General features: G+C 39.1%; 1 protein-coding gene across 1 annotated transcript; it reads right to left on the bottom strand.

Annotated features, from left to right (window-relative positions):
• Nucleotides 1-99,702: 99,702 nt before the first annotated feature.
• On the bottom strand, nt 99,703-103,610 carry SNAI2 (snail family transcriptional repressor 2). The gene is made up of 3 exons (XM_070749154.1): nt 103,138-103,610; nt 102,053-102,598; nt 99,703-100,721 (listed from the first exon to the last, which is right to left on the bottom strand). Exons 1-3 carry the CDS (start codon nt 103,214-103,216, stop codon nt 100,540-100,542), a joined length of 807 nt encoding a protein of 268 aa, XP_070605255.1. The 5' UTR covers nt 103,217-103,610; the 3' UTR covers nt 99,703-100,539.
• Between the last annotated feature and the right edge of the window lie 40,569 nt (nt 103,611-144,179).

Genomic DNA, 144,179 nt, shown 5'->3' on the forward strand with positions numbered 1-144,179 from the left:
TTAGTTCGATCTAAGCAATTGGGGGGAACCTGTCCTTGGGTCCCGCCCATTTCTATCCCCTTGTAGGGGTTAGACGGCGAGACCTCCCACAAGCAGGTGCATGGCTGGGATCCAGGTGAGAGCGGGGCCCTTCACCTGGATCAGCATGGAGCTACGCCCATAGTTGCCCCGGAAGTGTTTCTGATGTCATTTCCGCCCTGGAAGTAATTGTTTGACCCTGCCAGTCCTTGTTAGGTTTAGTTAAATTATGCTAATTTAATTAATAAAATGACCCCATTTTAAATCCAGCTCTCTGTGTCTGTGTCGTTACTCTGCCTCTGCTGCAAATGGCCTATACAGAGAATACTGTATATACAAATGATTGTTTTGTAACTATCTCTGGAATCCTAGTACAATGATATGACAAAATGGAATTTGAATAATGTGATTTATAGTATGAATAATATAACATTAATTCCAGTACTCAATTGCTTTGAAATTCATCAAATTTGGTACTCAATATATTTTGACAAGAAAATTTTGTTGTGATACTTGTTTGTTCAATACTCAACGTGCAAGTTGTTGGTGTCAGTTGCCTAAGCTTATGATGAAGACAGTTCATCTCTTTTTCTTTCGTGAGAGATAGAATTATATATCATTCCATGGAGAACTGATAAACTCAGCCCAGCAACAAAGTACAAATCTTTAAAAACAAGTTTATTGCTTCGATGGGGGAGGGATCACTAATTTGTAGCTGTATTAATTTTTCTTTTAGGAACTATTTAATGCCTTCCAATTGGTGTCCTCCAGGCCAAGGGTAGGCAAAGTTGGCTCTTCTACAACATGTAGGCTTCAATTCCCAGAATTCCTGAGCTAGCATGATTGTAATAAAAAAAATATAATAAAATATTTGTAATAAGTTTGTAATAAAAATATGTACATGTGTTTTTGGTATTTGCAAATGAAGGATTCCAAAAGTTTATAATGTAGGGAAGATAGGATGCATAATTTGATTTTTACCTAGACTCAGGTTCAGTGCAAGGTTGCCTCTCTTGTTCCTGTTCCAAGATTGGATCCTAGCATTCAGGAACTAGGGGAAAAAAGACTGAAATTATATGTCTGTATTGCAGCCATCTCTGTCAATAAATTAGCACAAAATGTGATATCAAGAGTCTGCCAAGAAACTTTAAAGTTGGTAACTCATTTGTGAGTTTATTTGTTTTAAATAAGGAGCCATTGAAAATTTCAAATAAGAGGAAACTACGCCCAGCAGGCCATCTACATCAGTGATACAGAGAATAGTTCAGTGCTACTAACAGATTTTTCTACTAATTTGGCAAAGAATTTGTAGGGAAGCACATTCAAATAATGTTTCTGCAGCTGTTCAATATGAGCAGCTTATGATTTATCTCTGAAATGAATGACATTGCAAATAGCTCTGGTTAGTTCCACATCTGAACACAGCTTCAAAAATACACTTCACTGACAGTTAAATAAGAAAGGGAATTAAATAGAATGATTTGTCATACAAATCATACACTGTTAGGTGCCTGTTAATTGTATGCTAAATGTACTTTGACTTAATAGATAGAATGAGAGGGGTATCCAGCTTAATTTTTAATTTTCAATAGCCGTAACAAAGTAATATTTAAAAATAAACCTATATCCTATGTGCATCATAAACAGCAATACAGGTGTTTTACTTTCTCTGGTGTAAAATATGATCTGGATAAAACATTTGTTTATTTCCTTATTTAAGTTTAGTCTAAAACATTATTTAAATTATTAGGTGACCATTTCAATTTAAGGTTATGGTTACATCTCCAGTAATTTGGAGAGCCAAATGGACATCACCAATGGATTTCAAGCAGGTAAGAATTGGCAAGAGATTTGTAGTGGGTCATTATACTTAGGAGGGAAGTGATTTTTTGAGCCCACTTTATCTAAGTAATCTGGTTAAATGCATGGAAAAATGCAATTGGGCTGCAAATACACTTAGGGTTAGCATTAGGTCTCCATTAATTTGGAAAGCAAAATGGACATAGTTAATGCATTTGCAGCACGTCATTATACTTAGGAGGGTGTTGACTTTTAGACCCTGCCTTATCCAGATTTCCTGGTAAAATACATGGAAAAATCCCATTGGGGGCAAATTCATTTATGATTAGAGTTAAGCCTCTATGAATTTGGAGAGCACAATGGTATATTGGAAGAGCTGTAAGAAATATCCTTTGCTTGGAAACAAGAACTGGTGGGAGTATAAAATAGAGAAAATGATAGAAAATGAAGAAGTTAAATTGCTCTGGGACTTTGTAATGCAAAGAGACGGGCACCTGTCACATTACACCCTGGATTTAACAATTGTGAATAAGAAAGAGAAAAAAGTCTAAATAGTGGTTGCGGCAGTGCCTGGAGGAAGCAGAATAGAAGAGAAAGAACTGGAGAAGATAATAAAATATAAAGACCTTACAAATAGAATAAAACAACTGTTGCAAAGGCAAGCAAAGGTAGTACCAATAATAATAAGTGCCTTGGGTGCAATCCCCAAACAACTGGAACACCACTGGCATTGACAAATTCATCATTAGTAAATTGCAAAAGGTTGCTTTACTTGGAACAGCTTCCATCCTATAATGGCATCTGTAACAAACATATTTGCCTATTCCAGGTCATTGGTAAGGATTCAGTAAGTAGGAAAAAAAAGCCACATTGAGTCTGAACATCGAGCTGGCTGTGCAATTATCAATAATAACAATAGCAATCAGCTTTTAGGTCCTTGGTTAGGACTTGAACTGTTAGGTTTTTACCAGTCACAGACTGAGAGTCGAATTGCAGACTAACAACAACAACAATAACAACAACAACAACAATAATAATAATTTGCAATAATGTTTCATAATGTGCTTTAAGATCTAGCTCATTTGTATTGCACACACATCCCACCTCTCCATTTAAAACAAATAAAGTCATCATGTAGACCAAGAAAAAAGAGACTGTTTTATAAAATGTTGCTTTTCCACGGTGTTGAGTGTTCATGTGTATCTGTTGTGTAAATTCTCCTTGGTGGCTGTGAACAAAGTCCTCTTCTGTAGTTGTTGCTCTCCTGTCTCCTTCAGCAGACTCAGTGTCTGTGTAGGGAATTCCTGTTTCTGGACCAAACCCACAGGCCTTCAGCACTGAAGGATGAGGTCAGGCATCTCACATACCCAAAGTTTCCTTGTGTTGATAGCTGATCTAAGCTCTGGAGAAAGACAGTAGTGGAGCACATATATAAACATATGTCTGTATGTGCACATGCAAATATGTAAGCACAATACTTCCAGCTACACCTGGCTGAAAAAAAGGAACTTGTTGCTTTTATTCAATGAAAGAAAAAATTATAGATTTGAAACTGATCATATCAAACCTTATCCTTATGAGTCAAAACTAGGTTTCAATCGTAAAACCTATAATCCAGTCCTGTATTAATACGAGAACACAAATGTTTTCATTGAAGTTAAATGTGTTCTTAATGTATACTTTGACAAATCATGAAAAAAATACTTTCAAGATTTTAAGATTTCTGCATAATTTTAAAAAAGAACCACAACTGCATTTTGTTATATAATTTACTTTAATCTAGAATAAATTTTCCAACAAGAATAAATGAGGTGATATTAATATTTAGAAAGAATAGCACTATCTGATTCATTCTGTATGTACAAAATTTATTTCTGTATATATAAAATTTATTTCACACAAAAGAATGACTAAAGTTCATTTCAAAACTCTGTTTTTCTTCCTATTTCACTTGTTATTTCTATCCACTAAACATTGTTACAAATACACTGCTCAGAAAAATAAAGGGAACACTTAAACAACAGAACATAACTCCAAGTATTCAATAAGAATACAGTATTTCATTCATTAAGATCTAGGATGTGTTATTTGAGTGTTCCCTTTATTTTTTTTTTTAGCAGTATATAACATTTTTTCAAATGATTTTAAATGGTTTTTGTTTTATATACACTTACCTTAGTAATAAGAATATAAGAAGAATTAGGTTGCACCAGACTAATTTTATTTCCAGCATACTATACCACAATGGCTAGATGCCTGCGGAAACCCCACAATCAAAGTAAGAATGCATATTCCCCAGATATAAACACTTATACACATATACACACATAAAATATCTTACAATATGATGGAGATATAGCTTCTTTTTCTCTCTGAACACTTCTCTAAATATATAAAAAGATTTTCTGGCATTTTGATATTAAACATATTTATTGATTGACTTTCATAGCTAGATTACATTTCTCAAAGCAAAAGAGGTAATAGAATTAGTGTGAAATTAAATGAGCAAAGGAAAAGGAAGAGGAAACCAGGAGATCTGAACAAAGCTTTGAAATTTATCTCTTCCTTTCTCCATCGGCAGTTTTAAAACAATAGGGATTAATTATAACCTGGCAAAAATACTTATTACATATATCAATGAGCACTGGAAGAGAGTTAACAAAAAAGGAATTTAGAATTTGTTGGAAAATTTGAAAAAATGTCAATAAACAACATATATTAACTAAAATGTTAGTTCAGCTGCTTTCAAGGACAAATTATAACAAAAGTATGGACAAGATACTTGGGGATGAGCAAGAGGTTTTGACCACAAAACATCCCAATCTTGAAATGATCTGAGTTGAAAGAAAACATGCATTTTTCAAGAGCATTTTTTAAAAAAAAGGTGGAGCAAATCTTCCCATATTGAATGTATTTTTGAATGTTCTGACTTTTTAATGTGCTGTGACTGAGTTGCTATTTTGACCTTTACAACATTGCTTTTCTTCAAGCTTCTTCTAGCTTAGGAAAGACTAGTAATGTTTCTGCTTCTACTGGAGTGATGTGATAGTGGAACATTGAGGAAAGTAATAGTTAAACAAGAAGTTACAAGAAGACTGGTTAAAGAAGCATACTTCCTGATATATTTAAACAATTCTTTGCTGTGGGAAAATTCTTATGGGGTTGATAGATAAGCTCAACAAACATTTATGCTGTATTGTGTTTTTCTGAGCAGATAATGTAAAAGTAACTGTATGAATCTGAGTTCTTTAAGACAAGTGTTGCTAATGCTTTGTGAGTATATGAATGCAAAGGCTGTTAGACTGTGTTAATCTGTTGAGGTTCAGTATGTGTGGTCTTTCCATATAATGTGATGATACTGAGAGCATTTAAAAATGCAAAGATATTTTCACAGTTTTTTAAAATCGGCACACATGCGTATATTCAGTGCATGCATTAGTATGTCTTGTTTGGAGCTAACAGCAACCATTGAATAAAAGAAACAGCAAAAGCAATGAGCAAACTAGCTTTCAAGTACCTGCAATAATAACAAAAATTTCTAGGTGTACTTGTGCAATGTGTTTCCTGACGTGACCCACCTTGAAGGAATGACATCAATGCTGAGAGCCTCACAGAGGATTTCCACCTCTTTTACCCTGCTGTTCTCCTTGTATTTACTATACACTTGTTACCCTCAGGGTTCTTTTAGACCCGGAGTATAAAAAGGTTGGTTCTAGCTATTGGAATGGTCTTTTTGAATACTTTTTTCACTAGTATACTAATTTGAACATTTCTGAACACAATGATATGAAAATTGAAATGAAAATGTTAATTCTTATTTGTTTATTTTGCTCATTAATGCCCGCTCCCATTTTTGTGAAATTTTGTTCATTTTCATATAGATTAGGCTGCAAAATCTGAGTTTTTTGACCATCTTTGGCATTGGGAAACTAATTTGAACATTTCTGAACATAATGAAATGAAAATTGAAATGAAATAAATGATGCTTATTTGTTTATTTTGCTCAGAAAAGGGCCTCCCCCGCACAGCTGTGTGCAATTATTTCACTTTATATATAGATTGGCCTGCCATTTCCAATTTTTTTTTATCATATTTGGCAATTATTTCACTTTCTATATAGATTAGGCTTATACTTGAGTATAAGCTGAGCAAAATTTTGCTACTGGAGCTGCAGCTGCGGTAGCAAAACTAGGCTTATACTCAAGTAGGCTTATACTATATACCATATGGTCTTATACTTGAAAATAAACAAATAAGCATCATTTTTTTCATTTCAATTTTCATTTCATTATGTTCAGAAATGTTCAAATTAGTATGCAAAGGCCAAAGGTATTCAAAAAATTTAAAATTGTTTGAATACCTTTGGCCTTTGCCAAACACCACCGTTTTTCAGATTCTCTTTGGTCCCAAGGGGATCCCAGACTCTGCGGAAAAGGGTCTGGCGTTAAGGGGATACCGTCAGCACGATTTGTGGCGGCAGCCCGATCGGCGGAGCGGATATTCCCCCTACGACTGAGTGCCTGTAAGCTAGGAGCGTCATGGCGGCCTAGAGTGTTCCCAGCTGGTGGTGACTAAACTAACGCTAGCAACGGCGACAGGGGTAGAGGAGTTGACGAATAACATACCGGAGCTGGATTGAACGTGAGATCTTCGAATTTAGCTTCGTTTTCCTCACATACGGGCTGGCGTCACTAGAGTTAAAAATCTGATAAGCAGCGACAAGGGAAGGAGGAGGGAGGAATTGACAGCTTCCCCCTTCCGGCTGGCGGCGAGCGTTTGTTTTTGAGTCACAATATCTATTTATGAAAGCTATCAATAACATCTTCTAAAGCGTATAACATGTACTAAGAAGACCTGACGTCCCGCGAGGAAATATAAAAGACCGAATGAACTTTTAAATCTGGAATCTTCTAAAGAGGACTCAACGAGACAGCTGATTCATCCACTTCCTGGTTCCTGGTTCCTCTCTGGCCCTTCGATCTTGGTTATTGCTGCTGCGTCACAGGCGAGCGAGTTGAGGAAGCGTCGGCTTTTCCAATTTCCAACTTTCTTGGTATATGAGAGACGGCGAGCGGAGGCACCTCTTTCATCTGATATCGGGAGGGGAAGGCCGCAGGAGAGATCTTAAGCGGCTGGAGCACCCCAGAGACTACTAGAGAGATCGGTCCTATTGAATAACCGATTCAGCGATATAACGAACTCAAAACAACATCAGCCTGCGACATCATTGAAATCCTACCCGAACTCCATGAAGTAAAGTTTGAAGATTTAGAAGGGTTTGAAACTCCATTTAATTGTTTAACTGCTCAAGTAACTCTTACGATCTATTGTCTCGCAAATTCCTAATCTCTATTATTAGTTGAAGATCCACACAAGGTTTCTGTACTTTACCAAGTTTGTATCCCTCGACTCTATATCGTTATTATCTATACCAAATAACTTAAGGCCTAATTCAACTCTAAATCAACTCTAATCTAATGAATTTATATGAATAAGCTTATTGACTTTACTATTTAATATATTGTATATTATATTTAACATAACAAGACATTAACTGCTATTATTAATTTTTTGTATATATTAATTGATAAGTATTGTCTTTCTGTAAAAATAACTTAGCTATAGGAATATTTGAATATACTATTAACTCTGCAAGTACTAACACTAAACTATAAATCTTGTACTGGGTATTTAATAGAAATAGAACAATAGAAATAGAAATATAAGATAAGATATACCTGCAATAATATTCTGAATTAATCTATATATATTACTCTGTCTTTGTTAATTAGTTACCGGTCAATAGTAAATGACACCTTAATTAGAAGCTTACTATAATTAAGATAAGGTAGTATTTTCATTGTAATAGTTATATACTTTGTTTAATTTACATATATATAGTTACTTAATAATTAATTAGTACATAACCTGTTTGAACTCATTCCTTCTATCTTCCCCTACGTATTTACACTCTCTAGAGGGAAGAAATATTTTTAAACTTCTAAGGTTTAATATTGAGTCCAACAGGAATTGATATCCTAACTACACATTACTTAAAATATACTGATTTACTTTATTGATACCAAATTCTGGATCAGACTATCAAACAACTGTACCAGTGGGCAAATTGGTGGTCAGCTATAAAAATGACAAGCCTTTCTAATTTGTCTAGGCTAGGATCAGGGAAAAAATCAATCACCCACTCTACATCTGCTATACCAAGCCCCTCTACCCAGAGATCTCTCGACGATATGATACCTAGAGAGAGGTCCAATTCTTATAAAGATCTCCAAGCTACGCTGCTTCATATGCAGGAGCTAATGTTGAAAAATCATCAGGATATTAAAAAAGAACTAGGTGAGGTGAGGAGTGACACATCCGAATTAAAAGAGTGGATGCAGAACATGGACAAAAAGCACGAGGCTTTTCAACAACAAATGACTAAACAAGAACAGAGGATACAGGTCTTAGAAGACAAAATAGACCAAGAGCACAAACAAATGGAAGACCTGACAGACAAATTAATCCACGCCAACAAAGATTTAGAGAACACAGTAATTCAATTAGAGAGCGAAAAAGCTAACCAATATCTCAGATTTCAAAATCTTAGGGAGGAAAAAAGTGAAGACCTACCAGATGTTATGGCCGATATCCTTTCAAAGGCTCTGGGCATTGAAAAGGATACAATGCTAAACGAAATCGATGAAGCCTATCGTATAAACACTAATTACGCTAGACGCCATAACCTCCCCAAAGAAGTTCACATCAAATTTATCAAAAAATCAGTCAGGGATGAAATCCTTCACAGAGCCCGGGAAGACCCTATAGAACATAAAGGGAGACAATTGGTAATATTAAAACAGGTCCCAAAACACGTCAGAGACCTTCGTAGGCCATACACCTTTCTGTCAGCAAAACTGACCAGACACAATATAAATTTCAGATGGCTGGTCCCAGAGGGTATGCTGGTGACCTGGCAAGATAGGAAAATAAAAATAGACTCTGTCGAAAAAGCTGAAGAATTTTTCGACAAAAATTTCTCTACCGACCGAACTCCTGAAAATCAAGACGATACCGGAACAACGATCCTCCCTTCCACTAGCGTACAACCTATAGAACAGAGCCCAACAAGTTTAGAAAGAACTCAGGCTACTGATAAACTAACTTTAGGCAACAATGGCTATACAGGATACCCAAAAGAAACTAGAAGCACTAGGGCAACAAGACCCAAGTACAGATAACTTAAACTTGTCACAAGAAAAATTAAACAAAGGAATTGAACTATACTCAATTAACATAAATGGCCTAAATGCACCAAAAAAAAGAAGCCAAACTTTAAATAAAATAGCTAAATTAAACTTCGACATTATTGCATTGCAAGAAGTGCACATCAAAAAAAAATTTGAGCACCTACTCAAAAGAACTAAACTTGGAAATCTGTTTACGTCGCTTGCCGGGGAAAAAAAGAGAGGTGTAATATGTTATATCAATCCTAATATTCAAGCTGAATTGAAATATAAAGATAGAGAAGGTAGAATTTTAATTCTAGAACTTACTATAGAAAAAGACAAAATAACTTTAATAAATATTTATGCCCCGAATGAAGGCCAAGAAAATTTTTACAAAAAACTATTAATCACCATCAGAGAACATTCCACTGAGAACATCTGCTTATTAGGTGACTTTAATGGCATAACTAACAACGAAATGGACTATAAGAATGACAAAAAGACTAAACAAAAGAAAAGAATACTACCTAAAACCTTTTTCGATCTAATTAAAGAACTAAAATTGAAAGATAGCTGGAGGGACAGAAACCCCAAACTTAAAAAATTTACCTTTTATTCTGATAGGCATCAATCTTGGTCAAGATTGGATATGGTCTGGACGACAATAGAAATTAACACCAAAATCCACTCGATAGATATAGAACCTAATTATATTTCAGATCATAGTGCGCTCAAAGTTTGTTGGAAAGGGAATAAACAGAGTTGTAGATGGTCGCTTCAGAAATCTATTTTAAGTCAGGAAGATTTTAAGCAAAAACTTAAAACTGAAATGAACTATTTCTTCCAAGAAAATTCAAAAGAGGACACTAGCCTTCAAAATATTTGGGATACAGCCAAAGCTGTTATTAGAGGGATAGCTATATCATTCATGGCTAGAGAATTTAAACAAGAAAAACAGAAGTTAGCTAATTTAGAAGAAGAGTATAGGGCTTTAGAAGAAGAACTTCAGAACTTCCCCACTAAAAAAGAAATCAAACAAAGTATGCTACATATTAAACACCAACTAAACTTAATCGACCAACAAAATTGGGCACAACAAATAAAAAGAACTAACCAATACAATTTTGAGAATGCCAACAAACCTAGCAAATGGCTAGCTAATAAGCTCAGGAAGCAAAAGGAAAAGAAACTGATAAACTGTCTAAAAAACAAAAATGGGGAACCATGTCTTGACTTGGAAAGGAAAAAAACGATTGCTAGTGATTTTTATAGTAAACTTTATGAATATTCTGAAACTACACAAAATAATACCCAAGACGCAAAAATTCAAGAAACCCTAGAACAGGCTAAACTCCCTAAAGTACCACAAGAAATGGTCAATATAATCAATAAACCGATTACTGAAACAGAATTAAAGGAAGTAATAAAAAATCAAAAAAACAACAAAGCACCAGGTCCGGATGGGCTCCCCACAGAACTTTATAAAGACCTTCCTAAAGAAATGGAAAAAGCCTTTTTAGAGACGTTAAATGAAGCTCTAGATAGAGGCAAAATCCTAAATTCATGGACAGAAGCAAACCTAGCGTTAATTCCAAAAAAAGATACAGACCATACAGATATAGCTAATTATCGCCCGATCTCTCTCTTAAATGCCGATTACAAGATATTCACCTCTATCTTAGCGAATAGAATCAAAAGTTTTTTAAATTATTTTATACATCCAGATCAGAACGGTTTTCTCCCCGGGAGACAGCTAAAGAATAATATTAGAATTGTACTAGACACGCTCGAATACTATGAAGCCCATAATGAGAAACAAGTGGCGTTAATATTTCTCGACGCCCAGAAGGCCTTCGACAATGTATCTTGGAAATTTATGATAAAACAGCTTGAGTATATGGAATTTGGCCCCAAATTTATTAACGCAATAAAAGCTATTTACTCTGTCCAATCGGCCTATATAATCCTCAACGGAGATACATCATCCAAAATCTCTTTACACAAAGGCACAAGACAAGGTTGTCCATTGTCCCCTTTACTATTCATCTTAACTCTTGAGGTATTAACAAGAATAATTAGAGACAAGGAAGACATACGGGGTCTAAACTGTAAGAAAGAAATTTATAAGCTCCAAGCTTTCGCAGACGATTTGGTATTAATCTTAGAAGATCCTTTAAAATCAGGTCCTAAATTATTAGAAGTTCTGGAAGAATATGGTACAGTGGCAGGCCTCAAAATAAACAAAACTAAAACCCAAATTTTAACAAAAAACATGCAACAAGCACAAAAAGATATTTTATCTGCTAAGTTGGATATTCAAATTGTCACAAAAATCAAATACCTGGGCATCAATTTGACAAATAGAGTGTCAAGCTTGAAATCAAATAATTACGATATATTAATGGACAAGATAAATAAAGACTTGTCAAAATGGAGGAATTTACAACTATCTCTCCTCAGGAGAATTGCAGCCATAAAAATGAACACTCTGCCTAAAATATTGTTCTTATTTCAAACTATCCCTATACAAGTAAAACAGGATTTTTTTTACCAATTTGACTAAAATAACCAACAATTTTATCTGGCAAAACAAACGGCCCCGAATTCGACTAAAATACTTACAAGGGAAAAAAGAAGAGGGCGGTCTGGCTCTTCCAAATTGGAAGAACTACTATACTGCTGCATCGCTAGACTGGACAAGAGATTGGATGAGTTTATTAAACACTAGACTTCTTAAATTAGAAGGCCATGACCTCCATGCAGGGTGGCATTACTATCTCTGGGACGAAAAGCCGTCAACCCACAAATACTTCTCCAACCACCTGATTAGAAAATCGTTAATTGGCACCTGGAAAAAAACTAAAACTAAATTATACAAAGGAATTCCCATGTGGTATGCTCCTTTAGAAGCCTATGTACATCCTAATTTACATAAGAGAAATAATATATTAAGATATAAAGACATTTTAAACCCAAATGGGACAATTAAAACAAGAATAGAACTTGAGAATTTGGGCCAAAAAGTGGAATGGTGGGAATACCTTCAGATCCAGACCAAATTTAACAAAGACACCAAAAATTCCGGGATTACCAAAAATGCTTTGTTAGATAAGCTATGTATAGGTCCACAAGATAAGATAATCAAAAACTTCTATGGCTACTTAAATTACAATGACTTGGACTCTTTTAACCAAAAATCCAATGTTAAGAAATGGCACCTTGACCTTAAAAAAGAGATAAAAGAGGAGGAATGGCAAACACTTTGGACAAAGAACTATAAACTGACCATTGCCACCTCTTATAAAGAAAACCTGGTCAAAATGTTTTACCGTTGGCATATTACCCCAATTAAATTAACCAAAGTGAACAACAAACTTTCACCAATCTGCTGGAAATGTCAACAAGAGTTGGGTACCTACTTTCATCTATGGTGGGAATGCAGTAAAGCCAAAACCTATTGGGTGATGATTGGAAATTGGATTGAGGAAATATTAAATTTGACGTTCGACAAAACCCCTGAGTGTTTTTTACTAGGTATAACTAGGCAAAAACTGTCAAAACCCCAAGCTCATCTTATCATCCACTTAACTACTGCAGCAAGACTTACATACGCGCAGTGGTGGAAAAATGAAGATCTTCCCCCAAAAGAAGCAATACTTAGGAAAATAATGTACTGCGCAGAAATGTCGAAACTGACCCTATTAGTCAGGAACGAACCGTCAGATACGTTTAACAGTTGTTGGGACCCTCTCTATAAATGGCTAGAAAGCAACAGAGAGACCAATAGGCTTTAAGAAGGTTAAAAACCAAAAAAAAACAAAAAACAAACCATGAACTGTTACAAATCCGGTATAAAGTATTTCATTATCTAATATTATTACATGAGACTGTATATATATTTAACTACCTAAACCTATCATTATTTTTTGCGAACTTCCTAACAATATATGTAAACGCAACGCTGGCTCCTAACACTCTTGATAACCTATTTGAAATATGTTAACTGAGCAAAAATATCTAGATCTAATTTTCGTTTTCAATTCAACTCCCCTGCTTATTCGCCGATATTGTTATTAGTTTTGTTTTTGTTTATTTGTTTGTTTTTTGTTTGTTTTTGTTGTCTTTTCCCTTTATATGTGATATACCCCACATTGTATCTTGTATCATATGTTGTATATAACGATGTATATGTCTATATTTTAATAATTAAAAAAAAAAAATTTAAAATTGGAAGCCTTACACATATATAAAGTGAAATAATTGCACACAGCCGGGGGGTGGGTGGCGATTTCTGAGCAAAATAAACAAATAAGCATCTTTTTTTTTCATTTCAATTTTCATTTCATTATGTTCAGAAATGATTTCTGAAGCTGGTGGAATTGTTTTCTATTGGTATGTGCTTTTATAATGTGGGTTTAAGAATATATTCTGCTGTAAGAGAATGTTGAAGAGCTATAAGTCTGGAAAATATTGATTTCATCCAGGTTTGCTGATGGCTTGGCTCTACATTTCTGCTTTCATGTTTAGGATAGCAAGTTCCTGAATGTGGTGCTTTAGCATTCGTCATATAATAATGTATGCACCTCCAACATTAACATCATCTGCTTCTCCTAGACAAGGGGTCTGCAACCCACAGCTCTGGAGCCACATGTAGCTCTTTCATCCCTCTGTCACTCAAAATATGTGTCACAATTGCCAATGTGTGACACTCACCGGCATGTGATTTATTGAGCTTTTGAACCCATCTTTTTGTTTTTGGAGTTTAAAATGTTTTTGTTGCATGCAGAAATAAAAATGTGTTTTCTCTGTAGAAGGTCATTGATTTCATAAATGCAACACACTATAGTTGTTTAATTCATAGTATAAAGGTTAAAAAAAGAGCAATATATGCAGTGTTATCTTCATTTTAGATGACAAAAGGTTTTAGTGGCTCCTGGTGTTTTCTTTTCTGTGGGAAATAAGTCCAAATAGCTCTTTGCGTGTTTAAGGTTGTATGAGAGTCTGTATGAGATATGAGTCGGAGTCAGTGTTCCCTCTAATTTTTTTTTTTGGGTGGGCGGAAAAGTATAGTGTCTGAGCGGCAGTCCCTTTGGGACTGGGCGGCAAATAAACAAATAAACAAACAAACAAATAAAAAACCCACCCTGTTTTGTCTCAGAGAATTTCAAAATAAAATACTGTACTGTGTGTCTATAACAGTGAGCTCATAATAGGGCAACTCTATCAATATCAAAATGCCACTTAAATAGTTGAGCTAGTTTCAAACTAGATTTTGATTTTATTTCTCTCTTCCTTACTCCCATTCTTTTTCTTTCTCTTTTCCTTCCTCTCTTTTTTCTATCTGTTTCTCTCTCTTCCTCTCTTCCTCTCTCTCTCCTTCCCTCTCACTCTTTCCCTCTCGGCTTCTGGGCAGGTTTGGAAAACTCTGAGTTGATGATGATTTTTAAGTGAGCGATTGCTCACTGCTCAGCTTAGAGGGAACTATGGTCGGAGTAATGATTAGTTAGGTAACCAAATGACTGGAAGATAAGCAAATTTTAGATGTGAATCTCATCTCTGAAAACTGAGAGTTCAACTGTTAATTTCAATAGAATCAAAGTTTTATTTGTGATCATTTTATCACATTGACATATGCTCACTGTACTTGTTTATAAAATGTTTAGGGATTAGGCTTGCACTAAGCAAAGAACAGTACTATGATGAACATTGGAAATTGCTTTTCACCAAGTCAGACAGCTGGTCTAACTCATTATGCAATTAGCAACAGCAATTTAGAATGTTCAGTTCTTTCCTAACCTTGCTCTCTGAAGTTTGTAAATTATCTTGCAGAATTCATAGACCGGTGGGACTAATCCAGAGCCAATACTGGACTAATTCCCTAAAACATTTTATCTTTTTCATACTCCCTAGAAGCTTGTCCAACCTGGGTGCCCTCCAGATGCTGTGGATGTCAATTTCAAAAATTCTCAACAGTAAGCATGCTGCCTAGAGAATTCTATAAGCTGAAGTTAACACCATATGAGGAAACTTAAACTGGGGAAGGCTGGCATAAACATTCCAGGAATGTTGGATCAGAAGAGCCATCATTATTGTTAACTTATGTCCCTTTTATCTAGGCTTCTAAGTTAGCATCTTTAATATCCCAGTTGTACTATTTTCTAAAGGGATTTCTAAAATATGGGCTTAGATTTATTAGTGTAGACAGTGCAATAAAGGCCCTTGCTCCAATTAATAAAATATAAGCACATCTTATCTTTTTTTCCTTGGATTGCATATGGGATTCATCATAGACTTATTTCCCAGGGAAACGCATAAACATATACATGTATTTACTTAGCTATTGCATTTTAAAAATAATGCTTCCCATTGCAAACCCCCCCCCCCCACGAAACATATATACAATTGCTACACATGCATACACAAATAATTTACTATATTTTTTGCTGCAATTATTCTTGGAACAAGTTGATCTTGCTGAAGCTTCATGGTTTTTGACTGCATTTTTGAATAGTGTAGGATTGGGGAGCTGATATTTCCTGACCTTGGGCCCAGATGATCTCTAATGTTGCCTTGTGAGAATTCATTCTGTCAAGATTTTCTGTCTGCATTCAATCTGCAATTCTTTGATCTTAGTTATCTAATGTTCCCAGAGATATTTCATGAAGTACACAAGACACTTTTAAAATCATTTTTTAAAAACTTTACATTGCTTCCTTTCTTTATCTTGTATGAACATGAACTTTCACTTATAAAGATGTTCAAGAGCTCAACAGTGATCAATGATGAATTTAATGGATATCACCGTTTAGTAGGAGTTGACTCAGAAATTACTGTGAGTCAGAGACATACATCTGAGGATTCACAATTGCCTCATCTATATTTTCATTGATCTAAAAAGGGCTGTAATACTATGTCAAGTAATCACTATGTCTCACCCACTTTGGAACTGATGATAGTATGAATGAGACATAGCTCAATAACCAGTCTTCAACAATCCTGATTGGTTACTCTAGCCACAGGCTCTGTAGATAAGGTAACAATTCCATTTCTATGCTTCATACAAATCCCAATCAAATATTTAAAACATATATGATTATGAGTCATCCTAGGTAGTCCTTCCTGAGATTACTTTTGTCAGCATAGGGCTGGCAATACGAAGAGATCTCATATGAGAATGATAAACATGTTTATTTTTACGTGAAAGGACCACCCTTTGCTTGCAGCGCTGCTGCGGTGACCTTTCATGTAAAAATAACAATGTTTATTTTTACGCGAAGATCTCCCTTTGAAGGAGCTGAGGAATCCCTCCCACGAAGAGATTCCGGGGCTGGCGCCTTGACATCATCGGCAGGTTGCTAACGACGCCAAGGTGATTACTTCCTGGATTCCATGGAATCCAGGAAGTAATCACCTTGGTGTCCTTAGCAACCTGCCGGTGACGTCAAAGCTCCGAACGCCGAATGCAACCCCGAACTTTTCCCAAAGTTTCAAAAAATTTCGGGTTCGTGTTCGGCATACCGAACACCGCAAAATTCGGTACAGACCCGAACTGTGTGGGTTCGGTTCATCCATCACTACTCGTATGGTTTCTTAGCTCAAGAGTCATCAAAATAATGTGTAATTCTGATGGACTGTACTTTCTAATAATCCACAATCTTACTTTGTTTGATTCTGCTGGAGTAGAATCATCATGCAGAGAGAAGCTAGAAGATAAAAGGAGATTGCAAATGTATCAGCTGACATTGTTAAGAGATGAATTAATGCTATATAATTGTTTCAGCTGCATTGACAGTACATCACTATGGCTGAGAATTGCAAATTCCACCATGCCAGTTAATGCTACAGTACTGTCTTGCCAATGATAAGAATAGTTCAACAATAATTCTGAGAAATTAGAGAAATATTTAAACTAGATTGCAAAGGTCAACTGTGTTAGCCTGCAGTAGTTGCATTTTAATCCTATGTTTTCTATAGTTCTATGGGGGAAAAACCTCTTAAAAAGCTAGTCTTTACAAATTGACTCCAAATAAAGCCAGACAGCAATTACAATGACTTTATAGCAGTGATTCTTAATCATTTTCTGCTATGCCCCCCAAGAAAAACTAAATATTTTGCACCCCACCCCCACAACTCCCCAATCTGGGCCCAATGGAATTTCAAAGTTAAAATGTATTATTTTACTTATTGTAAGCTACAAGTGAAGAATTGGGAAATTCCGGGGAATACTACTCTACCCACTTACCCGAGAACAAGTCACACTGAACTCAGTGGAGCCTGTTAGACAGACATAGGCTATGATGGTTAGGGCCCTCTTTTGACATAGAGCCAGGCCAGCTTAATCAAGATGATGTTTTGGGGTTGCCAGCCTGGCCCATAAGCACCACCTCTGCTGGACGCTCACAGCAAATGGTGTCAAAGGAGGCTTTAGGGTGCAGTTTGAAGCTTTCTCCCAACTGCAGAGGATGCTCCTCCTTGTCTAGCATCAGTCTGCCATGCTGTTCATGGCTACCATGGTACCTGCCAAGAATAACAAGAACCCAGGCAGCCACCCTGACCCACCTGACCGTCTTCTTTTCTGGGCTCCAAGCAGCGTGCAAGTGGAAAAACACTGTCAGCAGGGAATTGATCAAGAAGGATCACACATATTGCCTGGGGTCACATGCATCACACGGGCGTCACTCTGTGCCCCCCCACTGCTTCATAGTAATGATGCTCCTATAGCAGTAACCACTGAAGACAGTTTTGATTTTTTTGGAACTCAGTCATTTCCTTTTATCATCTAATCTGATTTATTCTTTAAGAGATATTATGATAAGAGGGTCACCCACAAAGCAATGCACCACATTTCCCCCCCAGCCTACAATAATGGTACAAATGTGAAACTTTAGGTATACATTATTTGAATTGTCAGGAGTGTGTGTGTAAATTTTGTGTTTCTTCAGATAGATAGCAGCAGCGTTTTGAAACGGCGTCTGTAAGTGATGTACATTACAAGCAGCTTGTCATCATTGCATTTCTCACTGCGGAGAAAGAAACTGTTGGGAACATTCACAAACGTTTGTGTATAATTTATGGAGAATGTGCAGTTGACAGAAGTATGGAAGACATTTTGAGGATGACAAAGAGGTGATTCGCACAGTGCAGAAATGGCTTCGTGACCAGAACAAGAAGTGGTACCAACATAGCATACACATCCTTGTGTCTCGCTGGAGGAAGGCCATAGACCGGGATGGAGATTATGTGGAAAAATAGGGAATGTAGAAGAAACATCATTCTTCCTTGTGTGTAAGTTTCATTGTGTTCAATAAATAATTGTGGCACATTACTTTCTGGGCAACCCCCTGATTAATTTGATATGAACCTAAGGAAGTCTTGGCTAAGTAAATCACAGGTGGTTTTACTTATATTTCCTTGCCCTCATCTGTGTTCTGCACCTAAATTTTCTGGTCTGGTTTCTGATGTCATTCACTATCGTCACTGCCTGCTCCCACTTAAAGCCAAGTAAATAGTAGAAAAAAGTTTTCATAAACATTTAGTCAAATAAACACCATAATTTGCTTATATGGTGCCCACAGATTCTTTTATTCCCCTTTGTCAAAAACTGGGACAAGAAAATGCTTGTTCATGAAAATACCCCCTGACTGAAGAGAAATGCTTGAAAGCATGTACCTCTGTCAGGGTCTGGCTAGCCATCTTGAAAATGCTTTAATGTTTTGAAGTGATATACAGAGGGAGCCATACTTGCAGCTTAGGTCATTATTGCTCTGCGGTGATATTTTAATTTTATTTATCACTTTATTCAAGTAACATTTTAATGGAAAATTTAAAAAAAATCAGTGAAATGAAACGGACAACTGAATAAATGAGTGTCACAATATCACTTGTTAAATATAAAAATGAGAAAAAGGAGATAAACAAAAATATATCATGCAAATCTGTGAATGTATACAGTATACAAAACCTAAGGTGGTTTCTAAGGATCCTTAATTTATGAACTGACAACATGGCATTCGTTTCAAACACAAGTATCTAATTATGGTGTTAGACATACTAATTCCTCTCAATGCAAGACTACTCCAGCTGTAGTCGTTCAAAATCTGGAAAGCCTGATATTATAGTTAGGGAAATGCAAATATATTGAACAAAAGCTTTGGCATGCAGCTGTGAAAGATTTGGAAGGTACTAGGATAAAGAAGATTGGTCTGTGCTTGTGATGGCGAGCCTATGGCACGCATTCCATAAGTGGCATGCAGAGCCATATCAGAAGGCATGCGAGACGTTGATCTATGTCAGCTCCAGCACGCATGTGCATGTTGGCCAGCTGATTTTTGGTCTTGGGGAGGCCGTTTCGCCCTCTGGCCACTTCAGCAAAGCTTCCCTGAAAAAAACCAAACCCAAACAACGGACAAAAAGGAAGTTTGGAAAACGAACTTTGGGTTTGTCCATTGTGCTGTGTTTTGCACTCTGGGGGATTTAGGGAAGCTTCCTGAATAGCAATAGCATTTAGACTTAAATACCACTTCATACCGCTTTTACAGCCCTCTCTAAGTGGTTTACAGAATCAGCCTATTGCCCCCAACAATCTGGGTCCTTATTTTACCCACCCTGGAAGGAGAAAGGCTGAGTCAATCTTAAGCCAATGGTGAGGTTTGAACTGCTGAACTACAGCTAGCAGTTAGCTGAAGTAGCCTGAAGCCCTGAAGTGCAAAAAAACCAGCAAAACACACAAACTGGAAGTAGGTTTTCCATACTTCTGGTTTGCCTGTTGGGCTGTTTTTTGCACTCTGGGGCTTCAGGAAGATTCCTTGAACCCCCTGGAGTGCAAAAAACAGCACAATGTGCAAAGCAGAAATCCATTTTTCCAAACTTCCAGTTTGCTCATTTGGCCGTTTTTTCCCCATCCCAGGCCATACAGTGAGACTTGTGCGCAAGCGTGGGGACAGGGGGATTGTGCCCAAGCATGGCAGCAGCACATGGGTGTGTGCTTGCGTGGGGGGCAAGGGAAAGAGTGTGAGCATATGCACACATACTAGCACACCCACACACCCTTTCGGTTCGCAATCACTTGTCTATGCTCTTCCCTGCCTGGATGCTTCATGTGCCACCCTCTCTAGGGTGTCTGATGGGTCCTTTTCTGATTCATAGAAATTCTTAATGTGTATATCCATAACTAAATTCCAACTTTTCTGAATTAATTCTACAATAAAAATGTTGGAACAATAGATATATTTAAATACCCAATTAAATACCCAATCCGGTCACAATTCAAAGTGTTGGTTATTACCTATAAAGCCCTTCATGGCATCGGACCAGGATATCTGCGAGACCGCCTTCTGCTGCACAAATCCCAGCGACCGGTCAAGTCCCACAGAGTTGGTCTTCTCCGGGTCCCGTTGACTAAACAATGTCGTCTGGCAGGACCCAGGGGAAGAGCATTCTCTGTGGCGGCCCTGACCCTCTGGAATCAGCTCCCTCCAGAGATTAGAACTGCCCCTACCCTCCTTGCCTTTCGTAAACTTCTTAAAACCCACCTCTGTCATCAAGCGTGGGGGAACTGAGACATCCCCCCCTGCCTATGTAGTTTTAGTGCATGATATGACTGTATGTATGTTTTTTATTGGGGTTCTTTGCTTTTAGATTTTTAAATGTACAAGTGTTATTTTAGATTTTGAATTATTAGATTTGTCAATGTATATTGTTTTTGTCACTGCTGTGAGCCGCCCCGAGTCTGCGGAGAGGGGCGGCATACAAATCTAATAAATGAATGAAAATGAAAAAATGAAATATATGCTTCTAATTATACAATTATATTTTCCTTCAAATGTTGTAATTGTTCTTTTTCTTATATTTCTCATTTAGTAACTCGAGCAGCAACGTTTTTCTTTAGCTCAGGAGTAGTACATGATTTTAAACCCAGGAGCAAAGGCAGAACCTACCAATTAATCAAATGACCTTGGAAGTAAACTGTCAAAGGTAATCCCAATTGCAGCCCACTGCTGCAATTAAGCAAAGATATTTCATTTTTGTTCATTTTTTTCTACTGACATTCATTAGTTGTATAATCCCTGAATTTATCCTCTAGCAAGTTTTGTAAAGAATTTCTCTTCACTTTATAAATATGCAATATGTTTCCTACTATAAATCAATGAATTATATGTTTTAATGGCTACATTCGAAAAATGTCATTGAAGATGTTGGCAGATTATATAAATGCAAAGTATGGCGTACAGTTCAGGTGAGTTTTATGATAGAGATGAAAGATTTACTTACGTCTTTTATACTTGGTATATTGCTTTGATCAAAGTAGGAAGAAATGCTTGTGGAATTTTCTGCCTCATGTGCCAGAGGCACATGACATCATCAGTCTGGAACCCACAGTACATATTGGACATTAATACAATTGAGAATGTCCAGAGATATTTTACAAGAAGAAGCCTCTACTCCTCTGTTCACAACAGAATACCTTATGCCACCAAACTTGAAATGTTGGGCTTAGACAATTCAGAACTATGCTGCGTTCGATATGACCTAAATGTAACACGTAAAATTATCTGTTGCAATGTCAATGATTACTTCAGCTTCACCTGCAACAATATACGAGCACACAGTAGTTTCAAGCTTAACGTAAACCATTCCAAACTTGATAGCAGAAAATACAACTTCAGCAACCGAGTGGTCGCTGCCTGGAATACACTACCTGACTGTAGTTTCTTCCTCAAACCTCAAAACTTTAACCTTAGACTGTCTATCATTGATCTCATCCCATTCCTATCAGGTCTGTAAGGGGCATGCATAAGCCCACTAACATGCCTATCATCCCTGTCCTACCATGTATTCGTAACCATCTCATGTATTCATAATCATGTTTATACATATAGAAAATATATACATATTGAATACGTTTTATGTATTCACAATCATATTTATACTTGCTCTGTAATCTTATAGATGCTTGACCAACAAAATAAATGAATAAAATAAAATAAAGTAAGATAGATTGTCATATACATCTGTTGTGATTGAATTATAAGTTGAATTGGGGCAAAAAGTAATACAAAAGAGCCACAGAGCTGTCGGCCGGTCGGGAGGCTCAAATGGAGGTGGGGAATCCCAATAGGGAATTCCATGGGCGGAGCTTTGACGTCACGGAGACGTCCTTCCTGGCCGGCCGAAACGTGGAGTTTTTTTCTTGCATGAATTAATTGATTTTACATTGTTTCCTATGGGAAACATTGTTTCGTCTTACAAACTTTTCGCCTTACGAACCTCCTCCAGGAACCAATTAAGTTCGTAAGATGAGGTATTACTGTATCTTGTATTGATAAGTTGGACACATACTCCTGCAAAATATCTTGAAAAAGCCCTTTAGATGACTTCCAATGGCTTCCTCAAAAATATGACCTGAATATAAAATATAAGTATATAAATAGTATAAATAACATTCACATCATTTGTTTTGTATCTCTTCCCATTATTCTGTTTAGGATTTTACATTTATTCTACATTATAATGATAGGCAAAATAAAACAGGAATTGTAAACCTCTATTCTAAAAAGGCTGTAGTTGTAGACAACATAAGAAACAACTGTGAGGATGAATGAGCAGCATTGAAAACACTACTTGTTCAAATGTTATGCCTGTCTGAAATGCATGTACAGTTATACCTCATCTTACTAACTTAATTGGTTCTGGGATGAGGTTTGTACGGTGAAAAGTTTGTAAGATGAAACAATGCTTCCCATAGGAATCAATGGAAAAGCGATTAATGCGTGCAAGCCCAAAACTCACCCCTTTTGCCAGCTGAAGTGCCCATTTTTGCGCTGCTGGGATTCCCCTCAGGCTCCCCTCCATGAGAAATCCCACCTCCAGACTTCCGTGTTTTTGTGATGCTGCAGGGAAATCCCAGCAGCGCAAATATGGGTGCTTTGCTGGCAACGGAAGTCTGGAGGTGGGGTTTCCCAGCGAGGGGAGCCTCAGCGAAATTGCAGCATCACAAAAACATGGAAGTCCTTGAAACCCCACCTCCGGACTTCCATGTTTTTGTGATGCTGCGATTTCGCTTAGGCTCCCCTCGCTGGGAAACCCCACCTCCGGATTCTCCTACAGCATCGCAAAAACACGGAAGTCCGGAGGTGGTGTTTCCCATGGAGGGGAGCCTCAGGGGAATCCCAGCAGCAGAAAAATGGGTGCTTCACTGGCAACAGAAGTCCGGAGACGGGGCATCCCAATGGTGGCAGCTTGGGTTTGTAAGGTGAAAATAGTTTGGAAGAAGAGGCCAAAAAATCTTAAACCACGGGTTTGTATCTCAAAAAGGTTGTATGACGAGGGGTTTGTAAGATGAGGTATCACTGTATTTATAAAATGGGTAATTGATTAATAACGAAATCAAGTGCTGGTTCGGTATATTTTAATATGTAATGTGTAATAGAGATTACATTACAGATTATATTTTATACTTATTAAAGAGCTCCACCATTTCAACAGTCTAACTTGCAGATATTAGATGTCGCATACTCAATTAGAATATTGATTGCTAAACTGACTTATTTTGTTTCATATCTATGTTTAATATGAATATCTGTTTACCTGCTTTGTCATTGTTGAGCTAGTAACTATTTATACATGATTAACAACTAAGGTGTTTTCTAAAAACTAACATTAAAGTTGTAAAAGGTATGTCTACCCACAATTATTTAAAAAAACAGTTCCAATGAAAGGATTATTTCCTGCTCTATACCCCTCCGGTACTGCCCAGGAACTATATAAATCTCAATGTGCATTACATGACCTGTTTACAGACAAAGAGACCTTGTAACTCTGGTAATGTACGAAACACATTTTAAGATATCCAGGGTTTTTTTTTAACATTAACTCTCTCATGTTCATGAAAAACATATATGACTGTTGCATTCATTATTAGGAAACTTTAGGGTTAAATCAAGAATACCTATGTTGGTACATACTGCTGTGTATAGAACATTTCTTCTTGCTATTAATTTACTGTGGCATGGCATGAAGAACATTGCATCACAATTACAGGATACAATTACAGGAATATTTTGCCTGTACTTTGGTCTGGAATAACATTTGGCTTGGTCTTAAAGTCATTTTTTTTGCTTCATACTTTGTCGGATTGTAGCCACAAATATAAAGCAGGCTAGTGATTTAAAAAAAACACATTACATTTTGTGGATGAAGTCTGTGTGTATGAATCTCTCTTTGTGTATTTGTAAGAGAAAGAGGAAAGAGAAGAATAGGAGGGTGAATGAGAGGGAGGTGAATGGAGAGTAATGGTAACTTGTCCAGATATAACTTAGCAACTTCAGCAGCCTTTCTGAATCTTCATTATGTCTCCTTGTTATGACCATGATAGGCCTAAGCACCATACTAAACAAGGAATAACTAAGTGTGTACTTTAGCCCAAAGTTGTTGAATCTGAAACATAAGTGCAGTTCTGAAAACTTTAGCGTTCTTGCCACATTGCAGTTTGTAATGTGATTAGTGATGGGCGAACTGAACCTGCACAATTTGTGTCTGTACCGAATTTTGCAATGTTCGGTATGCCGAACCCGAAATTTTTCCGAACTTCGGGCAAAGTTCGGGGTCGTGTTCGGCGTTTGGAGTTTTGACGTCACCGGCAGGTTGCTAAGGACGCCAAGGTGATCACTTCCTGGATTCCTGCCGGTGACATCAAAGCTCCGCCCCCAGAATCTCTTCGTGGGAGGGATTCCCCGTTTGGGTTCGGCCGAATTTTGCGTAAAATTCGGCTGAACTTGCCGAACCCGAACACCGTTGGGTTCGCCCATGACTAAATGTGATGAAAGTAAATGATTGAGCAGCTTTAATTTGTTAAATTTAATTCTAAATGAAATCAAGCCAAAGTTAGATTTTGGTCTGGAGTTCAGTTTCATTTTCATTTTGCCCATTAAACATTTTTCCCACCCCATCACATATTAGGCCACAATCCATAGTTTATAAAATACAATGGATGCATTCATACAACATGTACTTTATAATGAACATAGCTACCTTTATTATTTTTCAAAAGTTATTTATTCTATCTGTTCATAATGTCAGTGCCCATTTTAATTTACAGCTTCATTACAAACAGTTATTAAGGTATTATTTTCCCATATGGTGCTTGTAGCTGAAGTAGGAAGTACATTGCTATATGCAGTTACATTTTAAAAATAAAATATGTATTCAAATAAAACTGAGATACTTTACAATTGAGAAAAAGTCCTAGACTAGATTGGGCTTAAATTAATTTTTCATGAAATACAGATTTTCATTTTAAAAATGACTCTTACAAGAGATTGGATTATTTATTTATTAGCTACTTCAGCAGCTTTTCTGAATGGAAATCTTATTTATACATATAGCTTATGTATTTTTTAAATTTAATTTACATGATTGCCTTTGGATGGCTTGTATCAATAGAGAAAAATCATATAAAAATAAACTATAGCAGTATAAAATATACTGGGCACGAGATCAAATACACACTTCATGCTATTATAAATTCCTAGCCGTACTGTAGGAAAAATGGGCTTTTATGGCCTTTTAAAGGCTGACAAGATGGGTCCATTTGAATTTGGGTCCACAGAGCAAATGCTTCAATAGCAAGTACTGTACACCACCTGAATTCCATAAAATGCTACTGTTTAATTAATGAGTACTGGAATATGCATCTCCTATTTAATCTTATAAAAGAGCCAGAGATAAACAGAGGCTGGAGCCCCACAAGTAGCGAGGCCCTGTTTCATGAAAAGCTTTAGAGATGATCTCCAGTACCTTGAATTGTACCCAGAAACCTATTCTGTGCCGCTCACAAAGTAATGTTATTTATGGGAATACAGTGTTCCCTCGATTTTCGCGGGGGTTACATTCCAAGACCGCCCGCGAAAGTCGAATTTACGCGAAATAGCGGTGCGGAAGTAAAAACACAATTTTTGGCTATGGACAGCCCAAAACTACCCCCACGCACCCTTTTTCAAGGAGCTGGGCTTGAAATTAGGGCGGGGAGCGATGAAAGTGCGGAGGCCGGCAAAGATTGCTTTGAATGTCGGCTGCCCCCGCCCCCCCAGCGCCTCCTGCCCCCTCGCCGCTACCGCCCGCCCACCCGATCCACCCCTCTCACCGGCTTTCTTGAGACACGGGTCCTCCTGCAGCAGCGCTGGTGGCTACAGCTTCTCATCCTCTTCATTCGGCCGGTAACCGCTCTGAGCGCTTTGAGAACGCCTGCCCCACCTCTCCTGCAGCCCCCTCTCTGATAGCTGGGACGAAAGCTCTCTCAGCTAAGGGACTGTGAGGGGGGTGGGGCGGGCATTCTCAAAGCGCTCAGAGTGGCTACCGGCCGAATGAGGAGGATGAGAAGCCGTAGCTGCCAGCGCTGCTTCAGGAGGACCCGTGTCCCAAGAAAGCCGGTGAGAGGGGTGGATCGGGCGGGCGGGCGGTAGCGGCGAAGGGGCCAGAGGCGCTGGGGGGGCGGGGGCAGCCGACATTCAAAGCAATCTTTGCCGGCCTCACAGAGAGGGAGAGAGAGAGGGAGAAAGAGAGAGAGAGCAAGAGGGGGGAGAGTGGAAGGTAGAGAAAGAGAGAAAAATTATAGAAAAAGGGAGAAAAAAAGAGAAATGAGAAAATGATTGAAGCAGAGAATGACAGGAAAGAAAGAGAAAGAGAGAGAGAAATGACTCTTGGTGATGACATATGACGTCATCGGGTGGGAAAAACCGTGGTATAGAAAAAAAAACCGCAGAGTATTTTTTAATTAATATTTTTTGAAAAACCGTGGTATAGCCGTTTCGTGAAGTTTGAACCCGCGAAAATCGAGGGATCACTGTACTGAGATTCATCATAGCTAGTCATGATACCAGCTATAACTTCCCAATGCTCTTGTAAGCCAGATGAGAGGTACTGAATGTGAGTATGGCCTCTCAATGGGTGTAATTGACAATTTGTGTGACCTGGTGAAATCAGGCTTAATAGCAGTGACTGTGAAAGGGATCTTGGAGCCTTGATTGATAGCCAGCTAAATATGAGCCACCAGTGTACAGCGGCAACCAAAACAGCCAATGCAATCTTACATTTCATTAATAGAGGGATACAATCAAGGTCAAATGAGGTACTAATACCACTCTATAAAGCCTTAGTTAGACCACATCTAGAGTACTACATCCAGTTCTGGTCATCACACTATAAAAAAGACATTGAGACTCTAGAAAAAGTGCAGAGGAAAGCAACCAGGATGCTTATGGACCGAAGACTAAGACACACAAAGAACAGTCTAGTCTAGAGAAGAGAAGGACCAGAGGAGACATGGCTAGTCTAGAGAAGAGAAGGACCAGAGGAGACATGAGAGCAGTGTTCCAATATTTGAGGGGCTGCCACAGAGAAGAGGGGGTCAAGCTATTTTCTAAAGCACACATCCCAAGTTTCACATATATATGTTTTCAACCATTATTTTCATTTATGCTGCTATTTTCTAAAACAGGAAGGGTATGATGTCAGCTAGGCAAGAATCACAGCATACATCATTGGCACTACACACCTGATCAGTGGTGGGTTCTGAATTCATTTGCCACCGGTTTGGGTGAGCACAACATTTCTGCACATGCTCAGAAGCATCCCAGGCAGGTGGGCGGAGCCTCCCACCACCACTGCTAATAGTTCTTAGAACCGGACTGAACCGGGAGCAACCCACCAGTGCACCCAATCATTGTTACTTTGATACAGTTCTTCAGTTTATTTCAATCTGTCACTAAAGAACAAAAGTACCAATTGCCCACATAAATAACTTAAACTGTAATTTGTCTTACTATGCTACACTGCTTCTTTGTTCATGCACAGAATCGTGTGGCATTACTTTTTTCCCCAATTCAACTTATAATTCAATCACAACAGATGAGCTGTATTTATTTTCATATGTGCTTACAGATTCACATCAAGATAATGCTGGCCTTCTGCTTTGCGTTACTTTAAACAGGATGTGCATTCTGATATGTATCAGAATATATTTCTTCCTTAACAATGCACCTATCTTTTGTGAAAAAAAATCCAGAGTGGTTTCTATGTAAAACTAAACTGTGCATTAATGCATAGTGCAAAGCTAATTTTTTTTCTTGACTTAATTATTGATGTGAGGTAAACATGAACAATACTATTGACCTTTCTAGAAAAGAAATCATAGCTAAACAATTTTGGTTGACTTATGCAGATTTACTTGGTTTTGCTAAAGGGGAATTCAGATCAAAAGCAAGAAAGAAACTGGAAAAAGAAGGTTATATGTGACATTGGCAATTGAACCACTTCTACATGACCTGCCTCCGTAGAATTCTGAGGATCTGGTGACAGGATAAGGTCCTCTCCAGAACAGGCCTGCCCTCAATCCCCCCCGCTGATGAAAGCTCAGACACGCTGGGCAGGCCATGTTGCTAGGATGCCAGACAATCGCACCCCTAAACAGCTCCTCTATGGTGAGCTGTCCAAAGGAAAGTGATCGAATGGGGGACAAAGGAAGCATTACAAAGTCACGTTGAAAGCCTCCTTCAAGTCCCTCGATATCGACATCACTTCCTGGGAAACCCTGGCACAAGATCGATCAATATGGTGCATGCTGATCCACCAAGGCTGCCAGACATCTGAGGCCAGAAGAACATTCAGAGCAGTAGAGAAATGAACACTCCGCAAAGCCAAGGCAGAAAATGCAAATGCTGTGACAATGGTGCCCACACATGTCTGCCCAACATGTGGCAGAACATTTCATGCATGTATAGGCCTTACCAGCCACCTGCGGACACATCATGTACAGCCCACAGCCCATTAGATGTCAACATCCTCCTCGAACATGATGGACAAACATCATCATCATACCTGTGTACAAATATCTGAAAGATTTAAATTAGACAAAATGAAATTGGTTTTTACAGAAAAAAACTGGACTTTGAGAGAGAGATGTACTAGTAATGAGCATTTTATTGCTAAAATTACAAATTGTTATTGAGAGGCAGTCATGAAGATGAATATGTGAAGAGTGTATACTTAAATGGGTAAAATGAGCCGAGATGGCGCAGCAGGTAGAGTGCAGTACTGCAGGCCACTAAAGCTGACTGTAGATCTGCAGGTCAGTGGTTCAAATTTCATCACTGGCTCAAGGTTGACTCAGCCTTCCATCCTTCCAAGGTGGGTAAAATGAAGACCCGGATTGTGGGGGCAATAGGCTGGCTCTGCTAAGAAGTGCTATTGCTAACATGTTGTAAGCCGCCCTGAGTCTGAGGAGAAGGGTGGCATAAAAAAATCGAATGAATGAATAAATGAATGAACGAACAAACAAACAAACAAAAATGGGAAGTGTATATTCCAAAGCCTCTATAATCATTGGCAACCATTCATAATTGTTAATACTTTAGAAGGAGAAAACATTTCAGAAATGAGGAGTAATCTCAATTCCATGTTGCAGAGATAAGTTCAGCTCTTTTGAGCTGGAATATGAAATAATCATGTTAATTGGGGCTCCATCTACAATAAAAGTTAGGAGAAAGAGAGACCAAAGGAGAATAGAGTTAAGCATAAAGCTTCAGTACTTCTGTTATGACTTCTGTTACTTATTGCTTTAAATCTCCAGGGAACATTTTGTGAATTTGTGATTCCAAATAAAATGTCATCTGTACTCTTGTGGTATTTCCACCATTGGAAAACTGAAATCCCATAAGAAAACCAAATGTCATATTATGTGAGTTCTATAAATATTGAAATGCAGCTTTCTATGAAGAATGCAGCATGGGATAGGCTAACCTTTTTATGCTCATAATTATTCATTCAAGAATTTTGCAAACTGTTTCCCAAAATTTGTCCAGAACTCATGCAAGACCTTGTTATTTATCACAATCTTTCCATGCGTAAGCATGTGAACAGGAAGACACACTTTTCTTTTTTAGAAATTCATATATGTCTTGATGGGATATTTTAATCAGTCCATGACCTTTCTCTGTGGCGGCCCCGACTCTCTGGAACCAGCTCCCCCCGGAGATTAGAATTGCCCCCACCCTCCTTTATTTATTTATTTATTTATTTATTACTTAGATTTGTATGCCGCCCCTCTCCGAAGACTCGGGGCGGCTCCTTGCCTTCCGTAAACTCCTTAAAACCCACCTTTGCACCCAGGCATGGGGGAATTGAGATATCTCCCCCGGGCCTATACAATTTATGTATGGTATGTTTGTATATATGTCTGATTAATAATGGGGGGGTTTAAATTTTTTAAAAAAATTATTAGATTTGTCATGAATTGTTCTATTGCTGTTGTGAGCGGTCCTGAGTCTACGGAGAGGGGCGGCATACAAATCTAATAAATAAATAAATAAATACAAAATATTCAGAAACACTGTATGTGAAACTGGATTTCCATGCTCAACATTTGAAGCTAGATCCTATGGATTCCTCCTGAGGACAGTGAGCTATCCACTCAGCAGTTATAAATTGCACTCTGAAGCACACAATATGCACATTGCCGAAAAATCTGGTAAAAAATTTAAAAATCTAAAAACAAGATGGCGACTGCGTGCACAGTGCTGGAAACTCAGCTTCTGGGCATGCTCAGAAAAAAAATTCAACACCTCCCCCCCCCCCAAAAAAAAAATCCAACCTCCCCCACAAACAAGATGGCAACTGCATGCAGAGTGCCAGAAACTCAGCTTCTGCGCATACTCAGAATATTTTTTTTTAGAAAAAATCTAAACAAATAAATAAAAAGCTGAAAACAAGATGGTGACTGCACGCACAGTGCTGGAAACTTGGCTTCTGTGCATGCGCAGAGGAAAAAATAAATTTAATTTAAAAAAAAACAAAAACCAATGATGCCGTCCATGAACAGGGCTGGTGATGTCATCATGATGTTACTAGTGGGTCACTACCGGTTTAGGTGAACCGGGCCGAACTGGACCAAACCCACCCCTGTTGTTTACCTTTTCACAAAGGGACATGAAAGGGCAATCTATTTGTTTTGGTCTTAACCAAGAACATAAAATAAAAAGAGAAGTCTACCTAATGTCTAGAATTCCTCAAAGTCATATTAAGGCTTTGCTGAATTAATGTCTGCACTGAAAGCCTGAGAAAAGAGCTATAGAGGCGACAGCTTAAAATTAGCTGCATCAGAGGCACAAGAGCTAGGAACCATTAACAGTTCAGCTAAGTAGCATACATGTCTTCACAGCTGTACTCAAAACATCAAAGTTGTTATTTTTTAATAGAAGAAAATTCTTTATTGACCAAGTATGATTGGACACAAAATGAATTTGTCTTTGGTGCAAATGCTCTCAGTGTACATAAAAGAAAAGATATATTTGTCAAGAATCATGAAGTACAACACTTAATGATTGTCATAGGGGCCAAATAAGCAATGAGGAAGCAATCAATATTAATAAAAATCTTAAGGATACAAGCAACAAGTTGCAGTTATACAGTCATAAGTGGGAGGAAATGGGTGATAAGAATGATGAAAGTAAATTAGCAGTAATAGTAGTGCAGACTACTATTTTATGGGATGAATTATCTTTTTGAAGGGTAGTAACATTTTCTCCTAATATTTTTTTTATACAGCCTTTTGGGGCACTTGGTTTATTTTTTCTTGAACATCACTACTGTATTTTCTTCTCATGGTTTTATTCTCCATTCTGGATTAGAAATATGGACATCTCTGTCCAAGCCCAAAGAGTGAATGAAACAATGTCATTCAGATAATCAGATAATATCCTTGATCATTTCTTGAAAATATTTTTTTTTCAGACAGTCTAACAATGATAAAATTTCAATGATGCTAGTAGTATACCTTATCAGAGTGGGCTATGAAAAGTAAGGAAACCGATATAAGGACACACAAGAAGGGGGGAAAAAACCTTACATCTGAATGAGAATTGGGATTGCCTAAATTCCTTCAGCCCACTCCTTTTCCTGTATGAGGTTAGGTTTACAAGTATAGCAGGTTTGGTTGCCTCAATCAGCATACTGTATCTTGCTGTCAAAGAAAGCAAATTTGTAGAAGATAACATTGTTATTTAAAGAAACAAATATACCGAGAAGGTATCAATCATTCTAGGCGATGCTTATTGGAGAAATATATTTGTGGAAAATGCTTGATTTTCTGTATTTAAATTAGCCTGATGATTTTGCCTTAATAAAGTTTTGTTCATTGTTGCAATTAGTTTTAAGTATCTTGCAGATGTAGTGAGTATTCCTCAATAATTCTGACAGTTCGACAAAAGTTAAGCAGGCATATCGGATAACTCTAGGTCCTTTGTAGTGGTTTATAAATTAAATGTGCCCGGCATGTTTACTTGTCTGATTTCAAGGCATGGCAGATCATGGCATGACAAGCAGACATGCTCACAACAGGTATTACTAGGCAATGACATCTGAAATCACATCATTTCCTTTTTTATTTAGTTATAGCAGAATGAATCACAACATCCTACTCTTAAGCTTTAATCCTTGCGTAACACGAACATTGCATAATGAGGCTATTAGAAATAATAAATAAAGTACTTTTACTCAACTCTCTTTCATGGAAATACTTTATCTGGAAGTACATCCCATTGAGTTCAAATAGTTTAAAATAACTAAAAATAATAGACAAGACATTTTGGTTTGCATTCAGTATAAGAGTATCTCCAGGACCGCCTTCTGCCGCACGAATCCCAGCAACCGGTTAGGTCCCACAGAGTTGGCCTTCTCCAGGTCCCGTCGACTAAACAATGTCGTTTGGTGAGTCCCAGGGGAAGAGCCTTCTCTGTGGCGGCCCCGACCCTCTGGAACCAGCTTCCCCCAGATATTAGAACTGCCCCCACCCTCCTTGCCTTTCATAAACTTCTTAAAACCCACCTCTGCCGTCAGGCATGGGGGAACTGAGACATCTCCCTCGGGCCTATACAGTTTATACATGGTAAGTTTGTGTGTATGTTTGCTTTTAATAATGCGTTTTTTAGCGTTTTTTAAATTATTAGATTTGTTTTTACATTGTCTTTATTATTGCTGTGAGCCGCCCCGAGTCTACGGAGAGGGACGGCATACAAATCTAATAAATAATAAATAATAATAATAAAGAGCCCTATTTGACTCAAATACATTTGATGTAGCAGAGACCATGAATTATTTTTATGCTATTCTTTCCTTTCAAATAATCACATTATTGAATGTGATTATACTAACATGCTATTTTTCCCAGTATCCCACTCTCCAAAGGTGTGATAGAGCAGACAAAATGTTCAAACTTCAAATCAGCATTAAGGTAGAACTATAGTGCTCTTGATAACTTGCCCATTATGTACGATAATTGGCAAAATATCTCAATATCTGGAAAGTATATGTGTTAGCATTCTTATCTCAGTCTCTGCCATTTACCAAATACAGAAAAGTGAAATTAATACAACTTAACTAACACAGTGCTCCTATTGCAAGACATACTTAACTGTATCAATGAGGTTGGGATTAGTATGGCAATATTAAAAAGGAATTAGCTGATACATGAGGTTAGGTACTTAGCCCCCAAAGTCCCAGCTTTGTATGATGTTAAATGAACTACATTCAACCAACTGTATTAAAAGAAGGTCAAAATCTAAATAAAAAACCCAATCTGTTGCAGAATTCATATTAAGGACTTGCTATACAGAAACAATTAATTACTAAAGATGGATGGCATTGCTCAATTATACCTATTGCTGCCACTAAACCAGTAGGGAAAAGGCTAGAGATATTATTATGGCTCACTGCACAATCGACCAGATGTTCAGACTGGATTTGGCCTTTTAGTCCACCTTTTGATTTCTTCCCAAGGACCTGAGATAGGCAGAGGTAGATGTTTGATGGTGTTACAGATATTGTTGCAGGACATAAACTATTTCAATTAAAGCTGTTTTTGTAATTGACTGATGGTAAATTTGTAAAGTGTTGATGGAGCTCAAGTAATGCTCCAGTTGTTTTGGGATTGCATCCCAGGTTCCTATTACTTTTGATACTACCTTTACCTCCTTTTGCCACAATTATTCTCAAAAAATAAAGGGAACACTCAAGTAACACATCCTAGATCTGAATGAATGAAATATTCTCATTGAATATTTCATATGCACAACTATTCCATTTCCACAACAACATGTGAAATTGACTGTCCATCAGTGTTACTTCCTAAGTGGACAGTTTGATTTCACAGAAGTTTGATTTACTTGAAGCTATATTCTGTTTTTTAAGTGTTCCCTTTATTTTTTTGAGCAGTGTATTTCTATTTTCAGGTATTTTTATTTCATCTTTTCTAGGTCCTTCTCTTTCATTCTGCTGTATTCAGTACTGACTGTCCACTATCCAGACAATTTTGTGTTTCTATCAAAAATTGTTAAGCTTGGGGATGTTATGTGGCAAGTGTCAATTTGAATTCTAAAGTCCCAGACCACTTAGCTTCCTCATTTTCTATAACGATTTATATTTTATGGTCCCACCAGTTCTTACTTGCAGGCAAATGGTATTTTTTGCAGATCTTCCAATGCACCATTGTTGCTACTTTGTTTGGCCATAATTTGCATTTAGTCTGTGTGACTGCTTGGAGCAGCTAACTAGATGGTCTATTTGTTCTTTATCTTTTTTGCAGAATCAGCACTTGCTATAAGTTGCTTGTTCTCAATTGTCATTTAGTATACATTTGTTCTTAAGGCTTGGTCTTATGCAACCAGAATTAGCCCCTCTGTTTCTTTCTTTCCTGCTCTTAATTAGTTAAAAAACATTAAAACATAATGTTTTTTTTTAATGTACTGGACATGTAATGCTTTGTCTTCCCATGTCTCATTTCTGTTCTTTATTTGGTCTTTTTTGTAGGCCAGTTTGGTCTTTAGTATTTGGTAGGTCTTCCTGCTTCAGTGCATCTTCTTCATTGTCCCTTAGATATTCTTCCAATAGCCCTTTTCCTTTTTCAACCATCTGATGTACTTGCCCACCTATTTCCCTTAGTAACTAGTCTGTCATCATTGTTGTGTGGATGAAGGGCTTGATTCCATTGTCATTATTTTTCTGGATTTCCTATCCAGGGCTTTTAGTTCTGCTTGAGTCTAATCCACTATTGCAGCTATGTATCTGGAATTGCTCAGGTGTTCAATGCCTTTATGTTATCACCTCCATTAAGTTCGGACTTTAAGATCTTCTTCAGAACTTTTCTTAATGTATTGATTTCTAACCTTTTTCTTGACATCAGTGTGTTTGATGTTGTCAGCTTGAAAGATGTCCAGGTATTTGTAGTGATCATCTTCACCCTGACTCTTCATATTTTCATCAGGTGACCAGGAATGGGTGACTGTCTGTGGGGCTTCCTGGTTGAGGAAGAGACAACTGGTGCACAATATGAATTTGTGCAAAGGCTTTCCTTGCCAGCTGTTCTTTGAATAGTAGCTGTGAGTCAAGAAGGATTCACACCAGAGTAGAATGGGGAAACGTTATCCCATTCAACATCAATAATGGAAACATCCACAAACCTGGAAAGCCACTATCCCATACAATCCAGACCTGAATGGATAAAATAAAGCATTGCTAGCACTTTTGTGCAAGGATTTCTGAAGTTATACAATTCCTGGGGAAAGTGAGCTGTGATTATATTTTCCAAATGACAACTATCAATTGTCAGAACTGCTAGCAAGGAGACCAGGCAGGGTTACTGTGTTGTGGTGATTTGATTTGATTTGATTAAAGAGATTAAAAATGCCTTGAGACAAAGGTAATTAAAAGAAAGATGCTGGCGGATTCTGAGCATTAACCACTATCACTATCATTTAGCAACAATCAATGTCTTTGAGTAAGAAAGAAAGGAAGGAAGGAAGGAAGGAAGGAAGGAAGGAAGGAAGGAAGGAAGAGTGCATGTATATGAATAAATTGTGTATGTATGGTTATATGCATACTGTATATCCCATACACATGTGTCCATACACACAAACGGACACAAAGAAAGAGAGAGAGAGACACACAGATACTACACATCCTTAATCCATTTCAACAAAATGAAGAGATAGCTGATGATTAAAGCTTAAGCAGACAAGCAAAATGCTGGGCTGCCAATGTTTTTATTTGTTTTTAAGTACAGCATGACATAAAACTAGAGCAATGGAAGCTTTCCCAACAAGGAGATAAACAATTGAAGAAAACTTCCTGTGCTTAATCTGTATGGGTCAAACTCCTGTTAATGGTAGAAGAAAAAAGACACAAAAAATTGGCAAGCATAGCATGGACTCCAGGTTAGCACCTTGTGCTTCTATAAACAATTTCAGTTTGGCACGGATAATGTTTTTCAAAGTACAAAACTCAAACCGTGGTTGAAAGTCTTGTAATTTTAGAAAGGATTTGGGTTGACTCTCCTGCTTTATCTTATTTATTGATCAGGTCCAGAAACAATGTATAGTTTTCTAGTCAGTCCAGCTATATATGATTTCATATTTTGATGCATTTTGGACTTAGTCCTATAGCTCATTCCCCCTTTTCTGCTGAAGTCACCATATTGGATGTTTGCCCACCTTGCTGGGCCAAGCTTCATCTTAATATATATATATAAAAGGTTGAGTCTTTGGCTGATGGGGAAGTTGGCCACCTTGAAAGGACTGATGTAACTTTTCAGCCTTGTATCCTCAATGGAAAAACATCTTCACATAATTGGAAAAAGGTGAGTTAAGAATTTTACCCAAATTACTTTCAGGTTCATCATTATTGTGGTTCCACTGTGAGCAGAGGTGGGTTCCTTCTATAGAAACAGTAGCAAACAATTAGTGACATCATGGGGTTGATTCTGTTGGTGACTGTCTGTGGATGCTGCCATCTTTGGGAGGGGGGGAAGGATTCTTTTTTGAAAAAAAATATTTTTGGGGGAAAATTTTGTTGTTTTTTCTGTGCATGTGTAGAAGTCGAGTTTCTGGCACTTCAGATGCACAACCATCTTGTTTCCAGCTTTTTGGGGGGAATTCGCAATTTTTCAGCACTGTGTATTATGTCCTGGCATCAGCTGGGTTGCTTCCAATTGGCGGAATCTTTGGTGGGAATTTCTGTTGCTGCGATTGGCTGCCTCCCTGGGATATTAAAGGCTGAGCCCGCAGTTTTGGCCTTCCTTGTTGTTCTTGTTCTGATTGCTTGCTACGTGCTGTTATTAAAGTGTTATTGCTGAATCTGCCTGCCTACTTATTCAAGGACATATAGAATGGGAGGAATAGGTCTGAGCAGCAGCACAGGTGAGAAGGACCTGGGTGTATTGCTAGAGCACAGATTAAACATGAGTCGACAGTGTGAAGCAGCTGCAAAAAAGGCAAACACAATCCTAGAATGCATCAAGAGGAGCATAGAATCTCGCTCACGTGAAGTAATTATTCTTCTCTACAGTACTTTGGTACGACCACACTTGGAATACTGTGTTCAGTTCTGGGGGCCCCAATTTAAAAAGGACATTGATAAACTAGAGCAAGTTCAAAGGAGAGTTACAAGGATGGTGAGTAGTCCTATGAGGAATGGTTAAAGGATCTAGGGATGTTTAGTCTGTAAAGGAGAAGACTGAGAAGAAAGTTGATAACTGTCTACAAATATCTGAAGGGCTGTCACAGGGCAGAGGAATCAACATTGTTCTCATTAGCACATGGAAGGGCTAGAAACAATGGAATGAAACTGCAAGGGAGTAGATTTAGATTAGATATCAGAAAAAACTTTCTAACAGTAAGGGTGATAAACCAGTGGAAAAGTTTGCCATATGAGGTGGTGGGCTCGCCTTCACTGGAGGTCTTCAAACAGAGACTGGACAGTCATCTTTCTGGGGTGGTTTAATGAATTCTGCATTGAGCAGGAGTTTGGACCCGATGACCCTGAAGGTCCCTTCCAACTCTATAATTCTATGATTCTATGACTCAACACTGTGCATCCATGTGCATGCAAAGCACATGTGCGCAAAGCATGGCCACATGGCATGCTGCAGGAAGAAGCAAATTGGCAGCGAGGTAAGTTAGAACCCACCCCTGACTGTGAGGTTATTATTTCCACTATCACAAATATTTTATTTTATTTTATTTATTTATTTATTTTGTCCAATACACAATGAGGGTTTTAGTGGGTATATATCTATACTGTATACACATAGTAAAATACATGATGAAGGTTATAGAGGAGATACTGTTAGTAAAATATATCTAAGAAATAATAGAAAAATAGATATAGTAATAGAACATATCAATGAAAGAATAGAAGAAGAGATATAGGAATAGAAGAAAGGTATAGGAGATATAGGAGAGCAATAGGACAGGGGACGGAAGGCACTCTAGTGCACTTGTACTCGCCCCTTACTGACCTCTTAGGAATCTGGATAGGTCAACCATAGATAATCTAAGGGTAAAGTGTTGGGGGTTTGGGGATGACACTATGGAGTCCGGTAATGAGTTCCAAGCTTCGACAACTCGGTTACTGAAGTCATATTTTTTACAGTCAAGTTTGGAGCGGTTATTATTAAGTTTAAATCTGTTGTGTGCTCTTGTGTTGTTGTGGTTGAAGCTGAAGTAGCAGCATATGATCTTGTGGGCAATACTTAGATCTTGTTTAAGGCGTCTTAGTTCTAAACTTTCTAGGCCCAGGATTGAAAGTCTAGTCTCATAGGGTATTCTATTTCGAGTGGAGGAGTGAAAGGCTCTTCCGGTGAAGTATCTTTGGACATTTTCAAGGGTGTTAATGTCTGAGATGTGATATGGGTTCCAAACAGATGAGCTGTATTCGAGGATGGGTCTGGCAAAAGTTTTGTAACCTCTGGTAAGTAGTGTGAGATTGCCATAGCAGAAGCTACGTAGGATTAGGTTTACAACTCTTGAAGCCTTCTTGGCTATATTGTTGCAGTGGTCTTTGGCACTTAAATCTTTTGTTATTAGTATACCAAGGTCTTTAACCGAGTGGGGATTATCTGTGATAATTTGATTATTCAGTTCGTATTTGGAGTTCAGATTCTTCTTCCCAATGTGTAGGACAGAGCATTTGCTAGTTGAGATTTGGAGTTGCCACTCAGAAACAGCGTCAAGGTCTTTTTGGAGGGTAGTTGTGTTATCAATGTGTTATCGTCAGCGAAGAGGACACAGTTGCTTGTGATGTAATACATTGCTCTGAATGAAAACCAGTCTTCTAGCCAACAGGCTTTTTACTGTCCCTACCTTATCCAGGCAAATATGTCTCCAAGCAGGAACTAGATAAACAAAACTCAGGCAAACTTCAAAGGCTAAAACCAGCTGATAAGTCCCTCCTTTCCTATTTTCCACTCTGAGGAAGAGAGGAAATGTTTGGACTGGGAGGTGCAAATATGAGTAGAAGAGCAGATGCTGCCTTGTGATTTGACCAGGCTATTTGGTTGAAAGGCTCAAAGAGACAGAAGAGGGGTGGTGACGGTGGCAGTTTTGGGAGTCAGAGAACCAGCAGGGGAAATTCAGAGGAACAAAGAATTCCTCTGAGCACACAGTTCATGCCTGAATCTTGCTCACTTCGTATCACATTCCCCGCCGCAGCATGGAAGACAAATGGGAGGTCAGATGATGTCTGATAGAGATCAACATTACTCTAATGGGTTCTGTGCTTGTATCATGTGATAGGAGCAGATGCTCATTCAATAAGGGGAGAAAACTGATGCCCGTTTGCTCTCTTTGCATAATGTCCTATGGGAAGTGTCATAGTTCTGAAATGTTACCCACATCTGACCAAAATCAAGATGCCCTTTGATTTTCATATCCTAGGACTGGACTCTGGTTATTTGTAGAGAAATCCAGATCTCCTTTTCTAAACTGATCTCTATAATCTCTGCATAGCACGGCTTTTCAATTGTTAATGGAGCCAGAATTGATATTAACTGTTTTTTCCAGGAATGTCTTGGCTCAAATGAATATATAATACTCCATGTCTACAATGGCTTAGACCTTGAATGAAAATTTCACATATTCTACATTGGCAAAGGAAAAAAAACAAGAAAAAACAAAACCTATGAGATGGAGTTGGGAACTTTCGAATCTACAAAATGAACTTTTCCCCCCTTCCAATCAATTATTTCCAATTCTCAGACACTGCCTAGAAAAGTCACTGACACTGTATTTTTCTTGGCAAAGGTTTGAAGACAAGGACCATAGGCGACACGGATAGCACCGTTCCAATATTTGAGGGGCTGCCACAGAGAGGGGAGGGGGGTTTCATGCCATTTTTCAAAGCACCCGAAGGCTAGACAAGGAATAAAGGATGGAAACTAATCAAGGAAAGATTCAACCTAGAAATAAGGATATTTTTTTTCTGACTGTGAAAACCATCAACCAATGTGTTCTGCCGGCGTGTTTCAACCGCCCGTAATTACAGGGTAATTAGTCAAGGAAGACACACACCACACGATAAAAGGAAAACCCCAAAGGTTTTATAAACAGAAAAACAGAAACAACTCCCTTTTTAAATGTCAAAGGGATTTTCTGGTACACACAAGGCACAGGTTAAATGCAATCCAATTGCTCACCCAATAACTGAGAAATTGAGTCCAATTCTAAAGTCCAGAGAGTCCACACACAATCTTGAACAGCACAAAAACCACGATCTTGACAAAACAATGAATCAGATAAACTGCCATGAGGCTTAAACACCAAGCTGCACTTTTATCTGTAGCACTAATTACAGCAGCCCCACCCAACCACAGGTGGCCTCATTTTCTCTTGTAATAATCCTTCAGTTGTTGTGTCCTATGCATCACTCTATGCATGCGTGGATGTGTCATTAATTCTTGTTCAGAATCCAGGGATGATACAGATGATTTATCTCCTCCTGGGCTGTCTGCCAAATTTCCCTCTTCCCTGTCACTCACGCTTCCTTGGTCAGAGGAGGCTTTGTCGGCAGATTCCATCGGGAGCAAAACAAGCCTACGGCATGTGGATGTTTCCCCCACATCCACCTGCACATTCCTTGGGGCAGGAACTGGGTCAAAGCTAACCACAACACAATGGAACAGCTTGCCTTCAGAAGTTGTGGGTGCTTCATCACTGGAGGCTTTCAAGAAGAGACTGGACAACCACTTGCCAGAAACATTTTAGTATCTCCTGCTTGAGCAGGGGATTGGACTAGTTGACCTACAAGGTCTCTTCCAACTCTGTTACTCTGTATTCTGTAATACAGAATACTGTATTACATTATTGCCTCCTTCTTGCTCTCTTCCTTCCTGCTATCTTGTGCCTGAGCTTTACTGAATGAACTTAACTTATAAGAGAAGAAGAAGGTGGCCAGTAGTATGATGGAACCCTGAGCTGTAGTGGCAACACGTGCACTACTGGAAGATCTGAAGGATCAGGTTAGAGACAGAATATCACAAGGACAATCTATCAGTGTAGTCTCTAATAACCAGTAGTAGATTGCTACCAGTGCAGTAGGGGACTGTGCGCCAGTAATGGCCACCAGATTGTGCAATTTGCACTCAACTGTTTCGGTGGCAGTCCCATGAGTGGTGCCATCTTTTTTCTTCAATTTTTCAATTTTTTTGCTTCGTGAGCATGGGTAGAAGCAAAATCTCATGAGCGTGCTGGATTTTGGCCATTTTTTGCTTCCAAACATGCAAAAAGTCACTGAAATCTCAAGCACATGCACATCCCCTTGCAAGATTTCCACACGTTTTTGCTTCCTGTGCATTCACAGAAGCAAAAACACACTGGGGACATGCACACATGTGCACGCACACAAGACAACCAAAGCTGCGTGTGCAGTGCACCGGTAGCAGCGGTAACAACAATCTGCCCCTGCTAATAAACAACAGCTGGATGGCGCCTAATCAATCAGTCAGTCAGTCATTGAATCAAACTTCTAATCCTTCTTTCACCTATCTTATATATTCTTTTCCTTCCATATATCCTCTCCTCTAAGTTCGCTTTCACCCTCTTTTATATTATCACATGTCTATTTTTCTTCCTATGTATTTGTATTTTGGACAAATGAATGAATAAATGAATAAATAAATAAATAAATAAACAAATAAATAAATAAATAAATATGGACAAGAAAGAGCAATTTCTGATGATCCTGTTTTTTCTCGTATAATGTTATATACCTCTATTAGTTCTTACACACCCTTTTATCTTGAATCACATCCATGATAATCTTTATCTTAGGAAAATTGCTTGAGGCTCTTGACCATTTTTAATATTCATGTCTTTTCCATTTCTATAGGATTGCATTGCACTCATGTCAAAAGCACCAAGGCAATTCTGGGTTGAAAGGATTAGCTGGTGACATCACTATTGCCCAGTTGGGGGCTCCTTTCATGTCCAGTTACATATAACAGCATTATGTTACTATAACAGCATTATGAATTGGAAATTTATTTTCAATTACTTTCTTAATGATGCCTAACAAGAATTCCTGTTTTTACAGCAGTTTCCCTTTGGGGAGGAAAACTCTGCTAAGCTATCCAAGACAGCAAACCCATGGCAGTTCAGACCTCTTAATTTAGAAATTAGATTTAGAAAATTAGAATTTTTTAACGATTGTTTATGTTATTAATTGGATTGTTTTTCTACTGTTTTATAACGTTCTGTGAGCCACCCCAAGTCCTCGGAGAGGGGCGGCATACAAATCCAATTAAACTTAAATTTAAACTTAATTTGTAGTTAGGATTATTTTTTTCCCTTTGAATGTGCATTGCTTTATTTTTGAGCTTTTAGGTTGATGCCTCTTTTTATCAGTTTGCAGAAATTCTTTTGAAGCTATTTGTTGTTTTATTTCTGATCATCATAGCATCCATCTACTTACCTATGTACCTATTTTCTATCCCACCTTTTTACAATCAAAATAACATGGTACTTCCGAGACTGACCATATATTCCGAAAACTATATCTAACATATAAAATACTGCCAGAGCTTCCATGATATCAGCTATTACTTGGAGGCACTATTTTACAAGGACCAAATATCCAGTTGCTTTAATATAGGTCTGTGTTTGAGAGAAGCATTATAGATACATGCATTTCCAAAACTGACCATATATCTAACATAGAAAATATTGCCAGAGCATTGTACCTTCCCTTTACCTTTTTGATTGGACAGTCTTATTTCCCACTTTCCCCCTTGATTTCTACTCCATAGTTGGCACATGGAATTACATGACAGAGATAGAGAAGAAAGGCTGATTGTCAGGTGAGATAGCTTGCATTACTAAGGAGTCGGCCTTCTCCGGGTCCTGTCAACTAAACAATGTCGGTTGGCGGGCCCCAGGGGAAGAGCCTTCTCTGTGGCGGCCCCGACTCTCTGGAACCAGCTCCCCCCAGAGATTAGAACTGCCCCTACCCTCCTTGCCTTTTGTAAACTTCTCAGAACCCACCTTTGTTGTCAGGCATGGGGGAATTGAAACATCTCCCCCGGGCCTATATAATTTACGTATGGTATGTTTGTAGGTATGTCTGCTTAAAAATGGGTTTTTTTAACTATTTTAAATTTTAAATTGTATATTATTAGATTTGTTATGAATTGTTTTATTGTGTTTTGAGCCGCCCCGAGTCCACGGAAAGGGGCGGCATACAAATCTAATTAATAATAATAATAATAATAATAATAATAATAATAATAATAACTTGCCTATGCAAGTTGGCCATTTTACTATTCTTCACACCAGGTAACTGGGGGGGGGGGGGGGGGGAATTCAGTTCCAGAGAAGATCCAGAACAATTCCAGAAGCCTTTTTCTCAGACTTTTAATCCATCTTCAAAAGCACATCAGAATAATCCAAATTCTTTAATTATTTTCAGATTTAACAAATTTGTGAGCAAGAACATTTTTGAATATTTAAAGTTTACACAAAGATGTGCTGGTTGGCTGGCCAGTAAGTCCTCCATTCTGCTCCCTGTCTCTGTTGAAAAAACCACAACTTTCCCCCCTTTTCCCAGAAATAAATGTGCATAAATCGTTAGCACTTCCTTTTGTTTCCATTTTCTAGAATTCATCTTACTTAAGACTTAACATCAATCTGTTAGCTCTCATCAACCTCCTTTCTAACAAAAAATGTCAAGCATTTTATCCTTTCTTCTGAAATGGACCAGCAGACTTGCAATGCTTCTCAATAAATTGGTTATCATACCTTACACCTAAACTGGAGTTTCATAAGCAAAGACTGCATTAGTCTCTCTTATGAAATATGAGAATTAGAGCTCGGTATTTTTAATATCAGGTGATTTAAAAAGCATTCCTTCATAAAGTTTATTCATATGGCACAGAAATGGGAATTCTACAGTAGAATATTTCTTCAGAAAAATCCAGTCAGGACTATTGTAGTCAGATAGGTATACATATGCCCATGTTACACCAACACTCCACAGTCTGCATTGGTTGCCAATCAGTTTCTGGTCACAATTCAAAGTGTTGGTTATGACCTATAAACCCCTTCATGGCACCTGACCAGATTATCTCAGGGACTGCCTTCTGCTGCATGAATCCCAGTGACCAGTTAGGTCCCGCAGAGTGGGTCTTCTCCGGGTCCCGTCAACTAAACAATGTCGCTTGGTGGGACCCAGGGGAAGAGCCTTCTCTGTGGCGGCCCTGACCCTCTGGAACCAACTCCTCCAAGAGATTAGAATTGCCCCCACCCTCCTTGCCTTTCGTAAGCTTCTTAAAACCCACCTCTGCCGCCAGGCATGGGAGAACTGAGATATTCTTTCCCCCTAGGCCTCTACAATTTATGCATGGTATGTCTGTATGTATGTCTGGTTTTTATAATAATGGATTTTAAACTGTTTTTTTGTATTGGATTATTATTATATGCTGTTTTATTATTGCTGTTAGACGCCCCGAGTCTCCGGAGAGAGGCGGCATACAAATCCAATAAATAAATAAATAAATAAATAAATAGATAGATAGATAGATAGATAGACAGACAGACAGACAGACAGACAGACAGACAGACAGACAAATAAATAAATAAATTCAAGACCAGAAGATGAGAGAAAAAAGGCTTCATTCATAAGCCATCCCAATGACATCCTGTCATATAGCAATAGCACTTAGACTTATATATAACTTCACAGTGCTTTCCAGCCCTCCCTAAGCAATTTACAGAATCAGCATATTGCCCCTCAACCATCTCATTTTACCTCAGAAGGGTGGAAGGCTGAGTCAACCTTGAGCCCAGTGAGATTCGAACTGCCAAACTGCAGGCAGCTAGCAGGCAGCAGAATAGCCTGCAGTACTGATTCCAACCACTGTGCCACCAAGGCTCATATAGGCATCTTATATGCATTAGTTCTCTGTTTCAGAATTGCAGGCTGCAGATCCTTTACACAGGTGATGAGCCTATAATAAAACCTTACTCTTGGTGATGTTTTGATGGTAGAGTTGCTTAGTAAGTGTGCAGTAACATGACTGCTAAATATGCTGAAATCTGTTTGGACCTGACGAATCAGGAGAAACTCATATCTTCAAAGGGCCTTTAAGCATGCATATATAGTTAATCTAGAATATGCAATCCTTTGCTAATCCTCGGTCCTTGTCCTGAGATAAAGATATGTCTCAGTCCTTATTAATGTGGCTATTTCACTGAAATTTGAGCTGATTCTGGCTATTTCACTGCTGGAATTTGACTAGCAAGGTTCTTTTGGAAGAACAGAGTCCTATTATTTATAGGAATGAGATTTTGCAGCAAAACTCATATCTCCCGACTTAACAAAAACCACTTAAAGTTTGCTACTATTTATATTTAGTTTATTTTTCATAGATTTTATTGTTTGAGTTAGATTGCTCTAGGGACTCTCATCTCACCTTAAAAAAACAGTTAATAAGCATATGAGATATTCCAAAAGCAAATTAGATTATGCTTTTGGAACTCATTTGTTCACTCAATGGAATCATATTTTCATGGCTTTATTTTCCTTGTATGCTACCACTCAGAAAGAAGCACAGCTCCACAATTCCAGCTGCTCTGAGTAGAATATCCTTTATTTCTTTACCCAATGTTCAAAGATGTTGCTGTTCTCTTTTCTTATCCATATTTCAATAAAATTAAGCTAACAAAAATTATATGAGTAATTGTATAGCATGATACAATGTTTCCAAAAACAAATGATGATTGGAGAAGTTTATTTCCTCTTATCTGATTCCTGAAATTCCCTTTTCTCAGAATGGCACTGTACAGCTTTGTAGTATCACTGGCTAGTGGAGTCTTTTTGGCTGCACAAGTCCTGGAATAGATAGCATATTTCAGTGTTTACAAATGGTTTCATAGACATAGTTTTAAAGATGAAGGAGTTGATTTTTCTCTCTCTGTCCCCCCCTACACTTTTATACCAGTATATTTCCATTGCCTTAAGCAAAAGACCTGGGCAATTTGCACAGTTTCAGAAGGAAAGGAGAATGCTGGAAAAAAGATTGGAAAAATACTGGGACAATGAAAACTCTGGGATCTTGTCAGTGAGGCACAAATAATTGGATTGAGATCCTGACCCTTGACCTGTACTGTGAAGTCTGCAGTTTGTCAAGCTAAATATCACTTCTGGATACTCACGTCACTTTTAAATGCTTTGATGCATGTGATGGCACATTCCTTTTCAGCAATCTTATAAATGTTGTTTATTTTATAATTACCTCTTATGAAGACTATCATTTCCAGATTCTGATCATTGTGTAGATCAGGCAAAATGAAGGTAGTAGAATATGTTTTCACACAAAATGTGTGTGTTGATCTAATTAGATTCCCAGATGACATGTAGAACTCCAAGAGGAACCCATTTATAATTTTTCAGATATTAGTCCTTCACACATTAACCAACTGTTTTATGTTATATGCACCAAAGACGAATTCATTGTGTGTCCAATCACACTTAGCCAATAAAGAATTCTATTCTATTCTATTCTATTCCATTCCATTCCACTGCACTCTACTCTACTCTACTCTACTCTGCTCTGCTCTGCTCTACTCTACTCTACTCTATTCTATTCTATTCTGATTGTATATTGCTATACATATAGGAGTTTAGTATTGCATACTGTAACTAAATTCTTTGTCTCCTTTCTGTCTAATAATTCATTGTGAAAGAATATTTCAACTTGCTATTGCAATACATTAATATACTGTATAAAGAAGTGTGAATGTATATATACTAAAGAAAAAAAACACAGCAATGATTTCTTATTTAAGTATTTATCCTATTTGTATAACTGCCAATCTCATATGAGACTGACTCTGACTGATGTACAACAACAACAACAACAACAACAACAACAACAAAAAGCAATGAATACTTGGGAAAACAAGCACAATTAAAAACTATAAGAGCTACTAAAAACATACAAAACAAGGGAGCATGATTCCACAGTAAGGGAGCCATCCCAGGCCTGAAAACATAGCTGGGTGTTGAGGGGTTTGCAGAATGTTAGGAGGGATGGAACTAATCTCACTTATAGGGAGAGGAGATTCCACAAGCCAGGTAGCAGAGAAGGCCTATTCCTGGGGCTCACAAAATGTAATTCCCTGACAGATGGCACCAACAGCATGCCTTCTCTGCCTGACCTGATGAAATGGGCTGATGTGATTGGGAAAGGCAGCCCTCAAATTCAACCTTTTCTGTATAGGTTGATACACTGCAGCTCTCCTACCACTTGTTAATTTCAATTTACAGTGATGCCTCGTCTTACAAACGCCTCGTCATACAAACTTTTTGAGATACAAACCCAGGGTTTAAGACTTTTTTGCCTCTTCTTACAAACTATTTTCACCTTACAAACCCACCACCACTGCTGGGATGCCCTGCCTCTGGACTTCGGTTGCCAGTGAAACACCCATTTTCCCCCTCCCAGTGAGGGGAGCCTCAGTGAAATCACAGCATCGCAAAAACACAGAGATCTGGGGGTGGGGTTTTGAGGACTTCGGTGTTTTTCTGATGCTGCGATTTCACTGAGGCTCCCCTCGCTGGGAAACCCCACCTCCGGACTTCCATTGCCAACGAAGCACTCGTTTTTGCGATACTGGGATTCCCCTACTGGGATTCCCCTGCTGGGATTCCCCTGCTGGGATTCCCCTGCAGTTTCGCAAAAACACAGAAGTCCGGAGGTGGGGTTTCCCGTGGAGGGGAGCCTCAGGGGAATCCCAGCAGTGCAAAAACGGGCGCTTCGGCTGGCAAAAGGGGTGAATTTTGGGCTTGCATGCATTAATTGCTTTTCCATTGATTCCTATGGGAAACATTGTTTCATCTTACAAACTTTTCACCTTACAAACCTCGTCTGGGAACCAATTAAGTTCGTAAGACAAGGTATCACTGTATTCATTTTTTCTTAACCTGACATTACCACATCCACTGTGCATTATTGACCTTCACACTCTTGGGGAAGTTGCTGTCTCCCAAATTTTACTTTTGGTCCCTGGTCACAAACACTTGCCTATCCTGACCTATAAGATCAGTGCTTTATTCCTGTTAAAATAAAATTTTCACACTGTTATTAATACTAAATCTTTCACAACTCTCCTCCTGAGTTATGAAAGGTTTATGTTTTTGCTTTATTGTTGGCTGTCCTTGTGAAACCCTCCCCCCCATCCAAAAGGAAAATGCATGGATTCAATAACAATGAAGTATTGGAATGGTTTTCTAACATTTTTGAAAAGCTGCACATTCCCTTCTGTGGTTCCAACCATCCATTCTTTTAATTTTAGAGCTGTGAAATATTAATAACATATAAATTTTAAAACTTCTTCTAAAATAGCACAACATCAAAAAACACTTACATGCCAGATATTTTGCTTTATTGAGTAAGAAAATCCACCCTTCACCAAAATGTGACCTTCAGCATTCTTGCTTATCTCTAATCTAGGAAATGGAATAATACGTCACGTTTTCTTTGGCAACTAACACTTTAATTGAACACACCAAAAGATATGAAAAAAATGGAATAAAAACATATTTTGGGTGTTTGTTTAGTCTCCCACTTTCTCTAAGGCAGAAGAATAGCTCTTGCTTTTCCTTGCCAATTTCTACCAGCTTCTGCTGTTTCTACCCTTTCTCCCACTTTTCAAAGTAAGCTTTGAAAGAGGACATATATGGAGTGGAAAAACAGTTGTACTGGAAAGGTTAAAGATCAGGGGGTTGACCCAGGAAAAAGAGCACAGGAAACACAGAGAAAATTGTCACCCCAGAGAGCGACACTGGTGAGGTTGTAAGCCACTCCTACCTGGTCACATGGCCGGCAAGCCACTCTTACCCAGTCACATGACCATCAAGCCACACCCACAAAATAAGCCACACCCACAGTGTGGCAGTAAAAAGTTTGGCTGCCCATTACTGAAGGGAAGCAAAGTATACTTCTCACTATATATCATTTTCTGGTGCAATACCAAGAGTGTTGGAACAGATCCAGAGATCCTAGGTTCTGGGGGAAATAATAATCCTTTTTGGTTGATTTGTTGATTTGTTTTATGTTGAGACTGCAGCTTTCATTAGTAGCTTAAATTGCAACTCATCATTAAATGCAAAAAAGGATTTACATTTTCCCCCCACAACTCATTATATCTTTTTATAAGACAAAGTGATAACCATTACTTAAAGTAGATAAAGTATCAATGAACTCAACATTATTTCACAGAAAATTTAGATTAGCCTTTTGATATAATGCAAACATAGCATGAACCTGTATTTTGTATCTAAAATACAAGTACACGACTGTGCATATAGCAGGGAATGTAACTGAGGTTGCGAGAAAATTTTGCCTAGAATTAATGTTATAACTTGGGTACATAAATTTTGGTAATTATATCCCAATAGAAACTCTGAGAAATTAATCAACCTGACATATAATAATAACTCCACTAGTATCAGTAAGTATATAGTACAGTGTTCCCTCGCTTTTCGCGGGGGATGCGTTCCGAGACCGCCCGCGAAAGTCAAATTTCCGCGAAGTAGAGATGCGGAAATAAATACACTATTTTTGGCTATGAACAGTATCACAAGCCTTCCCTTAACACTTTAAACCCCTAAATTGCAATTTTCCATTCCCTTAGCAACCATTTAGATTATTACTCACCATGTTTATTTATTAAAATTTACTAAAAAAATTTTTATTAAAGGCAGACGAAAGTTTGGTGATGACATATGATGTCATCAGGTGGGAAAAACCGTGGTATAAGGAAAAAATCCGCGATGTATTTTTTAATGAATATTTTTGAAAAACCATGGTATAGACTTTTCGCAAAGTTCGAACCCGCGAAAATCGAGGGAACACTGTATATAGTAGAGATGCAGTGGCTCAGTGGTCACTTGACCACCAAGCCACGCCCAATTGAGGGGATGTGGGGTGGTGAGGATGAGTTTGTATCACCAAGGGGGCGGTGGACTGAAAAAGTTTGGGAACCACTATTCTAGATCCTATAAACTATTTCACCAGTTCTGCATTTCATAAAAAAAACTTGAGATGAAAGAATAAAAAGAATTTTTAAATTCTTGGGAAGGGAATGAGGAGAGGGACCAGGAAGAAGCAGCTAGCACCTGAATAAATTTATAATAGTATTTCCTTCTCACTTCCTAAAATATGTTAGTCCTTGAACCTGTTTCAGTCTATGGATATGGTTATACTTAGAGTCTTAGAGTGCCTTTGATCCTACACTTTAATCATGGAAATTAGAGATGGAAAAGGCCTGTTAGCCCCTTCAGTCTAGTTTCCTGCTGGTTCTCATATTTCTCATTGAGATCAAGAGAAATTCTTACAGATCAAGGGCAGCACATGGGTCATAATTTTTCTAATACTGCACTCAGTTTTAAAAGGTAACAATGCATGGGTAAAACAAAAAAAAAATGCAAACCTCATTCTTCTCATTTTTTGTTTACTCGAAAAGAAATGATAAAAGTCCAAGGTGTTATTTATCTATTTACTTGTATATCAAATTTATATAACTTCCTAACTCATTAACTTATTTGAAATATACTTTGTGCTGTGAAGTTTATGTGTAAGGGGACAGAAAAATCAATATATGAATTGGACTGTAAATACTGTTTAATTAATATGAGTGTAGAGAAATTTGGTTAATTACAGTGGAACCCCGACATAAGAGCTGCTCTACTTAAGAGCAACTCGAGATAAGAGCTGGGAGGGGAGAGATATTTTTGTTCTACTTACAAGCCCAAATTCGAGATACAAGCGCCAAGGAGCTGTCTCCTGAAGCCAAACGCTAACTTCCGCGTTCGGCTTCAGGAGACAGCTGCGAAGCGGCGCGCGTGTTTTAAAAGGTTGCAGCCGGCCTGGAGGGCTCGGGGGGGGGGGTACTTGCAGCTTTCTTTCTTGCTCTTTTTCTTTCTCTCTTTTACCTTCCCTTCCTCTATTTCTTCTTTTCTTTCTCCTTCCCACCTTCTTCCCTCCCTCCCTCCTTTCACTCATTCCTCTCTTACTCTCCCCTTTCATAAGTTTCCTTGCTTCCTTCCTCTGTTCCTGTCCCTTCCCCCTTTCTTTCTTTCTTTCTTGCTTTCTTTCTTGCTCTTTTTCTTTCTCTCTTTTACCTTCCCTTCCTCTATTTCTTCTTTTCTTTCTCCTTCCCACCTTCTTCCCTCCCTCCCTCCCTTCACTCATTCCTCTCTTACTCTCCCCTTTCATAAGTTTCCTTGCTTCCTTCCTCTGTTCCTGTCCCTTCCCTCTTTCCTTCCTTCCTTCCCACCCTCCGTCCATTCATTCACCCATTCCTCTCTTGATCGCTTAAAGCCGGTCCCTGGTGCAAAAAGGGTTGGGGACCTCTGTCCTACAGGATTGGGTGGCAGAGAAGTTGAACATATGTAAATTTAAAAGTTTAAGAAAGTTTACAAGTTAAGTGAAAGAAACTTCATTATTCATTTATATGTACATGTACATTTCTTCATTAAAAACATGTCTTTCTGCATAATTTAGACTAACTTTGTGAGTTTTTTGAGGGCTGGAACCAATTAAAATTATTTACATTAATTCCTATGGGGAAAAGTCGTTTGAGATAAGAGCTGCTCGACTTAAGAGCCCAGGTCCGGAACGAATTAAACTCGTATCTCGAGGTACCACTGTATTCTCTTAGTCCAACAATAATTCCAGGTACCTGTTTTTCATCTACTACTACTCAATATACAAATTCCTTAATGGTTTCTCTGGTCCACCAAAAGGGGTATGTGAATAGAAGGAGACTTACTTATAAGTGTTGTGGTTGGCTCTAGCCCAGCTCCTGCCCCAGGGAATGTGGAGGTGGACGCAGGGGAAACTTCAGCATGTCATAGGCCTGTGTTATTGCCGACAGAGTCAGTTCAGAGTTTAGTTTCCTCAGATGAAGAAGAAGGTGGGAGTGACTTGGAAGAGGGGGGCTCGGCACACAGCCCAGGCAGTCAATCTCCATTATCTTTCATTGATTCGGATAAAGACATCTTGGACCCACGCAAGCGCAGAATTATGCGTAGAAGAGACCATGTAAGGACTTATTACAGGAGATAAGAAAGGCCACCTGTTTTTGGGTGGGGCTCCAGTAATTAGGGCTGCTGCTGTAAATAGCATCGTGTGAGTTTGGCCATTGTGGAAGAGTATCTGATTGCAGTTCTTCAGGAATCGTGTGTTGCTGTTTTCTGGACTTTGTTTGTTGATTTTTCACGCCTTTGAAACCAAAGCAGAGCAATGTGTGTGTGTGTGTGTGTGTCTCACTTCGTTGGAAGAAGAAGGGGTGTGAAGTTTCTTCACAGCTGCTAGCTAAGTACTTAATGACTGCTTAAGGGAAATTGTACAGAGTACCCAGTTGTTTTGGGACAAGTGCTCTTTGCAATACAAAAAGAGTGCTTAGTTTATTTTGAATTTTGTGATAAAGAACATTGTTTTGACTTTTCAAACGGGTGTGTGTCTGAAATTTGTACCCTTGAATTTTCGGGAGACTCCTACCAGAGAGCCTGGCAGAACAATAAGCAGGCAATGTAAAATTATATCTGGCTCCTTATTTCATCTAGACTGTACATCTTAACACCTATTGTGATTAGCAACTAACTAAAAGGATAAAAAAATTGCTGCTATTAAATCTTCCATCTTTTTACTCACATCTTTTCTTTTTTGTGTACCCATCTCGCTATGCTCAACAGTCACTGAAATTGTGTGTTTGAAGGTAACACCTGGCAAGAAACATTCCTTGGGACAACCTGGTTGATTAATCCAAATCAAGATTTATTCCTAACTCTATAGCATTTTGAATTGTTTCCCATAGAATAAGAAATGGGAAGAGTGAAAAATGGAACAAGAGCTTTACAGGCATACCTATAGTTCTCTAAATAACAATATTGTTATAGTACTTTTTAAGTAAACATTTGGGGTTCTAGTTGTGTTAAGCTAAGAGTTTGGTTGATATTTTTTATTACCCTTGTCAGGTTATTGTCAATATTAATATAGTTTGAATGTTCCTAAATTCTGAAACAAGAAGCATAGTGAAGAAGTATAAAATTTGAGTGTATGTTTCCAATCATTATCCAGCAGTATTTTATTCTACCTTTAAATCATATCTACACTATTATAGAAAGAATCACCCATCTTTAAATTTAGTTATTCAGTTCATAGCTTACTTGTGTGGATGATATTTCTGAGGTACTCAGGAAGATTTCTGTAAACAATTTATGGATGATACTCCCAAATGAAAGAACATGGAAATTTGAGAAGTTAGTTTTATAGAAAAGTTTGCAAATTCATGTTTCTTAAAACTCTAATTAGTTGTTAATTCTAGATCCTGGCGAAATCAATTTTTTTCCAGCAAAAACACAAGACAGTATATTGGTTAATTTGACTAACTATTTTCAACATATCAGTTTGGCACTTGAAAAACTTGCTCAAATACTTTATTGATATATTTAATGTTATTAGATGCAGAACTGAATAACAGATCTAGCATATGACTATTTGATCTAGCATATGACTATTCAGCATGTGGTCAGTGTACATATATTACTGAATCATTTGGGCTGAAATTTGTCTTATTATCAAAGTGGTTTAATGCAGGCTATGCCAACAGCTGTAAAAAAAACATTGAGAAAACTTGCTTCTCTGCAAAAAATTTTTATCTCATCTTTATGACAGTTTAATGGAACTCGCCTATTGGGCAGTTTTACTAGTACATATGATCTTATGAAACTCTTTCCATCACCTTTTATGTGTTATGTTATGTTTTGTTAGTTGGAGGAAGAAAAAATGCATGATTTTTTTAATCCTGTTACATTTTGAAATAAAAACATTCCAATTTTTGTCCTTTAAAATGCTGTGTTTGCAAAGCATTTAAGTTTTCAAAAGCCATTTAAAACTAAATGAATAATTCTCCCAAAGCCACACAAAATGTGACTGAAACATTTTAATGAAATCTTAAATATCTAAATTTAATTTCTGGCCACTGAATCATTGTGATTCAAATGTTTTATAAGAGTTAATTCTTACTATTTAAGTCAATACTAAAATATTCTAAATTTATTGAGATATAATTATACACGGAGTTGAATCATTACTATTGTATAATTATAGTACAGTTAACCTTTGCCGTAAAAGGAGGATAACATGAGCTAACTTTTCCTGATCTCATTTACTTTCCTAGATACATATTGTTTTTTTTAAACCCACAACAAAAGCTTAGGGATAACTTTTCCCAAGCTGCTTTGTCAGTCCATGACTGAAAGATGATTGAAAAGAGATTTGCCAAGGCAACATACAAGATCTGATAGGATTTTGTTCTGAGATCTAAAAACAACACAATGATGAAATGGGTTTCTCAACAACTGTGGATTGATCTCTGTCTACAACTACATTTCATGCCATTTTATATCCAAAATAGAACTGGAAGTCCTTCATATTAATGTAGTTTTCAGAAATTAAGAAAGGATGCATGAAATTAGAAAGTTAGAGTTATTGATGGATTTCTATAAAAAGCTAACTTGTAGTAATTTTCAAGTAAATATCTGGATTGCTTAAGCACCTGCAGAAGGTAAACAAGGGATGACAAGTGATTAAATGCATGTTGCAACAGCACAGCAAACTCAACTTCTCACATATTTATGTGCAATGTTGTGATGCAAGTACAAACAGGCAGAATCCTAAGGAGTCTTTAGAATTAATAATGGAATACAGAGAGCATTAGGATTTGGTTAGAATATTGGATCAATAATGATAAAATGCAAAAGTTGACATAGAATTTAACTGAGGAAGGAAAGCAAAATTTGTACCAAATAATGAGATTTAACATAGCTATCAGAAAGATTAAATACCTGGGAATAACTATTTAAAACTATTCACAAATCTGAAAATATGACAGATTTTCTAAGATGGAGAAAATTATATGTATCTTGCTTAGAAAGAATTTCAGCCATTAAATGAATATTTTACCAGGGCTTAATTTTCTGTTCCAAATTACTTCAATAAAAATTGAAAATAATTATTGAATGATAGGCAGAGTTAAATAACAAATTTTATATGTCTAATAAAACACTGAGAGTTAAATTCAAGATATTACAGAATTCAAAGGAAATAGTTAGTCTGGCAACTATAAACTTTAAACTGTGTTATCAAGCTATCTATTGAACTTGGTACACATATTGAATTATATCATCCTATGATAGGATCCCAGATGGATGCCACCAATATTTTTGGACATAGACAAACAGAAATAAATAGCTTATAAGTGATTCTGCAATAATAAACAATATATTAAAATTTTGGAATAAATATAGAAATGCACGACCGGCCGAAATTGTCGCTGGAGCAGGGGGACACTGCTGGCGGCTCCACGGAGCCCCGAACATCTGGTTTCCAGTGAAACCAAAAGTTCGGCTTTTGGCAGCGCGCCAGGAAGGCGCGCTGCATGTTGGGTGCAAGGGGAGGTCCTAGATCGCCCTATTTAAGGGTGATCCGAACAGGACCTCCTCCTTGCTTTGGCTGCCCCTGGAAGCAAACACCCACCCGCCCTCCGCTATTAACAGTGTGTCCTTAGGAGGTTGCTTCGGAGCCGAATAGGAATTTTTTGTGGCTCCCCTTTAGAGGCGGCCATTTTTTCACCTATTCCACACTGACAGTATGGATTGGATTGGTTAGGGGGTGCGGCGCACATAGATGTCAGCATAGGCCTCCCTTTGGTCACTGGGGTTTGGCAAGTTGGGACGGAAATGGGCAATTAGAAGTGACTGCGCATGCTCCTTTGGGCATCCTTTTAAAGGGTGATGGACCGCCTCTCTCCAGGAACTAGAGGTTGGAACAACATCAGGGATTGGAGAGAGGATGTCCATGGGAATCACCGGATCCAATTTCCCACCTGGTTCAGCAAGGAGTTTTTGCCCAATGTTGCCAAGGAAGTTTCTGGTAGGAATTTCCGCCCCGTTAGTTTTGGCCTCTGCAGGTCCTTAGTTATGTTGAATTTGAATATTTAAATTTATGTATTTAAAGTTACGTTATTTAAATTTATGTTAGTTTAATAAAATGACCCTTTATTTAATCCACAATATGTCTCAGCGTCTTTACTCCACTTCCGGGGCAAAAAGAATCCATCTAGATCAGGTCTGTCAAACTTGAGGCCCGCCGGCTGGATGCTTTACACCCTGGCCACACTCACGCCAGCTTTAGTGAAGGGGGGGGGGGAAGTCATGATACGTCATGACTGCCATGATGATGTGAATTTAACACCCCTGTTCTAGATCTATAAACTATTTACCCTGTTACCATGCACATAGAGTACTGTATATGTACATGAAGAGTTTCAAAGAAATTCATTCAGTAAGGAAACAGACTCCATCATCATACAGATTGTAAGATTTGAGTATTGATTAGGTAAAAATGAAATCTTTCTAACATCTCTCTTTGAAATAGTGAGAATCATCATGTTTTGATATCTTTATGTAAACAAAATAGCTTTAAAGTAATTGCAGGAACAAGGAAAAACACTTAGCGATTTAATTGCATTTTAAAACTTCATAAAAAGCAATTTGAAGCCATGGCTGGCTTTATTTATAAATTATTGGTTAAATATGACTCAAAGACTGAACTGGTTAACATCCAGAACATCCAGTTATCATTAAAAAAAACAGCTATGGCATGTTTTACTTTTTGCCTATTATCTTCATATTGATTGCTAAAATGGATACCAGTATTTTGCTTCCTAAAAAAGGTTGGAAATACAAGTTAGATCATATTCCTATATTTATTTATAATAGATTGAAACAAATATAAAAGTATTTTTTCTTTCTAACCTGTATTTTTTAAAAATTAAATATTGCTAACCATCACATTACCACAAAGTATACTGAATTTGTTGCAAATACACTGCAATTCGTATTGACAAATATGAACAATTTCTTCTGCAGATGAATGGTTAATTAAACTCTGGGAGTATACCTTGATATTTAAAATAGATGTTGGGAATGAGGCAGTGGGGAGACCTCAAGCATAGAATTAGCGCAATTCTCATATATTTGCGCAACTCCAGAACTGACCTCCCTCTTAAACTCAGTAGAATATTATCTACTATTCCTATTCTATTCCCAGACAGTCTTGTGTAATAGGTAGAATGTAATAAAGTAGTGAGCTTGAATACAGTATTACATCTGTAGGTCTAGTTACTTATGCTTACAGCCTTATATTTCAAAAGAAAATCCAACACAAAATTTAAATGCAACTGGAAAACCATTTTTGAATTGACACTGTGTACAGTCCTGTACCACATCCAAAATTGTGCTTTCTCTTACAATCTTCATTGTTCAGATGAAAATTACTGCCATTCTTAATTCATTTTGATTTATACTTTGCTGTTTACCCTTAAAGCAGTTCTTCTCAAATAGTGGGTGGGTCCCTCGGGGAAGGGGGGGCGCAGAGCGATACCAGGAGGAGCACATGCAGAAATGTGCTTTCATTTTTGCTGCAGAGAGTAGAGGTTTTTTTGCACCAAACAATAGCACACAGCACAGAGCAGGAGATATGAACAAGTAATAGATAACAATAACAGATAACAAATTCTTAAGAGACACCATGGAAAAACATCTAATAGAAATGGAAATAAGGGAGGAGAGAGACAGAAATAATGAAACAAACTTAAGTCTCCTGAAATCTAAGACGAGGATATATGACAAAACATATGTAGTGCTTGGCTTCACTGTGACTACTTTGGGAGATGAGGAAAGACTGGTATGTTTACTGCAGGGGTCCTCAAACTTGGCAACTTTAAGACTTGTGGACTTCAACTCCCAGAATTCTCCAGCCAGCTATGGCTAAAGCTATGCTAGCTGGAGAATTCTGGGAGTTGAAGTCCACAAGTCTTAAAGTTGCCAAGTCTGAAGACCTCTGGTTTACTGTGTCTAAAAATGTTGGCAGCAGACAACATGAAGCCAAATAAATTAAGGAGTCACTTATTTATTTATTATTATATTTGTATGCCTCCCTTCTCTGAAGACTCTTAAATGCATTAGACCCCAATCTTGCTGATAAACTGCTTGAGTTTTTTCAGTGAAAACATGCCAGATATTACAAATAATCATCCTGGCAGAGAGTTGGAGGGCACAAAATATTTATTTCTTCCTAGGGGAGGGGCATAACAGAAGCACTGTCTTAAAGGAAGGCTAGGTCACAATATAAACTCTGTAAGGATTCCAGGAATGCTATTTTGTTGTTGTAGGGCAGGAGTGCCCGAATTTGGCAACTTTAAGACTCGTGGACATCAACTCCCAGAATTCTCCAGTCAGCTGTTCTGGGAGTTGAAGTCCACAAGTCTTAAAGTTGCCAAGTTTGAAGATCTCTGTTGTAGGGCGTATTAATGGAATCTTGAAATCCTGTCCAAGTTTCTTATGCTAAACAAAATCAACTTTGAATTATATTGAGTTTTTAGCTTCCCATGCTTTCTTCCATCTCTTATCCAAATCCATCTTGAGGGATTTGCTCCTTTGTTATTGCCTTAATGGCACTCTCATAAGTTCACCAAGGTCATTGCTAAATTCCTTTAAAGATAGTTGAATATTGATGCTAATATTCATATATTATTTTGATTTCGACAACCAGTGGTCGGTTTTTTTTAACAATATAGTATAATGAGTTATTGAGATTTTTTAAAAACTTATTCTCTATGTGGTTTATTTTTCTTTACTTTGTCCTTGCTTGTCTTTTGTCTTTTATCTTTTCTTTTGTCTTCTTCTTTTCTTAAAATTGGTTAGTAAAAATATAATTGAAATACAGTAAAGTAATATAGCAGTCTTGTATAAACTGCAAGAAAGATAGAAAGGTAGAATGTATGTTGTGATATCACAATGCATATTTCAAACTTTGGGCAGCACTGAAGTTAGGAATAGATTGAAGCTTTCTCAGAAACAATATTCAGCTGAAAAAAATAAGATATGCTTAATGTTTGTATTGAAAAAAACATGTTTAAAATTGATATACAAATACAGTTATTTTTACAAAACAAAAATAAATGGCAACTTTATATAGAAAAAAATGATTTATGAATGGAAACATGTAAAAATAATGCAATCCGGAAACCTATTTGTTCATTCCTCAATATAAAACTAAAAAAATATGGTGACAGATTAAGAAGATAAATTCTACAAGGCAAAATACTTGTAATATGATGGTTTATGTCTGAGAAGACACTGTTTCAGGCAGTGATGCAAAAATAAAAATTCCTATTGACAATTGGAGGAAGTTTAATGGTACACACATCTTCCTTCTGGCAAAAATACTCCAGGAACACCTGTGACAGTTTATTGTAAGGATTGTATTTTGTTTGTAATTATGTAATGCAATCTTACCTTGCACAATGTGATGTAATATATCAGATAACATGAATTAATTGCTTAGCTAACATTAGCCATTCAAACAGTCTATATGCTTCACAGAAAACTATTTGAATGTGCCGCATTTGAATGCTATTGTAAAAATACCTTGGAAGCTGCCAGAAGAATTGGAAAATGGGATGTTTTTGTACTGGACAGGCCATAACAAGCCCAAATAGAACAGATCTAAAATCTAGAAGACAAACATTTGGCATTTTAGTGCCAAAAACTTAGAGAGGGTCTCTGAAAAAGACATAATTTATGTATGTTAGAAACAAAAATAACTGCCTGGTGTTTGATATAGAAAGACCATGTGGTGTTGTTCTCATGGTGAAGAATAAAATGGATGTGTTCTGGAACCCCATGTTCCTCCTTATGCTGGAGCTGGAGATGATGGGGGGGAAATCACCATCATTCAAACTTAATCATAGTGTGTTTCACAGAGATCACGAGTTTCATGATTTTTTAAAAATAAACATTAAGGTGGTACATAGAAAATTAATCTAGGTTATTTCTATCAAAGCATAGCAAATTCTGGTTAATTTGCTCGGATACATGCAGAGGGGAATTGACTGAATGATTCATTAGAAAGTTCTAATCCTGCCTTAGGTAAGAAACTGACCTGTGACCTTGGTTTGGTCACACTCTCTCAATCCTAGACTGGGAAGCCAAAAAACCACTCTCTTTTTCAATCTGTATTGGATTATGTGATAAATTATAGTCCATGGTCTTCAAAGAAGAGTGCTTCATCCCTCAGTTGAATTATTTTGGATGATAATCACAGTCTCATATTGTATGTAGATAGTCCTTGATTTGCAATGATATTGGACAGAGAGCTTTATGGCCCATAAAGCATTACCAACCATTGAAAAATGCTGCACCACTGTCTTAACCCCCCAACTTGCTCCCAGTTTGGTGCTTGGCAATCTGTTTGCACTTACAACCAATTGCCAAGTACCCAAAGTTTATGTACCCATGAGCTTTTCCTATCTTTCTTGTGGTCAGTAATGGATAGCCAAATTTTTTACTGCCACACTGTGGGTGTGGCTTATTTTGTGGGTGTGGCTTGATGGTCATGTGACAGGGTAGGAGTGGCTTGCCAGCCATGTGACCAGGTGGGAGTGGCTTGAATGATCTGTCGTGAAAAAAACTCATGTGGGATCAGCCCGCATGAGCTGAAATGAGGCTAACCACGGAGGCGATGAAAATGAGCTGCGAGGAGACCTTCAAAATGAAGTTATCTTTATTAGAAAAGTATAAAATTATAAAAATGCCTGGAGGAGGCATAAAGCATGTCTTCACATTGTAAAGACTAGAAAAGGAAGATGGTGGTCTGCCTTCTCTTCCTGTGTAGAAAAGGAAGTGAGGAAAGCAGGAATACATCATAGAAAGGGAGGAGCTACAGTAACACACAAGAGTTAACTATTTAACTACTGGATGTTTCTAGATGTCTTTGGAGGCTGTCAACCCACAGCGTGACATGATCATCATCGTTCAAGTGAACTGTTAAATTCTTGACTTACAACCTCACCAGTGTCACTTGCTGGGGTGACAATTTGCTTCGTGTTTCCCATGCTCTCCTTCCTGGGTCATCCCCTGCCTCAGACTGGGAAGCTAGGTGAATGGGTGCCGATCAGCTCTTGAGAAAAGAGGGGTAGGGAAAAGGGCCCCCTTCAACTCCTGCCGGTGCTGGTCTCCCTGCCGCTTTCTGATGAGGAGAAGGAGGATGGGAGGGGGAGGGATTTAAAAATATTGGAAAGTCGAGGGAGAGTTATAAGGTTATTACTGTCGCACGATGCCTTTTCATCTCAACTGCAGGCACAGTGAGAGCTTTGTGAGGGGAAAATGACTGCAGCCCAGACCACTTTGATGTGGCTCGGCTTGACTCTCCTTTTTTTCTCTGCTGCTGCTGCTGTGCGCTCCTTGCTTTTTTCCTCTTTCCTTCTTTCTGGCCTCGTGAGGTGGCCACGTGAGGCTGGAGGCGAGCTGGGCAGGAGAGAGGGAAGCTCGTCCAAGGCCAGGAAGGAGGAAAGAGGGAAAAAGCAAGGAGTGCAGATGCAGCAGCAGCAGCAGGGGGAAAAAAGGAGAGCCCAGCCGAGACCGATAATCCTGGAAGTGACTGCTGCCGGTCAGCTGAAGCTAGGCCCGCAACTTCATTTTCACTGGTGGAACTGTGTTCCACCCTGTCCCCCCTGCTGCCCACCCCTGCTTGTGGTTTACAAACACCTTTGACTGATTCATACAGTGGAGTGGCAATGGTTATGCAAAGATTGTTCTACACTAGTGATGGCGAACCTATGAAAAATGAGTCCAATTGGGCTACTGGAAGTTTGGAGGCTTCAGTGAGGCCTGCATGCATGTGAGAGGGAAGCATGGTAGGTTTTGTCTGCTCATGTGCAGGGGAGGGCATTGAATTATGGGTGTGGATATGCATGCCTGTGCTCTTGTGCATGCGTGCGTCCTTTTGGCACCTGAGCAAAAAAAGATTTGCCATCACTGCTTTACACAGTAGAAATGCAAAAGAAAACAAAGTTATTTTTGAGTAAAGTAATGTGATACAACACAATGGGATAATTTGCAGCCTGCTAGAATCCATCTCAAAATGTTTCCCATGAAATTGTGGAAAAGAAACATAAATTGATAAAATTCTGTAAAGAAAAATCAAGAAAGAAAAGTTTGTATACATTTCAGAAAAGTGCAGGCATAACAGCATACATTATTATAGATAGGCTACATAAAAATGTGTATCCTGGAAAAAATTAAACATGTGTAAATCAGATAAAGATGTGCATATATTAACAGGCAATAAATACCAGATGTATTTAGCTCTGTTGTAGCAAGGGAGACTCATTAATACATTGAAATTATTCTTGGATTAGAATTAGTTTAGTTTCCTAATAGCTTTAATCCCCAGTGTAAGGAAGACATCTCAAAAGAGCTTTACTTCCTCTTCCTTCCTACTTATAGAATGTGCTAATTCAGGAGGTTAGGGAGGTAGCCTCTGTATGGTTCAGAGTCAACTGTACAGTATGCTGACTCTGTAAATCGCTTAGAGAGGGCTGTAAAAAGCACTGTGAAGTCTAATCTAAGTCTAAGTACTATTGCTATTGCTAAAAGTGGTGGGATGGGGATACGGTTTGCAGTTATTTATTTATTTATTTATTTATTTATTTATTTATTTATTTATTTATTTTATTTATTGGATTTGTATGCCGCCCCTCTCCGTGGCTACAGTTTGCTTAAAGACAATCATTGTATAACTGTTTTTGGAACAATTCAATCCTGTTTTATTGTGATAGTGTTAAACATCCCTTATATCTCAACCTTGGGATTGGGACCCCTTTGGGGGGTCGAACGGCCATTTCACAGGGGTCGCCTAAGACCATGGGAAAAGACAAATTTCCAATTGTGTTAGCAACTAAAGCTTCTGTTCTGGCATCTCGGAACATATTTTTACAATCCAACCAATCAGGTGTTTACAGGGGGGGTGTCCCTCTGACTTCTTGCCAATCAGCTTAAAGATCTGTTGGAAGAATTGGCACTAAACTTATAGTTGGGGGTCACCACAAGATGAGGAACTGTATTAAGGGGTCACGGCATTAGAAAGGTTGAGAACCACTGCCTTATAGGCTGTTTCACCTATTACAGGGAGTGAATAAGTGTCTGGCTTAATATTGGTTAATATCAGTTGGCGGGCCCCAGGGGGAGAGCCTTCTCTGTGGCGGCCCCGACTCTCTGGAACCAACTCCCCCCAGAGATTAGAACTGCCCCTACTCTCCCTGCCTTCCGTAAACTCCTTAAAACCCACCTTTGCCGTCAGGCATGGGGGAACTGAAACACCTCCCCCGGGCATGTACAATTTATGCATGGTATGTTTGTGTGTGTGCTTGTTAGTATATTGGGGTTCTTTTTAAACTTTTTTAAATATTTAAATTTATTTGGATTTGTTACGATTTGTTGTGTCTTGTTGTGAGCCGCCCCGAGTCTGCGGAGAGGGGCGGCATACAAATCTAAATAATAAATAAGTAAATAAATAAATAAATAAATAAATAAATAAATAAATAAATAAATAATTGAGCTTAATATTGTTACCTACAAATCTATACGGTACTGTTTGTGGTAGAAAACACTAATCTGTTTTTAAAGGGAAACTAATAAACGGATGTCCTTTATTTAGCTTTTCACTATAGGATACTTTTAAAAAAGGAGAAGAAAGGATGTTGAGGAGTGATAACAGTCCTGTGAGGACTCAGCCTGCTAGTGTCAATACATAGTAAGGCTGGACCAGTTCCCTATGTTCCCCTCTTTCACTAACTAAGCCAGTTTGGTCATAGCCATTTCTGAGGATAAAATATAGTTTGGCTTGCATTGCTAGCTAATATCAGCTATCCTAACTATAGCTAAATGCATACTTCACACTCAGCAGTTCTTATTCCAAAGTTGGCTAGTATGAATGGCAAGCAAACAGTTTTGCTCCTGAATAGGGTAGAGGTTATGTGAAAGTAGAACAAAACTGTTGATGGTGCTCCCCTCCTCTGCTTTCCCAATCTCCCCAGGGACTTCTAATTGTGTTTCCTTGGAACACAAGTGGACATTTTCTCAAGACAGGGAAAGCTGCTTTTGCTAAATTCTGCAAAGTAGCAATGGGTCTGAGTCATTTTCAAAACGAAAAGCTTATCACAAGGCAGGAAGGTCGTGGACTCATAGGGCCAAATCAGGTGAGAACATTGCAAACCAGCTCCTCTTCTTATACACATTCCTCCTGAAACTCATATATCTTGAACAGGATTATAGAGGCTGCTGAAAATTACTTTTGCACTATCTTATGGAAATTGTAGCTTATATGTTATTGATAAGCACATTACTACCATGTGAATTCAAGTAGAACATCTTCAACAATATAACTGTGATTAGAAATGGGTAGATGAAACACTTTATAAGTGATCAACTTATTACAGTTAACAACTGAGTCTATATAGCATGACTTTAAGAGAGAGAAAAATGTATCTTTTTTTGGTAACAAAGGATCACTTTTTTGCTATTAAGTGCCATGCTATGGATCATAGCATCACTTTGTCTAAAATTGTATAGAGTTTCCTGCCAGAGCAGGGACTTGGACTAGTCCAGTCATGGCAAACCTTTTTTGGTTCACGTGCCAAAAGGGTGTGTGTGTGTTTGTCTCTGTGTCTCTGTGTTAGCACACACAAAGAGGCCCACACCCATTCCCTTGCCTCCCGCATGCGCACACACACGCTAGCCCTGCGCAAGTGCACAATCCCCCCCATCTCCATGCATTTAGTGTGCACTGGCCTCACTGAAGCCTGGGGTGGTGAAAAAAATGGCCAAATGGGAAAATCAGAAGTTTAGAAAAAACGGACTTCCGTTTTGCTTGTTGTACAGTTTTTCGCACAACAAGGAAACTGGAAGTCCATTTTTCGAACTTCAATTTTTCATGTTGGGCTGTTTTTTTGCACTCTGAGGTTTCAGGAAGCTTCTCTAAAGGCTCTGGAGTACACAAAACAGCACAATAGGGTGTTGTGGTTAGCTCTGGCCCAGCTCCTGCCCCAAGGACTGTGGATGTGGGGCAGACATCCACATGCTGCAGGCCTGTTTTACCCCAATGGAATCTGCTGATGAAGGCTCCTCTGACCAAGAAGACATGAGTGACAGGGAGGAGGAGAGTGTGAAAGACAGCTCAGAAGGAGAGCAATTATCTAGCACCTCCTTGGATTCAGAACAAGAGTTAATGATACAGCCACGCATACGGAGAGCGATGCATAGGCAACAACAACTGAGAGATTATTATCAAAGAAAATGAGGCCACCTGTGGTTGGGTGGGGCTGTGGTAATTAGTGAGGCAGCTATAAATAGCAGCCTGTGGGTTTGGCCATTGTGGAGGATTATCTGATCGTTGTGTTTCATGACTGCTTTACTGACTTTGACCTTTTGTGTGCTGATTTCTCCCCGCTTTGAAACTAAACCAGGGCAAAGTGTGTTTCACTTTGTGAAAGAAGAAGGACTGTGAATTGCCTCACAGCTGCAAGATAAGTATCACAGAACTGATAAGGGACTTGTTCAAATTACCAGTTTGTTTGGAGACGAGTGCTCTTTGCTATACCAAAAGAGGGCTTGGTGAATTTTCATTATAAAGAACATTGTTTTGAATTTTCAAACGTGTGTGTGTCTGAAATTTGTATCTGTGAATTTGTGGGAGGAGTCTACCAGAGAGCCCGACAGAACATAGGGAAAACTGGAAGTCCATTTTTCTGAACTTCTGGTTTGCACATTGGGCGTTTTTTTTGCACTCCGGAGCTTCAAGGAGCATGCAGGCTGGAGCTGACCTAGGGCAAATCCTTGTGTGCCGTCTGATGTGGTATCATGTATATAAACATTGTTATATCTTTGTATTCTACCAAAAACAAACAAATAAATAAAAAATATAGCTTCTACTATGGAAGTTATAAGTTAATTATAAAGTGCAGAGTCAACTCTGAAGTAGTTTTGAATTAATTCATAACAAGCCAGAATGCATTAGTCCATACCATATTTTATAGCACCAGTATAGTATATATAGTATATATAAGGCACAGGGGGCTGCAAGTTCTAGTCCTGCTTTGGGCATGAAGTGAGCTAGATGACTTGGGTCCATCCCTCTCTTTCACCTAGGAAGAAGGAAATGGCAAACAAGCTTGTCAAAGAAACACAGGGACTAGTGGCAATCAGCAAGAGTCAGCATTGACTTGAGGTTATTAAAAAATGCTTCTTCATTATAATGGGACAGGCAAAACATTTCACTTATATTAAAAGATATCAATTAATTCTGTATCTTGATAGCAGGGGTGGGCTGCTGCCCAGATGGGGTGGAGAAATACCGTTCCCTGTAAGCTGCGCCCATGAGCAGGCGCGCACCCCCAAATACCCCCGCGCATGCCCTTTTCCATGGGCGCGCGCTCCCCATCCCCCTGCCAGCCCGCGGGGGGGAGGTGCGGCAGTAGGAGGAAAGGGAGCCGCGGCCGCCCCTGCCTCCTCACGCTGCCTCCGACCAATCGCGTCCCTGGCTTCTCGGCCCTGCCCCCAGCCTGCCCGATCCGCCCCCTCTCCTCCTCCGCCACCTCCTGCCTTGGGGCGTGACTTCTCTCTCTTTCTCTCTCCCCCTCTTGCGGCAGTGGCGGCTGCGGCTTCTCCTTGGGATGAAAGCGCTGCCAGCCAGGGGGCTGCGAGAGAGGGCTTTCTCCGTGGGCTTTGGGAATGCCCGCCCCGCCCCTCTCGCAGCCCCTTCGCTGGGAACGCTTGCATTTATTTATTTATTTATTTATTTATTTATTTATTTATTTATTTATTTATTTATTTATTTATTTATTTATTTATTTATTTATTTATTTATTTATTTATTTATTTATTTATTTATTTATTTATTTATTATCTATGCCGCCCAGTCCCAAAGGGACTGTCGCTCAGACACTATACTTTTCTGCCCAAACCAAAAAAAAATTAGAGGGAACATTGGTGGAGAACACAGTGGGGTAGCGAAAATAAGGCTCCACCCCAGAGCACCCAATTTGCACTGAAAGATATTGAAAGAAAATGCATAAGCTACGTCCACAGTGTGGTAGTAAAAATTTTGGTAGCCCTTCACTGCTTGATAAGTGTAGCATCTGTTAAACTTTCCTCTCATGGAATCCTTTCTTTCTTTTAATGCGCTAGTGACTAGCACTCCGTGGAGCTAAAAGTGGACGCAAATGATTACAGAGCCTTTCTGAAATCTGTGGAATTATACCTCAATAACCAAGGGACTATGCTCACAACATTTACTTCTGTTATGAGGGTGTTGTTTTTTAATTGTAAAATATACAGAGCAACGAATGTACTTTTTCAGATTATTTCTTATTATTTTACTAGTTGAAATCCCACAATTTTTGCAAAAACAAGCACTGTTGAAAACTGTTTTCCCCTTTTGCATTAAAGCCATTCCTTTAAGGTTGCCAACATTCTGTCTTAGGAAATGGAAACTGAATAGTAACAGAGTTCATGGACAATGACTCTTGCTTTGGGCTAGAGATATCTCTCCAGACATGTTTATTATCATTTTGTACTGACTTGACTTCAGGTTTAAGAGCAAAATATAAAAGCTGTTCCATTTAAAGAAAGTTGTAATTCATTTCATGATTAGCACACACTATCTAACCCCAAACAGCTGGTCCCATATGGTGTTACCATCAGAACCAAAGCTTTATTCCCCTGCATCTTCAAGATTAAAACAAGCACTAAGAAATAAATAGAATGCAACTGTACAAAAATTGAACTCAGAGATCATCTCCAGTAGAAGACAATTTTCACTTTTGTATAAGGATGTGATGAGGCTATGTGACCTAGACAGAATGTTGACTAATGCTAACTTGTATGATATCCAGAAGTCTTGGAGACATTTGTCATATGCTGTTTTTGTTTTTTAAAAATTTCAATGTGGAAAATCAAGTTTGTTTCGAAGTGATGTTTTTAAATCTGACTGAGGGACCACGTACAATTGTGCTTTCCCACTCCTTTTGTCACATTTGATTCATTTCCTCTGCATCACAAGTCCTATTTTCTATCATTTTCTGTAATTTGTTCCACAATATTTTGATGTTTTTTAATCTATACTACTTTCAGAATTGCCTTCTCGGCTATTGCAATTTCCCTGGACTAGCAGTGCTTGCCAATATTTATCATTTTATGGAATAATTAACTTAATATATTATAAAACGTCTTTACAATACAGTGATCCCCCGATCATTGCGGGGGTTCCGTTCCAGGACCCCCCGCAACGAGCGGGTTTTCGCGAAGTAGCGCTGTGGAAGTAAAAACACCATCTGCGCATGCGCAGATGGTGTTTTTACTTCCCAGCAGCGAGGAGCTGAAGATTGGGGTTTCCCCACCGCCCATGCAAACTCCTCGCTGCTGCCGCGCCTGCCGCTCGCCCACCCTGAAAGGGAAAGCCCCCCCAGGCCGGCTCCGATCCCCCCAGGCCGGCTCCGATCCCCCAGGCCGGCTCCGATCGTTTTAAAACAGGCGCGCCGCTTCTCCGCTGACTCCTGGCGAACTTCCCCGCTTTAGGAGTCAGCCGGCCTGGGGGGGCTTTCCAGCAACCCCTGAGCCCGGGTTGGGGGCTCGGGGGTTGCTGGAAAGCCCCCCCAGGCCGGCTCCGATCTTTTAAAACAGGCGTGCGGCTTCTCCGCTGACTCCTGGCGAACTTCCCGGGCGAAGGGCGAAGGGCGGGCGAGCGGCGAACAGCGGGCGAACGGCGGGTGGCCGGGCGAACGGTGGGCGAGCGGGTGCTGGGGGGGCTTTGCCCTCCCGCCAGCAAGAGGGGGAAGACCCAGGGAAGCCGCCCAGCAGCTGATCTGCCCGGCGCCATCTACGCATGCGTGCCCATAGAAAAAAGGGCACGCATGCGCAGATGGTGTTTTGACTTCCGGGTTGAAAAATCGCAAATTAGCCTGTTCGCAATGGTTGGGGACGCAATAACCGGGGGATCACTGTATTTCTCATCTCTTTCTCGGAACTCAGGGATATGAATGTAAGACATCCTTGCTTGTGTTTTTCCAACAATTATTAGACTTAATAAATAAAACTTTTTTTCTTTTGCAGCTTCTGCCATTTTAGATGTGTAGATGATTGGTGCATTTCTTTTTGCACTAAAAATGTGGGTGTGAGTTGGAGAAAAGTTACTTCTTCGGAAATTAGACTATTATACATTCACATAGGCCATTAAATTGAATTATAACTATATAATGGACTAAATTTATTCATGTGCATAACCAACACAGCAGTAACTTAGAATTACATAAGTGTTGATGTATTAATATGCCTATTACTATGAATAATTGATAAATAATGGCAGAACATGATCATGGGCTACCAATAAAACATCTGTAAGACAATATATTTGCAATAATGCTTGATGTGATAAATCTATTGGATAGTCTAGCAGTACTCTTAACCACATTTCTATTTCTGAAAAGCCTTTGAACAAGTAGTAGCTGCAGTATCTCTTCTAGAACTTGTGAAAGGCATGGGAGGGATTACCCACCAATAATTAGTTTTAGAAAATGTATTAGAAATCCCTTCAGCAGTACCTTTCTTCTTTATAAATAAGCAATTAAACAGGGCATAATATATGTAAGGCGACAGAGGGGAGGATCATGGCTCCAAAACCCATTTTAAACATGGGTTCAATGCTTTTAAAAGAATGCTAGATCTGTGTTTAAAAAACAGACCTACACTCTTTTGAGAGACTATTATAATTATATGATGCTCTATAGAAAATTGATTTACAAAGGAAGTGAGTAAGAGCCTGGCTGCATTACAGGTTTTATTTATTGAAATCACCTAGACCCAGGATGGTGAACCTATGGCATGCGTACCATAGGTGACACGTGGAGCCATACCAAAGGGTATGCGATGTAGCCCTATGTCAGCTCCAGCACACTCGTGCGCTCTGACCACCTGATTTTTGGCCTTTGGAAAGATGATGCTTCAGGGAAGCTTTCCTGAAGCACTGGAGTCCAGAGGGAGCTGGTTCCAGAGAGTCGGGGCCGCCACAGAGAAGGCTCTTCCCCTGGGACCCGCCAGACGACATTGTTTAGTCGACGGGACCCGGAGAAGGCCAACTCTGTGGGACCTAATCGGTCACTGGGATTCGTGCGGCAGAAGGCGGTCCCGGAGATATTCTGGTCCGATGCCATGAAGGGCTTTATAGGTCATAACCAACACTTTGAATTGTGACCAGAAATTGATCAGCAACCAATGCAGACTGTAGAGTGTTGGTGTGACATGGGCATACCTTGGGAAGCCCATGATTGCTCTCGCAGCTGCATTCTGCATGATCTGAGCATTTACTAGACCAGGGTTTGTTTAGATGGTATTTTAAAAATATTTATTATATGTCAACTTGAATGTTTTATAAACCAAAGTTCATGAAAGTGGTCAATATTGATTCCCAAGTGTAAATGGGTTTAGAAACATAGAAACATAGAAACATAGAAGTCTGATGGCAGAAAAAGACCTCATGGTCCATCTAGTCTGCCCTTATACTATTTTCTGTATTTTATCTTAGGATGGATATATGTTTATCCCAGGCATGTTTAAATTCAGTTACTGTGGATTTATCTACCACGTCTGCTGGAAGTTTGTTCCAAGGATCTACTACTCTTTCAGTAAAATAATATTTTCTCATGTTGCTTTTGATCTTACCCCCAACTAACTTCAGATTGTGTCCCCTTGTTCTTGTGTTCACTTTCCTATTAAAAACACTTCCCTCCTGGACCTTATTTAACCCTTTAATATATTTAAATGTTTCGATCATGTCCCCCCTTTTCCTTCTGTCCTCCATACTATACAGATTGAGTTCATTAAGTCTTTCCTGATACGTTTTATGCTTAAGACCTTCCACCATTCTTGTAGCCCATCTTTGGACCCGTTCAATTTTGTCAATATCTTTTTGTAGGTGAGGTCTCCAGAACTGAACACAGTATTCCAAATGTGGTTTATCAAAGGATCAATGTTGTTGGTGTTGTTTTTATATTCATTAAAGTTCTACTTATTAAGTTATTTTCATAGAATAAATGTTTAGGGGCCAATGAACCATCTGACATGTCATGAAGGGGTTGAGGAGCTGAAAAGTTTGGGGCCCTGGTCTATTTCAGTGATGGAGAATCTTTTTTGGTTCGTGTACCAAAAGGGGGTGTTTGGGTGTGCTAGCATGTGTGTATGTTCCCACACCCCTTCCTTCCCCCCCATGCATGTGCACCCCCCACGCTGTTCCTGCACATGCACACAATTCCCCCCCCATCCCCACACTTGTGCACAAGCCTTATTGAAGCCTGGGACAGTGAAAAAATGACCACATGGGCAAACTGGAAGTTCAGAAAATGCACTTCTGGTTTTCCTACTGGAGAGTTCAGGGAAGCTTCCTGAAGCCCCAGCGTGCAAAAAACAGCCCAACGAACAAACCGGAAGTGCACTTTCCAGAGTTCTGGTTTGTCCATTGGTCCGTTTTTCCCATTATGGGGCTTCAGGAAGCTTCCCTAAACTCTCCAGAGTGCAAAAAACAGCACAACTGGCAAACTGGGAGTCCATTTTTCCAAACTTCCAATTTGCCCAATGGATTTTTTTTTCTCACTCCAGGGCTTCAGGGAAGCCTCCTTGAAACATTGTCTTCCCAAAGGCCAAAAATCAGGTGGTCAGAGCGCACGTGCGTGTTGGAGCTGACATAGGGCTACATCTCGCATGTACTTTGGTATGGCTCCACATGTCACCTATGGCAGTGTTTCCCAACCTTGGCTACTTGAAGATATTTGGACTTCAACTCCCAGAATTCCCCAGCCAGCAAATGCTGGCTGGGGAATTCTGGGAGTTGAAGTCCAGATATCTTCAAGTGGCCAAGGTTGGGAAACACTGACCTATGGTACGGTTAGAGCCAGGTTATCTATCTCATAGTTCCCAGCAACCTGTAAGATCCCACAGAGTTGGTCTTCTCCAACTCTAATTAGCTAAACATCATCAGCTGGCGGGTCCGTGGAAAAGGGCCTTTGGAACTAATTATCCCCTGAAAGCCAGACTGTCCCCATTCTTTTAGCCTTCCAGAAAGCATTGAAGACCTGGCTTTTCCAGCAGGCTTGGGGCCGTTGATCTAGCTAGCAATTTGCAAGGACCGGCCTGAATGATATGTATGTATGTGATTTTTTAAACTGTTTTTAAAATCTTTTATGATGTTTTAAAATGTATTTTCTATATCCTATTGTAAGCCGCCCAGAGTCCTTCGGGAGTTGGGTGGCATAAAAATAAATTAAATTAAATTAAATTGAATTAAACTTGACTGGTGGATTAACTTACTATACTAAGGACATACCCACACTCAGTCAAGTCTACCTTATTCCAGCCTCATTTCTGTTGCAGAGTAGGGACTGATATAGACGTCAACTCAATTTATGATGGCAGTGCTTTTTTTTAGTCAACAGCAGGTGGATAGCACTTTAAGTTAAATTCTTTGTGTGTTTCCTGATCACTTATTTGTACCCTATGACAATCATTAAGTGTTGTACCTCATGATTCTTGACAAATGTATTTTTTCTTTTATGTATACTGAGAGCATATGCACCATTGACAAATTCCTTGTGGGTCCAATCACACTTCATTCATTCATTCATTCATTCATTCATTCATTCATTCATTCATTCATTCATTCTAATATACATGGATATAACATTGTTTATATCATAAGATGGGTACTGATAAGAGGGAACAATTGGACAGGGATGTTAGGCACGCTGGAGCACTTAGGCACACCCCTTACTGACCTCTTAGGAATCGCGTTGTTTCTGAAAGAAGTGTGGTGCATATTGCATTGCCACTGAAGAAAAAAAAAAGGTAACATTCTTTTCTAGAACTTTGATTAAACAGTTTATTTTTCCTGTTCTAATTTCCATTTCCTTTCCACCTCCCTAATATCATCCTTAGACTACAGCACTACTATCTAAGAAAGGATATTCCCTCCTTCCATTAAGTAGGAGGGTATGTAACTTATCAGCTCTGTGCTTCATTTACAATGAGACTTAGCAGCTGCTTTACGACCATGTGATACATTGAGCTTTGTATAATAGTTCACTTGAAGGTCTTTGCATAGTTCAGGCATGTCAGCTGAGTAACTTCAAGCAATGCAGGGACTTGTAATTAGACAGCCTGAGGCTCTTCTCTTCTGAGGAGGCTTTGTTTCCTGCTGGTTATCCAGTTGGTATTCTGTTTCCCCAAGAACCTCTAGTAGTATGCTCAGATACAGGGCTGGGGAGTTGGGAGAGCTGGAAGTATGCAGGTATGAACACTCAAGCCTAGACAAGATGGCTTGTTAGTCACTACAATACAGAATATGCAGTATCATGTCTCTTTGTTAGACAGCAGCAGGTAAACTGTCACCCCCCATAGCCCCTAGCAGCAAATTTGTTGCAAAATAAACAAATTCACCATATCTGCATTAATCATTTTCTTCCTCTTAGTGGTGCACTCTAAGAGTCACATCTCTTGTCTATGCTGAAGTGTCCTCAGTAAAAGAGAAGAAGCGACACAGGCTTGGCCAAACTCAACATTTATTAAAGGTAACTGCTTACAGTAAAACTAGTACAACCGAACAACGAGGCCATGCCTGGCAGCTATTTCTATGCTCGCTGCCAGGCATGGATAACCAATCACCAGGCAGTATTTTCCCACCCGGAAAACCCAGGACACAACATATGCAGTCTTCTTGTCATTTTATTTTAGAAAATCCTGCAAAGGATTATTCTTTACTTACAGATTTCTGCTTTTGAATTAAGATGCTAAGAAAGTAAAGAGCAGAGAGGAAAAATGAAGCAAGAACCTCTTCTACAGTGAAAGTGCAACCAACCAAGAATTGTATCTATCTCAGGGCTGTCAAACTCCCGACCCGTGGGATGGATGAGTCATGTGTTGGCCACGCCCAGTTTAGTGAAGGAGGAAAAAGTCCTGATACGTCACGTGACGCTGCCATTAACAAAATTAGTTTGACACCCCTGGTAGATAGAATAGAACAGTGATGGCAAACTTTGATATTCCAGAAGGCAGAAGTCATAGCAGAGAAGGCTGCTTGGAACCTGCCAGATGAAATTCCTTGGCTGATGGGATCCTCAGCATGCCCCCTCTACTAGCATGGGAGTTGGGGCTAGTCACATTATGGTAAGATGGTACTAGGGGTGGGTTCCTCCTGATTCGGATTGGTAGTGACCCACTAGTGATGTCACGATGACCTCACCAACTTGGTTCGGTCGGCATGCACACATATGCCTACATCCATAATGCAATGCCCTCTCTCACCTGCACATCCATGCACAATCCCCCCACTGCTGCCCCCTGTGAAGCATTTTCCGCACATTTGTCGCCCTCCCCAGGCTTCAAGAAAGCTTCTGAAAGCTGATTGATTGTTTCTTCATTGCTTATTTGACCCCTATGACAATCATTAAGTGTTGTACCACATGATTCTTGACAAATGTATATTTTTCTTTTATGTACATTGTGAGCATATGCACCAAGACAAATTCCTTGTGTGTCCAATCACACTTGGCCAATAAAGAATTCTATTCTATTCCAAAGCCTGGGGATAGTGAATAACATCCCAATGTGCCAACCAGAAGTTCATTTCCGAACTCCCGGTTGGCCCATTTTTCACATCCACAGGCTTCCAAAGGCTTTCCTGAAGCCTAGGGAAGGCAAAAACAGTCTCCCCTACCCTCTGGAAGGCTGAAAATCAGCTGGCCAGCATGCACAGGCTCACCGGAGGTGACCAAGGGCCTTGGCTTTATGTGCCTTCAGATATAGCTCTGCATACCACCCATGGCACTCGTACCATAGGTTTGCCATCATTGAAATAGAACATCTTTTTTATCGTCATTGATCAGAATTGTACATAGAGTAAAGTAACTATCCAATCCGAGACATAATATTATAAACCGAGTTTCACTTTCAGAGAAATTCAATCCTAGTTAAAAATGATAAATGCAATTTATCCATACTGATTCTGCATTCAACATACCTCCATCATCATATAATTTCATTGGGTTGGGGTTTAGCAAGAAAATAAATTTCCCAGTTTGAGTAGTTTAACTTTAATTTAGGTACTCAACCTTTGGAATTGTTCAGTTAAAGTAGGCACATATCTAAATTTGTTCTTGTTGCGCCTGGAGAAGTTCTCAGTTGTCTTGCCCAGCATGAGCAAGCAACAAAGCTTGGAGCATATTTCAGTGCCACCCCTGTGATAACACAAGCCTAAGCAGGCAAAGGCAGAAAATGGCTAAAATGTGCTTCTGCTTTGCCAGAAGAAGCCTACAAGCATAAAACAGAGCAAAACCAAAACCAATCCTTTTATTTGGGGGTGGGGGAACAGAATATATTCTGCCATATTTCTTATGCCGGAACATTTTGTTTATATCCACTGATGCACTTAGAATCTTAGTGATTGTATGCACTTTAATTAAATAGATGCATAAAGCAAACTGTTTAAAACATTTGATTATAAGTACTGTGCTTGTTAGTTCTTCATTTCTATGTGTTCTTGTTCATATGTCAAAAATGGTTTCAACTTGTCTTACTGGTTTCATTGCTGATTAGTTATATGTAAATGTTTTCTTGCAAATGGTTTATGAAGCACCTGCTAATATCCATTTAATTCTCAGAACATATTATTTTTTTATGGGCGAATGGGTGAGAGAAAGTGGTAGATTTTGAAGAAGCTCTCTGTCCCAGATGGTCATATGTTGTAGCACATGCAGGCCAACTACAATTATGAGAGGCTATACATTACAGTGCATGTGACATCAATATGTAGGAAACATGAGATCAAAAAAAGGAAATGAGCTTTAAAAGGCACTTGAGCTGATTCTTGATTGAGCCGAGAGAAGCTTGTTCATTATTAGAGCTTCTTTCTGGGGGGGAGAAATCTGATGCAATTTTTATGTCCTACATTGACTTCAGAAAAACATTGCAGATGACAACATACAGTATATCACATTTGAGAAAGAGCATGTGAAGGTGCCTTTAATCTAAATGAAATTAAAAATAGAACAACCGGGGGGAAAAACATACTCCCATGATACTAACACTTAAACCCTGTAACAAATCCAGGTATCTACTTTGTCTGTACATTTACACCAATACTCTATCATTGCAGCTAAAATAAGATTAATGGCTTGAATTTTTTCTTTCCAAAGTTGGATTTGTTTAACTCCAGCTCTTTTTTTTCTAGTTGCCCAAATGACCACTGCTTAAACATGAACCAGCAGTTTGCTGCGACTGCAAAAAAGCCAACGCAGTTCTGGGATGCATCAAAAGAAAGATAGCACCAAGATCACAACAAATGATAGTATTGTTCTATACTGCACTAGCTAGATCACACTTGGAATACTGTGTCCAGTTCTGGCTGCCCCAGAAAAAATGCAGAGAGGAGCAATAAAGATGATAAGAAGTCTGGAAGCTAAACTGTATGATGAACGGGTAAAGGAAACTTGGTAAATCTAGCCCATCAAAGAGAAGGATTAAAGGTGACCTTATAACTGTCTTCCAGTGTTGGAGCGACTGTCACAGAGAAGAGGGAGTTGACCTATTCTCCAAAGCATCTGAAGGCAGAAAATAAATAATGGGTAGAAGATCATAAAGAGAGGTCCAGTTGAGACCTAAGGAGAAATTTCCTAACAGAGAAAACAATTAATCAGTGAAACAGCTTGTCTTCAGAAGTTGTGGTGTCTCATCACTGGAATTTTTCAAGAAGAGATCGGACAACTATGTGTCCAAAATGGTATAGGGCAGTGATGGCGAACCTACGGCACATGTGCCATAAGTGGCACCTGGAGCCATATCTGAGGCACCTGACATTGCCTTACATCAGCTCCAGTGTGCAAACGTGCACTGGCCAGCTGATTTTCAGCCTTCTTTCAGCCATTTTCGCTCTCCCCAGGCTTCAGGAAAGCCTCCTGAAGCTTGGGGATGGTGAAAAACAGCCCAACTGGCCAACTGGAAGTTCAGAAATGAACTTCTGGTTGGCCCGTTGGCCCGTTTTTCACCATCCCAAGGGTTCAGGAGGCTTTCATGAACCCTGGGAGAGAGAAAAACAGCCCAACGGGCATAGCAGAAGTCCAGAGACTTCAGTGAGGCCTGTGTGCACGTGCGGGGGACAGCATGAAGGGAGGGGTGTTGTGTGCATGCGTGGGAGGCAGCCTGGGGTTGTGTGCATGCACAGGAGTGGGCATTGGATTATGGATGTGGGCACAAGTGCACACACTATCACAAGTGCAAGCATCCTTTTGGAACCCAACTCAAAAAGTTTCGCCATCACTGGTATAGGGTCTCCTGCTCAAGCAGGGGGGTTGGTCTAGACCAGTGATGGTGAACCCATGGCACGGGTGCCACAGGTGGCACGCGGAGCCATATCTCCTGGTACACAAGGTGTTGCCCTAGCCCAGCTCCAATGTGCATGTGGGTGCCGCCAACTGATTTTTGGTTCACAGAGAGGCTCTGGGAGGGCATTTTTGGCTTCCAGAGAGCCTCCAGGTGGATGGGGAAGGCGTTTTTATTCTCCCCCAGCTCTAGAGAAACCTGTGGAGCCTGGGGAAGGTGAAACATGAGCCTGCTGGGTCCATCAGAAGTTAGGAAACTGGCCATTTCTGGCCTCCACAGGGTCTCTGGGAGACGGGGGAAGCTGTTTTCACCCTCCCTAGGCATTGAATTATGGGTGTGGGCACTCACGCATGCACGATAGCATGTGCCCATGCTCTTTTGGCACCCAAGGGAAAAAAGGTTTGCCATCACTGGTCTAGACTCTAGAACAGGGGTGGGAAAACTTGGCTCTTCTATGACATGTGGACTTCAACTCCCAGAATTCCTGAGCTAGTATGATTGGCTTAGGAATTCTGGGAGTTGAAGTCCATAAGTCCTAGAAGAACCAGGTTTGCCTACCCCTGCTCTAGAAGACCTGCAAGGTCCCTTCCTTCTATGTTTTAATATGAATTTCTATCTAATAACATCCTCATTTTAGACAATTGAAATCATTTGAGACCAACTGACCATAATGGGGTAATCCGTAAACTCATATAAGTATTTATGTTTTTTACATTAATATTTTGCAGATACACCTAGCAGTGTTTCAGACTTTAGCTACTTTAAGATGTATGAAATTCAGTTAAATTCAGTTGAATGGGGTATTCTGGGAGTTGAAGTTCACATACCTTAAAGTTGCCAACATTGACAAACACTGTTTTATATGAAGCCTCAAAAAACATCTTTATAATGCAGGGGGCGGGAACGTTACCTCTTCTATGACTTGTGGACTTCAATTCCCAGAATTCCTTAACCAATCATGCTAGCTCAGGAATTCTGGGAGTTGAAGTCCACATGTCCATCTATATATCTGGGGACCTGAATACTCCAAAGAGAGCCTCATTTTGGTATTCCTAGTGCTGCAGCAAGTGAAATGACTCCCCCTTCCACCTACATTGAAACCAATAGTCTGAGGATCAAAATTTAATTATGTTTTAAGAGCTGTACTTGCTCAATGGTTAAAATGCATTATTGCAGGTTAATTCTGTTGACTGCCAATTGCCAGCAGTTTGGCAGTTTGAATCTCACCAGGCTGTGGTGGGTTGCTACTGATTTGCTTGGGTTTGGTGAATAAGTAGCGGAGGTTCTGCCTACCCACCTGGACATCATAAAAAATGCTCTGTGCATGTGCACACACCCATTCTCTCATTCCCAAACAGGTAGCAAAGGTGAGAGAAATCCACTACTGTCGCCAAGCTCAAGGTTGACTCAGTCTTCCATCCTCCTGAGATCAGTAAAATGAGGACCCAGATTGTTGGGGTAAATATGCTGACTTTGTAAACTCCTTAGAGAGGGCCGTATAGCACTATAAAATGGTATATAAGTCTAAGTGCTATTGCTATGTTTTCAGTACAACTTTTCCCTCATTTTTGTACCTCCAAGGCTCTTGTGCTAGTTATGAGTTTGTAGCCTCAGTCTTGGATCTCTGGGCAGTATTGTTAAGCCTGCTGGCTGCTGCTATTTGTTTATAAACACAAACATCCTGGACTTTAGCTCATCCTGCTGTCCTGTGGCCAAATTTGCTTTCAAACGATAGTTTTTCTTAGCTTTTGAAATTCTATTCTTGCTTTCCCTTCTTTTAGATGTTATTGGATGATGATTACAGTATAAAGCTATCATCTTCTGTAATGTCATTTTTACATACTATGCTATTTTAAAGGGTAAAAATGAGTTTCGTTGAAGGAAATAGTCTTTGTGACAAATGCACGATAGGTCAAACTCTTATGCCTTTCATCGGCTTTCTTAGCATATGCAAATAAAAAGAAGCCCAAATTTCTTAAAGTTCAGCTTCTTATAGATCAACCTTGTCTCATCATTTTGATATTTGTAGTTTACTTGAATCCCCTTTTGCTCTGATCAACAAAGCATTATACTGAATTACAGTTTTGTTAGTTAAAGGGAATTGTGTGATTGAGGTATATTTTTCATGGGGGCCTGTTAGCTAAGTGGAGGAGGTATTAATATGAGAAAGTATAAACAAAGCTTGCTTTTCTAAACTGCAACAGAGTGATGGGCTCAATTTGTTTCTCAACTGCCATCTTGAAAACTAAACTCAAGCATCCAAATTAAACAGGAGATGTAAATAATAGCCAGATGTTTCCTGGTGTTTGAACCTGCTCTACTCTGCTAGTTCTATTAAATGGGTATATTCTGCCGACAACATAAGGCACTCTGTTTTGCTTTCCAGTTCAGGCCTAATGGCTTTGAGCATGTGATTATGATCTCATCCAATCATTTAGGTGTCGTGAGATATTTTTCAGCTTAGCTGGAGAGCCAATGTCAAGCAAGTCAGGTGAGGGTGGGCCATTTGTTCAACTGTCTTAAAGTGGGCACTGAACATGCAATTTCAGTAGAAAATGCTAACTGAGACGGACTCTCCTCGCCAAACCAAATAGAGCACTGACCACAGACTCAGACATGTTAAGTCTTCCTGGCAGCCATGAACCCCTCCAAAAAGAACATTTCCCTCCACTTCTTCCTACTATACAGGTTGCAGCAGTTACTTGCCCTAATATGAAACCACACAAAAGATGCTTACATCTCAAAGGTTTCCTTCTACTGAATCAGATTATTCAGCTGCCCTTTAGAGGTTTGATATATTAGCCTTTCCAAATCAGGTAGGTTGGAGGACTTCAAGATTCATGGTTTGGGATCAGTGGTGGGTTCCTCTTATCTCCATACTGGTGCGCTGCATGCACATCACAATGTTTCACACATGCCTGTCCCCAATGTTTCATGTGCACATGCACACAAAAAATTGCCGAAAATCACACATGGGTGAGCATCCCCTTGCACAATTTTGCTTCTGCATATGCACAGAAACAAAACATCACTGGAAATCGCACACAGGCGAGTCTCCCCTTGGGCGATTTTGCTTCTGTGCATGCGCAGAAGTAAAAAAAAGTGCCAAAACTTTAAATTGGCACAAATTAAAAATGGGTCCACACATGGACGGGAAAGACAGCCCCAGAATTGTTGCACACAAATTGCACAATTGGTGGGTGATTACCGGACTACCACACCGGGGTGCACCGCTAGGAACCCACCTCTGTTTGGGATGATAGAAATTGTAGTCTTGTATTTTATCTTTGGCTACCTAAACTTCCAGATGGGGTTATCTTCCCTTTCTTAGCTAGGGATAAAGCTACTCTTCTTGTATTGGAAACATGTTATCTATCACTGAACTATGACCTTTTTGTTTTGGGAGAAAAAGCAGCCATTCAGTATTATTATATTTTGAGACTTTTACTGAATTGATCTTATTACCATTTATACTTTGATTACTCAAAAGTATAGTTATAGGAATTGGAGATGGGGGACATAAGCTTTGATCTTTATCTTGCTTGTTTTAGAATACTAACTGAAAATGGAATATTTGGTTGATAACACATAAATCAAAATAGTATAAAATATATAATAATACTTGAATACTATTTTTATTGATCCATCATAATTCAAGTTTTTGACTCAATTTGCATTTTAGTTAACCAATCACTGTGTTTTGAATGCTCAAGTGGTCATTAATTACATTTAGAAGTGGATCTTACATAAACCCACAATATCTTTTCAACAGGCTGAAACCTAATACAGAGCTGCAACAATATTACAATGCATTGCAATCTTTAACATCTTCCTTTGAATTTCTTATTATTGTAAGATACCAGGACTTAAGTGCCTCTAAAATTTATATTTGCTTATCTGAGATATTTATGAGCAGACACATATACAACTGCACCATAAGATATATGAAAGAAAAACCACAAAGAAAACAATCCAATCCTGCAAAACAGAACAGTTTTCAAAACGTCTGCACTACAATTTGTTTCTAACATTTACAAGAAATATGTAATTATTGTAATTAATATTAATTTGATTATGTGCCATCATATCAGGGTCAACTCTTAGTGACCCTATGGCTAGCCCTTCTCTAGGCTGATCCCTTTCCATCTTTGCCAGTGCTTCAGTAAAAAGTAAAGCTATCATTCCTTTACTTGAGTCCATCTATCTCACTGGTGATTACCATCTCTTTCTTTCCTTCCTTCCTTCCTTCCTTCCTTCCTTCCTTCCTTCCTTCCTTCCTTCCTTCCTTCCTTCCTTCCTTTCTACAATTCTTGGTAATCTAGACCACTCAAGATCACTAGGTCTAAAATATAGTGCATTACTATTGACAGTCAATCCTAAAATGCTGAAGTTATTCTTCACTTCATTCTTGTTATTATCAGTTCTAAGTATGATTATTGTACCCAGTAGTCACTAGTTTGATCTCCTTTATATGTAACCTTAGTTCATGTTTTCACTAGACTCCTTCACATTTATTACTAGAGCTTTCAGATCATTTTCAGTTATTCAGTATTCAGTATTTCAGTATTCTCAGTTATCAAAGTACTGTAGTACAATCAGCATAACAAAAGATATTGTTTTGCCCATGAATTTAAGATCATGCTATTATTATTATTATTATTATTATTATTATTATTATTATTATAATATTTATAATTATTATATTTATTATAATAATAAAATATAAATAGTGGTGTAGATTGGTTAGAATTTTATTGATTTTCTTCTGTTGCTTGTCATATTTCTTTACATATTACATAAATTGCCACGTGTCTGTAAAGACTCCATCAATTTATGTAGCCTTTTAATTTAAAACTTACTGAGTGCTAATATAATTTCACCTTTTAATGATAGAATTTCTTTTAAAAAAATGTATTTTTATTATTTTAAAAAGCTACATATGTAATGTATTTACAAAAATAACTTACAATCAGTAATGGGTTCCTATGGGTACGGTCAGGTACGTAGTACCGGGAGCAAAATTTTGGGTTTTTTCTCTCCCCCACCCTCTGGGTAAGTTTTTCCTATTGCAATAAATGAGGTTGAATGTGTATAATTTTAGAAGAGCTGTGCGTGTGTATGTGTGTGTTAGTGTGTGTATACATACACTTTAGATAGTAGATAGTCAGGGGTGGGCTACTGCCCGGATGGGAGGGGAGTGCAGTGGGGTAGCAAAAATGGAGCTCCACCCCAGAACACCCAATTTGCACTGAAGGATGTTAAAAGAAAATGCAGGGTGACCTCGATAAGCCACGCCCACAGTGTGGTAGTAAAAAATTTGGTAGCCCATCACTGCTTACAATATATATAATCATAATAATGATAGCAATAGCAGGCAAGCAAGTCAACAAGAAGAGACAAAAAAACAGACAAAAAACAAAACAAAGACAGAAATGGGGAGGAAAAAACCCAGAAACAGCACTGTTTAAAAAGAGAGAAATATCTTTTTCTCTCTTATCTGTCCCAATCTTAAATATTTCTTATCAAATTTTATGCAGTTATTCATATTGTTTAACACATTTCCATTTCATAATTGGTCTTATATAGTTCTTTTATATTTCCTCTTCAATTTATTGTTATTAAATACTTATAGTTACCTCGTTGCACCCTTGTGTATTAGAATGTTCTTCGATACTAAGTCACTCTTTTCTCACTCATTATTATCTAGAATTTCTTATAGATGGGGGATATCTTTTGGTCCCCTTGAATGTTGACATCCTTAGGGTACAGAATATGAATATATTCCTTTCACATTTTGTTATGTCTTGCTATGCTGTTTAAAAGCTGATCGCTGATTGGTTAAGACGCAGCAAGTCAAATAGACTTGCCACCAAAAACGAATTACTGTCAAAAGGTTTTCCCACACTTTTAAAAGGTATAAATAGACACGGCTTTTGCCATTGTCCTCACTTGAAGTCTATTAGCAGAGCTGAACACTCCTGATTGTCCTCTTCAATAAAAAGAGCTGTTATCAACTCGTGGTCTCCAGCCTCTGATTTAACACATTTTCCTTTTGTTACGTTTTGTAAATGTGTATGTGTATATATATTTTAAATCAATAATATTTTTTCAAAAAAAGAAGAAAAGAAAATAAAGGGGAAAAAAACAGTTCCAATTCAAATGCCAATCTTGAAGTGGAATGCTAAACTCCTTCTGAATTCAGAGATCTTTTGAAATACTTTACTTGTTTTTCCATCTTCAACATCTTTACAGATGTTGTAATATTGCTTCTTGTATCTTATAACAGTTCTATAAAACTCTTTGTTAAGGTGTTTCCTCACATATTTGTTTCTCTTGGCTTTTTCTTCCTTTTTCTTTTTGGCACTCTCCAACATTTTTTAACATTATTTTTTCTTCTTCTGTTCCATTGTCTGTCAGTCACTCTTCATATTATTTTGTAACAACTTTTTAGATTTAAAACAAAAATGAAATTCTTTTATTTATGATCAAAGACCAGTTATTTCATCCCATAGTTCATCTGGTTTCCTGTTACAGAGGTTATCGATGTCCATGCCATTTCTTTAAAATAATGGATATGTGCTCAAGATTGTATTATAGAAACTTGCTTATTCTGCCATTTTAGATTGACACAGAATATGTACATGAACAAATTGTGATCTGCTTCACAATCAATATCTGACACATCTTTGTGATGATAATTGAGTTCCTCCAACTCCTTTTGCCAATAATATTGAATTGATTTCTGTGTAATCCATTGGGTGATGTACATGTATATAGATATTATTTTGGTTATTTGAGCAATAAAGAAATAACTGGCTTCACAGAACCAGTATATCATTTTTCTGTTTCATTTCTGCTTCCTAAATCAGACAATTCAGTGCATTTTTTCTTCTTACTGTTTCTAACCATGGCATTCTAGTCTTCAATCATAAGCAACACATCTTGTTTGCCTGTTCTATCAGTTACAGATTGAACTTCATAATAAAACTTGTCAGCCTTCACTTATGCATCAGTAGTAGGAGCATAAACCTGGATAACCATCCTATTAAAGTGTTGTTTGTGAAGCTTAATTGATACTATTAGGTCATTAACTTCATTATAGCCAAGTACTGACTTTATTATATCCTTTGTTATTATAAAAAGTCTAACAATTTTTCTTTATTTTTTGTCTCGAGTAATAAACTACATAATCATCAAGCTGAGAGTCTCCAACTCCAATCCATTTCAAATTGCTGCTAAGGAAGGATGTCAAAGGTTTCAGTTCAATTAATTTCATCTTTCACTACGTTAAGTGTTCCCATGTTCATGCTTCTTATATTCCACTGTGATTATATTTCTGCAATTTTGGATTTTATTTTCCTACATTGCAATGTCAGTAATTAGACATCCCCAAAACTTTTAATCTATCTACTTCATAAACTCCATTATTGCTTCGAAAGTTCACCAAATAGCCACCCATGCTGATGGGGGCACACAATCTCCAACTAAATCATCAAATCTATGTAATTTTCTTAGTAAAATACTTCTATGCTTCCCCTATGTGGTATAAGCTGATGATTTTGCGGTTGTTATTAAAGCAATCACTCATCTGTAGTATTTTTCGATGTGCCCCTGCTTACTTTAGCTGGGTGTCTGGCATTAGTTCTATGCCTTCAATACACCTGCTAGAAATATCAATACTCCTGGTGTATTTTGATCATCCCTCTTCTATTAATAGTTTAACATAATGAGACAGTTTAGTAGGACTGAAGGAGGGAAATAGGCACTACAGTATTGTATAATTAATGGTGTCTACCGCACATTAGCTGTATAGATCTCTATCAAGAATATGTAATTTCTGTTGCATGAATATCATGCCCTACTTTTTAAAATATTACAGATCAGGAAATAAGAAAGTTTTGCGAGAGTCATATGATTGTGCCTTAAGTAAAATAATTACTGAAAATAATGCGGCTATTTCTTTGACACACTCAACTACAGCAGGCCAAATTAAAACCAAAAATTTGACTATTAGGATAATTATACTATCCTGTTTCTGACATTTAAAGAATCAGTGTGATTATCTTGTTTGAACTTGAACAGGCACCAACAAAACCATGTGTAAAGAAAGACATTAATCTGTGTGTGTATGTATACCTATACCTATAAGTACAGTATATGTGTGTGAATGTTATGCACTGCACATTCATTAATACTTTCACTTACAAAATGATTTCTTGAGATTCTAATAGATGTTTGAGAGTTGCTAAACGTTATTATATTGCAGTGCTTTTCTTTTTAAAACTTTCAGTTTGTAACAAGGTTACACAGTAGTACTTCTACCTACAAACACATCTACTTACGAACTTTTCTAGATAAGAACCGGGTATTCAAGATTTTTTTTTGCCTCTTCTCAAGAACCATTTTCCACTTACAAACCTGAGCCTCTGAAACTGTAATCGGAAAAGGCAAGGAGAAGCCTCTGTGGGCCCTCTCTAGGAATCTCCTGGGAGGAAACAGGGCAGGAAAAGGCAGGGAAAAGCCTCCATGGGGCCTCTCTAGGAATCTCCTGGGAGGAAACAGGGCCTCCACTCTCCCTGTGGTTTCCCCAATCGCACGCATTATTTGCTTTTACATTGATTCCTATGAGGAAAATTGCTTCTTCTTACAAACTTTTCTACTTAAGAACCTGGTCACGGAATGAATTAAGTTGGTAAGTAGAGGTACCACTGTAATTACAAATAGTATTCAGATATGCCCTCCATTCCTTTCTGAGGAAGCTGCACTTAAGAAATTGAGATCCCGAGTTACACTTAGAGTCATCCTAATATAGAATAGAATAGAATAGAATAGAATTCTTTATTGACCCAGTGTGATTGTACAAACAAGGAATTTGTCTTTGGTGCATATGCTCTCAATTGGATATGCATTTCAATTCTCGCTCTGCAATTGAAATTACTTTGAGTTGTACTTTTCAAGGTTGGACCAGATAAATCAGTACAGTATATGTTAAGTGGACACACACGTTCCTCTTTGGACTGACAAATTCCTTTTTTAAAAAAAGACAATACAAGGATGCAGCTACAATTTTGGTTCAGTTTATATTAATACTGTTTATTTCAAAACCTATTTTAGAATTAGGACTGATAACAGACAAATCAGTGCAGTATTAGATATAAGTATTAGATAGAAGTTTGATAGTTGCCAAACCTTGTAAAATGAGTGAGAAAAATAATGATTGCATCTGTTAATAAAGTATGATTTGAAGATAGTAAATAAGTAAATAATGGTGACCAGCAAAGTTTCCGTGCAAACATCCGTAGCTGTTCACAGCTTGGGTACATCCTTGCATATTCTTAGGTTTAAAAAAAATTGCTCTCTTCCTTTTTTTATGTAAGTGAACCTTGGTTATGCCATTGTATTATCACTTTTGTAACATATTGAATGTTTGGATCCTGAAAAATGTAAAACATGATGTTCACACCAAAACTTTACCCACCACTAGAATTGACCAATAAAAAGAGGCATAAACAGGATGAACAGAGGCTGGTACTGTCTTCTGCTAACTACCCTGCAGCTACTGAAAAAGGAACCTAGGAAACAAATTGTTTATTATAAGCCAGTCCATTCCTCTAGGGGATTCATGGAGTCATGCAGTGGGACAGAACAATAACTGTACTGAAATGGTGGATAATTTTATTTGTTCCATTTGTTGGTCACAGCAGCATCACGCTGACCAATTATTCTTAAATCAGCAGGTTTTAGAGGTTAGGGCCTCCTCATAGATTGCAACACCCCAGGCAAAGTAGCCAGGACAGATTGAAATGCTTTTCAGCCTGGCAACATCAGCTGTTTTTCTCCTTGGAGATCTCCTTTTATCTGGAAATAAGAAATATATGTGATACAATAGCATGAGTGTTACATGTTGCAATTTTTTTTAAAAAAAGGCAATCAGATCACTAAAAACCTATATAGTCTTGCAAAGTCTTCTGTTTTCATCTAATTGAAATAGCAACTTTTTCTTCATGTATTAAAGCCTAGAAAAAAAGGGAGTTTCTGATCTCTTTACCAAAGGCAAAACATTCTGTAACTACTACATTAATCTTGGGCTTTTCAATGGCAAATAAATTATATACTACATTGAGAATAATGTTCTCTGTGATGTAGTTGATTAAAAGGAATGTTATAAAGCCTGGAAGAAAGACTGGAGAGGGGTAGAGACAGATAAAATTATTAAATTATCCTGCCCCTTTCCACCATTTGTGGGATTTGAATGTAGAACTTAAATTTTGCCAGGAAATTGTGCTGGAAGGAAAAACAAGGGAGATGTTTTCATTATTTGCTGCTATAAATTTGGGAACACAGGAAGTTGTTCTCAGCCTATCTTGAAATTTATTGTGCATGTGACATTCCATCCCTAATACATGTCTAGCATATACTTCCTGTCAAAAGCTACAATAAGAGAACATTTCATTAACTGTAACTATGCAAAGGAGAGGAAAGATCTGGCTTGCAACATTTCTAACCAATGTTATGGCTGTTTGTGGTTCCTGGATGATGTTCACAGAGTTTTAAGCAAAGGATACACATAGATTATCGAGATGAATAGCTCTGCCTTTAAATCCAGACCAAATATTGGGAACACAGAACTGATAAGTTTCTGTGATCTTAAAAGGTGGAACTTTTTCAAATGCAGGTCAAATTTGTCAACTAGTCAAAATGTTTACATCAGGATTAATTTTAGAATAGCAGTTGTATTAGTCTATTGCAAGATAATCTGAGATGAAGAATATGAGCATGCTGCAAAGAGAAGGGATGGGAGTGGGTGGGGAAATCCCACTGATAAATCCAATGAGATTTACAAAAATAGCCAGATATTTTTTCTAGCCTGACTTGAATTCCATTCAATGGATTTTAGAGAGGAGATCTTGGTGTACTGTGTGCAAAGGAAGAATTTGATGGCCCTTCGAACACAGATGTGAAAATTAATTGTCAGCCTTAAATTAATCTTTTTAAAAAATTAAAGTAGCTTTGGCTGTAGAAAGGAAATTGTTCAGCATCACAGCAATAACTCTTGTCTTCTTTCCTTTGGAAACTCAGCTCTTTCTTTAAGGTGCTTTTATATTGAAAAGAAATCATGAGTTCTAACTTGAGCATTGTTTGAAAGTACACGACACTGAAACTTTCAGTGAATTGACCTTAATGGTACATCTAAAGAAATAGTTATAACAACCTGTGCTTCGTGAAAATAGTTCTTCCATTATATTCCTCTGGTAAATGCATTCCTGGAAATTGAACATAGTCTGAGAGCTTCCAGAGCCATCAAGAATTAGCAAGCAATTTTATAAAGGATGAGAATCAGATTGAAAATTGATAGTCTAAAATATTACTTTTTCATATTCAAATTTCATTTGCAATGAGACAATAGCAAAGTACTTCAGAAAATGTTGCTGAGAAAACTGCATGGACTTGACTATTATCAGAAGCCAAAATTGACTCAAAGACACAAAACAAACAAACAAACAAACAAACAAACAAACAAACAAACACTTACTTTGGACCATATACAGTTCATTGAGTTAGATCCCAAGAACCAAGTTATATATCTATTGCTAATAGTAGGAAAAAATTCTTTTAAAAAGAATTTGTATTTACAGTTCCTCATTCCTCCTATAACTTCTATGCCTTGAAAATCTTATTCGGAGTACAGTATGGAGATACGTTGTTTGGACATCAGTTATAATTAATTGAAGAAGATCACTTATTTCTTAATTCCCCTAGCCCAGTGGAAATATCACTTTTACACTCAATGAAATATCTCTTCCATTCACAAAAGAGTTAATCTGGACCCAATTGTGTAAAAAGTCACTGGAATAAATCTATACTATGTAGATGAGCACAGGTTTGAATGTGATAATGTATTAAATAGGTACAATATTTATAAGATTTTAGAATTGTAAACGTGCTGAGAAATCAAAACATCGTTATGGCTCCTGTTACTGACTTTTATCCTTTTTATTTTTAAAGGAAAAGTTGGTTTTAAAATATTATTTACATTCTCTCTCTCTCTTTTTTTGCTCCATGAAAAAGGAAATATAAACAATCCTTGTGCAATTTTTAGTCTGAAAGAAATAACAAAGCAGAATCATTTGAGCTGGCCTGTCAGCTGAGATTAGGACTAAGAAATCTGCCGTTAATCAGCCCAGCTAAGCAGCAAAGGTCATAGCAGTCAATAAGAGTTATTGCAAAGGTGTTACAACATATGGCTGATCTCCTCACTCATGAGGAAAATAAAGTGGCAGACAGATAAAATTCATCTTTTTCTGCTTTCGTCATCTCATGAGTTGGTCTTTAACCACAAAGCCTTATTTCTATGCTCTCCTACGTCATTTCAGATTCCTATTTATTAGTTCTTGTTGCAGTGTTAAACATGAAAATAAATAAGGATCTGATTTGTACTTTAAAGTGTGGCTTTGCCAATGGTAAGTGCTTCACTTCGTTCCTGGAGTAAGATGAATGCATCATTTTGAATATTTCCCAGATTTTGCATGAGGATGAAGTGGAAAAAGAAATTTACTGCCTTGTGATGTTTCCCAATATTCAGTTTCTCTTATATGGTTGGGAAAAAAGACGTACTGGAAACTACTCTGATGTTTGTGTACTGCCATGCGTGTGCTATACTGAGCGAGAGAGAGAATTCACTAAACAGAGTGTATGTGATCAAAATAGTTTTGGATAGATGTGCATGTTGGTTTTGAATAGTGGTAGCCCCATAGTTTGAATCTTTGGCATCCTTTGACATTTTCTTCTGGACTGCAACACAAATCATTTATTTTAAGTCATAGGTTCTTATTGATTCAATCTGTCCTGTTATTGATAACTAACTATGGTGAGGAAGGAGATGTGCTATCTTCAGCCATCAATATACCCCAAACTCCTCTGTGGCTTCTTTTGTTTAAAAAAAAAACAGTTTTAAAATTGTCCTAATAGTAATTTACAGCAGTGTTTCCCAACCTTTTTTGAGCCGCGGCACATTATTAACATTTACTAAATCCTGGGGAACATTGAGCGGGGGCGGGTGGCGGGTGTGTGTGTGTAAAAAAAGTTTGGACAAAAAATATCTCTCTTCCTCCCTTTCGCTCTATTTTTCTCTCTCCCTCTTTCTCTCTCTCTCCCTTCCCTCCTCTTTCTTTCCCCTCTCTCTCCATCTCTTTTTGTTTCTCCCTTCCTTCCTCTCTTTTTTGCCCTCCTTCCCTCTCTCTGTCTTTCCCTCACCCTCCTTCCCCCCTCTTTCTCTCTCTCTCTTGCTTTCTCTCTCTTGCTGTCTTTCTCTCTTTCTCTCTTCCCCCTCTCTCTCCCTCTCTCTTTCTCTCTCTTGCTATCTCTCTTTCTCTCTCTCTCTCTTTTGCTTTCTCTCTTTCTCTCCCCCCTCTCTCTCCCTCTCTCTTGCTATCTCTCTTTCTCTCTCTCTCTTTTGTTTTCTCTCTTTCTCTACCCCCTCTCTCTCCTTCTTTCTCTCCCCCCTCTCTCCCTCTCTCTTTCTCTCTCTCCCTCTCTTGCTATCTCTTTCTCTCTCCCCCCCCTCTCTCCCCCCCTCTCTCTCCCTCTCTTGCTATCTCTTTCTCTCCCCCCTCTCTCCCTCTCTCTTTCTCCCAGTAGCCGTGGGGTGACAGCAGGGTGATCAGCTGTGAAGCGGAGCTCCAGAACGGAGGCACAGACGGCGGTGGCTAGACGCCGTACATTTCTGGCGTTGCGCTGGGCATGGACGTGGGGCTTGAGCCTCCATCCTGGTCCAGCCAGCAGGCAAGTGCCAGTCACGCAATTCCAGCATTTCCAGCCGCCGCCGTCGGTGCCTCTGTTCCTCTGTTCCGTAGCTCCGCCTCACAGCTGATCACCCTGACGTCGCCCCACGGCTACTGGGAGAAAGAGAGAGGGAGAGGGGGGTAGAGAAAGAGAAAGCAAGAGAGGGGGAGAGAGAGAGGGACCACCCTGCCACCGCCCCACGGCATGGCTCCTGCCCGCTGCTGCTACCGCCGCCATCACCCTCCCGCTGCGCGCCGCCCTCCCACTGCCGCTGCCCTCCCACCAAGCCCCAAAGCTCACCTGCTGACAGGGAAGCTCCAGCCGGGCGGGGCGCCGCAGCTGCTGGAAAACTTGGAAGGCGCAAAGAAGCAAGCTCAGTTTCCGGTCTCACAACTTTTTTCTCTTCGCAAAAAGTTGCGAGACCAGAAGCTGAGCTTATTTCTTCGCGGCACACCTGACCATGTCTCGCGGCACACCAGTGTGCCGCAGCACACCGGTTGGGAAACACTGATTTACAGGATTGTCTTTGAGCTACTTCAGTGAGCTAATAGGGAGATAAAGACTCTAGTTCTCCTTCTAATAATTGGATGCTCTGTGATTTATCATTCTTGTGATAACTGTTTCATGGATGCATTCATCACCTGCACTCATAATTCCAAATTTCCACTGGTCCCAATATTTTTCAACTTGTTGTGTGGATTTTAACTCCCAGAAATCCCTGGCATTGTTTAGCCAGCATACTTCTAGGAATTGAAGTGCATATATTTTCAAATTGCCAACATTGTCTTAGTCTATGATAAGGTACATGGGCTCATAAAATGATTGACAAAATCTCTATACTATACTATACACTTTCTATTGGGAAACAGCATGATCTTCTGCTGTCTCTTCTGCTCACAACCTTTCTCTTTTACCTACATCCAGACTTCCAGCTGCTTCTGTGATATGTTTGCCTGCATGACTCACCCAAATCTTACTTTCAACGTGTCCAAACAAGATCTCCATTCTAAGCTGTGACCTTGCCTTGGATGTTGATGTCTCCAGCATAATCTGATAGGAATTTTCTAAAGCTGCCCTAGCTAGCCTACAGATAGAAAATGTTGAGCTTTAAAGATTGTAGAGAAGCTGGTGACCTGGAAATATTTCTCTCCTGCAGGATCTATCTTGCTGTACTTTGTTCTTCTCTATCTTCCGGGAAGCATCCTAACTGTTGACAAGGCTGGCCCAAGATTTTTCTTCTGAATGAGATGGAGCAGTGAATAGCATCACACAAGGAAACAATGGACATTTTTTTCCTCATATGAGCCAGCTCACCCAAACATCATTTTCCATCCCTAGCAACAGAGTAAGAAAAATAATAATTAACAATTGCTAAACTTTTATGTTTCTCTAAGTTTGTATTCTTGGGGAAATGCCTCAGTCTACTTAACAGGTACTGGTTCTTTAGCTGCATCAGGCTTTTCTCCATGATGAAGCTTCTAATACTTAAGGTAGCTTCATGCTTCAGGAAGCGATCATTTTGCCCAGTTATTCAAGCACTCCTAGAAAGTGGATTGTGTGAACTGGAGAACATATTGGTCACAGGCAAGACTACTCATGACAAATGGAGGCCCAGGATATGTGACCCAAGATAAGTTTGAGGAATCCAGTCTGAGTTGATCACTGGGACCAGAGGTTTATTCTTCCACTAATCTGAAAGCTTGGAAAAATAAACCTCTAGTCCTGGTGACCAACTCAGATTGGGTCTTCCAAAGCCATTTATTTACATTAAGGGAAAATTGTTATTCATGGACTAAGGAAATTCTTGCTTTCCTACTTAACTTTTGAACATATACTTTTTTCTGTATATATTTAATGACAATTATTCACAATAACTTCTCTTATTTGACCCTTCTTAGGATCAGGAGACGGTGTAGTCACACTCTTCTCATACTCAACATTTCTAAATGAATGTAGTATTTGAAGAGCTTTTCTATAAAATGCTCTGTAATTGTATCCTTTAAATCCAGTAGGACTCCCACCGGAAGTTATTTTTTATTTCCTATATTGTCTTTAAGACTCACTGTGCTCTCTGTTACTGTAGAATATTCATATGCAGTTGAGGCACAGAACAGCATGGAAACAACCTCTTTGGTCTCAGTTTGGGGGGGGGGGTTGCAGCTTAACTACAAACTCTAAAAGAGGGAGTGAAATAGAAACCCCAAGGCAAAGTTACTGAGACACATTCAGCATCAACAGATTAAATGTTCAGCTAAAACGATCCTTCAATTTCCCCTAAACCCTGAGCAGGATATGGGTGCCTGTAAAAAAACATGAGTCTCGCTGCTGAATAGATAATGTAACCCTGGCCTTTGAGATATAACCTCTCTGCAATAGGATTACCTACGTTCTGAAATATCAGTTTTACCTGTACTGTAGGTCATCTTAAATCCAGAAGAAGTCATGTGGTGATGTAGGCAAGAGGGCTTCATCTAGAATGCCAATTGTATTTTTTCTCAGTGAAGGAAGATCTAACAGGTAGGATTCATCTTTTAATCACTGCTTACTTAGAATAGTATGAGTGAGGCTGTGTTAGAAAGCCAGCTGGGTGACTTTGGGCAAGTCACTTTCTCTCTCAGCCCAAACTATCTCACGGGTTTGCTGCTATGGGAAAAATAGGAGAAGGAAGGTGCATTGGATATGTTTGCTGCTTTGAGATACTGTACAGTGATACCTTGTCTTACAAACTTAATTGGTTCCGGGACAAGGTTCTTAAGGTGAAAAGTTTGTAAGACAAAACAATGTTTCCCATAGGAATCAATGGAAAAGCGATTAGTTTAGTTTAGTTTAGTTTAATCAGATTTGTATGCCGCCCCTCTCCGCAGACTCGGGGTGGCTCACAGCAATAACAATACAATGTAAAACAAATCTAATATTTAAGTTAATTTAAAAAACACCACAAATTAAAACCAATCATACATACTAGCGTACCATGCATAAATTTTATAAGCCTAGGAGGAGGGAACATGTCAATTCCCCCATGCCTGATGACAGAGGTGGGTTTTAAGGAGCTTACGAAAGGCTAGGAGGGTGGGGGCAACTCTGATATCCGGGGGGGAGTTGATTAATGCATGCAAGCCCAAAATTCACCCCTTTTGCCAGCTGAAGCGCCCATTTTTGAACTGCTGGGATTCCCTTGAGGCTCCCCTCCATGGGAAACCCCACCTCCGGACTTCCGTGTTTTTGTGATGCTGCAGGGGAATCCCAGCAGGGGAATCCCAGCATCACAAAAACGAGTGCTTTGCTGGCAACGGAAGTCCGGAGGTGGTGTTTCCCAGTGAAGGGAGCATCAGTGAAATCGCAGCATCACAAAAACACCGAAGTCCTTGAAACCCCACCTCCGGACTTCTGTGTTTTTGCGATGCTGCAATTTCGCTGAGGCTCCCCTCACTAGGAAACCCCACCTCCGGACTTCCATTGCCAGCAAAGCGCCCGTTTTTGTGCTGCTGGGATTCCCCTGCTGGGATTCCCCTGCACCATTGCAAAAACACGGAAGTCCGGAGGTGGGGTTTCCCATGGAGGGGAGCCTCAGGGGAAAAACGGGTGCTTTGCTGGCAATGGAAGTCCGGAGGCTGGGCATCCCAGCGGCAGCGGGGGGTTTGTAAGGTGAAAATAGTTTGTAAGAAGAGGCAAAAAAATCTTAAACCCCGGGTTTGTATCTTGAAAAGTTTGTATGACAAGGTATCACCGTATTTGTTAAAACGATAAAGGCAGGATACTCATAATAAACAAACCAGAAAGCACAACTGATGAAAAGTGTAGACTTTTGTTCAGAATGAACTTTGAAGACAACTTTCCCATGATTTTAGAACAATTTCATTGGCTATCAATTTATTTCCGAGAAGGTTTTGGGGGGAGGAAAGAGAGCCTTTTATATTTTAGACCAGTGTGTCTCAAACTCAACAAGTTAAAAGATGCTTGGATTCCCATAATTTCTCAGCCAAGCTGGGGAATTCTGGGAGTCGAAGTGCACACATTTTGAATTTGCTGAGGTTGAGAAATGCTGATTTATACAACTTGAGTTGCTTGTCAACTAAATTGGCAGGTATTTGAAAACTGAGTTTTTTCAATAAAAATATCCCAGTTCTGGATTTACTTTCTAAGAGGCAAGTTCGTTTTTTCGCTTGCACTCCAGGAAACACAGATCACAACCGACAAACCTTAGAAAGCAAAGCAAAGCAAAGCACACCAAACCAAACCAAACCAAACCATTCAATCCTGGTATGTTATTACGTTGTCATTTCTTCATTTTATGGTATACGTACAGTATTTTATATTATCTCAGTACCTAGACTGCTTAGGGTATTGCATATGTACCAGTAAGATCAGATTCAAGTTCTCACTTGGTGATGGAGGGTCCTGGGGAGATTATGAGCCACACACTTCGTGGTGTTTGTTTATTTGTTTGTTTGTTTGTTTGTTTGATTGATTGATTTATATGCTGCCCTTCTCCTTGTGGACTTGGGACAGCTTTCTTTTTTGCTTTGAAGTTAGGAGTCCCATAGAAGCGATTTTCAGCTCTCAGAAAAAAAACAGGATATTTAGTGGCAAAGGTTTATGATTCCGTACAGCAAACATTAGTTTAATGCCAGAAACATGTGGCCTGATATTGCAAAGACTGGTTCAGTTCACAGAGACCTGGGATTTGGTAGAACAAACAGAGGCTTCGTTTGCAGGCATTTGCGATTTTACACCCAAGCACTGGCTTAACTCACCAAAAGATGCACTTTCATCCAACTAAAACTCCTTTAAAAGGGACAAGATTTTGATATTATAGGAAAGAGCAGGTTATTATTTTCATTTTGAAGTACAGTTTCAGGTTCAGTTAGCTTTCATGGGAGAGGACCAGAAGAACTGCAACAGGTTGAATGAGTTGATTGCAGATTGGTTGTTGTAGAGGAGCAAAAATAAATTTTGCACCCCCCACCATAAGAACAGAAAAATGATTGTAATGAAATGCCATCCTATTAAACCAGATGCTTGCTTTCCGTCTCACCAGCTTTACTTACTGACCTACATTTCCCCCTCTCATTTTAAGTCCCGGAGAGCAGATGCCATGGTCCTGACTCATTCATGCTGTGTAATTTGATCAAGGGTATAGTCAAAATGTTATTTTATACTTCCGATACAGGATTTGCTAATGGCACTTGTTGTATCACAGTGACAATATCAGATCCTGGAAATCCTAGTCATCTAATTGCTATATTGAGGGGGGGGGGGGATTCATTTGTTTGTAACTGCTTAGGATATATCCAACACACCCAACAACTCATGAGATTTTGCTAGGGGAACCCAGAGCTTGGTAATCCCTTGGCTCTTCTCAGGTTTTGCAGCCACTACTTCCACTAGCAGTTGACGTATCTTGTGATTAGCCCTTGTGTCAGACTCACTATAATAGCAGCCAAAACATCTCTCTCCCTCCCCCACCTCTCTCTCCCTCTGTGATGACAGCAACATATCTAGGATACATTCTATTGGAAAATACACCTGGAAATATTAGATTATTGGTAGTTCCACTGATTTTCCCAATTGTGCATCGTATCAGTTAAGCATATCCATTACTACAACTGATGTTCAGCTCCAATACAACTCTATTCTCTTAAACCCCATAATGATGGTCTTCATTGTAATGTTTTTGTAAAAATCACTTAAATCAAAGGTAAAGCCTATGGCCCAGAGCAGTGATGGCGAACCTCTTTTCCCTCGGGTGTCGAAAGAATGCATGTGCGCTATTGCACATGTGTGAGTGCCCACACCCATAATTCAATGCCTGAGGAGGGCGAAAACAGCTTTCCCCTCCTGAGGCCCTCTGAAGGCTGGAAACAGCGTGTTTCCCAACTTCTTGTGGGGCTATTAGATTTGTGTTTCACCCTCCCCAGGTTCCAAAGGCTTCACTGGAGCTAGTGGAGACTAAAATTGCCCTCCCCCATCCCCCTGGAGGGTCACTGGAAGCCAAAACTGCTGAGCTAGGGCAACGGTTCACGTGCCAGCAGATATAGCTCTGTGTGCCACCTGTGGCACCCACACCATAGGTTCATCATCACTGGCCCAGAGGAAGACAATGTGATATCTCCCCAAAAATTTGAGTTACAATTCATGTAATCCATTGCCCCCTGCGCTGCTGCTTGGGCCTGCTTGGGATTGAACTCTAAACTTTCTGGAATAGAGCAATTTGTGTTCTCCTTCAGACTCCCCAATTTTTTTGCTGTGCCTCATGTGTCCAAAATGTTTAAATTGTAAGTTTTACTGGGTCAGAAGAGGAAAATATACTTAAAATACTGTAGTAATTATATAACAGGTGTTTCATAAACCTAATATAATTTACAAAAAAAATATTTTTTTCTCCTGGGCATATTGTTTTATTCATATGCACCAAATACAAATTCCTTGTATGTCCAATCATACTTGGCCAATAAAAAATTCTATTCTATTCTATTCTAATTCTATTCTATTCTAATTCATTCCATTCCATTCCATCCCTCCCCTTCCCTGCCAATAATTTTAAATGCAATTTCCGACATGCTACTTTAGGACTAATTCATTCCTACCCTAATAATTTATAATAATAATAATAATAATAATAATTTATTGGATTTGTATGCTGCCCCTCTCCGTAGACTCAGAGTATGCACAAACCTCACCCTTTTATGTAAATGTGCACAACACAAAAGACACAACTAAACAAAAAGTTTTAAAAAGTTTGCTTATGCTTATGCTTACTGCTTTAAACCACTTCCTCTGAAATCAGGCAATTAAAAATAACTTGGTGTTGGTTACATCATACAGCACAGATCATTCCAGTGATTTAATCAGGAATACTACTATAGTGATTTATAGAGTGCTTATCCATGGGATTTCACATAGCAGGCACAAAAAGTACAAATCGTATCAGCTTTTCCCAATCTGGTATTGGGTACTGGTTCCCATAATTCCACTTAGCAGATGGCTGGACATTGTAATCCAACACATCTGGAAGATACCTAATTGGGAAAGGCTGATGTTACAGTACAGTAATGCTTCATCCTCGGTCCTAAAAATATGCATACCATAGATAAGAGGCAATTCAGTCTCATTTCCTGGTCAGATAACAGCACGGTTACCATTTCATTCACTTTGAAAATTGGAGCATCTTTCTAACCATCTACTGAATCCTAGCTAGAGAATTCTGGAAATTGGTGTCTTTCCATCTTAAAGTGGTCAGGGTTAAAAAACGTTGCTCTACTGCAAGACCATGGAAATCATATTCACTATTTCTCAGATACCCTGGACTGCACAAAGATTGCCCTTTTAATAAGTTCGCTAATCAGAATTGCTAAAAATAAATTATCTCAACTAGAAACAAACATGTTTTAATGTGGTATGTAAAAGTTATGTTTTTAAAAGAAATTATAGAATTTTAAAATAGGGAAATGAATAGTTGGCCTTTTCCATATCAAATAGTCAGTGCTTCAGTCTAGTAACAGAGCCAAATCCAGGGGGGAAAAGCAGGCCCACAATACTTAAAAGTTCCTCCTTTTCCTCTGCAACTCCCTGTTTTTTAAAGAACACCTGTTTGGATGGAATGGCACTTTTGTTGAACTGTATAATTTGGGAGGTGGTGGCTGAAATAATTGAAGATTGCCTCCCTGTGGTAAGGAGATTTTTCTAGATACCAATATTTTCCATGGCTGGAAGGAAGCCAAGTTTTCTCTTCATTGATTGACCAATGTAGAGCTAGGTCTATACTTGTTCTTGAAGACCAGAGATGTACATTGCTTTCTATACCATATTTCTGATTAATTCAGTGATATTGAGGAAGGGAAGATTTGGTGACTTATATTCTACCATCTTTCCTTCAAAGAACAGAGAAAAACCAAAGCTTACTGTTCAAAGCAGTTTTCTAGCTAATGAGTAAATTAACCAGATTTCTTTAACTTCAGCCCCTTACTAATTATTTTTTGGCCAGACTAAATCTATATTCTCACCAGTCCTCCAACAAGCTACTTAGGATTTTTTATTCACAGGAGACGCAGATGTCTGTCTGTCTGTCTGTCTGTCTGTCTGTCTGTCTGTCTGTCTGTCTGTCTATCTATCATCTATGAATGATGTAGTTTGTTCAAGAGTCTTAACTTGGAATTAATGTGAGAGACTACATAAATATTACTCCAAAATGTTTATTGTACAAAAATTAATTCTAGAAAATAATATAAGACAGCTTCACTTTTTCAAGATTCCTACAGACATTGCAATAGATAACATTTCATTTTGTTTCAGAACACATTCAGTCATATAAAAATATAATTATTTACATCACATCTACATCCTTAAACAAGGCTATCAATTTGTTTTTCATCAAAAGGCACTTGAATGGTATTGCTCATTTGAGGAGAGTTGCTCATGGTATTGCATTTCCTTTGTGCAATTAGGAAAATAAAGCTTTATAGATATCCATTGTTATCCCCCCCCATCCCTCACTCTTGCACTTATTCCCATTTTAAGTTCACAAGCCCAAGTTTTTGTTGCAAAGAAAGGAAATATCATCAGAAAAGTTTGTCACGGCAGTTTTACAAAGGCACATTCTGTTAAAACATGACAAACAGCTGGGCATACATTCTTCTGCTCCTTTGAAATGATGCAATTGTCAGACATTTCAGATCACTCATCAAGAAGCACGCTATGCTAAAAATATTTGACATTGATTGACTTCATGTAGAAGACACCGACAAGAACTTGTGATACTTGGTATGTAGCAATTTTTGGTGATTTGGGTCATTTGGCTGGAATGGTCATTTTAACTGTGATACATTCTTATAAAAAATAAATTTGGCGTTTGCATCTTCTGCTATATGTCTTGTTACTTTTGTGTAACAGAAAAGTCACGCTTAAACAAGTGAACTTTTTTTTTTTTTGCACCTCTTGGGAAACAGATGAACAAATACATGGAAAGGTGTGGATGTCTCTTTCATTTGTGGCAAAGGCATGAAAACAGGTAAATTCAGTGAGCTACACAGCAGCCAGATTCCTCATGTTTGTGCAGAAGAGACATTCGAGAGAAAGTTTTGGAACAATTTTTGCACTGGTATTTCTTCACATCCGAATGGGTCTGCAGATGGGCCCTCAAATTGGACCTGTCTGCAAATGCTCGGTTGCAATGAGGGCACGAAAAAGGCTTCTCTCCTGAAAGGAAGGGAAGAAGGAATTTAGTCACTTGAATGCTACAATAATTAAAACGTGTATATTAAGTGGGCAAACTATTAGCATAGCAGCAGGAGGAGATGGGTTGATTCTAAATGCCACCAGAGGTTTTCTTCTTTACATTGTGGGCAACTCAGAGCTTGCAGAAAATCATGATGCATTGAATGACAAGTCACTAACCTATTCTATTTCAGCAGGTGCAGCCAGCACCCTGAAGGTTGGGCTCCACCCAACATTTCCATGTGTTTCCTCCATTCATTTACTGTATCCTGTGCAACGCCTTTTGCTGCCCAAGGCTGTGATTTGTATGCTGTTGATGTGGATGGCAGAGGTCCCATCAGATTTAATGCTTTAGTATTCTGCTTTTGTGAAACCCAACTTATAGATTCACATAGGATGCGACTTGCAGTGTGTCTTGTGAAAAAAACCACGACGAATAAAAGTTTGCACCTAATTGAACAGTTCACTTCTGTCCCCTAGCTTGAATTGATATAATTTAATGCAGAATTCGGTTGGATTCAGCCAATCCCCTTTGGAAATTCCCTCAGACTGTGTTTGATGGAGTTTGCTGCCATGTGAGCCTTGCATTATAAACTTGGGGAGTTTAATTAGAATTGTTAAAGGCAATCTGAGATTAGTTATTTCTACATAAACCAGTATTTATTCTGCTTTAGGATTAATTGTGCTGTCCGTATGTCCAAAGTTGTATAAAACCTAAAGTCAGAGACTTAATCCCAGCTAACTGCACTTAAGATCCTTTTTTAGGCTGCAATCCTAAATCAGAAACAATTGCAGTCTTCATCTCATTTATCTGACCAAATATTTAATGTCAAGCAAAAACTCATTTCTAAAGAAAGTTCAAGGGGGGGAAAAACAACCTTCTATGTCCATATGCTGACTAATGGGCTTTGCTATATGCACAACTCTTGACTGTGCAGATTCTTGTTGGAAACTTGATCTCTTTGCCTCCTATTCCCTCTGTGTCTGCTTCTTTTCCCTTATTCCTACGTGGATCATGTTGCAAGGCATTTTTATGGCCAGCTGGATCGCTGCCTTTTGACATCTTGCTGAAAATTTCAGAGAAGCTAGAAGTGGTCAAAATTTGACTCACTCACATAAGTTTTTTTTTAAAGGAGGAGTGCAATAGAAAATGCCCACAAAACATCTAAAAGACCAACATGGAATTAATGCCTATGTAACTACAATAACTGAAGAAGATAAAAAAAGTAGTCAATGTGTCAATATGGTCAATACAGAGAACGGTTATACAGCTCTATATCCCACGTATGTGCAAAATCGTATTTCCCTCTTACCAGTGTGGGTCCGGATATGTCCTTGTAGTAGCCAGGGTCGAGAGAAAGCCTTGCCACAAATCTTGCAAACACAAGGTAGCGTGTGGGTCCTGATGTGCATCTTTAGAGCCCCCAGGCTCACGTATTCCTTATCACAGTATTTACAGCTGAAGGATTTCCTAGACTGGGCATCACAGTGCAACTGCTTGTGTTTCGCAAGTCCCGAGAAAGTTGAATAGGTCTTATTGCATAAACTACACTGAAATTTTTCAGCTTCAATTGCATGTGGGTGGGAAAGCTTGGACTGGATTCTCTCCTCTTCATCACTAATGGGGCTTTCTGAGCCACTGTGATCTTTGGACGAAGTGTCAGAATGGGGGTGTGGGCTGACTCTTCCCAAAGATGAAGGATATCCAGAAAGAGGAGAAAGATCACTGGGTAAGGGGGAAGGCAGCAGCCCACTTGTAGTCCAGACTGTGATTGGGTTGTATGCAACCGAACTCAGGATTTCTGGTTGTGGAATTATCGGCATTGGGTAGCTCTCATAAAGGTATGGAGAAATTATCACTGGAAAGAAGACAAAGAGAGGAAAACCATTAGAAAATGAAGGCGATAGATAACAGCTATACCACCCAGACTTACCCAGATGGGAAATGATGACATTGCCACAACACTGACAAACATACGTTTTTAAAAATGTAGGGAGTTCAAGGAAAGCATTCCTTCACATATGTAAGTTTACAGGGTGCACCATAAACTGAGTAGGTCCGATTTGGTCCAAGCAATAGTTGTCTCCCAGTTTGGTCAAGAAACCCAGCAGTAATATCCGAGTTTATCCTTCTAGGTTTCCAAACTTCTCTTGTGCAGCAAAGATCAAAACGCAATTTTAGCAGTTACGCCAAAAAAAAAAAAAGTAGACGCTACAAAAGTTGGCGCCGACACGTTTGTAAATAGGACGAAAAGAAAGCACTGCCCAAGGGGACGAAAAAGTATGCTAAAGTGCACATGGGCAGTTTGGTGCAAACAGATTGGGAGGTTTAACGCCCGTTACCCCAAACGGAGACCGACTTCCAGCTTCCATTCAAAGATTTCCCCTCTGGCGTTACCTGTATGTGTATCCAGTTCACTATAGTTGGGCTTTTTGGACGCGTTGAAATGTTTCTTCACCAAGAAGGACCGGGGCATTTTGAAACCCAAGGATTGCTTCCCCCTTTCCCGGATTTTCCTCTCGCTGCGGAATAACGGTTCCAAAGGCTTTTTGAGCAGCGAGGACGGAGAAGAATCACTGCAGGGACATTGGTCCTAGAACATCTCCTCCTCTCTTTGCCCCATGCAGCAAAAATTACGTAGTGCAAAGAAGTCCTTGAAAAGTGCAGTAAATACCCCACTCATCAGGTGCAAGAGGGGAGGGTCCGGGAACGCCGTTTCAGCCAATCCGGAATTCGCTCGTTCTCTCTCTCTCTCTCTCTCTTTGACAAACTCCAGCTTCTTCGGGTCGGGGATTTCTCCCGGCTCTTAGGAGGGAAGATCCAATCCCTTGGAGCTGCTCGGGACTTGGATCAAGTTTCAGCTCCTCCCCTGCGCGATGGCTGCAAAGGAGAGAGGAAGACGCTCCTCTCCAGCGGAGTCTCTCTGCCCTGCTCCTCCCAGGCGAATTCCCCTTGAGGATTTGTGTGTGTGTTGCGTGTGTAGCGGCGCTGAAGAAAAGGGTCTTTTTGTCCGCACTCCCGGAGCTGCGGAGTTCTGCGAAGTTTCTTCCAGCGGCGCGCCTGCCTCCCAGATGTGCGCGAGGCAAGGCGCAGGAGAAACGCTTTCCTCGGCTGAGCAAAGAAGGCAGAGAGGAGACTTCTAGTAGCGATCCAGTTGAAGACGTTAACGAGCTTTGTGAGGGCGCTTCAAACCTATTTGGGGAATCGCTGAAAAACGTTGCATGGCTTTTAAGGGCATGCTCCACACTTCCCTTTTGAATCACAAGAATAGCCCCGGTGTCACCCTAAAGGTAGCCAGGCATATGAACCTGAAGATAACTTAAATGCTTAAGTTGGATCCGGGTTGTCTTGGATGTCTTTGGGTGTGTGGGGTATTCCCTTAAAAGCCAAGATAAAACCTACAAGACTTGGTTCTGCATAAGCTTTGTGCTTGGAACAAAACACTCCCAAATGCCAAGCATTGATTACTTGAGAGAAAAATCTCCTCGGAAAAGAGTTGGATTTTGATTCTGAGCAAAAGTGCTCACGTACAGAAGCCCTTTCTATTTTTGAGTTTTCTTACTGCAAGGAATTATGCATTTCCTTCCTGGAGGAAATTGAGTCATTCCTTTAAATACCCTAATACCGAATGAAATATGTGCAGCCAAATGCTCCAGTTAGCCCAGAGAGCCTGTGTGGAATAGAGGAAAGCTAGCCAACTCCCTCTTAATACCATTTTTTTCCTGGCTCAGCTTTTTCTAAACTTGTGCCCTGCAGATGTGTTGGAAGTAGGTTTTGGATATCTGGAAGGCAACAAAGAGAAGGCAGATCCAGACCTATTTCCCCAAAAAACATAATGCCCTTTAAACCTTGTGAATACTTCATCCTCACATGATGCAAAACCTGGTTGTTCCTGAAATGGTCCCTGCAAATTATATGCAATTTAAGCCATATAAGCATTTGCCCATTCTGTTTATAACTGAAATTTCTTTCCAGTTCTATATTTTTATGTATGCAAAATTCAGTCTAAAATTGCATTTTTACATACACTGTTATCACAACTGTCAGTAGAACAAGGGATGTAAAGTGGAAGTAGAAGGTGGAAAATTACACAGAGACCACCCCAGCCTCCTTTGCAACAGGTGTTGGAGATATGGCGGGGGGGGGGGGGGAGAGAATCTGTGGTTCTGTTAAGACTTGTAAGAGCAAAGTGCTTTGTCAAGCTGCATAACTTCTTTATCTGGGAGATGCCAAAACAAGTGCAGCAGTGGAGTTAATCTGCTTTCATGTAGAGATCCAACTGTTAACAGATTCCAAGAAAGTCTTACATTGATGTTGTTGTTGAAAGAACACCTATGCTGAAAAAAATGTGATTGGTTTGCTAGCACCAAGTGGAATAGTTACTATGTTTTAAACAATGATATAATGTGGCTTTTGCTTTGATGCAATGAAATCAAGGAAATAACTGGAGATGCTTTCCTAGGAATGTTTTCTTCTAGATAAATAAACTTGCAATCAAAGGCATTGTAGAGTAGAGTAAACAATCTGGTGCCCTCCAGATGTTATGGAGGATAGTTTTCTCAATCGCTTATCACGGAGTGGCGCTTTGCGGGGAGTTGCAGTCCAAATAACAGGAGCACATTAGAAGGACTTATCTCTGTTTTAGTGATTCAACTAATTTCCTTTTGCTTCTAGGCTGCTATTCCTGCATAACAATTGTTAAAATGTTACTTCATTTCCTGCCCCCTATGAAGTCTTCCTTCTTACTGCTGCTTTCTTTGCTATTGATCTCTTAAATTTGGTTTGTTTCATACAATTCATTTTTCCAGACAAAACTATTCATAGTGAAATGGAAATATTCCAAAGGAGCGTCTGGAACTTTGCCTTACAATGCTAAACCTGGATAATCAATAATCAGGAATCTGATAGCATTTTTTTTCAAATAACACATATTACAAATGCTACCAGAGTCTTCCTTATTTTTTTTTGCTAACTCAGGCAAACGTGGCTGTCTACCTACAGCACAGGTGTCAAACTTGCGGTGTCACATTGCTGTCATGTGATGTCTTGTAATGTTTTTTCCCTTCATTGAACTGGGTTGGGCTAGCCTGCATGTGATACATCCGGCCCGTGGGCTATCAGTTTGACACTACTGTCCTTCAGGGCCAACCATGGGTAGGAGTACATTGGGGTTTCTTGGCATAGGGATTGTTCTATGTTTGTTATATTGCAAGTCCTACTCTGGAACTTCTTCTCTGTGTACCATGGTCTTCCTAATGTAGTTGTAGTCAACCATGGGATCAGAGAACATCATTAAATCCATGACAAATATCCCAACTTGATTTTTTCCAAAAAAAACCCCTGATTGCTGCAGGGTCTTACTAGTAAAAGGGATAGTATTACCAGTAATTGTTGACACATACTGTATTTCAGCAGTAGATCTTGATTAAACTAAAGAACAATTACAAAATATTTTTAAAAATATTTTAAATTGTAAATTATTAGATTTGTTATGAACTGTTTTATTCTGTTGTGAGCCGCCCCGAGTCTACGGAGAGGGGCGGCATACAAATCTAATGAATAAATAAATAAAATAAATAAATAAAAAGCAATAAGGGGAGAAAAAGATTTTTAGGAAAAATAGCATGAGGACTTCAGGTTACAAATATTTTGTGTGTGGAGTATTGGACAGACTTATAGAATATACTATGTGAATTTATCTCAGTGGCAGATTATTTTTTCATAAAATGTAGCAAAAATCACTTAACAGATGGTGTGAAATTCCCCAGCAGATGATCAACATCGAAGCAAAGCATGTTCTGTCATGTGAAAAGGCCTGAAACACTTGCTCTTTTCTAAATTTCCACAGCTATTTGATTTCCTTTCAGTGCAGAAAATGACGTTGATTCTAGCCTTTGTGAGTATCATTCCTACAATGTGACAACGTTCATCTCTACCAGCTGATGATTAATCAGTGTCCATATGATCCAGAAGACAGTAAGAGCCTTATTCTCTACAGCCTCATGCTTGATGTAGTTGCACCAGAACATCAGCATAGGAGAAATGTGGTGAAGAAGGCCATTGGGCTTCTCCAGCCAGACTTCTGTATAAATCATAAGGTCCTGACATGTCGGGCAAGTGGTGGGGGTAAAATGAATGATGTTGGGCAATGGGTGCAAGGCATGTTATTACATGGCTTTGGAAGGATATTAGCAGAATGTTGTTAACCTGAGTGAGGTTTTCTGTCAAACAACTGGGTGAGTCTGTATGAAGGCTACATGAGTCAGAGTCAGCAGGTGTTTAACGTGTATTTAGAGGGGGGCCACTGTTCAGTTGAAGGCAGCCAGAGATACTGTTGTGTTAGGAGGAAAGAATTAGCCTGAAGAAAAGATCACAATCAAATATAAATCAGAGTTAAAAGCAGCAGATCCTTTTGAAAAAGAGAGACACAAGTGTTTTGTGTTGTTTGTCAGGCCCCTCTTTTAATTCAGAAATCAAGTATTGGCACTGTCTCTTAAATATTTAGGATAAGCCCATTAATTGTTTTATTGGCAGGTTGACTAGTCTACTGTAGCCAGTGAAACGTTGATGTTATATTGTGGCAACCATGCCTGGCTAAGGGTGATGTGATATTGGGCGTTTTAGAATGCCATGAAGATGGACTTCATTCACAAAGTGCAATTTGAAAGGCTTTTTTGATGTTTTGTTTCTAATCTATGATGAAGATACTAGGTCAGTGATGGTGAACCTTTCCCCCCTCTACTGTCAAAAGTATGTGCACGTGCACTGTTGCACATGCACAAGTGCCCACACCCACAATGCAATGCCCCTCCCATATGTCCTGCCCCCTGCATGTGTGTGTGATTCCCCATTTTGGCCTCATATTCTAAAACAGCGGTGGGAGGGGGGAGAAGCTTCCCATCTCCAAATAGCTGGGAGGGGGAAAACCCTCCTTTCCCCAAATGGAGTTGGGAGGTGGAGAAGCCTCCTTTTCTTGACATAAAACCATCATATTCAGTATCAGGTTCCTATCAGTACAGTTGTGGACGCCACGCCAGTAGTAAAATGAGCTGCGCGCATAGCTTCGGGTCTCTGGTGTGTGCATGCATATGTCCCAGCAAGATTTAGCTTCTGCACATGTGCCAGAAGTAAAATGTTGCGAGGGGACTTGCGCATGCAAGATTTAGTTGGGTTTTTTTGCTTCTGCACATGCAAAGAAGCAAAAAAAATCACCACAATCACTCTCGCACATCCGCTTGCACAATTTTGTTTCCTGCACATGCACAGAAGCAAAATGTCCCTGGGATATGCAGACGCGCATGCCAGAGACCCAAAGCTGCATGTACAACACACCGATAGTGGCGGTAGCAGCAATCCCCACCTGATCGTATTGTATATAGGTTGTCCTCAATGTATGACCATAATTGATCCCAACATTTCCATTGTTAAGCAAGACAGTTGTTAAGTGAGGTTTGCACCATTTTGCTACCTTTCTTGCCATGTTGTTAAGTGAATCCCTGCAGTTGTTACATTAGTAACACAGTTGTTAAATGAATCTGTCTTTTCCATTGATTTTGCTCGTCAGAAGGTCATAAAAGGTGACCACCTGAACATGTGACACTGCAATTGACATAAATACACGCCAGTTGCTAAGCCTCTGAATTTTGATCAAGTGACCACAGAGATGCTGCAATGGTTATAAGTATGGAAAGCAATAAGAAGTCACTTTTTTCAATGCCATTATAACATCAAACAGTCACTAAGCGAATTTGTTTGTTTGTTTATTTGTTTGTTTGTTTGTTCGTTCGTTCGTTCGTTTGCTCATTCGTTTGTTCGTTCATTCATTCATTCATTTATTTATTTATTTATTGACTCGGCGCGGCTTGCAACATATAAAAACAATAAATTACAATAAAATCAATCCAATTAAATTAAAATTACAAAGCAATCTAAAATCCCTAATTAAATTAAAAATCAACCACACCCATTCGTACAGCAATCATACAATCATTCGTTGCCCAGGGGCTAAGATCTAATAGTCCCAGGCCTGACAACATAAATGGGTCTTAAGTCTCCTACAAAAGGTGAGGGGGGGGGGGCAGTACAAATCTCCCAGGGGAGCTGATTCCAGAGGACTGTCCCACCCACAGAGAAGGCTCTTCTCCTAGGTCACACCAAATGATATTGTCTAGTTGACGGGACCTGGAGAAGGCTGACTCAGTGGGATATAACCGGTTGCTGGAATTCTTGTGGCAGTTCCTTTTCTTGGTCATAACTAGAGGACCTATACCTATACTGATATTTTGAAGTGGAGCAAAGAAATCATAGAAACAAAATTTTAGGGCAAAATAATATACATTTGAGGGAGAGGGAAATGACTTTCCACTTAGGCATGGTTCACATTAAAGAGTGATATACTATAAACGACAATACCATGTATGAATCATGGTGAAGATTTAAATTAAATTGTGCTTCGTTTATAATAGCAAACCATAAACAATGGTTTCATCATATTGTAAGCTGCCCAGAGTCAGTGTATCTGTCAAACTGCCAGCCAGAATTCAGACAAATAAAACTCTCAGAGTCCTTTTTATAAAAGTTCAAAAGTGAATTTATCAAAATCAGAACTAGAAGCATCGAAAGAAAAGCAAAGTCTGAGAAAATCGCATGATACAGACCTATATCAAACCGCTTTTCCAACCCCCCTTGGGACCGTGCCCAATCCCCAATGTCCATAATCATCAGATGGGACATCTTGGCCCTCACGTCATTCTTCTGGAATTTTCCTCTAACGGTCTCCTCCTGGTACCTAGGAAAATGAAACCTATCTCCTCCTGTGCGCTTCCCACCCACACCCCTTCTCTCTAACCCACCCCATAACTATTGACAACCAAGCAAAAGAATACAACAGTCTAAGTGAAGGTTGACATTATCACTGAGATGGACACAAAAACATAAGAGATAAATAAGTAAGTTCATAAATAAACAACAACCACAATGGTAATACTGACTGATTGATTGCTAAGTCCAAACAATATAAATGTATACACAGTAATATGGTATTATTAAGTATGTATGAGCAATATTTCAATTTTTAGTGATGCACCCACACTAATGACTGCATCTCAAACGATCCATCTGTTAAACTACTGAAGTTTGCAGATGATACAACAGTGATCGGACTCATTCGAGACAATGATGAATCCGCATACAGACAGGAAGTTGAACAACTATCCTTGTGGTGTGACCAGAACAATCTAGAACTGAACACACTCAAAACCGTAGAAATGGTGGTAGACTTTAAGAGAAACCCTTCCACCTCTCACAATACTAGACAACACAGTATCAACAGTAGAGACCTTCAAATTTCTAGGTTCTATCATATCTCAAGACCTAAAATGGTCAACTAACATCAAAAACATCATCAAAAAAGCACAACAAAGAATGTTCTTTCTGCGCCAGCTCAGGAAGCTCAAACTGCCCAAGGAGCTGCTGATACAGTTCTACAGAAGAATCATTGAGTCTGTCATCTGCACCTCTATAACTGTCTGGTTTGGTGCTGCAACCCAACAGGATTGACACAGACTTCAGAGGATAATCAGAACTGCAGAAAAAACAATTGCTGCCAACCTGCCTTCCATTGAGGACCTGCATACTGCACGAGTCAAAAAGAGGGCGGGGAAAATATTTACTGACCCCTCACATCCTGGACACAAATTGTTTCAACTCCTACCCTCAAAACGTCGCTACAGAGCACTGCACACCAAGACAACTAGACACAAGAACAGTTTTTTTCCGAACGCCATCACTCTACTAAACAAATAATTCCCTCAACACTGTCAGACTTTCTACTAAATCTGCACTTCTATTTCTACTAGTTTTTCTCATCATTCCTTTCACCCATTTCCTCCCATGTTGATGGTATGACTGTAACTTGTTGCTTATATCCTAGGATTTTTATTAATATTGCTTCTTCATTGCTTATTTGACCCCTATGCCAATCATTAAGTGTTGTACCACATGATTCTTGACAAATGTATATTTTATTTTATGTACGCTGAGAGCATATGCACCAAGACAAATTCCTTGTGTGTCCAATCACACTTGGTCAATAAAAATTCTATTCTATTCTATAAATTCTATTATATTTTATTCATTCATTTCATTTTCATTTTATTGGATTTGTATGCCACCCCTCTCAGTGGACTCGGGGCGGCTAACAACAGTGATTTTAGTTTAATAACCTATGCTTATATTTGGGGACAAAATTAAGATTCTGATGAAAGAAAAAAATAACAAACTACACAACCTTGTGTGACAACTCAGAAATGACACATTGAATTTAAAGAGATTTCTCAATCAGCTATGCATATAATTACAATCTGGACTCAGTTCGATGTGAAATTATTTAAATACATATTAAGTAGGGTAATAGAAATATGAAGAGGGCAAGTGATCTATTGTTTTTATTGGTGTATGAATGAATAGAATTATATTAATGCCCAATATTCAGTAGGTTCCAGACAGGTGAGCTGTATTCGAGAATTGGTCCAGAAAATGTTATTTATGCTCTAGTTAGCAGTGTAATATTGCTACGCAAGATTAGATGGATTACTCTTAGTGCCTTTTTGGCAATGTTGTTACAGTGGGTTTTGGTACTTAGAACATTAGGTATGAGTACTCCAAGATCCTTGACAGAATGAGGGTTCTCTACAAGGTCGTATCCTCCAAACCTGTATTTTGTGTTCTGATTCTTTTTGTCGGTGTGTTAGACAGAGCATTTGTTGGTTGAGATTTGAAGTAGTCCCTTGTTTGACCATTCTGATACATAGTCAAAATCTTTTTTAAGGATACTAGCATTGTATGTTTTGTTAAACAGTTTGACATTGTCGGCCAAGAGAGCACAGTTGCTTATAATGTGATCTCAAAGGTCATTTATATAGAGTGAAGAGTGTAGGTCCTAGCATGCTACCTTGAGAGACACCACTATTGACAGGTGCAGGATTTGATAGAGAACTCTCTATTTTAAGCACTTGTTTCTGTTTGGCATAAATGCAGTTATCCAATCACGTAGGGGTCCAGAGATGCCAAACTTTTAGTTTGTCAAGTGCCACTGAATCAAAGGCTTTACAAAAGTCTATGTAAATTACGTCTATTGCTTTACCCTGATGTGGTGTAGTCCATATGTTTTTGAAGTATAGGAGTTGCAGATTACAGGATATTTTTTTCCCTGAAACCAAATTGTTTGTTAGAGAGTAGGTTGTTAGTTTGTAGGTGGAGGATAATGGATTGGTTTAAGCTTGATTCCATGACTTTGCAGGTGACACAACATAATGAGATTGGTCTGTAATTTTCAATGTATTCCTGTAATCTCAGGACATCTGAAGGACAGCATTGGAGAAGATTGTTCTTTTATTTCATTTAATTTTCAAAGCATCCAAAAGTCTTGATTAAAATCTGTCATGAAACCAGGATGTGAATAAAATGACTTCCTTTTCATTTTTAATATATTTCTCTCACAACGCTAAGCACTGAATTGCTTCATTTAGAAGCTCCACTTTGTCAGGGTTTTCAAGGGGTCACCTTTCCTTCTATGAAAAGAACATGCTTGATTCCTAAGATAAAAAGCTTTTCAGCAGTTGGTCTCATTGCCAGAAGCTCATACACTGGAGATAGCTTCTTTTGAATAGCACCTAGGCTAAACCCAATATTCTACACACACAAGTAGTTTGAAGCCTATTCTACCAATACTTCAGAAAACAGGCAAAAACCCATCTCTTCCCAAATACTTCCTTAAAATATTCCTTTTAAATTCTGTTTTTAAATTCTGGATTTAATTTCTGATTTTGATTTTAGTTGCATTACTTTATTATATTTGTTTAAAATATATTTTAATATTAATAAACCTCTTTGTGTTAGATAAACAAAAGAGCAAGACATAAATTCAATCATTAAAAATGAAAATCTGCACAATGTTGATAGGACTTTATTGAACTTGCTTTTGTGTGGAAGCATAGATACCAATGATGATGATGTCATTATTGGCTTGATTTTATTGAAATGCAATCCTACATAAATGTAAATGGGAGTATAATTGAAATCCGTGGGATATACTTTTAAAGAGATTGGAATAAGTACTAATAGGAATTACAAAGAGAAACCAAATATAAAAACCAAAAGGAAAAAAATAGAAAAAGTACACAATGTTTTAAAATATTACCTATCTAAATTGTGAAACTCAAAAGACACTTAAGCAGTACAACCTCTGAAAAATTTTGATTCAGGTTTCACTACAGAGCAAATATTTATATACAATTAATGTGGAAACTGGAGGTAATAAGAGCTTTGGTGAGAGAATTTTCCTTTATATGTCAAGGAATAGACTTCGTGTTTTTTTAATGCAATAAACACTATCTCCCAAATTCAATTTTAGATGTATTTCTGGATATTTTATCTCACTGGTTAAATGAGAATATTAACCAGGCATTTGGTTCCTGGTTGGCAATGTCTGAGGTAACATTTAAACTACATGCAGTCATTCAAAATTATAGCTGGTAATAAGACTTTAATGCTAGGATCCCATTAACAGAAAAGGGGTATCTTCTGACTGAACATATTCTGAAATGAAGTAATCCACATTATCATTTAAAGCAGTGGTTCCCAAACTTTTTCAGTCCACTGCCCCCTTGGTGCTATAAACTCATCCTCACCACCACCACCCTCAGGTAGGCGTGGTCAACTTGTAAAATGTGGTAAAATTCATTAAACAATGCTCTTGCTTAGCAACCAAAATGTTAGATTTTCTTCATACCCTTCTTTCTTTCTTTCTCTCTCTCTCTCTTTCCTTCCTTCCTTCTTTCTTTCTTTCTCTCTCTCTTTCTTTCCTTCCTTCCTTCTTTCTTTTACTTCCTTCCTTTCTTTCTTTCTTTCTTTCTCTCTTTCCTTCCTTCCTTCCTTCTTTTTTTTACTTCCTTCCTTCCTTTGTTTTCCTCCCTTCCTGCCTGCCTACTTACCTACCTACCATCTTTCTTTCTTTCTGTCTTCCTCCCTCCCTCTTTCTTTTTTCTTTCTTTCCTTTTTCTTTCCTTCTTCCCTCCCTTCCTTTCCATCCCTCCTTTCTTTTTCTGTTTGTCTTACTTCCTACCATCTTTCTTTCTTTTTCTTTCTTTTTTATTTCCTTCATTCCTCTCTCCTTTCTTTTTCTGTCTATCTTCCTTCCTAGCTACCATCTTTCTTTCTTTCTTTATTTTTCTTTCCTTTTTCTTTCCTTCTTCACTCCCTCCTTTCTTTTTTCTGTCTGTCTTACTTCCTACTATCTTTCTGTCTGTCTGTCTGTCTGTTTCTCTTTCTTCCTAAGAGCTCCCACCCTGCTTCGCTCCACACCATCTGGCCTGTCACCCCAAACTGCATCCCACCATGAGATGAGCATTTTACTAAAGTTTAACAGCTCAGTGTATCTGTGGGCTGGTCTGTTTAGGGAAGAAATCTTGCAAAATACAAAAACTGTTCTCATTGCAAGAAGTTGTTAATTGCTTGCCCTCACGAGGACACAACTTGGGGATAACAGGTCAAGTGGGGCAGAGCAGCATGGGGCAGGGGCTCTTAGGAAGACAGAAAGACAGAGATAGAAAGAAAGATGGTAGGAAGGAAGGAAGAAAGACAGACAGAAAAAGAAAGGGAGGGAGGGAGGAAAGAAAAAGAAAAGAAAGAAGGAAATATGTAGAAAGGAAGATGTACAGGAAAAGAAAGGGAGGGAAGAAGGAAAGAAAAAGGAAGGAAGGAAAGAAGGAAGGAAAGAAAAAAAGAAAAAAAGAAAGAAAGAAAGAAAAAGATGGTAGGAAGGAAGACAAACAAACATAAAAACGAAGGAGATAGGGGAAAAGGAAAGAAATGTACATTCTACCGTTCCTCCTGATACAGTAACTGATTATCAGCAATCTGCAGATTACTAAAACAATGTTTGGTTGTTACAGCCAACTCAGTAATATTCATGCAGACTAATGAAAATTAATGGTTTAGAAACTGATCAAAATTATTGAACCTTAACTTCATTTAGTTCCATTGTGCAATTTACAGTAATGAAAGTTTGTGAACCGATGAACACCAACTATAAGTCTGCAACACTGTGATCAAAGCATTAACAAATACAATTGCTTAAATAAACGGTATCCCCAAACAATTCACTACATAATATATTCGGTGTTGTGTCCAGCTGCCCTGGACACAACACTGAGGAACGTGATAGAGCTACAAATGTCAGGTAAGACCCTCATCTCATAGTCCACCCAGCCCCCACTCTGCCCCACCCTACCCGATCTGTCATCCCCAAACTCTGTCCAACTGCAAGACACACGTCCTACCTGACACTTGTAGCTCCATCACATTCCTCGGTATTGTGTCCAAGGCAGCCAGTACTAAGGTCTTGTGAGTTTGAGAAGTTTGAACTTGTGAGATGTTTTCTTTTATAGTGGGCTTTTCTGGACAATGCCAAGGAACGCAACAGAGCTACAAGTTTTAGGTAGGACACCTGTCTGACGACCTGCCCAGCCCCAGCCCCCGCTCCACCCCACCCAACCAGTCACCCCCAAACTGTTTCCCACTACAAGATATGCATCCTATCTGATACTTGTAGCTCCGTCACATTCCTCAGTGGTGTGTCCAGGACAGCCCATTCTAAAAGAAAGTCTCACAAATTCGAGAAGTTTGATTGAACTCGTGAGACATTTTCTTTTATAATGGGCTTCACTGGACATTATCTATCTATCTATCTATCTATCTATCTATCTATCTATCTATCTATCTATCTATCTAACTATCTATCAGCTATCTATCTATCTATCAGCTATCTATCTATCTATCTATCTATCTATCTATCTATCACTATCTATCTATCTATCTATCTATCACTATCTATGTATCATCTACCTACCTACCTACCTACCTATCTATCACTATCTATCTATCTATCTATCTATCTATCTATCTATCTATCTATTTGACTTCTATGCTGCCCTTCTCAAAGCGACTCAGGGCAGTGTACAACATTGTAAATGCAGACAATATATGTGAAGAAATCTAATTATTTTAAAAAAGAATTATACCTAAAATTATATCTAAAATCTCCATGTACAGTTATCCACATCCATCCAATTCAATCATACAGAACATGGGCCAGAGATAATCTCATCGCTCATGTCTCCCATGCCCGTCGGCAGAGGTAGGTTTTTAGAGCTTTACAAAAGATCAGGAGGGAGGGGGCGGTACATATCTCCAGAGGGAGTTCGTTCCACAGGGCCAAGAATTCTGAGAAACTTGACAGAGTTAAAAGTATTGGATAGGACGCCCATGTAGCGGCTCACGCAGCCCCTGCCCAGCCCCCACTCCACCCTACCCCACCTGACCGGTCACCCCCACTGTTAGATGGGCACCCTACTAACCAATCTTTTAAAAGGCTGTGTATTTTACAAGCTTTTTTTACCTAAAGAGACCAGCTGACAGACATATAGAGCAGTTAACTCCAGTAAGATGCCCATCTTGCGGCCCACTTAGCTCCCACTGGGAAAAGAGTGGCAGGAATAGCAGCAAGCAGGCAATTGGGTGGACATGGGTGGTGGCGTATGGACAGGACCATAATTCCCTCTAAGCTGAGCAGTGAGCAATCGCTCACTTAAAAATCATCATCAACTCAGAGTTTTCCAAACCTGCCCAGAAGCCGAGAGGGAAAGAGTCAGAGGGAAGGAGAGAGAGAGGAAGAGAGGAAGAGAGAGAAACAGATAGAAAAAAGAGAGGAAGGAAAAGAGAAAGAAAAAGAATGGGAGTAAGGAAGAGAGAAAGAAAATCAAAATCTAGTTTGAAACTAGCTCAACTATTTAAGTGGCATTTTGATATTGATAGAGTTGCCCTATTATGAGCTCACTGTTATAGACACACAGTACAGTATTATATTTTGAAATTCTCTGAGGCAAAACAGGGTGGGTTTTTTATTTATTTGTTTGTTTGTTTGTTTATTTATTATTTCTGTGCTGCCCAGTCCCGAAGGGACTGCCGCTCAAACACTATACTTTTCCGCCCCCCCCCCCCCAAAAAAAAATTAGAGGGAACACTGGACAGGACCATCTGTTGCCCCCTGGTCCCTCTTAGCACCCACTGCCACCAGTGCCCACCACCCTTGCCTCTTACTGCCCACCTAAGAGTTCCCACCGCCCCCCAAGGGGGTGATACCACCCACATGTGGAACCACTGATTTCAAGTAGGAAAGTCCATAGTGTGCAGTTTAAAACTTCTATGAAACAGTGGGCTAGGTTTGATTTACTCTGCGAGGCTAAATTTAGAGTCCTTATTCTTAAGGTTTGTTTATTATTCTGAACTTGTCACATCCTTTGTACTTCAGCATAAAATCAGATGTTGATGATAATTAAGACAAAATATTCCCCATTGCTGAAATGATGACTTCAGAACAAATTTCCTAAGTTTTTTTTCTATGGGCATTTCCATTTCCTTAATGAAATACAGGAATGAAATTTCTTTTCATTCATACTCAGCAAGTAACAACATTTCCTCCCCCTACTCTCTTCCCTCCCCCCCATGTGAAAAATCACGGCAGATCACAGGGGGGTTATCTGGAATTTAGGTAGGCTGGAATAATAATAATAATAATAATAATAATAATAATAATAATAATAATAATAATAATAATAATAATATAATAATAATAATTTATTAGATTTGTATGCTGCCCCTCTCCGAAGACTCGGGGCGGCTCACAACAAAGTTGGAAAGCTTTGTGGATTAAAGCTGACAACACTTATGCATACTTAAATATGACATTTTCCTGTGAATTTGAGTACATACTGTTTATGTGCAGTTGTTTACTGAATCAATTAAGACAACAGTGAATGTAGTACATGCAAAAGTTTGGATATCATTTCAGTCTGCACTTTCTAACATCTTCCGAATGCGTCCAATAGCTACTGTAGCTAAGTAGTCTTTTAGTATTATTTTTGGATCTTCCCCTGCCCCCACTCTTCCTTGCAAAACTGTTCTAGCTCAAAAATATTCTTAGGTTTCCTTACATGTTTGAGACATCACCACATGTTTTCAATATGATTCATGTATGTGAACTGTGAAGCCTAACACCAAACCTTTTTCTTGTAACCTTTTTTTCCTTTGTGGCTAAATTGGAGATATGTTTCAAATTGTTGGTTTTTTATATATCCAATGTCTCAATCTATGCTTTATAGCAGTGATTTTCAACCTTTTTTGAGCTGCGGCACATTTTTTACACTTACAATATCCTGGGGCACATCACCAACCAAAATGACACTCTAACACAGTACATATTATACATATAGTTAATAATCTATATACACCATCAGGATAGACATAACCAGCTGAGGCTGAGGCTTCATCTAGTGGTGGCAACATTTACCTCCAGTCCTGACCAGGATTAGAAATCGGGACCATGGGGAGGAGTAGCAGCTTCAACTACTCGCCGCGGCCATACAATGACAAGTACACGGCAGCCCGAGTGGGGATCTCCTGGGTGTGGATGAGAGGCGGCCTGTTATTGGTTCATCGCTAGTGGTGATTGGTCAGTGAGTGTTCCCTGTGCCTCCACTCTTCCTGCCGCTGATAACTGGAGAGATTGTGAGGGGAATGTTTATGTTCGGATGGAGGTGGCTGGTGGCAGGCCGGATAAATGGCCTACGCGGGCCGTAGTTTGGGGACCCATGTTTAATTTCCCCACGGCACACCTAACCATGTCTCGCCACACTGGTTGAAAAACACTGCTTTATAGGGATGGAGAAATGAGGGAGTCCCAAGTTTCCTTGAAATATAATTCCCACCAAGTCAGCCAGCATGGAAAATCAGGAGCAACATTGGGAGTGATAGTTCTTCATTGTTCAGGTGCTCAGTTTCTTCTTCCTTTTTTAATGCATTGGCTCTGAGAGTTTAGAGGTTAGCAGATTTGGGCTGACTGCTGCACGACAGCAAAGAGTTAGTTCTATGCATCTTTTTCCTAGCATTAAATGACTCTCTGGATTTTTGAATTTCAGATCTAGTAGCTGTCCTGGATCTAAAAGCACATAATTGCCATTTTCTTGACTGCACTACAATCCCTTTGCATCTCATTACTGTCAAAACAGATGATTCTATCAGGCATTATTACAACCAGAATATCTGCGCCTGGGATTGATTGCCTAATATAGCAAAGTACAAGTTAAAGTGGAACTTGTTATATATTTAAACCTTGGGCTGACATACCAATTGAGATAGCTTATTAGATTCCCCTAAGCAAGAAGAAGTACGAGTTGTCTTTCTATGCAGTTTAAATTCTGTTAAGCATTTTAAAGCCATGAATGAAACAGTATGTAAAAACTACATCATGCTACAGTTTACTTTTTAAACTGTCGAGTTAGTGCTTGAAAACCCAATCTGGATCATGTGATGAGAGAATCTTAATGATGAATGATGATGATCTCTGGCGGGCCCTAGATAGGGGTTTATCCTCTGTCCTGGTGCTTCTTGACCTCTCAGCGGCTTTCGATACCATCGACCATGGTATCCTTCTGTGCCGGCTGGAGGGGTTGGGAGTGGGAGGCACTTTTCTACAGTGCTTCTCCTCCTACCTCTCTGCTCTGGCTAGTCGCAGTCGGTGTTAGTGGGGAGCCAGAGGTCGACCTCTAGGTTTCTCCCTTATGGGGTGACTCAGGGGTTGGTCCTCTCCCCCCCGCTATTCAATATCTACACGAAACTGCTGGGTGAGAACATCCAAGGGCATGGGGTGAGGTGTCATCAGTATGCTGATGACACCCAGTTGTACATCTCCACTCTGTGTCCAGTTGGCGAAGCAGTGGAAGCGATGTGCCGGTGCCTGGAGGCTGTTGGGGTCTGGATGGGTGTCAACAGGCTCAAACTCAACCCTGACAAGACAGAGTGGCTGTGGGTTTTGCTTCCCAAGGACAATTCCATCTGTCCCACAGAGTTGACCTACTCCGAGTCCCATCGACTAAACAATGTCGTGTGGCAGGACTTAGGGGAAGAGCCTTCTTTGTGGCAGCCCTGGCCCTCTGGAATCAACTCCCCCCAGAGATTCGAACTGCCTCCACCCCCCTTGCCTTCCACAAGACTCTGAAGACCCATTTATGTCATCAGGCATGGGGGAATTAATGCACCCCCTTCTGACTAGTAAGACTTGAGTATGGTATGATTGTGTAGTATCAATTGTTTTTTAATGAGAGTGGGTTTTTAACTTTAGTTTTAACCATTAGATTTGTACTATATTGTTATGGTTGTTGTGAGCTGCCCCAAGTCCTCGGAGAGGGGCAGCATACAAATCTAATAAATTATTATTATTATTATTATTATTATTATTATTATTATTGTTGTTGTTGTTGTTGTTGTTATTGTTGTTATTATTGTTGTTGTTGTTGCTGCTGCTGTTATTATTATTATTATTATTATTATTATTGTTATTATTATTCCTTTCTCTTAGGTTTGATAACATGGTAAAAGGAAATCTATCATCCCAGTCTTATGCACCTATTGTATGTGTTTCTGGAAAACAAATGGAGATGGATACAATAGTTTTTTATATGATAGTAGATTTTAGGAAGAGAATTGCATTGTGCTTTGAGTGTTAGGTACTTTTTCATTCTAGCTGTAGCCTTCCCAAATGTACTTTTGTAATATCAAATTATGCTGGCTTTATATAACTCTTGATTTGCTGTTTATTCAGTGACTTACTGTTCAGCTCTTGACTTGTGGGTTGTCCTTGGCTTCTGATTGTTCTTTGGTCCTGAAAAAGGACTTTGCCGAAAGGTTCTGAACCTCTTTTCACCTGGTGCTACACATGATGTTGGTACTTAATATCAACACCCATGGCAAAAGGCATTTATTTAAACCAATGTTTTTCAGACCTGGCAACTTTAATATGTGGGGACTTCAAGAGTTGAAATCCCCACATCTTAACATTTCCGATTTTAAAAATAGTACACTGCTCAAAAAAATAAAGGGAACACTTAAACAACACAATATAACTCCAAGTAAATCAAACTTTTGTGAAATCACACAGTCCGCTTAGGAAGCAACACTGATTGACAATCAATTTCACATGCGGTTGCGCACATTCAACTCTGTACAGAACAAAATATTCAATGAGAATATTTCATCCATTCAGATCTTGGATGTGTTATTTGAGTGTTTCCTTTAGAACTGAAATCTAAGAACCTGGAAAGTTCTTTTATCAATAACATAGAATATTCTAATGCCCGACAACCCACATTAAATTTAGTTACTTCCAAAGATATTACTTCCCTAATATCTAAATTATGACATTTAATAAATCTCCAAGGAAAGACAGGCATATTCCTATTGAGTAATCACTAAGAAAGCTTTTAAAAATCCATTGAAGGTCTGTGGCTCTAGTAAAAGATGAAGAAAGCAGAGCTTTACAAATCTCTTCCTCACCCCATCCAATATCCATATTTAATTTAAATGTACATACAATTTAATTTAGTCAGCTTCAAAAAGGTCAGGTGCAAAAACTGTCAGAATTAGTTGGGCAACAGATTTTTTTAAAAAATAAGCAATGAAATAACACCTTTAAATTCTGCTGTACTGTTCCATGTTGCATGCATCTGGACCTCAAACCCAGTTGACAGATTTATTGTGGAAGGATGAGTCAGCTGGGTTGAATTTTTGTTAATCGTTGCGCGTGAGTGCAATTCTTCCCCAGGAAGATCTTGAAAAGGATTCCTACAGAATGGAACAGGCATTTTAATCATGATTATACAGTTAGGAAGAGACACCTGCTGGACAATCCACTCCCTGTGCACCAGTCTCAATTGTTTGAGCCTCACGGACTAAATCAGAATGTTTTTTGCTTTAGTCAAAAAGAGATGCGTTACGCCACCAAGCGGTCAATCACGGAATTTAATTTAGAATAAATTTCAGATTAAAAATACATCCCCTAATTATTTCAGTAAGGAACCCCAGTGATGAAATAACTGTTGATCCGATTGTATTAATTTAGCAAAGTAACATAATTTCTGGACAAATAAAATTTGCTTTTTTCCCCCTCCTTAGTGAAGATTTTGTAGTGCTTTTTAGGATTACAGTGTTTTGCACTCAAATTTATATTTCACACCTTCATTTATTATCAAAGTAAAGCACAGGGAAAACTGGTTTGAATTTTAATGCAGGCATCTGTTGGGCAGAGTTTACTTGTACATTGAATCAATAAGAGCATAGCCCTGGATTGGATATACTTCAATCACCTGTTTAAATTAATATCTTTTAGCATTTTGACTTTTTTCCATTTGGAAATTTCCACATAGATACTCATTTAGCAGCTCTTCCAATTTATTTTCAAGCAAAAGTTCAGTGGGCCTGCAGGTGATTTCCTACAAGTAGGACTGGGCGTTTGGCTATACCAGTCTAACACATTTTGCTGTCTGAAGATAAGAGCAATCCAGCCTGACACTTTATTTGTGTCAGACTATGTACTCACACCAGATAAAATATTCATGTTTCCATGCTGAAAATGAAGATGAATGCCTCCATCAAAAATGATTCCTTGGTGACAGCTTTGAAATAATGAATTTATTTGGGTATACTGTATTACATCAAAATGGAAAATAGCTACTAGTGCAGCTTCTTCTTAGAAGGTGAAAAGCTGTAATGACAAAAAAGACTTTATAGCAATAAGGCCATTGGAACCTGATTATTACAGCAGCCTTGAGGACTGGGATGCTGTAATACAGTTTCCTCTGACAGTGGAGGGTTTGATGATGGATGTTCCTACCATTGTATGCATTGTTCTATTCATTGTTGACATGCTTTGCTATTATTCTGTATTTGATTTTAGCTCAATTAATGCACATTACCTTGTATGCTATAAAGAGTTGATCACCATTGTAGCAATCTCTAAGTCCAGTGAATTAAATAATAAAATGTCTCTGGAGAGTCATATCCCTTTAACCATCCTACACAATTCTTGGGTGATGATTATGCTTTTGTTAAACCCAAATCATTTTCTAAAATACAATATTAGAATCTCAATATTATAATGGATCACAGTGTTAGTATCTTTTAAATCAAATGCTTATAGACCTATTTTTTCCTTCAAAATTGTGCAAAACCATGTGAGGATACTGTACAAGTTTTATTGAATAAATCTACTTTTGTGCAAACCCTTACATATAGAATAAGAGGAAATTATTTTATTTATTTATTTTATTTATTTATTTTGTCCAATACACAATACATATAGAAGAGAATAGACATGAGGTAATATATATAAAGAAAAATATAAAATAGAGGAGAAGATATATGAAAGGAAGAAAATATATGTGATATATGAGATCAAAGAGAGACAATTGGACAAGGGACGAAAGGCACACTGGTGCACTTACGTACGCCCCTTACTGACCTCTTGGGAACCTGGAGAGGTCAATTGTGGATAGTCTAAGGGAGAAATGTTGGGGGTTAGGGATTGACACTATTGAGTCTGGTAATGAGTTCCATGCTTCGACAACTCGATTGTTAAAGTCATATTTTTTACAGTCAAGTTTGTAGCGGTTAATATTAAGTTTGAATCTGCTGCATGCTCTTGTGTTGTTGCGGTTGAAGCTGAAGTAGTCATTGACAGGTAGGACGTTGTTGCAAATGATCTTGTGGGAAATACTTAAATCGTGTTTTAGATAAAATGGTTAATGGCATGACACCCCAAAACACAAGTCAATTTGATTTATGTTTCAGTTATTTTTCAAACAACTTTTTGTATCCATGTTTCTTCAGGCACCAGATTCAGTAGTAATCTTGGCTGGAACACAAAGAAAAATGGCACCATTCTTTGAGGCGGTAATAACTTCTTTCCAAACTGCTGTGTCTGCATAGCAATAAGCCGGCTGTCAGATTCGAGCTCGCGTATCCCTCTCCAGGGTCCTGATTGGCCGCATAAGCATAGTTACTGTTAAAGCGGGAACCCTCCTTTGTATGTGATTGGTAGTTGCCTCAGAAGGCGTCCTGTATATAAGTCTGTGTTCTCTTGTGTAATTCTTTAAGCCTGTACCTGCCCTGTTGGCATGTTCTGATTAAACTCACATGTTCTGGTAAAAGGCCTCAGTTATTATACTGGCGACGAGATTTCAGCCCTGCATTTCCATCCAGCATCTGTGTCTGCAGTAAGTGACAATGTCTGTACAGCTTACTTTTCCCCCTTTCAACCCACAAGGGGAGACCTGGGATTCCTACGTTGCCCGCTTCGACTGCTTTCTAATTTCAAATGGGTATACCGAGATTTCTGGGGACCGCAAAAGATCTTATTTTCTCGGTTTCTGCGGCCCCGAGATGTTCGAGACTGCCAGAGCTTTATTCGCTCCCGTCTCTATCCATGATGTGCCTTGGGAGACTTTCCTATCAACTCTCCAAGATCACTATGCCCCTGCCCCGTCACGGTGTGCCCGGCGCTACGTTTTTTATCAGAGGAACCAGGCAGAGGGTGAATCCATTAATGAGTTTGTGGCCGCTCTCCGCCGGGCTGCATTATATTGCGAGTTTACAGATTTAAATGATTACTTGCTGGACAGGCTAGTGTTCGGAGTCCGGGATGGCCGCCTTAAATGCCGGTTGTTGGCCACCCGGGATTTGACCTTTCAGACAGCTTTAGCTGAAGCTCGTGCTTTTGAGCTTTCCACGCTATCCCTGGCAGCCATGGACAGCTCGGTGAACGCAACAGCTAAAGTGCCAGCGGTGCCAGAGAACCCGAAAGCCGCTACAGAAAAGGAGGGCGGCAGCGAAGTTGAGGAGGAGGAGGTATGCCGGCTGGGTGCTTCTAGGGGTCGTGAGCCTCCTGCCAGCCGCCCCCGGGCCCCTCTGTCCCCTTGCAGGGGTTGCGGGGGAAACCATTATAGGTCAAATTGCTCGTTTAAAGAAGCGGCTTGCCGGCGTTGCGGGGCCAGGGGCCACATTGCAAGAGTCTGCCGTTCCCGGAGGTCCCCTCCAGCCGCCCCTAGAGAGCAGAGGGAGTTCCAAGGTTTCAATCCCCGTTGGCAGAGGAGATTTTCTTCCACTAAGAGGGATGACTGCAATGCCATCTATAGCTACCCGCGCCCAGCTTCTACGTTCGTGAGGAAAACCTCAGGCTCTTCTGACAAAATCTCCGTGACAGTTCGTTTGGGAGGCGTGAATTGCTCCATGCAAGTGGACACGGGCTCCGCGCATTCATTGGTTTCCTGGGCCACCATCAAGAAATGCATGCCCGGATTGAGCAGGAATCGGTTGCAGCCATGTACTGTGACTTTACGAGACTACCAAGGGGCGCCCATTCCGGTGTTGGGGGAAGGGAGATTCCCTGTCATGTTCAAATCGTTCATGGGCAGGTTGCCTCTGATGGTGGTGGACGGGCCATTCTCCAGCCTCCTGGGGTTAGACTGGTTTAAGGCTTTGGGTTTTTCTGTTGCGGGGGTGAACGCTGTGAGAGGGGAATCAGTATTTCAAGGGCTTACTAAGGAATTCCCCTCCGTCTTCGATGACAAGCTGGGTTGCTACACGGGAACCCCGATTACTTTTAGCCTTGATCCCAAAGTGCCAGCTGTGAGGCTGAAGCCCCGCAGGGTGCCCATTCCCCTCCGGCCAAAAGTTGATGCCGAATTGGACCGTCTGATTGCACAAGGGGTGTTAGAGCCGGTTGACCAGGCTGTCTGGGAGACCCCACTGGTCATCGCTTTCAAAGGGGATGGGGGATTGAGACTGTGCGGGGATTATAAGTGCACTGTTAATAAGGCCCTGGCTCACCACTCATACCCGCTCCCAGTGGTGCAGCAGTTACTTCACACTCTGGGTAATGGTAAGATCTTTGCCAAGCTTGATTTATCCCAGGCTTACCAACAGCTCCCCGTAGACCCCTTAACAGCAGAAGCCCAGGCGATCATAACGCATAGGGGGGTGTTCAGGTGCCACAGGCTACAATTTGGGGTCTCTATTGCACCGGGGTTGTTCCAGGGGTTGATGGAACGGTTGCTGTATGGGCTGGAAGGCACGGTGCCCTATTTTGACGACGTCCTGGTCTCGGGGAGTTCCGAGGACGAACTTCTTCGCAGGGTTAAAAAGGTACTACTCAAATTCCAAGAAGCGGGACTGAAGCTCAAATCGAAAAAGTGTGTCTTTGGGGTTCCAGAGGTTGATTTCCTGGGATTCAGGGTGGATGAAAAGGGAATCCATCCCACCCCTGAAAAGACTAGGGCCATTTGGGATGCCCCCAGACCCCAGTCGAAGGAGGAGCTGCAGGCTTTCCTGGGTCTCTTGAATTTTTATGCGGTGTTTATCCCGCACAAGGCTTCGGTGGCAGAGCCGTTGCATAGGCTTCTGGACAAGCGGTCAGTTTGGCACTGGGGGGAGCGGGAGGAAGCTTCTTTCAGAGGGGTCAAAGGAATACTCACCTCAAACAGTGTCCTGGCTCAGTATTCCCCTAGTCTGCCATTAGTTCTCACCTGTGACGCTTCCAGGTACGGAGTGGGTGCTGTCCTCAGCCACAGATTGCCAAACGGCTCGGAAGCCCCTTTGGCGTTTTTTCCCCGGACTTTGGCCGCAGCAGAAAGAAACTATGGCCAAATAGATAAGGAGGCATTGGCCCTAGTGGCGGGAGTTCGCCGTTTCCACGAGTATTTGTATGGCAGAAGGTTCGAGTTAGTGACGGACCACCAGCCCTTGCTAGGGTTACTCTCAGGTAACCGCCAGAGCCCAGCTGTCTTGTCTCCACGTATGACACGCTGGATTGTCTTTATGGCCAATTACACTTACACGTTAACATACAAACCAGGTCGTCACATTGCACATGCAGACGCACTCAGCAGGTGCCCAGTACATGAAGAAGTAACTGACCCTGCACCGGCCAGCTCCGTTTTTGCTTTGACAGACGGGCCAGTTGTACTGGCTGCCCCCGAGGTATCTAGAGAGACAGGGAAAGACCGCATTCTGGCCCAGGTAAGGCAATGGGTTTTGAGGGGGTGGCCACTCTCTACCCCAGCTGACCAGTTCATTCCGTTTTTCCGCTGTCGCACGGAATTCTCCGTAGAGAAAGGAGTTCTATTAAGGGGGGGCAGAGTGGTTATACCAGGCAAGCTGAGGAACCAGGTGTTGTCCCTGCTGCACAAGGGGCACCCTGGAATAGTTAGAATGAAGGGTCTGGCCAGGGATTACGTGTGGTGGCCAGCATTAGATAAGGAAGTGGAGCAATGTGTGGCTAACTGTGCTGTTTGCCAGGAGAGCAGGTCTTTACCCCCACGAGCGGAACCTTTAACATGGGAACCACCAGCTAGCCCCTGGACACGCTTGCACATAGATTTGGCCGGTCCCTTCATGGGGCAAACATTTTTAATCACCGTGGATGCATACTCCAAGTGGGTAGAGGTGGCCCAGATGCAGTCCACTCAGTCACAGGCCATCATAGAATCCTTAATGACCCTATTTGCCACGCATGGGTTCCCGGATCTACTGGTCTCGGATAACGGCCCGCAGTTCACATCAGTCCTCTTTGAATCCTTTTTGGCCACAGCTGGCATTAGACATGCCTTGACCTCGCCTTGGCATCCGGCCAGTAATGGCCAGGCGGAACGGGCAGTTAGGTCAGTTAAAGAGTCCCTCAAACGGCTGCCCCAGAACTCTTGGAAGGCTAGATTGGCTGATGTGCTCATGGCTCAACATACCACCCCATGTGTAACCACAGGGAAGACGCCAGCAGAGCTTTTAATGGGTCGCAAATTGCGAATCATACTTGACAGGTTGCACCCAGGGTATGCGGGATCAGTACAGTGGCCAGAAGCTGCCAGACGTGAGGTGTCTGTAGGAGACGCGGTATTTGCCCGTGCCTTTTCAGGACATAAGAATTGGGAGAAAGGTATAGTTTGCAGGGAACTGGGGCCTCGTTCGTTCGAGGTAGAACTAAGAGACGGACGAATTTGGAAACGACACCTGGATCAGATTAGACTTAATAGGGAGGATCGGCAGGAAGATCGGGAAGCCAATGAGTTCCAGGGGGTGTGTCTGCAGGACCCACCCACAGCTGCAGGAACTTCAGGAAACTGTCCCTCAGCGTTTCACAGGGAAGAAGAAGTGGGCCAGGCTCCCAATCCAATCCATCCGGCCGAGATCGAGAGGTCAGAACATCCCACAGAGCCCCGGCGCTCAGAGAGAATCTGTCGCAGACCTGGGTATTTAAAAGATTATGTCTGTGTCAGCCGAAGGGGCAGGAGTGCTGTGTCTGCATAGCAATAAGCCGGCTGTCAGATTCGAGCTCGCGTATCCCTCTCCAGGGTCCTGATTGGCCGCATAAGCATAGTTACTGTTAAAGCGGGAACCCTCCTTTGTATGTGATTGGTAGTTGCCTCAGAAGGCGTCCTGTATATAAGTCTGTGTTCTCTTGTGTAATTCTTTAAGCCTGTACCTGCCCTGTTGGCATGTTCTGATTAAACTCACATGTTCTGGTAAAAGGCCTCAGTTATTATACAAACCTTCTCCAAACCTTGATTATTTTTGCTGCAAAAATGGTAGTGAACAGACTATTGCTACTCACTTTGTATTTCCACAGAAAAACCAGTTACAGTGATACCTTGTCTTACAAACTTAATTGGTTCCGGGATGAGGTTCTTAAGGTGAAAAGTTTGTAAGATGAAACAATGTTTCCCATAGGAATCAATGGAAAAGCGATTAATGTGTGCAAGCCCAAAATTCACCCCTTTTGCCAGCCGAAGCACCCGTTTTTGCGCTGCTGGGATTTCCCTGAGGCTCCCCTCCATGGGAAACCCCACCTCTGGACTTCTGTGTTTTTGTGATGCTGCAGGGGAATCCCAGCATCGCAAAAACGGGTGCTTCGCTGGCAATGGAAGTCCGGAGGTGGGGTTTCCCAGGGAAGGGAGCATCAGTGAAATCGCAGCATCACAAAAACACCAAAGTCCTCGAAACCCCACCTCCAGACCTCTGTGTTTTTGCAATGCTGCGATTTCACGGAGGCTCCCCTCGCTGGGAAGCACCACCTCCGGACTTCTGTTGCCAGCGAAGCGCCCGTTTTTGAGCAGCTGGGATTCCCCTGCAGCATCACAAAAACACGGAAGTCCAGAGGTGGGGTTTCCTATGGAGGGGAGCCTCAGGGAAATCCCAGCAGTGCAAAAACGGGTGCTTCGCTGGCAATGGAAGTCCGGAGGCGGGGCATCCCAGCAGCGGCAGTGGGTTTGTAAGATGAAAACAGTTTGTAAGAAGAGGCAAAAAAATCTTAAACCCCGGGTTTGTATCTCGAAAAGTTTGTATGACGAGGCGTTTGTAAGACGAGGTATCACTGTACTTTTGCTGGTGATCGGCCAACTTCAAAAAGAAGCTTCCCATTGATTCAAGCATCTGTTTAAAGAAGCTAAGAACAGTCACTGGGATTATAAAGAAAATAATCCAGTCTTGTTCTAGTAATTATCAGTGTTGGGACAAACCAACGCAAGAATTTCAGAAACCCACTCCAAGTCCATGGAGAATAAGAAAGCGTGTTTTTCTTTGTACGCTCTTAATTTCATAGAAGTGTGTTAAAGAAAGCCATACCTAGAGAGTAATTGGAGGCTTGTCTGACAAATAAAAGTTGTTGGCTTCATGTGTACCATTTCTATCCTCTTTTTCAATTATTCCTTTTATCTTTCTGGATTTGAACAACATAGTTACATGTAAAAAACAATTCGATTGAATGAGAGTTAAATATTTTGTGCTACAGTCAAACAGTTTTTAAAATCATTTGCTAAAAGATGAATAATGGGAATGGTTTTAAAAATAGTTTTAAAGGGAAATAAATGCTAAATTGCATGACCTCCGCTTTTAGAGATGCCTGCCACTAGTCCATTTTGAAGGCACCCATCCTAGTGCCATTCAGATATTTTATTTGATAGCACTCAGCTTTCCCAGCCAGCCTATAATGAACTAGAAAACAAATGGTCCACATAATATTGCCAACAATTCAGGAAAGACTTTGCATAAATTGCGCATAATATTTCAGCTATCGGCCATGCCAGATCATTAATACTGTGGCCAATCATAAATTTGAAGAGCAAACTCAGAACATCTATTTGGAATTCCCTTTCTGTTCCCCTCTTTAATGCTCTTATTAAGATGCCTGTTCTTTTTAAAAAAAAAAAATTATTAAACGCTTTTTGTTAAAAAAAGAATTTTTGTTAAAAACTACTTGTTTGACACCTATCCCATATTCATTTACAACCATTTCACATTTTTGTCCCTTTTTTGAATTTACATTTAGATAAACTTATATTGTTAACATATACTATAAATATATAAGCATGTAAATCTCTCCTTACATAAATTTCTCTTTATGTTGAATAATAATGTTTTCCTTACTTATATATCATTTTTACAATAGTACTGTTTTAATACAAAGGTATTTCATTTTCGCAATTATCTAGCACCTTTTCATAGTTCTATACCTTCTTGGATTTCATTGTTTCTAACCTATAGATCTGTTATTTAACCATTTATACCAGTCATCACATATCTTGTTGTTCTGCCGACGTGTTTCAACCGCCCATAATTACAGGGTAATTAGTCCAGGAAGACACACACCACACGATAAAAGGAAAACCCAAAAGTTGTTATAAACAGAAAAACAGAAACAGCTCCCTTTTTAAATGTCAAAGGGATTTTCTGGTACACACAAGGCGCAGGTTAAATGCAATCCAATTGCTCACCCAATAACTGGGAACTTGAGTCCAATTCTAAAGTCCAGTGAGTCCACACACAATCTTGAACAGCACAAAAACCACAATCTTGATGAAACAATGAATCAGATAAACTGCCATGAGGCTAAAACACCAGGCTGCACTTTTATCTGTAGCACTAATTACAGCAGCCCCACCCAACCACAGGTGGCCTCATTTTCTCTTGTAATAATCCTTCAGTTGTTGTCTCTTATGCATCACTCTACGCATGCGTGGATGTGTCATTAATTCTTGCTCAGAATCCAGGGATGATACAGATGATTGATCTCCTCCTGGGCTGTCTGCCAAACTCCCCTCTTCCCTGTCACTCACACTTCCTTGGCCAGAGGAGGCTTTGTCGGCAGATTCCATCAGGAGCAAAACAGGCCTGCGGCATGTAGATGTTTCTCCCACATCCACCTGCACATTCCTTGGGGCAAGAGCTGGGCCAGAGCTAACCACAACATCTTGTTTTATTCTGATTATTCTTCATTATTCATTTCTTTAGTAAGCCTATCCATCTCTGCACAAGATTTTTTTGATCACACAATCCTCTGTTGGTATATTATTATGTTTCCAATTCTGTGTGAATATTATTCTTGCTGCTATGATAATATGTAAAATTAAATATTGCATCTTAATCTTATTCCACATGAATATTACCAGCAGAAATAATTTTGGTTTGATTTCTATATGTTGATTTGTTATTTCTTCAATCCATTTCTTTATCCTTTGCCAATATTGTTTTGCTTTGGAACAAGACCACCACATGTGGTAGCATGTTCCTGTATTGTGTTTACACTTCCAGCATTCTGGCGATATGTTGGAATAGATTTTTGCAATCCTTGCTGGTAGGAGATGCTATCCATAAAACATGTTATAAATGTTTTCTTTATATGCAATGGATTTTGTCATTTTATAGCTTTTAGTCTAAACCTTCTCCCATTTCTCCAATTCTATGTTATACCCAAAGTTTTGTGCCCATTTTATCATCACCTCTTTTACAACCTCTTTTTCCATCTTATGATTCAATAGGTAACTATAGAATGCTGTGATCATTTTATCTTCCTGTCCTAATATAATTTTGTCCAGTTAGTTTTCTTCTTTCAGAAATCTGCATTGTTCTGAACCTTTTTTACATCTAGATTTTATCTATAAGTATGGCCACCAGTCAAGGTCTATGCCTTGTTCCTTTAGTTCTGCTCTTGTTTTTAATTCTCCTTGTTCTTTTAATATTTCTTTATATGTTTTCATTTTGTCTGTATCCAATGAATTCAGATATATTAATGTTTTCATGATCGAAAACCAGGTAGGTATTTTATTGTAGTGGTTTCTTTTAATCTTTTGCCGTATTTGTATAAGTGAATCTCAAATTAGTTGTGTTTGGAAGTACTTATGACTGTTACTTTTAACATCCCTTCGAAAGGTGTGCCAGCTCTCTGGAGATCAAATGTTAGAATTCTTTCATTTTTGAGTAATATCCAATCTTTAATCCAAGTGAGAGCTGCTGCATGGTAATATATCTTCCAATCGGGCAAGCCATTTTTAAAATTCTGACTTACTTGCACACATCAATGCTGGTTTAATAAATAATCTTGAGTGTCTCTGCAAGGGGAATTGAGACATTAAAAACATATTTCTTATGACATCACAACAGAAACCCTACAACTTCAGTATTGCATCAGATACAGGTAAGGGCAAGGTCTGTATTATGACATCACCAGATGAGTTGTGGTGATTTTTAATTATCGTGGCTAGCTGCAGGCACTGGTGTCAGATATTTATTGCTCTCCAAAACACAAAGCTAGTAATATGGATTTTGAGACTAGTATACTGATAGTCTTGACCAGCTCCTTAGAATATATCCATTTTGTAAATGCTGCCAATGTTCTCAACATCTCATTTCTGTTTGAAGGACTGAAAAGAGAAAAACAATCTGTCCTAATTTTGCAATACATATATTCTCCTTGCTCAAAGGGCAGTGAAGTCAGAAGAAACAGACCATGGTGCTCCAGCTTGGGAAATAATGATTCACTGTAGAACTTTACGAATGTCAAGTAACTAAATTGAAGTCTGCCTTGAATTTAGGCAACAACATATGTTTGCCAGCTGACCCTTTGAAGCCTTTGAAAAAACCATCTTCAACTGAATTCTAAGAAGGACACCTGTATTGTAGATTTATATGAATGTAAAAATATAAGAGTATGCTGAAACACACCATGATAAACAGCAAGATACAAAGGCTAAAAGCAGGGCCTAGGATCGAATTTCCTTTCCCTGTGTGTTTCTGATAGATTGATATTCAGAGACACACTGTACCTACCCTGGAGGTAGTCTATACTGCTGGAATCATGTCTAATAGTCATTGATAACTAAGGTATCCCTACCAATTTGTTTAATCTTGTCTTAAAGCTTGTTCTGCGCATTTCCACTAAGCACCGTAAGGAAAAAGTATTTCCTTATGTCTGTCCTAAATCATCCACAATTTTGTAGGATTACCTCAGCTTTTAACCATTATTCGTATTTTCCATACTGTGAATAATCTGTTTTTAGGCTTCTTAAAAGTGTGTTACACTGCCAGTTATCCAAATTTCTTCCCATGCTTCTGTCTTATTACTCGGCTTAACCAAACACCAAGCATTTCTTCATGGAAGAATTGCTACCTCATCGTTTTTGTGGTTTGTTTGTTTGTTTGTTTGTTTTATTTACTTACTTACTTACTTACTTACTTACTTACTTACTTACTTACTTATTGGATTTGTATGCCGCCCCTCTCCATGGACTCGGGGCAGCTAACAACAGTGATAAAAACAGCATGTAGCAATCCAATAATAAAACAACTAAAAAACCCTTATTATAAAAACCAGACATACATACAGACATACCATGCATAAACTGTAGAGGCCCAGGGGGAAAGAATATCTCAGTTCCCCCATGCCTGACGGCAGAGGTAGGTTTTAAGGAGCTTACGAAAGGCAAGGAGGGTGGGGGCAATTCTGATCTCTGGGGGGAGTTGGTTCCAGATGGCCGGGGCTGCCACAGAGAAGGCTCTTCCCCTGGGTAGCGCCAAACAACATTGTTTAGTTGACGGGACCCGGAGAAGGCCCACTCTGTGGGACCTAATCGGTCGCTGGGATTCATGCGGCAGAGGGCGGTCCCGGAGATAATCTGGGCCGGTGCCATGAAGGGCTTTATAGGTCATAACCAACACTTTGAATTGTGACCGGAAACTGATCGGCAACCAATGCAGACTGCGATGTGTTGGTGTGACATGGGCATATTTAGGGAAGCCCATGATTGCTCTCGCAGCTGCATTCTGCACAATCTGGAGTTTCTGAACACTTGCTTCTGTACCTTCTGATTCTACAATACCATGCACTGGACAGCAGAAGAAATTTACTGAAGCAATTCAGCCTGGAAACATTTTGACCTGGGGTGGGGGAGAGGGAAGGGTGAAAGCTTCTGGATTGGAAGAGTTCAGAAATGTTCAAAACCTGATTGAAGTGCTTCCTGGGCTGCTTCAGGAGCATTTGCTGAAGGCCACTGACATCGAAGACTTCAGACTAAAGAGAAAGAGAAAGCCAGGAGTTCTGGCCCCTCTGGGAAGTGAGAGTTGAGGAGGATAAGATGCTTTTGATGAACATCTTGCTCCAGGATGGCCAGCAGGTGACAACCTTGGTAGGAAGACTGCACCATGTATCAGCCCACTTCCACTTACATGGATCCTACTCCACTCAAATGCTGGGGCTTTCAGACAGGCACTTTCTGACAAGATATTGAACTGGATTTACTTTTTAAAGAAGATGCTTTTATTATTAAGGTAATAAAATACTAAAGGGAAAAAAAGAAAAAATATGATAGAACCAAAAGACTGCTAATCATGAATGAAAAACACTGTTGGAAATCTTTCTACCAACACAGTGATGAACTCATCAAAACTTTAAGCACTTTTATGACATCTTCTGTATAGCCTTACATTTTTGGAAATGGATGGGTAAATTTTGCAGGACTAGATTATAAACAGAAGAATGTCCCTGCCAGACCAGCACATATTGCATGTAGACTTTTTTTTAAAAAAAATCATAATTATCCCACTGGAGGCTTACAAATACTCATCTAAAAAAGATTATTAATACCTGGTTAAAGAACTGTTAAAATTATTTTAAACTCTAAAAGTATTGAGTAAAAAATAATTTTTAAAAATCTCCCTTCTAAGCTATCACAAGGAGAGGAGAAAGCCCGGTATTTTCTGCAGTGTCAAATTGCTTTATCCTTCTTCTCTTCCTCTCCCACTCCCTCTATAAATTCTCTTAATTCTCCATCAATATTATATCATTTCTATGATCTAGATCTCAATGTAAAACTATATACATAACAGGATCTGCAGAAGGCTCTTGAAGATCATAGACAATGATGGCAAATGTTATGTCCCCAGCAACGGGAAGTCGCCCAGGATTGGGTGACAACAAAAGCGGGAAATTCCCTGTGTCCGGATTGGCTGTTGGGGCTGATAGCTGATATATATATATATATATATATATATATATATATATATATATATATATATATATATATATGTAGATTGTTCTGAGTTCGGGTTTTGCCCTGTGTAATATTTTGCATGTCTATGCGACGTTTCGGCGAAATCACATTCACCATCATCAGGCTGAAGTTCCAATCTTTGTGTTGTTGTAAATGGAATGTTAGCAACTGTCATTTCTTCCTAGTATATAGTGTGGGGGTGGAGATTTGTTTTGAATGTAGCAAATAGATTGGGTGATTATGTTTCAGTGATCTGATTGGTTGGTGTAATCATAATTATTAGAAGGAATGACATGGAGATTTTTATGAAGTGTTTTGTTTAAGGCTGATTTCCAAATATAAAATTCTAAAATCATAATTATTAGAAGGATTGACATGCTGATTATTATGAAGTGTTTTTTTTGTTTAAGGCTGGTTTCCAAATTTCTGGTAGGCGGGACGTGTCATCTCTTTTATTTATGCAAAGGGGTCTCCTCTCAATTTCTATAGCTTCTAGAGAAATTCTTCTATATACATAACATAACATATCAGACAGGATACTCACCACTACAGAAACCAATATTCTTTCAAAAGGATTTAATTTTGCAATAACTCCAAAACGCATACCAACTGAAAACATCATATGTGGAATTGAAACAACTTTAAATAAAATCAACCCAGATACTGCTAACAAAATCAGACTTAAAGTCACTAATATTCTCTGCTCTAGTAAACCTCCTAAAAGCAACATACAACAGGAAGAAAGAGATGCACTTATCAATCTGAAGAAAAACCAGGAAATAATAATCCTCCCAGCCGATAAAGGAAACTCCACTATAGTGATGAACACAGCAGACTACAAAGAAAAAATGACAACTCTACTACAAAACCCGGCCTACAAACTCCTAAGCAAAGATCCTACCACCTACCTAGAAAAAACCACCAAATCTAAAATCAAGGCCTCTCCCATCAGCGAAGAAATCCAGCAAAAAATCATCCCCAGAGAAAAATCTTCCATATGTCCAAAACTCTATGGCCTTCCAAAAATACACAAGGAAGGAATACCTCTCAGGCCAATAGTCAGTTCTATAGGCTCCCCTCTACAAAACCTTGCCAAATTTTTAGCCAAATACCTTCAACCATATACAGAAACTATTACCTCATATGTTCAAAATTCATTCCACTTTATACAAATAATTAAAAAACAAAACCTACAACCCGATGACCTACTTGTAAGTTTTGATGTCGTGTCCCTGTTCACACAAATACCTATTAAAGAAGCCTTGACAGCTATCCAGGACAAACACAAACCCCCCAAATATATCCTAGACCTTACCAACCACTGCCTGACCAATACATACTTCATCTATAATGAACAAAGATATAAACAGATAGAGGGAGCCCCCATGGGATCACCTCTATCACCTGTCATAGCCAACCTCTATATGGAATATTTCGAAAATAATGCATTAGAGCAAGCCAAATACAAACCCAAACTTTGGCTGAGATATGTTGATGATACCTTTGTAATTTGGCCACATGGTAAAGAAAAACTAGACAATTTCCTCACACATCTCAACAGCCTACACCCCAAAATACAGTTTACCATGGAAACAGAAATCAATGATCAACTTCCCTTTCTAGATGTACTGGTCTATAAAAAAACCCAATGGCAGCCTAGGACATACTATCTACCAAAAGAAAACCCATACCAACCGTTATCTAAATGCACACTCACACCACCACCCCGCACAAATCACCTCAGTGGCCAAAACCCTCATCACCAGAACCAAACGCTTAGCTGACCATGAGCACTTAAAAACTGAATTGAACAAACTCAAAGATGTATTAATTTCTAATGGATTCAAAGAGAAAACAATAACAAACCTAATCAAAAAAGAGACACCCCCCAAAAAACAAGATCAAGAACAGGACAATGGCACCACCATCCTTCCTTACATCAAAGGCACCACGGATAAAATTAGTAAAATTCTGCACAAACATAACATCAAAACTTCATTTTGCACTAACCAAAAAATATCTAATATCCTAAGGAGCCCCAAAGATAAAATCCAATTGGAATACCAAGGAATCTATGAAATCCCTTGCAAAACATGTGCAGCCACATACATTGGACAAACTAACAGAAGAGTGAGCCAACGCATAGCAGAACATGTGAATGCAGTCAAAAAAGAAGAAAAGACCTCCTCCCTTGTCCAGCACATTAAAAAAACAGGGCACGAAATTGACTTTGAAAAAACTAAATTACTCCACAAAACAGAGAATTTATATAGAAGAATTTCTCTAGAAGCTATAGAAATTGAGAGGAGACCCCTTTGCATAAATAAAAGAGATGACACGTCCCGCCTACCAGAAATTTGGAAACCAGCCTTAAACAAAAAAAACACTTCATAATAATCAGCATGTCAATCCTTCTAATAATTATGATTTTAGAATTTTATATTTGGAAATCAGCCTTAAACAAAACACTTCATAAAAATCTCCATGTCATTCCTTCTAATAATTATGATTACACCAACCAATCAGATCACTGAAACATAATCACCCAATCTATTTGCTACATTCAAAACAAATCTCCACCCCCACACTATATACTAGGAAGAAATGACAGTTGCTAACATTCCATTTACAACAACACAAAGATTGGAACTTCAGCCTGATGATGGTGAATGTGATTTCGCCGAAACGTCGCATAGACATGCAAAATATTACACAGGGCAAAACCCGAACTCAGAACAATCTACATACATATACCCGTGAAAATTTACGAAAATATATATATATATATATATATATATATATATATATATATATATATAGCAGCTATTTATTTATTTATTTATTTATTTATTTATTTATTTATTTATTTATTTATTTATTTATTTATTTATTTATTTATTTATTTATTTATTTATTTATTTATTTATTTAGTCCAATGCACAATACATATTGAAGAGGATAGACATGAGTTATTATATATAAAGAAATGATATAAAAGTCCAATACACAATGAGGGTTTTAGTGGGTATATATCAATATACACATAGTAAAATACATGATGAAGGTTATAGAGGAGATACTCATAGTAAAATATATCTAAGAAATAATAGAAAAGAAGATATAGGAATAGAATATATCAATGAAAGAATAGAAAAAGAGATATAGGAATAGAGGAAATGTATATAGGAGATATAGGAGAGCAATAGGACAGGGGACGGAAGGCACTCTAGTGCACTTGTACTCGCCCCTTACTGACCTCTTAGGAATCTGGATAGGTCAACCATAGATAATCTAAGGGTAAAGTGTTGGGGGTTTGGGGATGACACTATGGAGTCCGGTAATGAGTTCCACGCTTCGACAACTCGGTTACTGAAGTCATATTTTTTACAGTCAAGTTTGGAGCGGTTAACATTAAGTTTAAATCTGTTGTGTGCTCTTGTGTTGTTGTGGTTGAAGCTGAAGTAGTCGCCGACAGGCAGGATGTTGCAGCATAAATAGAGCTGTCAAGATTCTGAGGCGTTCTTGTTTTGTGTATTCTATGTTCGTTCTGTAATTGCTACGCATCGCTGTTCCGTTTTTTTATTTGCAAATAAACAAGTTAATTGAAGTCTGACCGACTTAGTCTGATATTTTACAGCGAACCTTTTTTCCCTTGGGTGCCTAAAATGCTTGTGTGTGTGCCCACATCCATAGATTAATGCCCCCCATGCCCTGTAGCCATGTAACACCTCCACCCCACACTGCCCCTTCCCTTTAAATGCACTCCTCTTCCATTTCCTGACTTCCGGTAGGCCATTTTTCACCCTCCCCATGCTCCAGAGGCTTCCTTGGAGCCTGGAGAGAGTGAAATCACCCTCCCCTCTGGAGGATGAAAATGTGCGAGCCAAAAATCAGCTGGCCAGCATGCACATGCATGCTAGAGCTAAGCTAGGGCAACACTCGCATGTCAGCAGATGTGGCTCCGTGTGCCACCTGTGGCACGCATGCCATAGGTTCACCGTCACAGTCCTAGAATATGGAATATGACAGTGATGGCAAAGCTTTTTTGGTTTGCGTGCCAAAAGGGTGTGTGTGTTGATGTGCTAGCATGGATGCGTGTGCATGTGTCCCCTCCCTCCCCCCACACATGTGCACACCGACACCCATGCTGCCTCTGCGCATGCACACAGGCCTTTCTGAAGCCTGGTAGCATTGGTGGGTTCATATCAGTGTGGTCCAGAGACCAATACTGATTCTTGGCTATTTTTTTCCGGTGTCTCCGTGTCAGAAGAATGCCCTCCCCACTTTAATGCTGACCTTTAAACTTCATCTGAAGCACAACTGACGGCTTCTTCCACTCAGAGATGCTGGAGAAAAAATTCACTAAAAATCAATGGGTTTATACTGATACAGCTCTACCCCCCTCCACTGCTGTTAGGTAAAAAAAATGCCCAAACAGGCAAACCGGAAGTGCATTTTTCTGAACTTCCAGTTTGTCCATTGGGGGATTTTTTTTGTCTCCAGAGCTTCATCTGGAGGAGGAAACGGTCTTTCCAAAGGCCAAAAATCAGCTGGCCAGAGCATGCAGATACACTGGACCTGAAACATAGAAAAGTCTCACGTGCCCTCCCATATGGCTCTGTGTGGCACCTGTGGCATGTGTGTCATAGGTTCGCCATCACGGATATATGCAAACATAAATTCTGTAAATAAGCTATCCCAAGCTATGTAAGATTAAACTGGGTCCTTAAGGAAATTGCTCATCAGCTGGAACTTGACCAGAGGTCAAGTGGCATCTTTTTGAACTATTATTTATCACTCCTGCTGTTACTTAATACAGTTTCTAAACAATCTGTAAAGGTATTACAATAATCCAAACTCGTGTTCATTAATATTTGCATTTCCAGTGCCAAGTTTCTCTCTTCTAGGAAAGGATGCAATTGGCATGATTCTCCCTCTTCCCACTGATCCACTGAGTTTTAATGTTGTATCCAAGAGCATCTTCCTGCTTCAAACTTGATCTTTTAGATAAAATGCAGCCACATCCAGGTTAAGCACATTTCCCAAATCCTGAAATCCAGTTATAATGGATTTCTTGGGCAAGAGGACCACAGCTTGCAGTCTATGAAATGTTTAGAAAATTGTCATGTTTCTACCAAGAAACTGGGTTCCATTTTCTCACTGCATCAAGAGGAGTTAGGCAAAGATATCAAGGAATTCTCATTTGAATAAATTTAAAGATGAATGGAGTGCTAAATTAAATGCATTCCTTTAAGTTAGCCTTTGTTTTCCCTTTTAATAAATCTGGTAAACAACAACAACATTTTTGAAAATATAGCTTTTTGTTGGTAAGGGGCTTTTTAGAAGCATCCCACCAGACTGAAAACTGGTGTTTTCTAAATTCATATTGAATTGAAGCATTTCAATGCTACATATTAAAGCATTTTTTAAAATGTTAAAATAAATAAAATTAAGTATTGACAAACAAATAATTATCACTGGTCCATTCTTACACAGGTTGAGACTCTTCCAGCATATTTCAAGATAGTTTTTAGTTGACTTTATAAAATAAAACTTGTTGCAATTTTGTATTTATTATTGATTTTAGGATTGTTGAATTAATTGTTGAAGGTTTTACTTAAGGTTGTTTTTATTATTAGTTCTAAAGGGTAAACTAAGGGAAGTGAGGAGAGAGAAATCTAGAAATTGTCTGTGTGATCATCACCATCACATCTAAAACGACTAGTATGCATTTAGTTGAGAATGAAGAAGCACACAAGCAGAGAATTATTTCTATACTTTGTTCGGCAAAAATGGATTAATCACAATATTATGACTGAATTTTACCGAAAGATGTAAATGTTTCCTGACAGGTGAGAGACCGTTTAAGAATTAAAAGTCATCTTCTGAAAGACCTTTATCCTCAAAACTGAGACATATGACTGTATATGACTGTATAAAACTGTTGTAATATTTCTTTTTAACACGCTGCTTTAATCTTTGTATGTTTCTAGTTAAAGCAAAATTCCACTTCAATATTTATGGACTATACTAAAACAGTAGATTCAGCTAATATGTGATAGGATAAGAGATAAGTTAAGAGGATAAGAGAAAAATAATCCTGAAAAAATTACTAGGGAAATTTGAAATAGGAAAAAATAATAATTATGTCTGCTTAGGTACCCAGGTATTCTTAAAAGGTGTTTGAAAAGGTGAAATATTTATTTATTTATTTATTTTATTGGATTTGTATGCCGCATCAGCTGTATTCTTGTATCTTGGAAAGCTAGTACTTTAGCCATTTTCCCACAAGAGGGCATTAATAAATTAAAAAAGATGGACAAATCCTTAAGATCACCAATATGCTGCTTAACTTCTACTTAACATCATATTTTTTTACGAATGGAAATCTGAGAGATTTTATAATTGCAACACATACCAATTTTATAGTAAAATGCAAAGCAAGAAAGATGAATTTTGAGTCAAAAAGTTCTTTGAATAATAATGGGAATGAGATCACTGATCTTTAGATGAAGTAAGTGTGAGACTTCTTTTGATTTATTACACCAAAATAAGTACAATATTTCACCTAACCGCTCAGACTTTTTACTGTTATGGTAGCATTATAGATTTTCTATGGAAAGCTGCCTAGTGATCATGCTTTTAAATAGGTTTGAATAAATGCAAGTGAGGAAGGTAAAGATGTATATCATTTCTCAATTTGGAAACTATTTTCCCCGTATTTCTAATTTTTTGAATTTTTTTTCCTTCCATAGTTTGAATATTTCTATACTGGGCAACATTTTATTTTTAAGATGTTTCGGATGATATTCTTGAATATTTACATCTTTAACATTAAAGGGTATTATTATATCCTTTAAAGCAATTATTTTAGAGGAAGTTCTGTCCTTTCGTTTTATATAGTGTTCTATACATCTTCATTCTTTAAAAAAAAAAATTAAAAAAGCATTTTGCTGCAAATTAACTGAATTATTAGTTCTTAGTGCAGGGCCTTCAAAGCTGTGGGCCCTCACCCACTACTGGGCTATAGCCTATTTACAACAGATCACGCGGGTGGCCGACTGATGTGAATCACAAGGGCTCACAGCCTCACTTGCATGAGCATCAGCAGCACTCACGTTCCCACAAACGAAAAGAATAAATAGTTTCATCCCATCAGTTCACATGAATATTTAGTTCCTGTTATTATTTCAGACTGGCTTATCAGACAAAGGCAATCAAATCAGTTGACCACAGTGAAAGGCATAACAAATTCAAACTAGAAACAAAAATTCATCTTCAGTTTTTAAACATGGAACTAAAGAAATTATAGTCCAAAATACCTGGAGGGCATTATTATCCCTGCCTTTACCTTATAGAATTCAATGGGGAATTTCTCAATGACAAATGTTACAATATGATTAATAAAACCTGAATGTAGAATGACCTTCCTTCAAATTGCTTTAAAGCAAGACAATTTCACAATAAAAGAGACTGAAATACATTCAGGCTCTAGAGACTTGCATTTTCAGATCTCCAATGAGAATAATAATCACATTTTTCATTTTGGGATAATTTGTTCTAGAGCAGGAGCTGGCAATGATCATAAGGATTTCTGCATTCAGCTTGGCAGGCATTGTTCATTATGTTTCATTTCATTTCATTTCATTTCATTGCATTGCATTGCATTGCATTGCATTGCATTGCATTGCATTGCATTGCATTGCATTGCATTGCATTGCATTGCATTGCATTATTTATTTATTTTGCCATCCAACTCATACACAGGTGAGTTCAAGTGGATTAGATTAGATTAGATTTATTGGATTTATATGCCGCCCCTCTCCGCAGACTCGGGGCGGCTTACAAAAATGGCAAAAACAGTACATAGTATCAAATCTAATATTTAGCAATGTAAATTACAGTTTTAAGTTAAAAAGTCCATAAAAGCAACCCCAATATATATATAAAACAAGCACACAATCAATCATAGACCAAAACTACATGGGCAAGGGGGAGATGTTACAATTCCCCCATGCCTGACGGCAGAGGTGGGTTTTAAGGAGTTTACGAAAGGCAAGGAGGGTAGGGGCAATCCTAATCTCTGGGGGGAGCTGGTTCCAGAGGGTTGGAGCCACCACAGAGAAGGCTCTTCCCTGTGTCTCGCCAGATGACATTGTTTAGTCGATGGGACCCGGAGAAGGCCAACTCTGTGGGACCTAACCTATTGCTGGGATTCGTGCAGCAGAAGGCGGTCCCTGAGATATTCTGGCCCGGTGCCATGAAGGGCTTTATAGGTCATAACCAACACTTTGAATTGTGACTGGAAACTGATTGGCAACCAATGCAGACTGCGGAGTGTTGGAGTAACATGGGCATATTTAGAGAAGCTCATGATTGATTTCGCAGCTGCATTCTGCACGATCTGGAGTTTCCGAACAAGGAAGATCTAAAGGAAGTAAATAGTTTGAATTGAGTTTTATTAATCTAACATGCATATGGTTTAAAAACATATTTGAGATTTTTTTTTCATTGCCAAATTTATTCCTGGCTAATTTCTGTTGACTCCAGATTTAATTTCAGGAAAATTAAAATAAATTATTCATCAAGTACATTGCTCGGTTTATTAAACAATAATAAGTAGGCAAATAAATAGCAAATGAAACCAAAACAATGGGAAAAATCAAAAGTTCTGCTAAAAGCAGTTATTAAAAAAGTAAGGCTCTAAAAACAATTCAGCAGATTATACTATATTTATGCATTAAAGATCTATCTAAATTTTAAAAACATCCCCCACTTGTAGCTCTTCAGATCTCATTTCATTGTCAAGAACTTCCAGAGAGTAGGGACAATAATTAAAAAGGCCTTTTCTTAGTTCCTGCCAAATGGATTCAAAATAGTGATGGGGTAGATATAAGAAATATTTAGACAAAGACTTATGGAAGAATGTGATTTTTTTTAACTACCCCATGGTAGATCACAACAAGTACTTTAAATAATGCCTTCTGCAGACCATTTCTAATGTTTGTGTGAAACTCCATATACAGTATTGTGAAATTCTGCTACTAACATATTAATTAAGTATATTGGTTTACACCATCATTGTTTCAGAAATTATATATTTGTGGGATACTGCAAATTTGAGGTTTTAATCATAAATACGAAGATTGCATTTTGCCATTACGTATTTCATGAGAC

The sequence above is a fragment of the Erythrolamprus reginae genome, chromosome 3 (genome assembly GCF_031021105.1).
Source record: "Erythrolamprus reginae isolate rEryReg1 chromosome 3, rEryReg1.hap1, whole genome shotgun sequence".
NCBI classification, from domain to species: domain Eukaryota; kingdom Metazoa; phylum Chordata; class Lepidosauria; order Squamata; family Dipsadidae; genus Erythrolamprus; species Erythrolamprus reginae.

Excerpts from the sequence above, each read along its gene's own strand:
- SNAI2 (XM_070749154.1), bottom strand. The coding sequence starts at position 103,216 with ATGCCCCGGTCCTTCTTGGTGAAGAAACATTTCAACGCGTCCAAAAAG. Across the intron at positions 102,599-103,137 it reads TGAACTGGATACACATACAG|TGATAATTTCTCCATACCTT; the intron begins GTAACGCCAGAG and ends TCTTCTTTCCAG. Across the intron at positions 100,722-102,052 it reads ACATATCCGGACCCACACTG|GAGAGAAGCCTTTTTCGTGC; the intron begins GTAAGAGGGAAA and ends CCTTCCTTTCAG.